At 42.0% G+C, this 144,179-nt stretch overlaps 5 protein-coding genes across 7 annotated transcripts; all 5 read right to left on the minus strand.

Annotated features, from left to right (window-relative positions):
- Window positions 1–1,806: 1,806 nt before the first annotated feature.
- On the minus strand, window positions 1,807–6,121 carry LOC130212839 (CCN family member 3-like). Its single transcript, XM_056444080.1, has 5 exons — window positions 5,964–6,121; window positions 5,492–5,720; window positions 5,061–5,315; window positions 4,375–4,604; window positions 1,807–4,200 (listed from the first exon to the last, which is right to left on the minus strand). The coding sequence occupies exons 1-5, from the start codon at window positions 6,009–6,011 to the stop codon at window positions 3,895–3,897; spliced, it is 1,068 nt and encodes a 355-aa protein (XP_056300055.1). The 5' UTR covers window positions 6,012–6,121; the 3' UTR covers window positions 1,807–3,894.
- A 9,770-nt stretch (window positions 6,122–15,891) lies between these two features.
- On the minus strand, window positions 15,892–26,918 carry scgn (secretagogin, EF-hand calcium binding protein). Of its 2 annotated transcripts, XM_056444914.1 has the most exons (11): window positions 26,794–26,918; window positions 26,474–26,544; window positions 24,430–24,522; window positions 22,292–22,381; window positions 21,288–21,344; window positions 19,800–19,877; window positions 18,326–18,381; window positions 17,879–17,924; window positions 17,677–17,736; window positions 16,997–17,065; window positions 15,892–16,483 (listed from the first exon to the last, which is right to left on the minus strand). In XM_056444914.1, exons 1-11 carry the CDS (start codon window positions 26,861–26,863, stop codon window positions 16,358–16,360), a joined length of 816 nt encoding a protein of 271 aa, XP_056300889.1. In that variant the 5' UTR covers window positions 26,864–26,918; the 3' UTR covers window positions 15,892–16,357. The 2 variants fall into 2 exon arrangements, with proteins under 2 accessions (XP_056300889.1, XP_056300891.1); XM_056444916.1 differs by lacking the exon at window positions 21,288–21,344.
- A 507-nt stretch (window positions 26,919–27,425) lies between these two features.
- Window positions 27,426–86,722, minus strand: LOC130213356 (F-actin-uncapping protein LRRC16A-like). Of its 2 annotated transcripts, XM_056444908.1 has the most exons (39): window positions 86,378–86,722; window positions 82,268–82,365; window positions 66,200–66,250; window positions 60,435–60,494; window positions 58,544–58,665; window positions 57,770–57,867; window positions 57,431–57,501; window positions 56,998–57,071; window positions 56,668–56,743; window positions 53,029–53,117; window positions 52,219–52,313; window positions 51,841–51,927; window positions 50,550–50,653; window positions 49,736–49,813; window positions 49,126–49,202; window positions 48,024–48,128; window positions 47,556–47,625; window positions 44,653–44,734; window positions 44,407–44,506; window positions 42,952–43,006; window positions 40,823–40,995; window positions 40,613–40,681; window positions 38,977–39,070; window positions 38,733–38,831; window positions 38,106–38,234; window positions 37,838–37,969; window positions 37,195–37,370; window positions 36,971–37,058; window positions 36,597–36,737; window positions 35,703–35,720; window positions 34,816–34,882; window positions 34,356–34,582; window positions 34,163–34,272; window positions 33,711–34,010; window positions 33,411–33,621; window positions 32,829–32,865; window positions 32,406–32,675; window positions 32,147–32,284; window positions 27,426–30,612 (listed from the first exon to the last, which is right to left on the minus strand). In XM_056444908.1, the coding sequence occupies exons 1-39, from the start codon at window positions 86,415–86,417 to the stop codon at window positions 30,434–30,436; spliced, it is 4,290 nt and encodes a 1,429-aa protein (XP_056300883.1). In that variant the 5' UTR covers window positions 86,418–86,722; the 3' UTR covers window positions 27,426–30,433. The 2 variants fall into 2 exon arrangements, with proteins under 2 accessions (XP_056300883.1, XP_056300884.1); XM_056444909.1 differs by lacking the exon at window positions 35,703–35,720.
- A 987-nt stretch (window positions 86,723–87,709) lies between these two features.
- On the minus strand, window positions 87,710–90,791 carry LOC130213358 (tumor necrosis factor receptor superfamily member 6B-like). Its single transcript, XM_056444911.1, has 5 exons — window positions 90,760–90,791; window positions 89,267–89,636; window positions 88,875–89,054; window positions 88,675–88,756; window positions 87,710–88,564 (listed from the first exon to the last, which is right to left on the minus strand). The coding sequence occupies exons 1-5, from the start codon at window positions 90,784–90,786 to the stop codon at window positions 88,342–88,344; spliced, it is 882 nt and encodes a 293-aa protein (XP_056300886.1). The 5' UTR covers window positions 90,787–90,791; the 3' UTR covers window positions 87,710–88,341.
- A 1,192-nt stretch (window positions 90,792–91,983) lies between these two features.
- Window positions 91,984–110,036, minus strand: LOC130213357 (tumor necrosis factor receptor superfamily member 11B-like). Its single transcript, XM_056444910.1, has 6 exons — window positions 109,957–110,036; window positions 101,902–102,129; window positions 101,237–101,381; window positions 95,151–95,366; window positions 93,390–93,614; window positions 91,984–93,303 (listed from the first exon to the last, which is right to left on the minus strand). The coding sequence occupies exons 1-6, from the start codon at window positions 110,002–110,004 to the stop codon at window positions 92,909–92,911; spliced, it is 1,257 nt and encodes a 418-aa protein (XP_056300885.1). The 5' UTR covers window positions 110,005–110,036; the 3' UTR covers window positions 91,984–92,908.
- Window positions 110,037–144,179: the final 34,143 nt, after the last annotated feature.

The raw sequence follows: 144,179 nt of genomic DNA on the forward strand, positions 1-144,179 counted from the left end.
CAGAGACGTATTTGTAATTATAATACGTCAAATGCAAACGTAATCTGGAGAGAAATACGTTTCAGTCAAACGTAATTTGGAGAGAAATACGTTTCAGTCAAACGTAACTGCAAATTGCATTTTAGGTCTGGGGGAACGTAATTTTTGTGATACAGGGTTGCATGATTCGCGACAGCTTGAAGTCCTTGTGTTAACTTTTAATATGTATTATTATCCCCAGTGTCTTTTAAAAAACTACCACTTGTAGCTGCTGCAGTAGGGATCCTATTTAGGATGACCATATTTATTAATCTGCCGACTCAACACAACCTTGGTGTATTAAAATTAGACTATTGGCCATGGGGGAAATGAAGGGATTACACTGGAATAATTGCTCATGGAGATAACTTGCTTTACATTTGTTGCATTTTTACATAAAAATAATTTTTCTCAAGTCTAGAAATTTCCCCCCCTTTGACAGAAATGGTGTATCTGTCAAACACTTTTAAACACCTTCTCAGTTCACAGAGCAGCAGCAGACTGTTGGAAAGAGCAGCAGACAAATCCAAACATCGAACAGCCGGCAAACACAGCCAGGCTGTGATGTCATTAATTGACAGTCAGCAGCACTGAATCAAGACTTAGGTAGGCTGAATGATACGTTGTGTTTCTACCTGTCAACCAATGAGAGGAGAATGGATTATAGTCGATACAAGACCAATCTCTCACTGAGATGATATTATACTGACACGGTACAGCAAGGCCAAGGTCAAATCTGAGCAGCCCTGGGATGTGAGCAAGCTAAAAGGGATTGAAAGGTTTTTTTAAGACCAAGATGTTACTGGTCAAATATATTCTGTGTTTGTCTTTTGTAACAAAGTTTTTGCTTAAACACAGAATGTGTTAAAGTCGGAGAGCCATGTTGTTGTTTGCGTAACCTGTTGGCACATGGTTCTGAGTTTTAGGGTGACAGAAAATGTCCCTCTATTCATGTGTTCATTGTTTAGCTTGCTCTTTACTCGTGACATACTGTATATATAGAGAATGCAACACTGGAATGAACTCAAAATCTTTGATCCACAAACATAACCAACATGTCACATGACACACTGCTGGGCAGCCGACACCAGAACAAACTGAAGCTGCAACCAGATGTGTTTCGCCCGCCTGTTTATTCAGCTTCCGGTGAGCTAACGTTTCCAGTGAGGAGCTATGTCAGGAAGCAGCAGCAGTCCCACAGGGGATAACAGGGTTTTCCACTGTGACCCTCCAGGTGCGGTTCAGGGAGAAAGGTCACCACCCACATCCTGCACTGTTAAAAGGGACTCCAGATGAAGAGGTTTACCCCAAATGCAGAAGTGTGAACACTTTCATTACACAAGGGATTATGGTATGTATGTAAGAAGAGAAATCAGTACACGGCACTAGTCCCGCCCCCCTGAAGCTGTAAACCTATAGGGGAGACACTGAGCGATATTGTTACTATTAGATCTCACTTGACATACATTTGACTGACCTAAAAGCTAAATGACACATCCATGGCACCATTTAAAACATAACGGTGATCAGCCTCAATCAAACATGAATAACATGTTTTATTTGCAGTTTAACATTCAGTCATAAAGACTACTTATTCATTTGTTCTTTAGTTTTGGGCCATATCCATCCCATCCATATTCCTGTTTGCCTCCATTACCCTCAGTTTAAATTCTGAGGCAATTCCTTCTTCTAACCAATTCAGCCTAAAGCTACCCGTCATTTAAAGACATAATTTCTTTTATCATCTCAATGATTTTACCTGAGAAAATTCAATAAAAAGATTGAAACTTTGATACAAAAAATACACATTTATTTTGTTCCAGATACAGCAACAAGCATAATTCAAGGAAACAAAAAAATACCATACCAATATATACAATTCATGTTTCCATAAAGCTGTGTATTTGATACACACTTAGTCAAACAAGCTATACTGCAAGTATCTACACAACTTTTGTCATTGTAAAAATAGCTGTTGTTTATGTCCACTACTTTTAACAAAAAGAAAATATTTGAAAACCTAAACAAAAAAATGAAATTTCATTTATTAAAAGGGAAAACCGACATTATACAACAGGGGTCAGATTTCACACATATGTTATAAATGACACTAAGTCACTACGGTGACCTCTTTTTGGACCCGGTCAGAGCACACAGTCCAGTTATTTAAAAAATGCATCCCATCGTTGAAAGATTTCCATAGCAGTGTCACTAAAAGGCAACAGCCCACCCTAAGGTCCCTTATTTCCTTCTTTGTATTGTATCAATGTGAAAGTGATAGGATTAGAGTATCATTATGAGAGTTTTAGGTGTTAAAGTGCAGGCGTTTTAATTTATTCTGAAACAGGAGCTTTACCGAGCTTTCCTCCTCATGATATAGGCTGAACAAAACACATTGTGGTTTCATGCTCTCCATCGAAAAAAACTATAATATTTTCCTGACCAGCCAACCCGACTGTCAATCAAACATCTGGTCCGAAGCAACCACTCCTGTATGTCACCATTACCCTGGACCTTTAAACCTTCATATTTGACCTCTTAAGAATAAGTTGTTTTAAGTTAACCATAACAATGTAAGAGCACCTATACAGACATCCATCGAACTGAAGTCTGAGGTATACTCCACCTGATATGTCACACGGTTGAACCCTCCTGTTATGTTGCGGGTCAAATTGACCCGTTTCAAATAAGAAAAATCTAGGAACAATATTTGTATGAACTTTTTCTGTATAAAACTTCTTCTGCTTGCCTTATTTAGTGTAATCAATGTAAAAAAAATCAAATAAATAAAATCATGTATTTGCAACCCCCCCCCTGCAGGTTTATATTATAGAAATGATGTCCGGGTCAAATTGACCCGTCAGTGAAAGTGGAGGCTAAAAGTGGTCAGAAGTGTCAAGATTAGACCATTTCATTCCTTGTAAATGTGGGACAGTCTTTCTTACTCCCTCCCACCATGTTTCAATACCCCCTCCCCCCCCACAGACACACACTTTCCCCCTAAATACACCTTTATTGTACATGGGACACTAATGTAAGGGTTTATTTCATGTCTCTCCTTATAAATATGGTACCATAGGATTTCTAATAGACTGACTGAAAGTGGAACACACCCTACTTCATCCCAATCTCAGACTGCACCAAGAGGACGCTAACCTTTGGTCATCTTTTATAATATAATTGATGTATCTTAACATTCTATATAAACATAACTAAAGTTTACTTTCAATACAAATAATGTATGACTCATTTGGCTTGATTTTGAGTGAGTGGGTCAATATGACCCTGAACAGCACAGGTGTCTCATTTCTATTTATCTACATCACCGCATAATTTATTTTTTTACAAAATGCAAATTAAATTTTGGAGGAAATACATGTTGTGGTAGACGAATGCAATTTGTATGTAGATTGTCCTGATTGAACTCTGATCTATGGAGGGGTGAATAACTCCATTCCACTAAAAACTGATTGAATTGTTATTAATGACATTGGTAATGAGACAAATTTCCCCTTGGGGATTAATAAAGTATATATCTATCTATCTAGCTATCTATCTATCTAGATAGAAACTATAGTTATTAGGATTTTTTGGTTTATGACAACTTTTGGATGATTCAACATTAACCGGGTCAAATTGACCCGGGAACATCATGTAAGAAACGAACATAACAGGAGAGTTGGTGCTTTGATTCTACTACAACAGTAGAAGATGACACTTATTTGTCCACAGAATCTTATGAATACGAGTATTATTCTGACCAGAATTAGCAGATCTAATCTTATTTTCACTGTTGATATATCACATACGTTTTAATCCAACATTTAGAGTTAATGCAACTCGTGTTTTGAAATGAATAGAAAGCTATTCTCCTTTTTAAGAGTGATTATATGACCTATATCCGCTGTATCCCATTTCCGATGGCTGCCACACAGCGTTGTCACGGGGGCAGTGGCTGTGACAGACACAAGTCAGGATCACCATCACCGGCCTCCTGGTTGTTTTACCTTTGGCACACTGGAACTCCACCAGGGCGGTCCTGGTTCTGTGAGGGGTACAGCAGCGGCCGTTTGTGCACGAGCCACAGTAGCGAGGCTTGTAGACCTGGACGCTGGTGCAGTTCTTATAGGAGAGGTGGACGGCTGCATCGCTCCTCACCATCCTCTGACACCTACTGCCTGTCTGCAGGGAGAAACAGAGCCATTTACTGAATGCATGGGTACATGTATGTTTTTATGTATGTAAATAATGTCATTCTATGTGATTTTTGAACAAGTATATTTGCTTATATGCTTTACTGCAGAGTAGAAACTCCCACATAAAGAATATGGCATCCAATTTGTGCCCAAAAAGTACCTTTAGTGTAAGTTGCGTGAGCTGTGTCTGTTCCTGCTGGTTGTCACAGGGCCTGATCATACACAGTCGGCTCTGCTTCACCATCTCGCACCGACGGTTCTTATTGCTGACCCGGGTGGACACTCCCATGTCGCAGGTTTGAGAGCAGGCGCCCCACTCTGTGGTCTGCTCGATGCAGTTAAGGCTGGGGTCCCAACCGTCGAAGCGAACTGTTTCCTCCTGACGATAGGCTGAGGGAACACACAGGCGGGCGGACAGTGGGTTAGAGAAAGAAATCACCATGTCACCTGGTACAAAAAGTAGACCACTTGAAAACTTAAAACTTGAAACTTGAAAGCAACCTATCCAAGAATGTAGAAAACGTACAGGCAACATGACGCTTGATTGATTGAACTAACTGAAGTGATTTATCACGTTGCTGTTTCACATTGGAGGCTGAAGTGATAACACTGTTTCTTTCCTCGGTCCTCCTCTTTTCTCAGCTCTCATTCTATTTTCCTCATCCCTTCCTTCCTTGGTTGCTGCTCCCTGACCCGGATCAGGTCAGAGACGTGTACATAACCTTTAAACTCTGTCTCACACTGCAGTGACACTGACGTCAAAGAGGAATGGTTGATTGTATGTGTCCGTCTGTATAGTTATGGTCTATCTCACTCCACGTCACTTCCTACTTCCAGTCTACTCACCCGCCATGGCAAAGCCGCCCAGTGCACTGGCCCCCACCTGGGGCTCACACACCCACTTCTTACAGCACTCTCCAGGCACCTGGACCCTGCGTGGCATGGGGCAGTCCGGTCCAGGCAGCATCACGTCCACGTTGCAGCGCGGCACACAGGCGATCTGCCCATCGCGGCACATACACTGGTACTTACAGCTGGGGAAGAAGGTCTGGCCATTCTGATAGACGGAACCGTCCAGAACACACACATCGCCTTCATGAGCTGGAGGGAAGATACACAATATGGGAAATATGGTGTCTTTTATTGTGGCTTTATTTATTCATATACACATATTACAAATTAAATCATCTCTTATTCACGAGAAGTACAACTGACAACAGGATGAACAGAGCATCTTGGATTATCCTGCACAACATTGTGTCTGGATGTCCACTCACCGGCACAGATACCGGTCCTCCTGTGGACCTCGGCGGTGTATTCACACTGCAGCCCCTTCCGTGTGTCGCAGGGGTTCATTTCAGAGCAGACCTGCCCTTTCTGACGGGCACACACCAGGCAGCAGACGCAGTCATCCAGGATCAAAGGCACCCCTGGGAGACACATGGGGGGCTCCTTAGGGCACTGGCATCTCCGAGGGCACACCTGGGAGCAGACTATTGTAAACACCTGGGTGGGAGACAAAATGAATTGGTGTTTTACTGTTGAAAGTCTTAAAGGCGCTATAATCCAAACAAAATGACAAGCCTAATTCTTGTGATTAAATATTACAATATGTTTTAAACAAATGTAAAACTTCCTCTTCCTAATGTTTATAGGATGCACAAGTTATTATCTTAAACCCCTTCCTAACGAGAGTTTCTGGTGTCATAATATGAAACGTGATCTGTCAGTTCCTGTTGTAATGCCTACCTGCGCTGCAAAGAAGACCAAAAGAGCTCTCTGTGACAGATTGGTCATCTTTCTGTTAAATAAAGCAGAATCCAAAATATCTGCAGTCTAAACGGTTTAGTCGTCTTTATTGGAGCTGAGTCCTTTGGTTCCCTCCTCTCTGGTCGTGGCGAAGCAGAAGGTTGTGATCTCTTTGTCGTTCTGGCTCAGGGCTCGGGAGGAGAGGACCTTATATAGCGGAGCTGTCCTGCTGGCACCATGACGACAAACAGGAAGGAATGTCGGCGAGCTCGCCCAGAGTGTTGGAGGAAGATGAGAGTCACATTTTATTGTAAGATCCTGTCCAAGAGGAAACCACAAACATACAGAGGTTCATTTAACATTCTGCTAAAAATACTTGTTTTTTTATGTTCACATGGTATTTAATTTATAGCTTTCTATAAATATATATATATACATATATATTTTATATATATACATATATATTCAAATATATACACACATATATTTATATACACATATATATATATATTTATATGTATACATACACATATTTATATATATATCCACACATATATGTATATAATTCAGTATATATAAATGATATACCTATTTTTGCTGATCAGTTAGTTATTAATGCACACTTTACTTTTTTCCCCTATTGTGGATTCCCTTTGTGATATATCTTATCATAAATGGCATATGGGGTTCCCTTACTCTGGTCCCACTCACAGTGGGTGGTGACCCTATGACCTCTCTCGTCGAACCCAACCTGGGAGGTCACAGTGGAAACCCCTCTTATTCCTTGTAGGATTGTTACTGCTTCCTAGAATAGATACACAGTGGAAACTTTGGTTCATCAGGAGCTCGGATGAGTGGGAGGACTGACACTGTGGTCGACACATCTGGTCAGAGATGTGTTATGGCTTCTTCCAGGCAGAGGTAATCGGATGGATTTGGGGGTGAAGCTGTCTGGATTCCTGAACCGAAGGGGGGCAGAAACTAAATGTGTATGCATGTGAGTTAGGGTGTACGGGAGTGAATCTATGTTTCTTAAACATCAACCTATAATATTTGGTTTCACGACATTATATCTACGGCATTATGTAATTTCTCCTTTTATTTGGTAAGCGATTGGAAACAAAACGTGTAAACTAAAAGCTATATGTTTAGAGTTCGCCCTGCAATGGTAGTGATGAAAAACATGCACAAGATGAAAAACATGCACAACAACACAAACTGCACCAGTGATACGCTGGAATGTGTGAGCCTTGTTTAGGAGGTTGTGTGTAAAATCAAAAGACTTCAAACGAATGCTTACACGTATTTCTACTACACAGCGTTGTCAGCACTGTATGCATATTAATATTTCAAGGTATTCAATGTGTGTGTGTAAATCAAATTATTTAAGTATGGAATTTCTTTTCGAGAGAAGATAGTTATAAACTAATGTGTTGCAGAAGTCCTATTCTTTATATTCGACATGCACTATTTGGTTACACCCAGTGCTACCATTGTATTTAGTGCAGTATTTGTTTTCTGCTGCCATAGCAATATCTTGCTCTCAGCAAAGTCATCTAAAATATGTGACCAATTAACTAACAACTACCACATTTGACCCGCTGTTTGGAGAACATTCATATGCAGGTTCCTCCCAGCTTCCTTCATCAATACAAGATACTCGTTCGGGACTTTCCTGTCCATCTTTTGAATTCATCACCCAGTCAGTAAAAAAAGAAAAGTAAAAGAGATCCGCTTTCTAAATGACTTCCAACGAGCAGTGGTTTGCTCTGCCGAAATCTGGATCCAAATCTTTAAATTGTTTGCCCGAAGAAGTTGAAGATTGTCAAATCTGACAGGGTTGGTCGTGTGTGTCGTTGGATTTATGCTCCTTTCTCGCTTCTGCTTTGGTCTTTTAAAATTCTGCCTCTATTTGGCTGCTGAATAGTGAGATAAATGAGGAGATGTTGCTGTACCACAGACAATCTTTACAGCTGTGGTACCCACAATAAATGAAGGATTATGGATCAGTCCATTCAGTCTTTCCCTCCCATACATTTATCATTTAAAAATCAGTTTAATTCAATTGATTTTTATTCCTCACAACAATTATTTTCATCTGTCTCTTTCGAGCCTTCTTCTCTCAGAAAGGCTCACGGACTGGAATCAAAACGTCTTCTTCCTGTTTCCCCATTGTTTGCACCTTTTTTACTGTGTGACCACTTTGCACGGTGTGGCAAAGTGTGATATCTCCCAAGAATGAGGCGGGAAGGCTGCATACACACATTCATGGTATCTGTGAAATATTTCCACTCGAGCGAGAAACATTATGGAACAAAACAGACAGAGATGAGGGGAAATCCGTCTGCTGGCCTCAGATGTCTCTGTCATACTCATTGAATGTGTTATAACTCTGTAATGATTCCTTCTGTACACATGACATCTATTGCACCTGTCCATCCTGGGGAGGAATCCTCCTCTGTTGCTCTCCTGAAGGGTTCTTCCCTTTTTTCCCCGTGAAGGATTGTTTGAGAGTTTTTTCTGATCCGATGTGAGGCTCTGGGACTGGGATGTCTTTATGTACAGATTGTAAAGCCCGCTGAGGGAAATTTGTAAGAATGGGCTATACAAATAAACTGAATTGAATTGAAAATGGAGGAAGATGGATGGAGGCGGAGAAGGAAGAATGGACGAGCTGACATACGGCAGCTGACTAGCCTTTTGCTCTGTTGCTTTGTCTTTGTGATCATTTTCACACTAATCTATTGTTTACCCCCAAAATACCCCTCATCCTGCAGTGGGAGGACATGTTTAAGTACCTCTTTAAACTGAGGTTTGACACCATCTTTCTAAACAAAGTGGGATCGCTTCGTGAAAGTCTTGCTTACAGACGTCAGCCAGCGAGCTGTTGCTGAAGGGAATCGAACCTTTTGCCAAGTGGTCGGGCCACCGCTGAGAGCTCACCATGATTCCCTCAGAGTTTACACTGACGGTCCAACATCATTCAATGTTCTCGCAACACATCATACGGTGACCTAATGTGGTCAACGGCCTGTGTGGCGCGGTAGGTGGAGGAGCGTCTTTTGTCCCTTTGCTTCAGAGATCTTCTTCACAGCGAAAACATCCCAGGGTGAATGTTTAATTACACTGACATCCGCGAGCAGATCACGATGTTAAATGCGTCTTCGTGTTTTTAGTTATTCAGGGTTGGTATTTTGTTTTCTTTATAGTTCAGGACGCCAAATTAATGATGGGCCCTTTCCTGTTGAATCCAATGCAGTTGTATTAATGTTCATTATTTCTAAGTAATTTTCTCGCCTGGAATATTCATTCATAACTTTGTGTTTGCAGCCAGCCACAGTATCAGTTCAGGAACACATGAATTCAGAGGAAGCTAAATATTCAGACAACCGAGATACATAGTTACAGATTATTAAGTGATCCTTTCATTCATGATTGAAAGAGGAGAGTTTCTCTCCACAGCTCGGCTTCCCCGTCTGAGACATCATGGTTGCACTTTATCCCTGACCAAAAATTGCATGACTCCCCTTTTATTACGAATTACAACAGAAATATTATCAAAAGGGGCAAGAAAAGGAACAACAGGTGTCGTAGGAAATGACCATACAATCAACACCTGAGCATCTAGGATGAGTCATATTAGGAACCAAACAGTTATGAAGTTAGCTCAAATTTAGCAAAATGACTGGATTCTTTCAATGATGTAATTACAGACACAGATTGTTGTTTGTAATGACGTGTCTCACCATTGCATCTACGCCATGGATGAAAAGCTGCTTTTTTTTCTGCACGATATCATATTTTCCTTCAGTGTCTAAAAATGATCAAACTGAACACACAGAGTTCAGTTTGTGGACCGGTGTGTTATGAGTTTGTATGCAGACTATTGCATTATTTTACCTGCAATGTGGGTTTTTAGTGCGCCCTTCATCCTTTACGGATGCTGCAGAATGAATCACATGGAAACTAAATCTAAGAGTTTATGCAACAGGGAGCAAACTGGATTTAAAGATGGCTTACAAAGGAAACACAGACAAATAAATAAATAACTCAACACGGCTTAAACAGTATTTCCTTTTGTCAAAATATAGTTTTTTTTATCAGATCTTTTACCATTGGCGTCCAGCCTTTAGACACGCAACTCCATTACTGGCTTACAGTCCATATGATATCTGCTGAAAGGAATTTTAATGGCCGTGTTGTTAGACATAAAAATGGAAATGACAGTTTAATGGGATATACACCCAGTGAGCTAAAGCATTGCAGATGTTGCTGCAGAGATGTATTGGAGACCGTTTGTGTTCGACTGGGAGTTCACGTGAGGCTCTGGTTGGGTTCAGAGAGAGTTGAGAAGCTCTCCCTCTAACTCATCTCGTTACCTGACTCTCTCTCATGCACATCATCAGTTTACATCACTTTCTCCACACATTAACGGATGACTCCATATTTTCAATTTGCTCGCCAAGTGGCAGTCAGGCAGCTTGGGAGGCCACCGCAAATCTCTCACTCCGGGTTTATTTGCTGCTCGCCACCGTACATGAGCTAAGACTCCAGGGCGGAGGCAGATGTGTCTTACGGTGGGCGGCTGTGGATGGATGCAACATGAGTTTCACGGGTGGAAAAATCTCACGATGCATTTCAAGAGGATGTCAAAGGCTTTGTGTTCGGTCAGAGCAAACATGTCTGATACCTGAAAACCTGGCGTGTAGAAGAACACAGTGAGAACTAGAACGGGCACTCGGTAGAGCGCATACCTTCGCAAATCACAAGATTGGGCATTGAATTATGAACATGTTGGCATTAGTTGCATGCCAATTGGCCTTTGACCCGATCGATCCCAAAATCTATAAAATAAAAATAAATAAATAAATACACGGCGATCAAAACATAACCTTCCGCATTTTCAATGCGAAGGTAATTATTAGAGAGCCACATGACTCCGTATGTATGAGAGAAACACTTTTACATCGTAAGTGATCACTGTGGAGTGGCATTATAATTTCTGGTATTGTTCATCTTGGTACATGGGTATACATCCAGAAATATCTAAAAGGCTATAAATCTTAAATCTTTTAAACATTCCAATATTTGCTCATGAACTAACAAACATGATTAAATCGGCTAGTCGGCAGATATCGGCTCATTGCTTATATACTGTCTGCGTATGGGTATCCATGCAAGTGGAAGGGGGTGTTCTGAGCTCTTTTCAATAATGGCATTCTACTCGTCATCGTGAAAGCTCGACTTTAAATTGTCCAGTTCCCTCATGACCTTGTGCTGTCTGTGGAAACATACAAGTCAGATCGAGGGTTATTGTTAACACACTGCGTGTCTCTCGGCTGCTCTGACTCCCCGTTGAGTGTTCTCAGTGTTTGTCACAGTTTGCAGCCACTGAGGATCAGGGATGTTTGTTTGAACTTCTTCTTGGTTGAAAACACTGAGCACATGACTGCCACTCGGGGGAGATTTCTCACAAAAACAAACACATGGATTGAAATTCACAGCCACAGGTATTATTTTTAGCAGTGCACAGAGAGCTCCGAAAACAGAGCAAACCCCGGGAGGTCCGACTGTAATGAGGAAACGCCAATATTTCATCCTGGAAGGAGGATCAGATCTCAGCTCATGTTTATATTGAGATTAGTAATCATCACTGAGTTTGACTTAATTTCCTGTTAATTGAATCTTAGAAATAATCTGATAAATGTCATATACACAATGTGCTAACTTCTTCATTCAAGTAAACATAATGCTTATTTGAATAACTTTCCAATCTTTCATAACTGAGATTTAAAAAATGTGGCATAAGACCCCAGTATTCAACCTCCAGATGTCACATTTTCACAGGTTTGTTTTGGGGAAATGGCTGTTAATCTGCAGTGTTTAACAAACATATGAGACAGGCCAATTTGTAAAGAAAGTGACGCAAGTAAAGAGACTTCAGAGCGTCACTTGAAACGGCATGACGACACATTTTACGTTATTTACCCAACACCACTCTGAATATCGGTCCTTTGACTCAGTGTACATGCTGTAAAGTGCTGTGTCACACTGGGACAAAGGATTTTTTGCACCCTGAGACCTCACTCTCTTCAGTTGTTGCTCCTTTCTTGGAGCAAAGTGTAACATGTTCCATTGTGCAATATCTCATTTGTCTGTTCAGTTACATTTAGTTCAAAAGTAGCATTGCAATTGTTTTAATTAAATTAATGATTTCCTGCTACATAATATTTGAAACATGCAGTATATGTTTCTCATAATGTCTCCTAATTTATCAGTTACCCACTCACGACAATCAATCAGTTTACAATCCACAGCGATAAAAGTGACTTTGGGGCAATTAAATAAAGACATTATTGAAAGATCTCCCAACATTTCAGTCGTCACAGTTTTTGGAAGATTGGCTGCAGACCAACTCAAAACCTTTCTGTCTATATCCTGTATGTCATTTTCACTTGATTAACAAAGATTATTGAAATTTCTTGCACACATTTCAAAGTTTCTTCGCCAATATATATATATTTGCTCTGACTGACCTTCTGTCGTAAAGTTTATTGAGCTGCTCGGCTAAAAACCATGGCAACCACTGTCCTGGCAGATCCATACGTTGTGAATGTGTTTACAATTTAGCTTACAGGTCCCATGAACTGCATTTAGCACTGGCATTTGGGGAAAGGGAATGTTAGGTTTCACCTAGGAGTTGGACAGAAATGCAACATTAAGGAGGAGACGTAATACAATTTACAACACCTTTCTTATTTGTTGTTTACTTAGTGAGAATGCTCTGGAGCCAGAGAAGAAAAGAAGGTGAAAGAAAAGATATGAAAAAGGGACCTGGGGTCATGGGTTTGTCCCTCTGAGCTGCCTTGGCCTTTATACATTTTAACAACTTATTCTTCTACGCCGAGAACAGACAAAGACAAACCAGCTGCGAGCCAGCTGTTTTCTATTAAGGGCGGTAAGCCGTTTACAAAATGAATGACTGAGCCTTGTCCTTTCAAATGAGATGTGATCACATCCTTTAGACAATAGATGTCAATAGATGTCATGTGTATTCTGTACACATGACATCTATTGCACCTGTGCACCCTGGAGAGGGATCCTCCTCTGTTGCTCTCCTGAAGGTTTCTTCCCTTTTTTTCCCAGTGAAGGGTTGTTTGGGAGTTTTTCCTGATTCGATGTGAGGTTTTGGGACAGGGATGTCTATGTGTACAGATTGTAAAGCACTCCGAGACTAATTTCTAATTTGTGAAAATGGGCTATACAAATAAACTGAATTGAATTGACTGTAATCACATACAGATGTTCTGTTTTAAGATGAGTAGAAAAGTGGTTGACGTCACAAGACTCATATTTCATTTAGTGGCTGGCTGTCAGGGGCGACTCATTATTATGAAGATCAGCACCATCTTCTGGGGAGGCAAGTGAACCTATATCCACTGTATAGGTGAAGGCAGACATATTTTTAATGAGCGGTCTAAACACAAGTTAACTCCTTCACCTTCCTGTTCATTCCAAAGCACCACCGATGATTCTTCTTCATTTAGTTCTGCTGTTTCGACCGGCTAGTGCAAGAAAACAGGCTTTGGATAGTTCTGCAGACATTCTTTTATTTTTCCACACAAAAAAGGGCGACTGTGGGTCAGTGGTTAGCAGGTCTGTCTTTCAACCAGGGGTTGGCGGTTCAATCCCGCCCTAGTCGATGTGTCTTTGAGCAAGACACTTAACCTTGAATCACTCCCTGTAGCTGTGTCTACGTTGTATGTTGTCACTTTGGATTAAAGGGTCAGCTAAATAAAATGTAATGTAATGTTACGAATGGTTTAATGGCTGCGATGCATCAGTCTGACCACTACAGGGCAGCATAGAGCAGTATTAACAATGTTCTGTCAGGGAGTATTTTTTTCTCTCTCGCTCGTTCTCATATCATAATCATCAGAACAGGAAGTATAATTTATCTCCTTATGCTGCATATGTTTTTCAAGCTGATGCAATTTTCATGGTTACCTAGGTTACATAGTACATAGGTTACATACAGGTTAAACTGATGCACATATTATGTTTTTAGTCCTTAACCAACGGTTGTACACAGTCTGACCTTTAGTTTGACTCTAGCTTCCACCTTAATTTTACTCGGTTTTGGCTGTGAAGCACAACTTTTTCATTGTGATGGCAATACAACACCACTTATTACATCATTATTTAAGGATTTAGTCTCACCCACCTGATAAGCTGTAGAGGATCTTGGGGTAATGCAGATTTAGGTCTGTTTGACTTGGCCACAGTTCTATAAGGGCGACATCACTCCTGAATGAATGGAAACAACATTGTAGCTCGGCCATTAAACGGAAACAAAAATAGATGAGTAAAATATGTTTTGTGCAAAAGGCTTGACATCTAACAGAGCAGGGCTTAAGATATCATCTTTGTAGGCTGACAATCAGGAAATAATAACAACGAACACAAGGAAATGATAGTTAGATTCAGCCTGAGGCCAAAATAGAGATTAATTCAACCGGAAATATAAAAGAAAGCAGCTCATCCCATCTCGCTTCCACCTTTTAAAAATATAAATAAGTATTATTTTTCAACAGAGGAAATACACTGTTGATAACGCCTTCATTAAAGTGCTTCACCTTTGCTTCAACCCTACTTTGGTGATGATATTGATCTGATATTAGCCAATGGAAATTCCCTGCCACTGTGCCACAATAACCGCTCCACGTCCAGTGTTAATGAGGACCGGGGAGATAAGCTTTCAGTCTAAATGGGAAACTGTTTGTTTTGCAGCAGCTGTGTAGCAGCTGCTCTGCCCACACAAATACACACACACACACACACACACACACACACACACACACACACACACACACACACACACACACACACACACACACACACACACACACACACACACACACACACACACACACACACACACAAGCCCTTCACTATAAAGTACAATACACACATGCAAACACTTACACGAGTGTATCCATTTCATTTTAATAAACACACTATCTACAGTCTCTACTTGTTTGTAGTTGTGCGTTTGTTTAATGAGAACACACACAGGCAGAGATCGAGATCACACCGTACAATACAACTCTGGGAGGACAAACAGGTAATCATAAGCCTTTAGCTCCGCACCATTAGCTCCCTTTTAGGGGCCGCAATGGTTTGCATTAATTTAACCAAGCCGGTGTTCAAGCTCTGGCTTCGACATAACAAACACAGACTGGCCCGGTCAGCTTGCACCTCACAGGAGACGGGTTGCATGAGTGGACTTACAGTGCACCTGGTGGAGATAGACGGCCTCAGGTAACCTCGACATCTCCACTTTACATGAGAATATCAAGGCGACATGACCAGGAACTTGTCTTTGTTCACCAGATGTTAACGCTCAGTTTTTTTGGATTCATATTTTCTTATTTCTAGTCAGCAAAGTCGTATTGTATAAAGTATTGTATTGTATTGTGTTATTCTGTCCTTTACACAAAGAATACTCTCGCACTGCTGGTGACTCATCAATGTCTTGTGCTATTTTCAGCTTAAACGTGTTAATTAATTAATCATTTCATGGACATTTTAGTTTAGTTTAGATTAATTTACAGAATTATTCTGTTACAGCATTTCTCCCTTATGATAATAAGACCTATACATATTTGTATGTAAAATTATGACTTCAGAAATAAGACCAATACTATCTTCTGTTTTATGTATACTTCTATTATATCTTGGGATTGATCGATATCGGATATTGAGCTGTACTGACGAGCTGGATCGAATATCGATGACAATTATTGTGGTCAATTTATTCAACTCTGATTATATGCTATCTATATTACATTATACATCTAATTAATGTCAGTTTAATCTGTATATGCTGTTAGAATACAATAGAAAAATTAAAACCATCTGATTCAATATGCTCTTTGCTTTATTTCCTCTGCAATGCATTAGAATAAAATTACAACAACATACAGCCGTCTTTGGCAGAGAAACATGCAGATGGCTCAAAGTCAGTAATAGCCAATAAACACAAGCACCAAACAAAAAATACAATGAAAAACACATACTCACAAATTGATTAATATACCACAAATCATACAGCGCAATCATTTTAACCAAAAATACATTCATATCTTATTTTCTTTTTCTTATTTTCTACAACATGCACAAGAAACGTTCTAAATCTATAATTTATAATTTAATTTTCATTCCAGTGTATCAAATTGTGATTTTTATAATCTTTTTAGGTATATTGACCTTAAAAAAGACAGTAATTAGACTGAACTGGAGTAAAACACAATGTTCTATCACTGTTGACTAACGGATACAGAGTCAGTTTTTCATGATGCGATGCCGTAATAATACAGTTCTCTCAACTCAGTTTATTTAGGTTTGAGTCCCAAACACAGAGACAGCTCATTTCTCTGAATCTTTCCGTCCTTGTTGACGTCACAGTGACGCAGCAGAATGCCTCTCAACTTGTCCAGCTCCGGACCCGTGAGGTTGGGCTGGAGATGACCGAAGGGAAGAAGGTGGAGGGAGAGAAAGGCATTATACTTCTCTCTAGTCACCAACTCCATGCCAGCGTTTAGACAACCCTATCAACACCTACACACCTAAAGGACTAAAAGACATCTAAAAGTCTATGGAGTGTATGATTACACTTGTTTTCATGGTCTACACTCTAAAGTGTCTGGTGCATCGTAATAAAGAAAAATCCCAATACTTATGGAATCAACACCCGTATTGTGATAGTATAATCAGAAGATCTGCATAACGCCTTAGTTAAAACATATATAATTCTGTTGTAAATATTTTTATTTTATGTAGTTATAGAGAACATTTTAGGGCTGCATCGAAAACTTATTTCCATTTTTGATTATTTTGCTTGATTCATCTATATATATATATATATATATATATATATATAACAATAACTGTGCTTGATGTAAACACCACTCTAATATCAGCCTTTCAGAAAGCACATTCACAAAAAGCAGCTGCACAGTGTCATGTCTTACCCTGACCAGCCCCATCATGTCCTTCACAAAGCCGTCCACCTCAGGACCCTCCAGCACTCCCGTCTTACTCTGAACAGGAAAGAATGGGACAGAAAAAGGAGGAGAAAAAACAGAACGGAGGAGTGCATATATACTTAATCTCATTCACATCCCACTCCTATATTCAGTCATACATTAGTCGCTCTTTTCTGTTTTTTTTCCTTTGGTTCACTTTCCGGCGTGCACAGTGAGAAGCTCGTCAGTGACTCCTGAGCTGGAGCTGCACTGCGAATGAGTCTGAGAGAGGGAACCCATCATCCCAGAGAGGGACTTGACAACCTGGTGGGCACTTTATTTCATTATGTTTAATTATAGAAGTAATGGAGCTAATTGGATTCACACCCACACACATGCAGACGTCAGAGTGAACGGTTTGGTGGAGGTGATGTCTGCCTCGACTGGAACGCTGCCATTACAAGAATCCCAATTGACTTCCCTTGTGGTCTGGAGGAGGCCTGTCCTTTAATAACAGAGTGATACCTGTCATTAACACGTTCAGCTATCGGGCTACTTTGTTGACGCAGGGGGCTTTGAGGGGGGGGGCTCTTAAAAGAAGTGGAGGGTGATTATTTGTTGCCTTCAGAACATGCTTGTCTGTCAGAGAGGTCATCACCAGCAGCTACTGGTGTTCTTCTACTTACAACATCGTAATGGTCAAAGATCTTCTCAAAGTCTTTCTTTCTCTCCTCTTTACTGCCGGCCTTGGGGGGGGGAAAGAGAGTAGTTCTTATAAACTAAGACAATATAGATGTAGATAAAGTAGATAAAGATAACAATAACTTGAACTGTGTGTTGTGTTTTCATTTGTCAACTATGAAATAATAAGATACAGATTACACTTACATCCATTTGGAACTGGAGCAGGAAGTTCTCCTCCAAAGCCAAGATCCTAAATGAAGAAGGAATATATATTTTACGAGCAGTCGAGTTATCAAAGAGAGTTACGTTTTTAAACGATATAACTGTTGTTTGAGCAATTATTATTTTGCTCAATGAGCTGGCTAGCTATCCAGATGCATAGGGCTATGTTTCTCCACCTCCGCGAACGCCCATATAGCATGCTCAAACATAATCCATCAGGTATTTTAGCATTAAAATGTCTTATCATATTAACTTTTAAAAAAAAAAAAATGCAAATGGTTTAAACAAAGCAATCATTTTAGAGATATTATCATTTGGCAAAATGTGATAAAATCTCTCCTTTATGCCTATAAAACCATCTCACAGTTCAGAATAGTAATAGAATAGGACTTTTAAGAACAGATGATGTTCCTGCTCTCTGAAAGGTACCTGGCCAAGTCGTTCAAATCCAAACAGCCATCCTTGTTTTTGTCAAAGATTTTCATCTGCAAAAAAAGAAAATGGACTGAGGAACTCGAAATGAAGAGCTGGGTATTTCTTCACACCACCTGTGACTCCAGATCATTCCATCTGAACCAATCTCTTCCAAATTGAAACTTATAGCATGTAGGATCAGGCTTTCTGAGACTCCGGGTTTCTACAGGGACACGGGACAGTCTCAAGCGGAACATCAAATCCTCTCAGCAATACTTCAATTGAGCAGAATACCTGAGCAACCACTTACATCTTCTCATACTTATGTGCAGCCTTTATTTGTGAAAATAAAACGCATCAAAAATGATGTTTTGAGGACAGGTGTTGCATGTGTTTTTTTTTCTCATTTCAATTAATGTAGTATTGATTTTACTGTCAGACGCACAGCTGCACCACAGAGTGACCAATTAATCCAACTGCATGCTGGGTGAAGAAAAGCTTGAGCATAAATATATCTGTCAACAGCGACTGATCATGTAAAGAATATATATTATAGCTTAGCATAGCCTAGTATTGTTTGCATAAATGTTATGTGTAAAGTAGAAAATCACTGGATGAGAGTTAGAAACTTTAGCAGGGCAGTCCGGCACCTGAACTGATCAAAGAAGATAACAGTGACACACGAAAGAACTTTATGCACCAACGCTCACCCTAGATTTGAATAGAACAAAGCAACACTCATGCTCACATGAACAGGAGAGCCACAGAGACATTTAATGAGCGCAGATAAGATAAGGAACGGTCTAGCTTTGGCAATTAATATCCGGATTCAACCACAGGCCTCTCTGACTCACACACACACACACACACACGCGAAGAGGCCTTTTGATAAACGACCTTCTAGCAGCGCATCCCACCTCGGAAGAGATACGATTATCTTAGAAAACTCCCGAGCTCAGTCAAAGGAAGCTACAAGTGAATTCCATCTTTCTTCCCACACTTTTCACAACATATGATCTCATTGGCGGGCCGAGAAGAACCAATGAATGAGCGACAGCGATGGAGGCAGAGAGACGAAGAACCAATGAGAAGATACCGCCCTCTCTTCGCTGGACCAATCTGAACTGGTCTTGATGACTATTTAAACCGTCGCGCCCTCTGCTAAGGCGCCTCTCTCTGGTCTGAATACAATAGGTACCAGGCGGAGGGGGGTCCATGCATGATGTCTACTTGTATCCTGATATCTGAATAAAACGCTTATAGATGTAAAGTAGAAGTCTACCGCTGTTTCTTTCAGTCAGTGCCGTCCGGGTGGTGTGTTCCTGATCCTCCAACATCAACAATCACAAGTCAGATGACGGTGACACCTGACTGAAAACCCATGAGTTAAAAGGCTACGTCTAACTATTTTAAAGCCAGGCAACGTAGAGAGAGAGAGACTAGCTGTGGAATGACAGTTTGTGTGCGTGAGAGAGAATTGTATTACTACCATTGTGTCGGTGTACTCATCCAGCTTATCGGATGACACTTCCTTGTGATGCTTCAGGAACAGATCATTCAGGAAACCCTGAGAACAGATAATCACATAATCAGACAAATAAAGAATAACATGTATGGTTATGTGACTATTATACACTACACACATACACACACACACACAAATGCATATTCTCTGCCAATGCCGCCGCTGAAGGGTTTTCCTTGATTGATTGATGATTGATATATTTATTTGTCGTTTGCCAGAGTACAGGTACAAAAGCATCGAAATTACAAGAAAGGGTGGATGAAAGATTACAGCATAACATGAGGGAAGAAGGCGAGAAAAAACACCAACCCCCCGACTATGCCCCGAGAGGGGGTACAGTGTGGGAGCAGGAAAAAAACACCTTAGCACATAAGCACATACATTTTAGACATGACTTGCAACGAGTAGGAAGGGGAGGGGAGGTAATCCAACAACTGGGTGATCTAAGCCCATCCATTGGGGGCAGAAGGTAACCAGCACCGACAAGCAGCCAGCCGGTCCGGCGCCAACATAGCAGCGCCAGCCACAGCCCCGTCCGGTCCCACTGGGGGTGAAAAGCAGGCGAAGGCGTGGGATGGGGGGAGGGGGGTAGTGAATGCAATCAGTATTATTGAAAGTTCGTGTGTGCGTGTTCTGGTATGTCGTCCTCCCCCAGGCCACAACAGACAGAGTTCTCAGTCCGCAAGATGGTCGTTGCCATGGAGATAGCCTTGAAAGGTCCTGGGAGAAAACAACCACAGGTGTCTGTGGATAGGGGGAAGGAATGAGAGGTTCTCACTTCAGCGATCTTCAGGGAGTTGTTGTTCCGTAACGGCCTTGGCCAAGGCACCGTTCTGGTTGAGGGAGCCAAAGCAGATAAGATTGGGATTGTTTGGTCTGCCAGCAGCTACATCCAATTTGCGCACCTGCTATTCCACCACTTTCCTCCCATTTTTCAAATCGATCCAATTTCGTCGGGCAGCCTTAGGGGGCTTTTAACGGCTGTCACCGTTTCCTTAATTTTCCGATAAACCAGGGCAACGCCAAATCCAAACAGCAGAAATCCTGTAATCATAGTTCCGAATAGGTAGATGTCATCTACGTCCTCCACGGAAAGGCTGCTAGGCACACGACACGTCCATCGTGTAACCAGCTGCAACGTCCCGGCAGGACGGGCAGGTTCCCCCAAACCCAAGCTTCTCGTCGAGAAGACGGTGTCAATTGCGTTGAGAGACCAGTTGATCAGATGATCAGTTGATCGGTCCATGGTTTTTAGTTCGAAGAGCGATGAGGAGAGAGTCTCTCAAGTATAAAACAAGACAAGACATGACGAGAGAAGCCAAGCAGGGAAGGGAAGATCATGGGGAGGAGAGGGAGAGAAAATGCGACCGCCTCCGAAGAGAGCCAAGAGAGTGAGCAGAAAGAGAGACGTGTAACTGGTTTTCCGTTGTGTGCTCTTGCTGACAGTCGTACCTTGAGCTCCCGAGCCGAGATGTAGCCGCTGCAGTCAACATCGTACTTCTTCCATATCTGCAGGGGGGAGGAATGGCCACATTGGCAAATGTTTACATGCAAGTGTCGGGTGAATTTAAAAACTGGTTGGAATTAATGCAATGCCATAGAATGTGTCATCGTAGTGGTGATATTCTGTTGTGCTTTTTATAATGCAACATGTTCACCTGGTCCAGTCCCTAGAGATGCTGCTATAGGCTTATAGGCTGCTGCATTTTAGGATACACTGAGCACCTATCCCCTCTTCTCTCTCTCCTTATGGATGAATGTTCATCTCTCCATCACACATTACCAGCTCTTCTTCTTCCAGCCTGGAGTCGTTGTGACGTCACGTCTCATAGGGTCCATTGGACCTGGCTGAGTCTGAAGCTGGGTCCTTGCCCCTGCTTCCTGCATCCAGCCTCTGGTCTCGACCTGGCCTCCTTCCCAATGTATTGCTTCTGTCCTTCCTGGAGAGGGATCCTCCTCTGTTGCTCCCCTGAAGGTTTCTTCCTTTTTTTTCTCCTTGAAAGGTTTTTTTCTGGGTTTTTTGGGAGTTTTTCCTGATCCGATGTGAGGTCAAAGGACAGGGATGTCATATGTGTACAAATTGTAAAGCCCTTTGAGAACATTTTTAATTTGTGATTTTGGGCGATACTAAATAAACTGAATTGAATTGAACATTCTCCTTGACTCTTAACTGGAGGACCTTTTGACATTTTCAACTTCAAAAATGTGGAACTTGTGTATGACATGTTTTAGTCTCAATCATACAGTTCATGGCTTATGTCTATGTACACCATAGAATAAACCGTCCTGTCAAATTATTAAACATTCAACAATGGGCCCCGGTCAAACCATGAACCTCGCAGTCCCTCCATGGATGTGTGAGTCCACTGGACACTTTTCCAGTTTGTGTGACTTGACACATTATTTGGGTATTTGTAAAATCTCTTAATGACGTTTGGTGTGCTTTGGGACCGTACCTTCATGAAGTCAACACTGTTGTCCAGAGGAGCTTCTCTGTGGAAAATTAACAGGAAGTTCTCATCTTCAGGGAGGATCATATTGGCCAACTGGAAAACAGGACAAAGGTCAGAGGTCAGAGCAGAGAGCAGTGATCGGTTAATGTCATTGCATGAGGTTGTGTCCATTTTATTCTTGGAGAGAGTAACTGTTCCCATCAAGTTTATAGCAGTCATACATACACACTTCAAAACAGTTCAGTCTAATCTGGCCTGTGATCAGATCAGGGGTCAGTTTTTATTAGATCTATTTTCTAAAGAAGAAATTAATCTAATAAACTATTGACAGTGACGTTTTTGCATTATTCTGATAAACCGGGACACTGTGTCCAAATGTCCATTCACTGTATTGTAAGAACGTAGCAGCAGATGTCTCAGCCGCAGACATGTGACAATATCTGCTTGGGTTCGTGCAACGAAGGACACGAGAGGATGTCAGCATGTTTTATTGTCTTTAAGGGACCGACCCTACGCAAGCCTCTCCTGGCTCCTCTCCACTTCATGTTGCTCCTCTCTTGGCAGAACTTCTTTTATAGAATCAGCCCTCCATTAGCAGATTAAACTGGCCCCCATCATCAATCTAATTACAGTACGAAGATGAAACTGCGGACATTCGGTTCACAAAGTCGTACTACAGACAGCCGCAGTGCGCCAATGGCGATGCCAACTCCAGAAGAGCTGTTCAGGAAACAATCGCAGATGTATACACTTTGAAAAAAAAGTTGTGAGATTGTTGTATGCTTTCAGACAACACGTCTCAGCGCAAGCCATTATATGAAATAATGCTAATTCATTCTCTAATTATCTGTTGATTGAGACTCCTAAATATGGAATCAAAACAACTAAGTATCTACAGTATGTCAAAATAAATGCACGACATGTTGTACATTAGCTTTCTTTGCAGTAATAGTGGGAAGTGAGTAGATTATTATTTATAGATTGAAATAGATATTGTCATATTGTTATCGTCTGATAGTAAGTTAACACTGTCAAATGATACTGAACTCGACGACTAACTGCATTTCCTGCAGCCATCACACAGGATACTATCACGTGTGATAGTCTCGCTAACTTCCTTCCTAATGCTATAGAATCGTAGAGCAGAGCCAACAGTATAAGGGGAAATAGCATTACAAATGATTCAAATCTGCTGGATCACTGGTCTGATGCTGACCTCATTAACGGGCGTGGGTATTGAACAGATATAACTGATCCACTAAAATACAACACTGTATAATATGCACAGTTTATTTGTGAATGTCATTTATAATGACAGCGCTTTAGCTATCAGCGTCATTCATTGAAAAACATAACAACATAATGTAAATGAGCCAATGAGTTCCAAAATACACAGATTTAGAATTTTTTTTAAAGAGAGCACGGGTATCAAATCGGGAAAGAAAAAGTCTGGCGGTGCATCGCTGGTCTAAGTCTGGCAGATACATCGCTGGTCAGCGGGGCGTGTTGCTACAAAGAGGTTTGACCACACTGTTCCTGCTTCAGCCACCAGCAATTAGTGTCAGTGGAAGTCATGGCATGTATGCATGCACATGTAGGTGTAATGCATTAAGTGATTGGCCTATGTTTCATTTTCAGAATAATAAAAAAAGCACTTCTTTGCTGCATCAATTACTTAGAGTGGAGACTGAGAACGCAATGACATCAGCATGTGGCTTTAAATCTCTCGGAAACAGCCGCAGCCTGTTGAATTGTTAGGGAAGTTCGATTTAATGAAAGAATCATGGAAGAAGCTACCTTAATTAATTACTGCAGTGGAGAAAACGGTGAGTAGAATCAATAAGTCTCTGAGAAAGAGAGGAGATGGTAAAGAGGAAGACGATTAGAATAATAGAGCAAAGAGGAAGTTCGAGTAAGAAGGTTTTCAGCGTTTGCAGATGGTGACAGAGAGAAATAAAGTGAGGGGGAGTTATAAGGGAGTTTACTTGTGTGGTGCGATGCTTGATGTCACCAAAGTGCTTCATTTCATATCACAGTCACTCTGTATGGATCTGTGCTTCACCTTTACATAAAGTACCCAACCTTAAGTATGAGGTAAATCATTGTCAAGTGATTGAGAGAGCAATCATTGTATATATTACCTCCTGAATCTGTAGTTTCCCATCAGCAGTGGCATCGTAGGCGGACATAAACCTTTGCTTCAGCTTCTGGATTTTCTCCTCAGTCACGGTTTCCTGACAGGTTGAAATGCAATTGATTAAAACATCACTAACTGGACACAGACATGATGATGATACAGTATGTGAAGGGTACAACGTGACAGTATCTATCAGGAATTGTACCAGCTGTCTGTCTGAGCTCCAATTGTGAAGAAAAAATTACTTGAATGATGATACTGAAAATCAGGATGTTGAAGGACTGGCTGAGTCACAGTTATTTTAAGCAATGTCACCATGGATACTTCTTTTTCTTTCCTCAAACCCGAGCTAAACGTTTGTAAAGCGTGTATGTAGCTCACTGCACATGCCCTTGATCTACCCAGTCCTTCTGATGCACAGAAACAAAGCTTTGCCTCCATGACTCGCATCCAAGATGAGATGAGACATTTCTAACGCAGTGTCATGATTGTGTGGATTTTTTATGCATTTGCAGTGTGTTAGTCAATGTCTTGACTGCTTTTGGCAGTTTCCTGCAAATACCTCTGTGATACATATGAAAGCTAACTAAACTTCCTCATCAATCGACTATACAGTGCTGTATTGGTAACAAGCAGTCTACTCTTCAGGATGGGGAGCATGAGCATGAACATGAGAAGATTATAAAGGGGTGAATTGGAGGCCTTTTTGTGTTTGCTTATCTAAGTTAAGAATCACATTTCCTTTTCCTGTCGGAACCAGTTTCATTCTCAACCAGAGCTGAAGGAAAGAATATGTTTGGACGTTAAAGTTTGAAACAACATATGTTGGAGCTCATCATCCTGTTTTTTCTTTGCAAAACACCCCCATCACTGTCCTGTAACTATAGAAACTTCATTGTGTCATGCAGTGCAGAGCAGACTCGCAGACGCCGGATCTTTGCTCTTCAGCATCAGCTTCCTATCAGACAATGAACATGTTCATCTTCAACGCCAGGAATCTCTTGTTGCTAGGCAAGTTCTTTAAGCACAAATTCATATTTGACTTAATGTACATTATGAAAACCATGTACACTGCATAACAAACCTATGTATTCAGGCTTTTACCGATACTGATAATAAACGTACACTGCATCACACTGGCCCTCGAGGTAAATACAGACACAACGATGGGAAGGCCACACGTGGTTATTGTCACCGATGGCTGAATATAATAGAATAGAATGACTGTGACATGAGAAATGGAGAGCAGTACTTATCCTGGGGGCATTTACACAGGAAAGCAAACACCAGAGACAAAGTGGCGTGCGGTCGGTGGTCTGTTGGTTTTAGTGCAACCCCATTAGTGCCGAGGGAGTCCACCCACACAAGCAAACACACACACTAAAACATGTGCTAATAGTTTTATGCTCATTTGGTTTTCCATTATATTTGGTGAGGAACCTTTTCCTTGACAGGGACCAGAGCTCTCTTGATTGTGTTGTGTTTAACATCGTTACAGTCACCCCGCCCATCCAGATAACTGCAGAGGCTCAGTTGCCCACGCAGCAGAGATCACAAGCGCTGTGCCCGAAACCAAATGTGTTTCCTAGAAGCTGATTCAAGATTCAATGTCGACATACGGTGTCTTACATTGAATAGTTAACCTAAACATGAGAAAACGTATTACATACAGTATGTATGAATCCCCATTGTTCTTTCATTAAATTGACTTTAACAGAACATTTCAATCTTATCTTGAATAAAGAAGTGTACATTATTTACACCATCATTATGAGTAGAATTGGCTTATACTGTGCTTCCGTCGGTTTGTTTATAGCATCTGTTGGTTATTGATTATTGTTGAATTACTGTTTAATTTATATCAATTTAAACCAGCATGGCCATTTTTCTCTGACATCAATGTGGCATTTTTGCCCATAGAAAGGCTGCTGAATGGATAATTTCTCCCTTTAGGGATAATCCTCTTCAAACCCAGAGAGTCCAAATAGATGCGCCGTTTCATGTCATCACAAGTTATGGAAGGATTAATCCAAACAAAGTGGCCTTACCTGTGGAGCCAGTCTCTTCATCATGTGACGGAAAAAGTCATCCAGCTCTTTGCCCTCAATGTGGCCATTATCTGTCCAATAAATCACGTGTCGTAAAATAACTTTGTTATAGATCCAGTGAAGCAAGTCATTATTTTCCTCAAAATTAAAATACTGAGCGAGACACTAAAGTTAAATTACTTCCTTTAATCAGAACTCAAGAATGTCATCACAAATAAGGTATTTTTCACTCTAATGTCTAGAAACACCAGAAGATACATTTTACAGGCGTGCACTTTTTCTGATTAAGGTAGATGGAGAAAAATAGAATATGTCCTCACCATCTGCATCGAAGTGTTGCCAGATTTCCAGGAAACCGGCTGCATCCAGGTTATTAAAAGCACTGTCCATTTTAATGAAGACAGTTTAAGAAAGCTGACTTTAAAACGTAGAAACAAGGAGGACAAACTGTGTTGCCTCTGGGTGTGTACCTGTCAGAGAGAGAGAGAGAGAGAGAGAGAGAGAGAGAGAGAGAGAGAGTTGCATGGTATTTGCCATCTGGTGGCTGTATTGTTTGTTACACTGCAAATCTGCTCTTAAACAAAAGTTACAAAGAAAGACAATGCAGAGATTTTAAAGCCTCCAAAATTATTTTAATCAATATTAATATTTGCACAAAGAAAAGTCCAACACCAGCAGAATGACTCGGTGGATCGTATTGATCCATGACGAAATGGAAGAAATAACCTATCAAGACCGACAATGAGCAAACTTTTGTTTGAGCATTCGATTTTTCCAGCTCAGGGAAAATGTTCATTGTTCTGCATAATTTCCTTTTCTTTAAAAAAAACAAAAAATGTTGAAAGTAACATTGAATTGATTACATGAAATAACAAATTAATGCATACAAAGAATTAATTTCTACATTTATGAACACAATGTACAAGAGGAAAAACAACGAAGGATCAAGACATCACCGGCCACTGTTTTTTATTCCAAATAAGTTACAAACAAACCCCTAGTATAGTAGTGTACTTAGTACCAAAACAATTTGGGTTTTGCTGTGTTCACATAGGCGTGTGAATGTGTCACAGTGTGTATATTACATGTGCGTATAGTACACACATATCTACACACACATGTATGAAAGCACATATCTACATACAGCACAACTCACAGCCACATCATGCAGTCACACACATGGAGACTAAGGAGTCACGACTCAATGCTACTGGTTATCTTCACTTCCTCCACTCTGTGCACCAACAGAATTGAAGTGGATTCTAATTGTTCATCAGTCTTTCACACAACTTGACAGAAACACAGCCAGCTGCTTCTGAAATCCCAAACAGAAAACAAAAAACAGAGAGAAGGGTGTGTGTCTATGATTTCTTAAAGAAATTAATATTGCAGAGCAAGGAGTGGTTTTTGTGTTCAGAGTCCTGAAACAACTTTCAAACTTGAAGTAATGTTTCTGTTTTGGGACTTTGTAAATCAAAGCAGTTGTTGACATCAGACATTAGATGAAGTACATACAGAAGGAACAGTGTTATTTTAGAGCGGTGATTAGCGACAAAGAAGCAAAATCTCATCATAATCCTGCAAAAAGACATCCATAGACGTCGTAGGAAAAGGTGCACCAGTAAGACTTTTGGCTCTGACTACAATAAGACTCTTGCACAGTAACACAATATCAGTTGTGCCCTTTTCACACTGGGCATACAGAGTGTACTGGTGTACATGTAATACTAATGTTGGAGCACGGTTTGGCCCACAACTAGATATAATGACGCATGTCATTGATATAGTGGCGCTTTAGTTGGATGTCACATTCAGGTATTTATAGGGGTTGGACGTTGCGTTCACATCAGAAGATGAACAGAAATAGGACTGATTAGCATGTTTATGTCATGCAACAAGCTTTTCTGTCATGACTGCAAAGTAGATTGGATAAGGGTTTAAACAATGTGCATCGACAATATCTATGTGCATCCAATTTGGGTTATTTGACTTGAATGACGTGAGGCGTCCATGCTTGTTTGTTCTAAAGAAAAACTTCTGTTGGTATTTAGAAGTTAACTGGTAATTATAGTAACCCCAATATGAGATGAATGCAGCATCATTTAATGCAAAGGCCGAATGTCTGTGCCAACCTCTTCATCCAATATTAGTAAAACTGCATGAGTATAATTCAACGTAAAACCATCCAACGCTCAAGGTAGAATCTGTCGATAGAGGTATTAGTTCACCATAACCAATGAATGATGACATGAATGATTTGAAACATGATTTTAAGAATCTGTATGCTGACTGTTGCAGTGTGACAAGGGCCAATATTTAGCCGTTAAAAGACCAGTGAGAGGAATCGGCCTGAGAGGTCAGGTCCCTCTGGGTACTTTCCCTTCAGCCACTGTTTTCTCAATCATTTTTTAACAAATTCCAACTCTTTATAGTTTGAGGTTCAGAACTTGTCTTTGCACACAATACATTGAAAGTGAATCGAATTTGAAACCCCTTAAAGTCAAGTCTGAAGTGTTTGAAGACTCAATGTCCCGCTTTCACACAAAGATGATAAGGAAAAGTTTTTTTGTCAAAATAGCTTCTGAAATTAAACACATACGTCAGTGTTTTCCATGTTACCTTCAAGCAGATTATCTAAACATTATAACATCGCTCTCTCTGAGTAGTTCTTTGCTTTCAATGGATCATCGGCACACCAGGTAAATATGAATGAGTGTTGGCAGAAGTGAGGAAGAGTCTGTTTTCAGAGCAATTCAGAGTTTGGTAATGATGGCTATTCTCATTTGTTTTGACAAGTTCCAGCGAAACATAAAGCTGTTATTTATTTATGTTTACGGTGGGTCTCTGTATTGCTCTTTAATGACACATACTTCTTTCCCCCATAACCAGCAGAAAAGACTTCTGCAGTTTAAAGGTATCAGATACAGTACATTATTATTTCTTCACAGTGTCTAAACACAGAGAACAGTGTTAGTTAACAGTGTGGAAGCCTCATTGATTGGTTATCAGTGATAGTTACAGCGTACCGCCGTCCTCTCAAAGCACCACTTCATACGGTTACTCCAACTCTCCCACACAGAGACAAACAAGCGTTCAGGATGTCTGATGTAGTCTCCTCGAAGTGAGCTACATCAAAGGTGTATTTCTGATTTATGGTGGGCTGAGATTCTCAGCTGAACCTGTATTTTCCTGGAAAAAAAGAAGATGAATTGCATAATGGATTCAGTCACCTCTGAAGTCCGGAGAAGAGTAACTTGCACATACTGAAAATAGCATATAGAAAAATCTATACAAATATATTGAAGGAAAGGAATGTCATTGGTTCCTGGTCTGGTTGTATGTTTGGGTTCAAGTACAGTGCAGTGGTCCTGATGTTATTGTTACATGCGTTTGGTCCCTGGGAGAAAGAGATTCTTTTGATGTACACATAGTTTCACAGTCTCTCTCTCTGTCTCGCATCTCTTTTTTCTTTGTGTTTTACAAATTGCATTCGAGATTCAGTATTTATTGGCTGAAGATGCTTGATCACCTCACGAACCGTTTCCTCAAATCCTGATGAGGTTATTCTTTGAGAGACAGGACATCAGAGAGTAGGAATGAAAAGAGGAGACAAGGCTGTCTGTGAGAAGGAAGCTCTGAGGAGACTTAGCACAGTTTGGTCTACTAGGTGACAAGTTGCGACTAAAAATATGACTAAGGATATTACTCAGTGTTAATATCATTAGTTTTATATTATCATAGACAACCAAACTTGAATTTGAAAGGGTGTATTGCAGGATACTACAGCAGCTCTTCCTGCAAAGATGATTTGTATTTTGCGGCGAGACAGAACCTACAGGTACAAGCGCTATTATCAATGAAAACACATCAATTCATGATTATAGTCCTCCTTCAGTTGCTTTGCTAAATCAAAACATGTGAGACTTGTCAACAGGTTTTTTTGCTGTGAATTTGTCTTCCTCATATTAAAATAAAGTCTTTGTCTGCTTCCTCCCCAGAGTCTGAGGACTTTTTGCCTGCTGCCTTGTCCTTGTCTGGGTTCTGGGATTGGTCCTTGGACTTGAAGGAGCCGTGATCCTCAGAGTTGGCACGGAGACGGCTGGGTCGCTGAACAGAGTCCGACACAAACCCCGGCCTCACTAAAAACGAGAGAGAGAGAGAGAGAGAGAGAGAGAGAAGATGAAAATGACAGCAATGCTTCGACTAAGGGGAAATAACAGGGAAAGGTGAGGAAGAGGGGGAAATGATACATTTTGTTTTAATGTATCTGTTATTAAGTATACTGCTACAGTTGGCTCATCTTCCAACGCTAGCTTTCAGCCCAGGTCAACAAAGATCTGCAGAGTTTCGTGGGACGTAAAGTTTCTTCATCAGAGGGGGACAGTTTAGGTTCTGTACATTCTGTACGTTCTGTACGTTACGAGTGGTCGCGTAGCATTCCTCTGTGCATGCGTCGAGCGGACAAACAGAACACTACACATCCGCAGCTAGAAGAGTCCGTCTTGGAGTATAAGTAATAATAATAATAATAATAATCATTTATTTTATATAGCGCTTCTCAAGGCACCCGAAGTCGCTTTACAGAGTGAGGCTTTGCAGCCTGTTGAAACACATCAACTAAACCAGGAAGTGATGTAAAGCACGACAATTCACCCATTTCCACTGCCAAAAACATCTCAGTAAATGTGCACGAATGTAGAGAAACAATGGATTGTCAGCTATGCAGCACACGTTGTGAATGTTGAGGATATGCAGATCGTCCTCCACGTGATTGACCTGTGATCTTTGAAGAATATTTCCCTGCTCTCTGCCCGATGCATGCTGGGAGAGAGTACTTCAAAGGGATTCTGCTCCACGCTGCCACTTTACTATTCTTGATGGCCTTCTTCGACATACAAAAGGCAACTGAACATCCCCTTGTGTATGGCGCCACCTAAAGGCTCTCGATTGACTCTGCAATGAGCTAAATGATCCGAAGAAGTTCATCTGCTCGTCACACATACGCTCATACACGGACAATGCTTTCAGACAACGGAGGGCATTGTGCAAGTAGGCACAACGGGTTTCTTCCATTTGATAAAAAGGTGTTGTTCTCCAAGAATCTATCTGATGGCGCAGAGGTTTTGGCATTGCACCTGCTTCACTGAGCAAACATAAACTACATCCTCTAGCTTGTATGTCTCTGGAATCATTCAATATGCATATGGCACAAACACTGATTTTATACAATAAAAGAAACAAACAAACTAAGCAGCCAGTGATTTCAAAAGAAGTTCTCCTCCGCTAAGGAGCAGGAGTTGAGCTCATGAAGGTGTGGGCCTCTGACAGGCCCCAGAGGTTGTCACTGATAACATCCAGTAGAAAAAGGACGGGAGGAAGAACAGAGAGAAGAAAGAGGTAAACCGAAGGAGAGGACATAATGGATAAAAACATCAGAGGGAAAGAAGCATAGATCTTAGCAATCACCAAGTTGCTGGGCTGGCTGTTACATAACACAACAGTGACATCACACATATCAGTCTATATGTCGGCCTGAGACCATTCCACGAGATTGAAGGGGTAACGTGCTCTGGCCAAAGGACAGCTTTCAGGAGGATCAGAAGCAACTGCTAATGGACGTGAGGGCTACGTGGAGATACTCGAAGACTTTGACAGACAGATATTGAGACCTACCATCCTGAGTGGTTTTGTTCATAGAGCCTCCTGACTGGCCCTCTTTGTCTTTATCTGACGCCGTCCTCTTCAGCGTGAGAGGAAGCACTGGGACCTTAGGAGATACGCCAACAATGTTTGGGGAATCTGAGCTCTCATCTGTCAGAAAGAAAATAGTGTCAGCTTATAACAAATATGGTCTCTTCTCACAGGAAGATCAGAAATGGAATCACTGCAGCAACAATCCTCTCAGTGTGGTAATCAGATCCAAGGCGTGTACCTAAGCTCTTGCTGGTGCTGCTGGTCCTTGGCTTCTGGAGGATGGTGGGTCGGGCAGCCAGGGCAGGCTTTGTTCCCTGTGGCACCGGAGGTTTGGGACTCACTGGCCCCCCAGAAGAACTCGAGGAGGAAGTAGCCCTGAGACGAGGGGCCCGGTCGGGCTTTGTCTCACCACGAGGAGGGCTTTTCTCTGGAGAACCAGTCGGAGGGTCCGATTTATTAATTGAGCCACTGGGAGACCGGCCTTCTAAAATGATGGGCTGGGGCTTGGCTGCAGGCACATGCGTAAAAATAAAAAATAAAGAATTTAAATACTGAAATAGAAATCATGCACACAATGATTGTTGTAGGTCTGCATGAGTCATTAACTATTACATTGAATTTCTGTCTTCTTCTTCTTGATCTCAAGAGAAAAAACTCTCACCTGTTGCATTGCTTTCAGGTCTGTCGGGGCTGGAAGACTAGAGGAGACACATGGAGAACATATTGTGTTACTATATACTGTACAATGGTGAAAATAGACATATTCTTCTTTTTTAACAACAAGAGTTTTTATTCTTCTATTTCTAAATGGTCACCAGTTAGTTACTGTATGCCCCGTATGTACAACCCCTCACAGCGCAGAGTGGAACGCTGCTATTTATTTGCTATGGAATTTTAGATGTTAAAATTGATCATGATTCTGAGAGACACTAGCACCTCATCCATGTTGACCTGAAAGCTGACGTAAAGGATCATGTCATATGGTAAAAAGCAACCAAAAAAGCAGGTAATTCGACCTCGAGTTGAATCATTTTTCCTCTTTGTAACTGCCTCGCAAGTTCCGGCACAACACAGATGGTGTAGGAGAGGGTATTCTGTTTCTATGTATGGGGGGCAATTCATCTTGTCCTGTGAAACTAAATTCAGACGACCTTTGCCACATGGCGGCGTCTCTCATCAGTACCTTATTTTCCCTTTTTATTGTATCTACTGTATTGCTTTTTGAAATCTCACACCACCTCACCTTGTGTGCTCTCCTCTCCTGCTTGGCCTTCATCTCTGCGAGGAGGCCGCTGCCCATCATTTGCATCCCTTGGTACCGCCTGCCTCCTTGAGGGCTGCCCCTGCCGTCCGAACACTCCCAGGGCTCGTCCATGGAGTCTGGCGTCCTCAGCTCATCCGAGCGGTCGGAGCTGCTGCTGTAGTCTGTTGGCTGGGAGCGGCTGGAGGCGTCTCTGCAGGACGGACAGGAATTATTAGGGAATCTTGGTCCGACAGGAGTGTGAAATCTGTTGTTCTATATCAGGAAAGTATTCTTCTGTACCTGGACCTTGGCTCATGGGCGGGGCTCTTTACTGCCCCCTTTGGTGAAGAAGGCTCCTCAGGGATGGAAGCCGGCGTTGAGGCTACAGTGGCTGAGGAGGATGTACCCGAAGCTGGATTGGTCGCCTGGTTTTTCTCGGATTTACCCGAACCTGGGGGAGTTGCCTGATTTTTTTCCGACTTATCCGATTTGTCTGATTTATCAGCTTTTTCGGATTTGGAGGAACGTTTGATGAGGTTAAGGAATCCTCCTTTACTCTTCTTCTTCTCTCCATCGTGAGAATCTGAACTCTTGGAACGTCTGAGAGGAGACCGAACGAGGGAAAAAATATATAAAATTAAAAAAAACATAAGAATGAAATATATATATACTATTAGGGGCAAGTACAGTTAATGGAAACAATATTCAGACAGTCACTCATGAGAAACATCTCAATGGAGCATTATCCTCACTTAGAGTCCATCCTGGTGACTTTTGTAGAGAAGAACTCGTCCACACCCTCGTCCACCCTTCCCATGAGGCCGTTCTGCTCCCCATCCTGAGATGGCGCACTGTTGATTTGCTAAAAGGGGAAGTTAAAGGATCTGGTACCATGTCCAGAAAGTAACGTGAAGAATCTATACGAAGCTGCTCAGCTTTACTCACAGGTATTTTGCTGGAATGCTTTTTCTTGTTCCGTCGCGGTCGCAGTTTGGTGAAGTGCTGCAGCTTTTTCTCCTCCTCAGATGGCAGCTCCACTATGCCCGCTGCGGTTCGGTGCTCCAGTTTGGGCAGGACCTGAGATGGAGTCGTTGGAGTTTGAGATGACGTTGAAGCATCTTCCACATGGATAGGGACGTCTTCCAGCGCCTTGTCCAGGTCAAACTCCATCTCTGTGGGTTAGACGGTCATTAGAAGGTGAGTTGTAGATATACAATGAATACTTCCACTCGTCATCAGGTAGGAATTATTTTAAGGACCAAATACAGAGTAATTAAAACCAGCCTAACTAACCCTAATCCATCCGATTTTTGTACTATCATGCAAACAAAGAAGAACTATTTGATTACAATACAGCTAAATGTCATGAAATATATACACAACATATTTTTAAAAGACTACTTACCAAAGGCACGAGACACTGGCCGAAGCATTCTGCTGTGGATACTCTTCCTCTTGGATTTAGGAGTCATCTAAAAGAGGCGAATGTGTGGTAATTGTTAACAAAATCTGAAAACTTCACTTCTATACCTCAAGAATAAATAGAGCTTTCAATTTGATAAGCCATGTTCCTCACAAATAAAATATCCTGGGTAAATTGTGGCTTTTGGATTCTGGTTCTAGTTTGGCTACATCCTATTTTATCTACACTCGATTTCATACTCATACGACCAGACATCATCCAATTGAATAAAAACATCTAAATATAATTATTAACCGAGGTTGTAATCCACTTTGATTGATACACAATATTTTTCTTTTGGTGGTTAAAATGTGTGCCATGAAGACAGTGAAAACTATTGCAAGATAAACGTCTGGATCTACATATGTTTAAACACATGTTGCATGTTTTATTGTGCTGTGAGCCACACTTACAAGGTGGTGATGACACACTGAGTGCATTGAGTGGAGAGAAGCAGTGCAATGTACAGCGGTGCACATAACTGGTACGCAGGTACACATGCGTGAAGATAATCAACAATGCGTAATGCCACTTGTGTTACTTCGCGCCTTTGCGTACTTGACCGATCTGATATTGATCGTCTCTACAGCAGCATGTCATTAAAACATGTCATTCTGTCTCTACGTGTCGCGATAACACTTCTCGGCTCTCTGTCTCGCTCGCAGCAGAGCTCCGATGCCGGCGTGTGCGCGCACATCAGGACGGGGCAAACAAAAAAAAGTCACTTGTGAAGCAGGCAGGCGCAGCGACGAGAGGAAGGAGGAGAAGAGTAGTACGAGATGAAAGTTAATTAAAAGGAGAGTATAGAGGGACAGTCAATAATTACTTACACTGGTGCAGCACAAAATCTCCATGGAGCAAAGGTAGAAGGAGAAGGAAGAACAGAGGAAAAGAAGATTGAAGAGGAAGAGAGGCAACACAGAGTAAAGCCTAGTGAAGACTTAGATGAGAAAGATAGCTGGTGTTCATGTTAAAGTAGAACAGAGGATACAAGATGAAGAGAAGGGTAAGACACCAGAGAAACAGAGCATGCAGCTTCCTGTTGACTGCTGCCTGCATTTACTGTACATCACAACTCACACACACGCATTATAACATCAACACTCTTCTTTTGAGAATCGACATGGAAATGTAGTAAAAAGCAATTATTCCAAAGTTTGAATAAATTTGAAACAGTGGTAGGTGATGAGGGAACAATAAGACTAAAATGTCTTTGGTAAATAAAGAGTTGCCAAGGTCTATTTGTCCAGTAGAGGGTAGTATTAAGCAAGTTGCAGTTGCTTGTATTCGTATTATACAACTAAATGCTACAGGTTGCATTTAAGTTATAAACATACATATATATATATATGGATGGGCTTAGATCACCCAGTCTTTGGATTACCACCCCTCCCCCCTTCCTACTTGTTGCAAGTCATGTCTAAGATGTATGTGCTTATGTGCTAAGGTGTTTTTTTCCTGCTCCCACACTGTACCCCTCTAGGGGCATAGTCGGGGGGTTGTTGTTTTTTTCTCGCCTTCTTCCCTCATGTTATGCTGTAATCTTTCATCCACCCTTTCTTGCAATTTCGATGCTTTTGTACCTGTACTCTAGCAAACGACAAATAAACCATCATCATATATAAACTGTATACAAAAATATATATATATATATATATATAAACTGTGAATTAATTTAAATAGCATGAAAAACACAAGGTGCTTAGATAATAATCCAAATCTACCATGCATGTCTCGAGATCCTCCAGCCTATCAGCCTCTACAAGCTCGGTCGATGCTCGTTTAGGAATCTTTTCCTCCGGGACGTCCAGATCCACAGACCCCTGCTGCACTAAGGGGCGACCTCGCCGCACCAGGTGGTCAGCCTGGGAGGAGAGGAAACCGGGAGCAGAGGACATATGGGGGCAAGAGGGAGAAGAGAAGATGTGGATGTAATTGGGTAGAATGGTAACCAAGAGAAAAGGTGGAATGTGAGGAATTGAAATAAAGAAAGAAAATGAGTTTTAGAGAGATTTACATAAGACACAGAAATTTAGAGGGCATATTAACAGCCATTGTTCATGAATCAATGCGCCACTTGAGCGCTTTGTTGTTTTACCAGAGTGAGTTGTGAGGTGGAGAGAGCTTCCAGAATCTCGTCAACAATGCGATCCGACAGGAAAGATGCGAGACTCAGCTTCACCTCACTGACACAGAGGGAGAAAGACGTGATGGTCAGGTAGCAAAGCAGGACAACAGAAACAAACGAGCTCAGAAAGATGTCAGGGATTCCCCGTGTAATCCAGAGTGACATATACATTATACCACTCAACACACACTCACCTGATCTTGTTGACGATGTCCACCCCCGACTGCTCCAGGAGGGTTTTGGTCACAAAGCTTTTGGGTACGACCATCTTAGCGGAGCTGGCCTTCATTAGCTCTGGACGAAGACTACTCCTCTTCATCACATGGGGACAAAGAGACTCTGCTGCATCCATCATCGACTCCAACAGAGTCTGGAAGGAGTGAGGACGACAGATAAATGTGTGTGTGTTCATACTGAGAGATTTGATTAAAGCGACTCCTGGCTGGCAAGAGACGTATTATAAGTATTTAAAAAAAATCTAAACTTGGTATAACCTTTTTAATTGTAAAACATTGTATATGTAGGTGCTTAGAGTTAAGCACGTTGCTAATTGTGCTCTATAAATAAATATAATTCGAAATAATTCGATTTAATGTTTTCTGCCTGTAGGTGGCGTCTTTTTTCTAGTTTTCACCGTATTCAGATCCTGTAAACCAAAAATATGAAACCATATACTTTGAACCCCTTGCCAGAATTCAATTTAAGGTCTTAGGCCAAAAGTAAAACATCACTTAATAATATTTTTTATTTCAAAGTGTACCTTATTCTGGTGGCTATAATTCATAGTTTAAAACTAACAGTGTTCTATCCTTGCTGGAGTAAAAGTTCTGAGCCCACCTGTAGTTGTTGGTCCATGACGTTAGTCACCTCCCCAGCCATAGACTCCAGTTTCTCCTGGATGGGTCCGACTGCCGAGCTGTTCACCTCCTCTCTGGCAGCTGACCCCAGGTGGTAGAGGTTCGGGAGCAGCTGGGGAGACAGAGAGGAGGACATGGGATGAATAAAGGAATCAGGAAGCTGGTCTCCCAATGAGCTTCTAGATCAAATCTTTTAATTCACACACACACACTACTGAGGTCCATGTGTATAATGTGCGTCAACTCACTGTTTTAGAGTTTCTGGCATCTTTGATGAGGTTCTCTGCAGCCCGGACGTCCTCCATGATGGCGTCTGTCTCAGAGTTCCTGAGAGAGTTCAGGTGGTCCTGCACCTTCACGCAAATCCTGTCAATCATCTGGAACACAAAAACGAAACAAAAATGTTTGTGTTGGATTTGTTACATGAATTGGGTTTTCTGAGTAGAGTTATAAGGATAAACACTTAATCTAGGGTTAAATGTTATATTATTGTCAGTACCTAATATCTACCTCTATCTGTGACGCTGATTACCCTAAACAGTAATAGCTAGTGGCTAGACACACCGGTAGATAAAACACAGTGTGGTCTTCACAGGATATACATGTGATATATTCAGAGGGAGAAGTGCAATCAGGACAAAATACTTAGTCCCGAACAAAATGAAACTTTTGTCAGTCATAAATGTAATACTTGTATTAAAGACGAGAACAATTTTAATCAAAAGTTAAGTTACATTTCTGAATTACATGTCCTATTTATTGTATTGTATACAGTCCTAACTACTCTAACAACAATTATAGATTAACTTTGGTCAAAAGCATACAGATTGAAGTAAATAAAGACTGAGTGTGTGTTGTTCAGTTCTGTTACACACCTGTTGTGTGGTTGTGGTTACGATACCCTGCTGCAGCCGATAGGCCTGTTCCTGAAGGTATTTCCTTGTTTCATGGTTCCTGTACAGATAACTCTCAATCTGGGGGGAAAACACAGGGTCACTGTCACGATAAACCAAAGTGATAATGACAAACAAGTCATTCAGTTTTGATTTTCAGATGATTGTTATCGTGTTTTCTACACGATAACAATCCTGTCACACTATTACGGGATTCCTGCCATACCTTTAGCAAGGCGTCCTCAGTTTTCTCAGGGCTGGCCTTCAGAGCCTGGCAGGCATCGATGATGGGGATGGGCATGAAACGAATGGTGAAGTTCCTGATGGACACAGCCAGAGGACATTATTATTCCACAGCTGGTTCACATTGCAGATCAAGGGAAAGAGGCAGAGGCATGACTTGGGATTTTTACACAGAAGGTTTATGGTATGTTAGTCTAAACATGAAGGAAAGTGATGCATTTGAATTCACACATAGTATAGTGCAATATGTTAAGGTTGTAATTTTACTCACTGTAGTACAACAGTAGACATTCAGAGAAATGCATCCACATGTGGTATTTCTTAATACAAATATTCACAACGTAAGGAGTCAATATGTGAACATTTTCATTTGGGATAACCTACAGTTTAAAAAAAAACATAACTTATACAGTAATTACAATTATGGTGCAATCAGTGTGATGCACACAGCATTACATGTAGCACTGCCTCTTGGCTCCTCTCTCATTGGTCTATTACCAAGCAATGCGGTGGCACCATTCGAGAGGTTACGGATCTTGAAATAGAGGTCACCACACAGTATTAATATTCACATTATGATGGAGATGAATCAATGACAGGAGGAAGAAATGAGGACAGGAGAATGAATAGCAGACGGCACAGAGAGATTAATATGAGGATGTTTGGAGGTCAATGAAAGGCAAGAATCAGAAGTTGATAGTTTTCAAAGGTGAACTGATTCATCTTTACTTAGATTTGAACTGCTTCATGATAAACAGACACAGCGATGCACCAGTCCCAGGCAACGTGGTCCCAAAACTAATAAAGATTTGACTTCTGTGCGAACCCGTCTGCTCTCTTCCCTCGTCCCTTGAACTCGCAGATCTGCTCTGATTATGAACATTGCCTACATACTCCTTCCATCACCACCCTTAATAAGCATTCCTCTAATGTTACAACCACAGACAAAATGCTGTCTTTATGTATGTAATGGTTGAAAAATATTCCTACAGTAACTTGTAATACCTTTCTCTAGTCACTTCAATAATACCCACAAAATACGCACATCTTTATGGAGCAGGAAATTGATTTGAGGTGGAAAAGAAGGCACACATACGCAAACCACTGCACTGCTGAGCAGAATATAGAACAGGAGCAAGAAAAAAAAGGAAATTGCTATTTCAACAATGTCATACAGATACTCAGAGGGGGAATAAATGAGATAGATGCGCTGCCGGGAGAATATGATAAACAGAGTGAGAGAGAAATAGATGGACGGATGCGTCCCCGAAACAAATTCTGTGAGATGCTTCAAGTCATTTCACACACAGAGAATATTGAACATTCAGACGGGAGAAAAACATTGTATTCAATCAGTCATTCCTTCTTTGTTGTTGTATTCCCTTTCTGGTTTCCTTCCTCTCGTCCTCTCTCCTGCTCTTCCTGTCTCAACACATCTCAAGGTGTCTGCCTGCTCAGCACACATGTACTGTAGGGCACCAGTGTGTGTAAACCGTTAGAATTAAGGTATACAAGTGCGATATAACATCCATAGGTTGACAATAGTTCATAATTATGTCATCAGCAGACAGTCATGTACACACACATGGACTCGGCATACACAGATACAGACTCCTTACTTCTCCAGAGCGGCTGCGACATCCTGAAGACCCTGAGGGCTGGTGTTGTTCCGGTCCCACATCACAGTCCTGCATAGAGAGACACACTGTGACACAGAGCGACGTAGCGGCTGGTGTGATCCCATCACAACATCTTCTTTAGTTATACTTATTCTTAATTAGGGCCGACAGTCATGTGACATAGCCGTTGAGCCCTGAATGTGTACTCACCTGAGTTTGGAGTTGATTTGTAGCGCTTTGGCCAACATCTTGGCTCCCATGTCTCCCATGGCGTTCCCACTGATGTCTAATCTGGTGAGCGAGGAGTTGCTGCCCAGGGCGTTCAGAACGATGGTCAGATCACTCTTCAGTCTGGAGTCTGCTAGAGATAGAGAGGTGAGGGGCTGGGGAGGGAAGACATCAGGGAGAAGGAAGTGTGTATGTGGGGTTTGAGGAGGAGGAGAAAAGAAAGGTTTTAAGAGAGGGTTAACGTTATGAGAACAGGGGATACTAATACTATCTGATGTGTTTGTGACTGTTAAAAAACAGGAACGTTCTTATTTAGCTTTCTCATTATGGGAACCTTTAAAAAGAGCTTTCTGGGCCCTTGCTGTATATCACTGTCAACTTTAGCAAATGTTATTGTAATTAATGAGAGCATTATTATTAATTTAAGCAGTGCCGGAGAGAGTTCCTGCCATATTATATTCATTGCCATAGGTGCTTGATTTCCCTGTGTCTTATTTTCATTTGGCTTAATTCTCACACTTCCTTTGAGAGCATGCAGTCGTGCATCGTCATCAGAGCTCACAGCAACTTTGTCATCATTACACAAGTGTCTGAAGCTTTTTGAAACCAACGATAACAGTAAAAAGCATACTTCTCTAATGTTTACAAAGCTTTCTGTTGCTGCCCAGGCTGGTGACTCAGAAGGGCAAACCTTAATTAAACATTTATCAGACGATCAAGTGGACCTGCAAGAGACTTTTACAAAATGTCAGAGGTATTATCATTTAAAGAGGGAACTGCACAGGACAAAATGAAAAATTCAGCACTGGATCAAGAGGATTTATTTGTGACATGAGTGATATGAGGGCTTACAAATGTCCAACAGCGCCCGTCTGTTCACCAGCTCTGAGCTGCTCTGTGACGCGCATCATTTACACAGCTGGAGAGTCCTGAGGCCATCTTCACGACACACTGAGGCAGGCTGCACTCACACCAAATGCAAATCAGGAGGTCTAAACTGGCTGAGTTAGAAGGAACTCCTAAAGATAAGAGCTGTGTCCTGTTCATGAATGTCCGTTTAATAAAGAGCTGCGTTCATGTTGATACTTATTTATTCTGCAGTGAGTGTGCAGCATTAAATCAATACAGTCCGCAATCGCTTAGTGGGGTGGAAGGTGCAGCTCTAACTGGTTCCTCTTTAAAGAAGCTGTTCGTGGGAGCTTTAATTGTGAGAGTGATATCAATGTTCTCTGACTCAGAATACAGTTTGTGTATATTGGGTTCATTTGCAGCCTGGAGCTAAGTCACACACGTGGATATGTTACAATTATTGTGTATACGCTACTGTTTCTGTGGGTGAGTTCTGAGTGTGAGTGAGTATGTATGTACTGTATTTATGTGTGTGTGTGTGTGTGTATATATGTATGTATGTAGAAAGAGGCAGGAAAGAATAGATTTCCTGGCAGGGATAGAAATCATCAGTATTTTCTTTTTATATTTTGTCAGCAGTTACCCTCATTTTGTTTAAGGTCTTATTCCATTGCCTAGTTGCCCAGTCAGCTGTCCTATCTCACCTAATGAACATGACCCTCCACCTTTAACCTCTGCATATCACTTTTTCAATTCCAGCCCATTAAGTTCCCTCCCGTACTCTCCGTCTATCCTTCCTGCACAGCCAGATAACCAGCATATTCCACACACACACACACACACACACACACACACACACACACACACACACACACACACACACACACACACACACACACACACACACACACACACACACACACACACACACACACACACACACACACACACACACACACACACACACACACACACCTAACTCTATGCACTTGATACTTGAACAAGTTTTAATATTTGAGTACAGCTCTCATAAACCACATGGTTTCAATTTAATGTGATATTTAATTTATCACTAGGATGATTATATTCACACCACCCTCCGATGCAGAGATCAGAGGTCATGTGGAGCGCAGCTGGTGGAGATTCAGTGATATGCTGGCTGATACAGGACTAGAAACTGTGGCATCTGTTCGGAGGACGTTCTCCGTCACCATGTATCTACCGTCCCTCACAAACAGCAGATAAGGAAATGAAAAACTCACCGACTCCTCTTCCTGAATCATATGGACCAGGCTGTCCAACACTGGAGCAAGGTTTCTACGTCAGAAAGAAGGCATGGAATAAAATGAGGCAAAAAGAAAGCAAAAGATTGTTATCTCTGCTCATCGCAGAGATTGAGAACTGCACAGCATCCATTTTTCTATTTACTCAAGTATAGAACAATCCACAAAATCCACTGTTTTTAGATTATTCTGTACAATTCCATCTTGAATGCAACATTTTGTAGTCGGGCTGCACCCTCTTCGTGGATTAGTCTTTTTTATGCTTTTTCCATACTGAATGGCTTACTTCTAAGAAACGTACACTACCGTTCAAAAGTTTGGGATCACTTAGAAATGACTTTATTTTTCAAAGAAAAGCACTGTTTTTTCAATAAAGATAACATTAAATTAATCAGAAATACACTCTCTACATTGTTAATGTGGTAAATGACTATTCTAGGTGGAAGTGTCTGGTTTCTAATGAAATATCTCCATAGGTGTATAGAGGCCCTTTTACAGCAACTATTACTCCAGTGTTCTAATGGTACATTGTGTTTGCTCATTGCCTGAGAAGACTAATGTCTGATTAGAAAACCCGTGCAATTATGTTAGCACAGCTGAAAACAGTTATGCTGGTGATATAAGCTATACAACTGGCCTTCCTTTGAGCTTGAAGTTTGTAGAACAAAATTAATATTTCAAATATTAATCATTATTTCTAACCTAGTCAATGTCTTGACTATATTTTATATTCATTTGATAAATAAAAGTGTGATTTTTCATGGAAGACACGAAATTGTCTGGGTGATCCCAAACTTTTGAACGGTAGTGTATGTGCACATCTCTGGTAAACAAGGTGCTTTATGTTTATACGTATATGTTAATTAAATCAACAATGATTACTCAACAACATCTTCCGAGTGTTAGTCCATTAAGAAAGACATACTTTTATTGTCATATTACATATAGTTATATACATATATGAAATGTATTCTCTGCATTAAACCCATCCTTAGTTATTAAGGAGCAGTGGGCTGCAGTGAAGCGCCCGGGGAGCAACTGGGGGTTCAGTGCTTTGCTCAAGGACACTTCGACATGCAACTAATGGGGAGAGCGGGGAGGATGACCACTCTCCCCACTGAGATTAGCCGCCCCATTAAGAATGTATTTGGTCATGGACGGACCTACTTTGTAGATCTCTGGTCTTCTTGACCATCTCACTATGTACAGTGAATCGTCTGAGCATGTCAGAGAGACTTCCTGGCTATGCGGCATTCGGAACATCAAACCTTGCTGACTATTTGAAGTTGGTTTGTAGACGGCTTCTGACAGAGCAGTCTTTGGTCATCCACCACAGACCAAGCTAAGACCCAGTAAGCCACAACCCAACCCAACCCAGGCCTAACCACTGCGGTTTCTCCCACAGCCCGTACTGTACACGTCAGCTGTTCTTACTTGGACTTGATGTTGTTGAAGTTCTTGCCCAGAGACAGGTGTCTGATGGATCGGTTCTTGGCTAACCACACCAACAGAGTGGATAGGTCAGTGTCCAGGCCTGGAGGCAGAGGAACAGGTTAGAGACGATAAGGTTGACTGGTCTTAATTGATTTTGGGAGCTGCATCCTGAGGACTTATTATTAGCATGAGGTTGGAATTGAAAGTAAATATGTGGCACAACATGCGGGGAAGCTGCCACCTCACCGTTGTCAGAGATGTCCAGGCTGGAGATGTTAGGGATCTCTGCAATACAACCTTCAAGGATCTGAGAGCCTCCTGACCGCAACTGGGAAGACAGGAAGGCAAATATTAAACACACACACACACACGCACACAAATACACACAAACAGTATGTGTGGCCTGTTCATCTAATGACAGAACAGCTAGCTTTGAAGCTTTGAATATGCAACCCCCTAATTGCCTGCTGACGACTACAATGAGACCGTTTTTTAGAGACTCCTGCCCCATGAATGCAGAAGTTTGTACACATTCAACAGTGTGAGATTTAAGTGATGTATGAAGTGTGCATTATGAACCTGTGTAACGCTGTGAAAACAACAAAGCAAGTGGTGTCATACAAAAAAAATCTTTGTACGATTGTTGGTGAAACAGACAATTAATAATGGACATGCAGGATAAACTAATGTGGTGGAGCTTGTGGCTTTAACATAAAACACAGATCATCCAGAATAATAATATGGACCCCGAGAAGAATCAGCATGAAATGAAGCAGCGGCCAAAACAGACATGTAACTAGAACGGGCACTCGGTAGAGCGCATACCTTCGCATATCACAAGATTGGGCATTGAATTATGAACATTTTGGCATTAGTTGCATGCCAATTCGACAAAAATGTATCGTGCTATGGTAAAAAAAAGATTTTGACCTTTCCATGACCTTGACCTTTGACCCGATTGATCCCAAAATCTAATCAAATGGTCCCCGGATAATAACCAATCATCCCACCAAATTCCATGTGATTCAAGAAGATTTGACCTGTTCATGACCTTTGACCTTGACCTTTGACCCAATCGATCCCAAAATCTAATCAACTGGTCCCCGGATAATAAACAATCATCCCACCAAATTTCATGCGATTCGGTTCAATACTTTTTGAGTTCTGCGAAAGATTTTGACCTGTTCATGACCTTTGACCTTGACCTTTGACCCAATCGATCCCAAAATCTAATCAACTGGTCCCCGGATAATAAACAATCATCCCACCAAATTTCATGTGATTCGGTTCAATACTTTGAGTTTTGCGAATAACACGCATACAAATAAATAAATAAATAAATACACGGCGATCAAAACATAACCTTCTGGCATTTTCAATGCGAAGGGAATGAAAATGAGGAGGATGGAGATGTTAATTATTTAGAGGGAGCACATGTGTACTTACACAATGGCAAAGCTTAGGGGGAGAGAATTGCATGTCAGAGCCATGCCAATTACCAGCAACAAAACACACAGATGCCTAATGGTCGTACCTCTGCTCCCACAAGTGATGCACACGTTTGACAAACACACTCAACAGGAGTCGCACACACAGGCCTTATCTCGCATGCTGTCAGCCCACTCAAAGCACAGTTTTGGGCTGCCTCCACCAAACGGCTCATTAAGACCTTTTGAAAAAGAAAAAGGCCAAACGCATCACTTCCCCCGCAGCTTCGGTTTGGGAAGATTTCTATGGGAATCTGGAATTGGATTTCCTGTGTAATTTGTATTCATGTGTTATCTTTAGCATTCCCATTGAATCTGCAGCAAGTGGTGTTTTTCTGTTGGAGCAGGGGAGGAGATGAAGGCGACGAGCTGGTGTGTGTGTGTGGGTGAGAGATGTGATGAAACAATTAGGGATGGAAACTAAAAAAACCTTACCCCCCCGCCCCCCCCCAACCCTCCTGCTCATCTTTCCCCCTCCAACCCCTGCCTGCTGTCTGCCAAGTATTCCATTATACAGCCTCTTAACAGTGACACTGGCCCGTCGAATGGGTTTAGAGTGGATCCCAAAAGGCTGATTGCAGTGGATGAGTGTTACCTCCAAACTATTAAAAACCACACTCTCCAAACTTTCACTCACAAAGGCACTTACCCAAATATTGCTAATACAAGTGTTACGTCCCTTGACTGAGAGGGCCCTCTTTCAGGAAGAGGGTGGAGCTATCTAATTCAGGTCTGGTACGCCTGGAGCAGCACCACCTGAGAGGGATCACCTAATCAGTGGGCGGGACATATATACACCCTGACTAAGTGTTTCTCGCTCTCTCCCTTCACCTCTGAGCTTGACTATTCTGTGACCTAGTGCCTAAGTGTTGGCCACCATTTGTGTGTATTTTCAAGTCAAGCTTGTAGGGGTTCTCTGCCATTTTTGTTATGTCTGTTTTCTCCTGTTTTGTGGTCAGACAGGGAGCTCAGTATTGTTTTTCCTTTATTCTATGGTAGGTCAGTGGTATCTTTTGATTTCTAGTTAGCATCGGGGTTTTGTTTGTTGTGTTGACCTTGGAGACCCTGACGCCTTTTTTCTTTTGCTTCTGTGTTATTCTACCCTTGGTTAAACCTTAACTCTGTGAAATAAATATTCCTTATTTGCTCAAGTATTTAACTTTATTGTTTGCCTCCTTTGTTTCCCCCTTCGCTGTATCCCTTATTATTTGTATGTTGCGGCCTATGCATCCCTAGTTAACCGAGAGGCCGTAACACAAGACACAGAAAGAATAAAGGAATACAATCAAGAACACACAAGCAGTGCCCCGTGAAGATCCACTGGTCGCAGTCTTTTGATTACTCAGGCATTCACTGTATCTTGCAGCAGTTCACTTTTTTTTGCTGCAATTGCTCTAGAAAGATCGCTGTCGTCACTCCATTTGGTGATCAAATTAAAACACTTTTGTGTCTACTGAATGTTAGGGGTCAGCGGTCACATTGAGATTTGGTTTTAGCACAGCCACGACGGGAATGATCACTCACGAGCCACGTGAAATTCACAGAAAGATCTAAATGATACCTTGGCTTGAAATGAAATGATTTATTGATTTAAGGCCCCAGTGCCTGTACTCTGTGCAATGACAATGAAGTTGAAGTTGAATCTGATGATGTCGGTCTTACCTCACAGCAGCTGAGATCGAGGGACACGTCCTTTAGATTGACGTTACTGGCCAGGCCCAGCAGGAGAGCTCTAAAAAAATATCAATGTAAGCGGTTCAAATCATTATACATGTAAAGGTATTAAGAGATAGAATTTGAAAATGTTTCGTCTAGTTACTAAATGTTAGTCGACTGCTCATTGTTTGTCAATCCAGGGTTTCATAAGTGTGTTATATTTTTATACACTACGTTCAATTTGTTCCCGTTTGTGAGCATAATTGTATTTTTGCCACCATCATTAGCCAAACTTTAGGGGGAGTTTCCCAGTTAGTTCTAATAAAGCTTCAGACAAGTTTATTCTTACTGTGCCTACAAGTGTAAAAATGCACCTGTTTAAATGAGGATACATGTGATAAAAGGAGGAACAACATGTACAGGCGCAGAGAACGTGTCTCTGACACACGACATGTGAATGAATGCTTCTCTCACTTGACGGCCTCTGGTGGCAGCTTGGTTCCCGACACGTTGATGGAGCTCAGACACATGGCGCTGCTGAAGAAGTGCTTAAAGGATGGAGGCACCTCTTTGCCTTTCCTACAGAAACAAAAAGGAGGAAATAAGATAAAGCAAGAGAGAAACACCAATGACGATAACATATCAACGACCTTTCAGACAACTTTAAGCCTTTTGATCCAACACCAGAAAAGACTCGATGATGACATGAGATTCAGCCAAACAATAGGTTTGTATTACTCTTACGATGTCCAAAAAGCCTGTGACACATTTTTGTTTTTATCTGCTGTTCGATAAACTTTCTAACTCAACAAAATAACAAAATAAAGTCTTCAGAGAGAATTTTCACAAAGAAGAATCACTCAAGCCACATGTACTTTAAAAACTGTCCCCACTGCTGCCACTGTGTCGCATACTCAATTCCCCTTCTTTCCATACTCTGTTCTCTACTCCCCTAACCTCCTCCCTCCTCCCTCCCCCCCCCCCCCCCCATCATCTGCCCCTCTCTCTCTTGATGAAGTCCTCAACTCCCTAGAGGCACACTGGAAAGAGAGATAATAATTGGAAGGAAGAAAACTCCACCCACCACCCATCTGTTACACACAAGATCTGCACACACACACACACGAACCCCCCCTCCCCCCACACACACACACACAATCTGTAATGGCACTGTGTCACCAGCAGGTGTCTCACACACACCAACATACAGACACAAGCTTGGTAAAAGGAACCACTGTAGCAAGTCTGTCATGTAAAGTCAACTTAGCCTTTCAGGGCCAAAAGTCCCTTTGAAGTCGACACACACGATGTGCGTGTACTATCTCTACAGAGAAGCTTGAGTGGTGTTAGGGGTACATGTAGTGAGCACATAGTGGATGACAACTTACAGGAGATACAACTCAACACATTTAAACCCTGCTTTTACAAAAGGTTGCATGGGTAGTTAAGCATAACTAGAAACTGTATCTCAGCTGTGATGGTATTTTGGAAATCTTTCAAATGCACTCTTGATCATCAAACGTGTCTCAAGCTACAGCATCAAGCTAATTTAGTCCAACGCGAGTGTTTTTCTTACCTGTGAGGGAAGACGCTCTTCGACACATTAAGAACAGAGAGGTGTTCGACGGAGCCTCGCAGCAGAGCTGAGCAAACCTGAAGAACACACTCAATGTATTACCATTACATATGAGCTGTATACACATGTATCAGGGTCTGTTTAATGTGTTATGCTTTATTTGTAAAAAGTGAAGAAAGCATTCGTTCGTCTTATGTATATTTATATTTGGCTGTTCGTGTACGGGAGGGAGACAGAATATGATTTAGGAGCTGGTCAATAGGCTGGCAGCTGGCTACATCTTTGACTAATCAATAAGCTGAACATGGCTCTCAGACCCACATCAATACATCACACATGGTATTCAGATCACTTCACAAGCAGTGGATGGCAACACAGTTTGAGTGGGTATATACAATTAGATTCCCCGCAACACCGATATTAATGGCTGGTAATTCATTTTACAATACGGCATAATGAGTGACAGATGTTACTGCGCGTTGTTTGGACACAGAAATACATTTTCTTATTCTTGTTTTGATAAAACAATATACTGCGTTATTGTATACATCTTTTTACCAGATTCTCTTTTCACAGGCATATCATCATTTTAGGGTGCCTCGTAACTCACCTGGTCCAATGAGCAGTCAGTGTTGGAGAGGTCAAGGGTTGCCAGGCGGTTGGGTTGACCCAGGAAGTGGTAGAAATGCTGAATATAAAGCAAAACACGATAGACATTGTTATAAAGAAGAAGACGATGCCTCGTCAACACAGGAATGTGACGACACTTCTGGTTAATACATTATATGAGCAGATCTACGTGTTGTTTTCTCTGTTATTCTGCTACTTTTGACTATTCATATCCCTTTTGTGCTTTCGTAAAAAAAATGTATTCCAATTTCAGATCGTGTTGTGTCATAGTTCTTGGACAGCGCAGGACTTCCTGGTTGATTGGTATACCGTTTCCAGTCTGTGTGCCAAACGAACCAGCTGCTGGTGTCACATTCAAAATGTACAGACATGTGAGTGCAATCAGTCTTCTCATGAAAGGGATTACGTGTTTTTCCCAAAACGTCATCTATTCCTTCAAAACAATCAGTTTTAGTCACTGCAGTATTTCAGGCAGCATATTATACTAACCTGTGTCTGTATTCACCATGAGTTGTTGTATAGCTATAAATGCAGTGTGTCCCTGGGATTAGTGCGATTGTATCAGTGAGACTAGATTCGGATTAGTAATCCCACAATAGCAGGTTCTCTCCCATCCTTGTATATGGGCTCTGGACAGATTTAGCCATTCTCAAGTTGATGCTCTCCTACAGGGTGACATGCTAACTGATTTATAACGTTCTGAAAACACCATCACACATCTGCAGCACTGAACTGTTTCAATGGAGTGTCATTGCTACTAGCGCTAACGTGGATTAGCACCAGCGCGTTTGTACCTGCATGTCGTCTCCTCGGAGGACATTCCCTGAGAGGTCCAGATGGACCAGGCTGCTGGGGATGGACGGGTTGGCACTCAGTGACTGACAAAGGCTGTTCACCCCTGCAACACACACACACACACATGCAATGTCAGCATTATCACAATCCTCAAGCCTCCTGTTTTGAAGGAAACATCAGTGGAACAGGAAAGAACGGGAACAGACTGTAGAGTGAAAGGGGGAAAGAGCATGCCTTCTCACGGTGGGGTACATGCAACGCTGCAGGCCTTTGTCAGTGTGAGTCGCGGTTCTGGAGGAGGCTCTCTTTTTTTATGTCAAAGAAGATATTTTCTAATTAATTAATTTAAGGTTGGTCTCTAACAAGAGCTGCTGTCATTCAAATGTTTACAACGTGAGAGACAGACATTGTTGGACAGATGAAAAAGCTGAAAAATACATAACGATAAGATAACAAGAAAAGCTTTCTAATAATCAAAGTTTCCGAGATTTCTGCAATAGATGCGAATATTTAAACATTTTCATGTTACATTTAACTGGAATCAAATGATGGATCTACTTCAGCTGCAAAAAAAGATGAAAATGTCCTCAAGCCTTTACTTTTGCTCCAAGCAATTTGGGTTTTGGGGGTTGGGACAATAGCAGGGCTCAGTGTAGGCGGAGCAGCCCTTTCACTAACCCCTCACTGTGAAATATGATAGCTCTTTATTGATTGCCTGAGAGCAGAGCATGTTTACAGAGGGTCCCTAAAGACGGTGCCCGATGCGTTTACTTTGGGTGAGAACCAAGAAGAAATGTTATCTGCAAGTGGTCGTTGACGGCGGCTACATTTAATCTTGAACAAGAATGACAACAAATTCACAGCGTTTTGTTGTTGCGGAAAAGCAAAATCATCTCCTTCATAGAATGTCATAAAAGGCCATTAGTGCAGAAGGTTTTTTTCCCATCCTGCCAAGAAATTACAGCTCTTCCGATCGAAGGAAAGTGGTCTACTAAGCAGTATTTATGCAAATGAAAAAAACATGAATACTATTTACAGATTGTCTCTTTTGCAAGCTCACGCATAACAAACACGAGAAACACATTTTCTTTTTTTCACTCATAGTGTCAATACTGCAATAATTAAGTGTCATTAGCATTACAGTTCACAGGAGGTGTGATTAGATTAGTGGAAGATGTGGATTGCACCTGATGAAAGGAGTGTACATGAATAAAAAACATTTTAAAATTGCACATGTTATTATTTGTCACCCTCCTGCATTATAAACTGTGAATAAAGGACAGCACATACCTTTCGGTGATAGTGTGGTTTTAGAGAAGTTTAAATGTTTGAGCCCCTTATGGAGTCGGGCAAACTGAGCACCCAGGGAGGAGATACCTGCAGAGGGGAAACAGAAAGGACAATGATTATCCTCATAGTGACTGACGAACAGGCAACATATTCATTATATATTCAGAAACAGAAACTTTTCAAAGTCTACCAAAGCAAAATTACTACATTGTGGTAAATTTTACATGGGACCAAACAAATAAACTAGAGATGTGTAAACCCCAGAAATCCATCGTACATTTGGTGGAATGTGTCTTTAATTCATTAGGATATAGGAGATGAACTATTGAACTTGTTGTTCTCACTGATCTGTAACCAGTGAACGTAACATCAACGTACCTCTGTCCTCCAGTGGGTTATTGGCAAGATTAATGGTGGCGAGTCCTGAGCTGGGGTTGTGGGCCAGGGCAGCAGCTAGCTTCTGGGCAAAATCCCTATTGTGTGAAAGAGTGTTGCGTTATGTGTGTTGGATCAATGCAGTGTATCAAAAAGTTTTGGCGACATAAATGTCATTTTCTGTCCATACAGCAGATTAGAATAGAAGCAAACAGGCCATTGAACATGTCTCATGTCATGGCTTACTGGGAGACTAAAATAGGTTGTTACTACCTGTAATACCTATGATAAGTCAATCAAATTCACATTCACAAAATCTGCATTTCTATCTTCGACATGTAATGCTATAACATCTAATTTTTTAGCAGGCATACTAAATCAAAATATTTGCCAAAAGAAAGTTTGACATGTTATTTTAGAAACACGTGATTTAGTATTGCATTTCCATGAAGTTAGGAGACTTGTGATTGTTTAAAAAGGGCATATTTACTGACTCACTATTTGTAACCTTCCTCCTCCACTGCTCGTTTAAGTCGCTACAGCAAAACCCCTCCTCGTGAAGTCTGTATCGTTTATACGTTGCCTCTCCTACCATCCTGCAACGTTGATTTGAATGGGAATGCCCCTTCAACTCCTTTTCTATTTCTATGGATCATACATTTCCCATAATGCAAGGCAGTGTCTATGATTGGACTCTTTCTGTCGAGGAAACTTTGTCCCACTTGGCAAAGTTCTTCATTATGAGTTCATTGACCTTTACATGTAACTTAGAATATTGGTGGGCTGCTCTTTCAATTGCTTGCAATATCTCACGTTTTGAGTCCTGCGTTGTCGAGAACCAGCTCTTCCAGTCGACTGGAGCGAGACACTACCCGAAGGATCTGCTCACACACATCTGCAGACTGAAGACACACACACGTACATGTACACAACAGACGTCATAAAATAGTAAAAAAACATTTGTTATTCATCATTTTGCAGCTAGTATAATTAAAGACAAAGAACACCTCTACATTTGCTTAATCTTTTCTGTTCGTGCTCGACCAAAGCGTGGGCAGTCAGGGTGATATGCAAAGATGGAGATACAATGTTACATATTGTGAGTCTCACGCTCAGTTTATCAGAGCTTTTAATCGAAAGCACAACAATAAACTAATTAACTGAACTAGCTTCAAGGCCTGAAATGCGCTTTTATCTAGAACAGCAAAGCTTGGATTGAAACAGCCAAGGTCATCGGAATAACAAAGAAATGTACTTTTGGGGAACACGATTCCCTCAAGGGTTCTTGTGAAAAACTCTTTAAAGTTTATGAATGTTATTTAAAGCTGCACTGCAGAATGTTAGAAAATCCCCAGCATGCAAGTCAATACGGTCTCTTTGGTAAAAGAAACAGCAGACTTCAGACACTTTGGAGGGAGAAAAGTTGTCTGACTTCTGTGCTCTCTGCAGGACAGAGAGTCGGGGGAGCAAAGCCACTTATATTTAGACAAAATGAAAAATTCAACAGTTGGCCGTCCGTGCCCTACCTAGAGGTTCACTGACCCAGTTCACTGTGTGCTGCGTCACACTCAAACATGTAGACAAACACACACACACCCTGCAGTAACTGCAGTAATTCTGATTATTCCATGCTAAATGTATGCACCGATTCATAACACAACATTTGTTTTGTCATGAACACTTTACTGGACCATTGTTTGCTTTTTATTCTTGGTAATTGGCATTCCAGCTATAAGGGCCTGTTTCTTCCAGCCGGCAGCCTCAGTGTGGCCAAAACACTGCCGACATTGTCCAGCACTGTTATCTACAGTGAGGGGGGGGGGGGGGGGGACGAAGAAAAGGAGAGAGGGGTAGAGAGAGAGGGAGAGAGATGGAAGAAAGGGACTCTTGTTCACATGTTTACTCTCTGAAACTGTGAGTATTACAGAAGAGGGATAAGAATGATGGAGGGCAGCGAGAGATGACACATAATACAGATAAAGGAGATAAGAGGGTAGTGAGGGGTGAAATGGCGAAAAGGGAAAGGTGAGAGCAGTCAGTCGTGGAGGAGCAGATAGAGAGGGAACATACGCATGTTGGGGACAGCACACATTTAACAGCCATTAAACAAGAGCCTCATCATGCTGTGCTGCTCTGACCCTCAGTCTGCTGGAATACAACACATACTGTGCGACCAGGAAGTCATCAGGACGCAAGTCCTCTTATCCCTCCTCTCCTCTCCTTTTCTCCTCCTCCTTTCTCATTTTGGGCTCAACATGTTGATTAGACCACGAGACAAACAGCCTGATTGAACTGAGGATGAGCAGCATAATCCCTCGTGAAGATAGCCGGCTGCTTTTGTGTGTGAGAGTGTTTGTGCGGAGATGTGTGTGTGTGTGTGTGTGTGTGTGTTATATTATTCAGTCTATTGCACTGGGAGATTCCATATCTGTTTGACTGAGACGGTTAGGCTGTCATTTAAGCCTGACAATTGTGTATTTATTATTTTACAACTCCCTCACTTCTTCTTTTCTTTTTCTTTCTGTTTTATGGCATTTCTATTTTAGATTTGTTTATCTATGCAACTGTACACAGTTATACAAATACACTTGTTCAGGCGTGGTGTTGCCCTCGAGTTGAACCTTTACTTGCCAACTGATTTTGCGACAAGTTTCCCCAGCTGTAAATGTCGAGTTCCTCTTCATTTTTCTGATCTGATCTCCCTTTCCTGATACCATTCACTCATTTCCTTATTCATCTAGCATCTCACCCATTCATTCTGTCCACTGACCTCTCTGCTGGCCTTATGTCTCTGACTCACTGCACCGTTTACTGTCGGCACTTAGTCTCTTTCACTCTGTTTCCTTCTTTTTCTTCTTTCCAAGTCACTGTTTCCATTGGCACAGGATCAAAACAACTCAAAATCACGAACCAGAGCACATCCATTCAACCCTGGATTTTGTATTATCACCATATAAACATGCACACACATAAAAGAACAGGAAAATAAGACTAGGAGTTTCTGTTGCATTAAACAGCATCCAAATATGCATACAAAATCTATGTCTAACATCACCAAAAGAAACCCCACTCTGAATCATTTGAATAAACATGTGCCGAAACCTTCCCAGCAAAGTAGCCTGAGGGTCCATTATAATACAAACTAATCTGGGAAACAGAAAGGACACACGTTGGTGCACATGTGCCTGTGTGAGTATTTGAGCCTAAATATGCACACGGCACAGCAAGAGGCAGGATTTTAAAATTAAATACAAAAGAAATAGTCTGTGACGAAGGCGTGCAATAATTGTTTGGACTGAGGAAGCTGCGTGTGGTAATTGGTAAGACTGAGCGAAGCCTTGAAACAGGCAGTTAGCGATGGAGTGCTGCAGGGAGGCAGCAGCCTGAGACATTGAGCCCCTTTGTCTGGTTAGGATTACGAGTCTTATCACACGGGAACATTGGGCTGATCCTCAACAGACAGGAGGAGAGGCTGTGGGGAACAAAGGGGATGTCCTGTGCAGGGAGATACATCGAGGTAAACAGTGAGGCAACGGTAGAGAGAGAGAGATGTTTATTTAGAAGTTTTGCCCTTTAACTACAGGATAGTTTTTACCAACCATAACACTAGTCCGCTATTCATCAGAATTGGGAGTATAGTCTTCCAATTCTCGTGATGAACAGTAATCCTCTCATCAAACATTATTTTGCCAATGTGAGCCTTCAGGTTGGTCGGTCGGTCTGTCAGCCGGTCCAGGCTCAAAACTTGTATCTGTTCAGTACTTCGGTTTAATAAATACCAGCAAAAGTACTGATAGGCCCAACAGCCTCAGCTCTACTTTATGTGTAGAGCTAATTAGCGCCAAACTAGGATGGTAGACATAGTTGGCACTGAGCAGTAAACAATACCTGCTAACCATTAGCATTTAGCTACATCATTGTGAGCCTGTAACGTGATGACATCAGCGTTTAGCTCAAACCACCGCTGTGTCTAAGTGCAGCCTCACAGAGCCTCCCGCATGTCTGTGGACTCTTTGTCTTATTTACACAGGGATTCTCCACATTTAGCTGAAACCAGCTGGTCTGTCCATCTGTCAAATACCACATCGCAGTATTTTACAGACGGACGGGCAGAGGGAAGCAGGCTCGTCCTCAGTTCTCACCCCATTTATTTTACTGTATGGGAACAAGAAGTGCGGTAAGGAAGTGAGAAGTCGGACCTTTACACGCGTGAGAAAAAGAGAGAACAAACTGACAAGCAGGTAGACAGAGAGGGACTCATCTATCTGTTTAGTCGTGATACTCACTATTTAACTCTGAGATGGGATTATGTCTGGATTATTTTTGCCGTATTATGGCAGCAGACTAACACTGTGATAATGTTTGTCCAGCAAAATGTACTGTGACGTAAAAACTGAGCAGACATGATCACTGAACAGACGAGGAGGATGTATTCGAATAGTGGTCACTAACCAGTTTGTAGTCCTTAGTGGAGAGCTTGGTGAACCACTGGTTAAACTCCAGCACTGCTATTATTGCCACCAGATCCCTGAGGAGGAAAGAAAAGGTCACAGCTGCAACTATACATAGTTCTTCATCAGTGCAACCTTAATTTAGTGTCGACTTCAGCACATTTTTCACTTGATAATAAATCATGTCACACCAGCGATAGCTCTTTTAATCTTTAGTCTAGTGCTTCTCTTATCCCAACATGGCCTCATCTGCGTGCATTGCTTTTCATATGATTTGTTATTTTCATATTTGATATATACGTTTTGATGTTTTTCTGTGCAAAACAGTTACCTGTTCTCCAGATGGCTGAAATCCTGCAAGTTGAGTTCTCTGGTGTCTTGTGCCAAATAGATGGTGTCCACATCCTGCAAGGGAAACAATTAAGCAAAGCCAGTGTTAACAGACATGGCTGTTAGCATAAAAACATCTGCTAGTAATTCCTTGATGAGACAGATAGAAACACAAGTGCACACAGGAGATGAAACATATACAGTAGAGAAAGAATAACTTCATTTTGGAAAAGGAAGAGCAAGACCATAAAATAGAATTTGAGAATGTTAAAGATACGAAGGAGACTGGTACTGTATTCACACTGTTGTGGCTACCCTATTCATCAAAGGGCTTTATTAAGTTTCATGTCAGCCAGCCAACAGCACTGACGCACAGCTGAAGCTGGATCTGCCGATGCTGTGCCTCTGCACAAAGGAATAAAAACAATACTGACCCATTGCACCTCTTCTTTGTAAGGCAGCCCCAACCAGTCACAGACACACCTGTACATCTGAGAAAACCCACCTGTGCAGAAAGAACACAACAAAAACATACAATACTTTGGCATCTTACCACAGAGCTGTGAGATGTAGATTAGGCAAACATGCAAGCCAGTAAAAACTATTTCATCACAAATGATGATTGATTTCATCCACCATGTGAAACTACTGTAACATTGATGTAAACTCACTGTATACATGACTCTAGCCCCCCAATACACACACACCAAACATCATTTTAGCAATGGGATGAGGTAGCGCACATTATTTACTGCAGAGTCACAGATTCTCACCACAAGGTCCAGGCTCAGCAGGCTTGTTGTTCTCCCACAGAGTCTGCAGAGAGATCAGCCTGTCTGGAGGCTCCATGCAGAGCTTCTTCATCACTTTACTGAGAAGAGAAGAACAAATTGAGTCATCCCATTTCTACATTTCTCAAATATGGAAATGTTCAAAAGCCTAAAATCTTTTGTTTTAAAGCTTTTAAAACAAGCAGCTCCAGGCCACTTTCTTCCTGCCTTACTTGTCAGTGGTCATTTGGAAAGCACTCTAATGTTAAATACATTTAAATATACCACACATTTAATTTTGAATATAAAAAAACAATAAAAATCAACTCGGCATTAAATGGACTGCAGCTCAAGCATAAAGACATCCGCTACTCTGTCAAGTCAGAAACATTGTCCCGTTTGCAAGACGAGGTTATACAAGTTCAGTATTTTACATCAGCGATGATTTCTGCATTTTTATTCATGCTTCCTCAACAAAACATTTTAAATGCTATTTACATCCTCATTATGAGATGAAATATGAGACGCATGTTTTTGCGACATGAAATCCAGTATACTGTTGCTATGACTCAACCAAAGCTCCTTCCACAGATCTGTCTGTTGCACCTGGTTAAACCCTCGGTGTTGGAAACATTTTCAGTTATGATTTAGAGCACCTATGCAGTGATTTATGACTGATACTATTAGATGAATTATATACATCTCAAAATGTATTGACATGAGACACAACCAAATAAATGTTGCACAGAGTCAAAGGCGCATGCCGGTGTAACTCACCTAGGTGGTAGCCCGGGACATATCCTGAGCAGACAGTTTCCTATGTGAGCGACCACCTCGTTGACCTCCTCTGTAGAGAGCAGCTTCAGAGAGAAGGAGCCACGCTCGTACTCGACGAACAGCTAAAAGGGACACATCATTAATAAGTAACGCACAACAGCATGCATGGTTTCACCTACACCTGCTTCAACCGCAGTTCTACTTTTCAGATTAGTTAATCATCCATCTATCTGTCTTTATTCCATCTGCTGAGTCTAAATAACATCTACCAAATTAGAACAGTTTGTAGGCAGAGAAAGGACTCAACGTGATTGCATTATGTGTGTATGCGTATGTTTTTATCAGACTCCCTTGCTTTCATATTTCACTTTTCTGCCTGTCTACTCCACCGAATCTACCGAGCGCGAATATAATTCACGAGAATGAAACAAACACATCCATCGATCCACTCAACCACATCTACAACCCGCATCTTCGTCTCCAGTAAAAGTAAAGATGTAATGACTTATTTAAGACTGGCTGACCACTTCAGTGCTCACTGCAATTATGCAAATGGTGATGTGAGGCAATATGTGCTTCCTCTAGAGGCCACAATTAACATAATCCGTGCTGATACTGATAAAATGTGGGAGAACATCGGTCAAGATATTAAAAGAACTGAGTGGGAGGGAGGTTCAGCTGCAGGAATGGTGTGGCTAGTGACAGATTATTATATTTTCTCGGTAGATCCTGCTGACTGACAGCTGACCAGTTCTGGTCAAAAAGCCAAATGGAATCTCTTCCATGGGGAAACATAATTTTTTCTCTCTCCATCCACTCATTTTGTTTGTGTATATATATGTATATACATATATATATATATATATATATATACACTACTGTTCAAAAGTTTGGGGTCATCCAGACAATTTCGTGTCTTCCATGAAAACTCACTTTTATTTATCAAATGAATTGAAAATTGAATAGAAAATATAGTCAAGACATTGACAAGGTTAGACATAATGATTAATATTTGAAGTATTAATTTTGTTCTTCAAACTTCAAGCTCAAAAGAAGGCCAGTTGTATAGTTTATATCACCAGCATAACTGTTTTCAGCTGTGCTAACATAATTGCACAAGGGTTTTCTAATCAGACATTAGTCTTCTAAGGCGATAAGCAAACACAATGTACCATTATAACACTGGAGTGATCGTTGCTGTAAATGGGCCTCTATACACCTATGGAGATATTTCATTAGAAACCAGACGTTTCCACCTTGAATATTAATTTACCACATTAACAATGTATAGTGTGTATTTTTGATTAATGTTATCTTTATTGAAAAAACAGTGCTTTTCTTTGAAAAATAAAGACATTTCTATGTGACCCCAAACTTTTGAATGGTAGTGTATATACATATACATATATATATATATATATATCTGTTGTGATTACTGACGCTGTCCTTAAACTAAACAAGTTGGGTTCAAGTACCCATATCAGCAAACAGCTATCCTGCTCGTGCGTCTGAGCAAGATATTTACATCTAAGCTGCTCTAGGATCCCTTCACTGTAGATGACTCTGACATTTGACCTCACCAGAGAGGAGGGATGAATACAATTTGCATTATTTTAAAGATATCCATGTGTGGTTGAAAGCAGAGCTGCATGCTGTAGAGAGACTGACTTTAGAGGATGCAAGGCTATTAAGTTTCCTCTGCTTCCAGTCGTCATGCTAAGCTACGTTTCCTCCTGGCTCTAGCTCCATTACACAGAGACATATGAGTAGTATCAATCTTTTCATCAAACTTTCGCCAAGAAAGCAAGTGAGTCTATTTCCCAAAATGTGTAGCTACGACTGTAATGCTGTCAGAGTGTGCTGGACACAGTTTTGGTGATAGGTTGTTTACCTGTGTCGGCTTGTTACAAGCAATCCCCTGGATCTCCAGATAATTTAAGGAATGTTCCACCTAAAACAGAGCACAGAAATCAACATTAAAATAGATAGAGAGATAGAGAGATAGTCTAGGCTTATCTAACTTTTTATTACAGGAAATAGACTATAAAACTCTTTCTGCACTGCTTAAACAATAGGATACTTCTAATGATGCAAAATGCCAAACTTGATATACTTCATAATGGCAGTCCACAAACCAGTGACTGATGTCACGGTGACTATGTCCACTTCTTATAAACAGTTTATGTGTGCTTGTGCGAGAGGATGCTAATGTATACTGTATCTGTGCTTAATAATAACAACAGTCTAGTACAGGGACTGTCTGTCTAAGGAATGTTGTGTAAAAATGTGTCTGCTCCACAATGAATAGGTAGGGATGCAGCCATATATTTTGTATTCTTTCTTTTCCTTCTGTCCACCAACATTAGAAACACTTGGAGGTTTAAATGAGATCCAGTCCTTTAAGTGTGGAACTAAATCAGCTCTTATATTTAGTATACAGCTGAATTCATTTAAAGCACAACCACTATTTCCTTGCTCATTTGCAAGAAATCATTTGTTTTGAATTACTTAGGTTTCCACAGATAAGATACCATATCATTATTTGTTTCTCTTTACTGTGTTAACAGTTTGTTTCCAGAATTGAGAGTAAGAAAAAATAATGTTTCTATTACCGTCCAAAAATACTTTTTAAGACAAGACAGGCTAAAGGCAGCCATTTGAATTTTGTATATCTTTTATCGGAGAGAATTTCGAGACAGAGATAAACAGCAGCCGACCTTTCCATACCTAAAAAGGACAGGGAAAGATCTCCTTTAATGTGAGAGAGTGGAACCAGTGAACACGAATGCCTACGACTGTACACAGAGGTCACAGTTTTGCTGCACTCCCACTCCACCTCGCTTTCTTTTTGTCAAATACAGACCGATCGTACAGGTCCTGAAGGCAGGCCAGAGAGCGAGGCCAGACTATTCCAGGTGGACCCGGTGTTCCTGAGGCTTGGCTCAGAGATGAGAGGATAAGTAGACTGTCTGTCTTCTCACAGAGTGTCTACTGTCTGACTACAGTATGCAGTGTGTGTGTGTATGTGTCCGTGCGTGTTTATTTATTTTGGTAAGTTACTCATTTTCGGTCTACCAGCTGAAAGAATTCCACAAGTACCAGACTTGTTGGTACAATATAAAAATACACACACGCCATCATTTCCATCCCATAATTAACTTGTGTGGGCTGATGGTTCAAAAGGCATTCGCTGTTTTAGTCTTCCTTTAAGTTGTTTGACCAAAGCTTAGTCTGGTGGCTAATGTAAGCAAACTTTAGTTTGATGCAACAATATAACTGACATTCCTTAATAATGCTGCCGACTCTTCTGTAGCTGTATACTGTCACACGGCTGTACCATTCACCTTTAACTCAGAGGCCGCTGTTCAGCTAAAGCTACAAAGGCCGTTTACGACCTACAGCACTGAGCACCGTTACCATATACCTAATCACAATATTGTAGAATTAGTAGAATTACAAATTGGTATTGCATAACAATTTCTCACTTGTTAGGAGGCTACACAATATACGACGGTGTATTACTTATGTCTTATGACACTCGCTCATTTATGTAATGTGCAAATACCTAGTTCTAGCATACTGACTGGTACAGTACGACAGTATACAAGTACAAGTAGTACAGCAGTATTTATTGTTTGGATTTGTACTGTATATTGAAAACTATTTTTTGGATGTAAACAGTTCATTTTATTCAGCCAGTGGCATGAAAGCAAACTAAACTGAGAGCCAGCCAAAAAAAAGTGAGCACAAGGACAAACATGAGTTGTAGCCAAAGGCAAGACCTCATGCTGGGAGGTGGAGGGAGGAACCAAGTGCTGTTCACTCAATGGTTCAGTGTCCGTCTGTCACTTTACCCACTCTCCTCCACTTTTAATGTGTTCATGCTCAGGTTGGTTTGGTGTGCAGAGAGTGGTGTTAAGATTAGAGATGGTGACCATTAGGATGCTGTTACATTGAGCAACACGAGTAAACAGAAGATGTTGGGATTTATAAACAAGTGAGATGCTGTTAATGCTCACTGTGATCTTTTGTTTCTTAAACTTCCACAACTGTGACATTAAGCAGAACGTGACGAGAGATACAGACAGAATGTACACGTTCGTCAAATAAACAGCAACAAGAGGCTACAGAAGAAGGATGGAGGCAAAAGGAATGAAGTCATGAATGAATGTGTGTTTGTGTGTGTGTGTGTGTGAGAGAGAGAGGATATGTGCATATTTGGGATGAGACCCTGACAGACTGTAAGGCCCTGCAGCTCCTCAAAAGGAGCCAATCGGAGGCAGAGACACAAAAACCCCACTGAGATGTGCATGAGAGCTACAGGGGGATTTCAACTATGACCGGGAGACGAGAGATCCACAGTAATTTCTTTAACTGAGGGTTTACTGCTACTGCAATTTATTTACTTGAATACTAAACCGTGGGTTCAGAAGAGGATTTCTGCGTGAAGCTCCTCCTACTGATTGTTCTCTTGTGTGTTTTTGTTGCATATTTGGGATTCCAGACAGAGATGCATCTGATATACTGTATGATAGATCAAACGTCTACAATACGTTCAGATGGCCTGAAGCACAAATCAACAACCAACACTGTCTCAGCTTTGATTTAACAAAAACAGTAAACTAGAAACCTGAATCCACGGATGACTTATACAGTCAATAGCTCATGTGCTGGAACATTGAGCAGAGGCTAATCTTCATTTGCATTTGACACACCTCTTCTGTTATATAGATTTCCCATTTAAAAAAGATCAATAGAAGGAGCGATACTGTTAAAAGCTCTGTATCAGCTTTGTATGGATGTTGGTTTGCTCCATCAAAAGACAATGTGCAGTAAGAACAAAGATCCTCAAGTCCTTCGTTTTCAATATAATAATAATCATTTATTTTATATAGCGCTTCTCAAGACACCCAAAGTCGCTTTACAGTGCAGAATATAGCGGGATGTCAGACATTATTTTGTCAGCAAACATCAACATTATTTTCCATGATTTAAAAAAATAGTGAGAGTTTTACTGGCAAAACAATTAGTTAATTCATTATTCCATTATTGACAACAATTGTAACAATCAATTAATCTCTTAAAACCATAATAAAATCGCAAAAATAAAGAAAAAATAGCAAACTGGTTTCAGCTTCTTTCAGGATTTCGTTTTTTTAATAAACCTTTGAAAACCTATATCTTTAAGTTTGGGGATTTTAAGATGCTGAAAACATGCTATTTAAATAATCACTTTAATAATATTAAAACATGAATTTCTAATTATCCTTAGTTGCAGAGGGTTCCTTGAAAATCAAACATTGAGTACATATTTACAGATTAAATCTATGAGATTCAGTTATATTTAGGACATTGTAGGTTATCCCTGTTGACCTTTGGCACAGTGGTGAGTGGGGGAAGAAAACCAGATGGGAAAGCCACGGAGCGAGACAGGGATGAAGAGAGAAGGAAGTAATCTGGATTGTTGGAAAAGAAAGCGACGAGTGAGAAAGCTGAACGAATGGCTGAAAGGGAGAAATAGATAGGAGAGTAGAGGTGATCTGTGGCTGTAATCTGGCTGAGCAGAGCACACAAACAAGGGGATAGAGGATTGCCTGAAAGCCGGCAGAGGATGCTGCATCACCTCATGTTTCAAATTAAAGGAAAAAAAACTAAAAGAGCCTCTAGCTTCCACAAAATAAAATTCACAAGATGCACCTTCAGAAAGTTCCATCACTCCTCTGGAAAGTTTCATCTGGATGTCTTCATTAAAACAAGTGATGTTGAACAACAGGAGTAAAATCCAAATTCGGGAAACAAAGTACAATAGAGAGCGATGTAAAGAGGTCTACAAAAGCAGAACAAGAAAAGAGTGGAAACCGAGAGGCAGACGGACTGAACCATGGAAGAGATGAAGGGGGTTCGTGCTTCAGAGAGCAGGTGCTTAAGAAATCCTTCCAGATCAGAAGAGAGAACACCAATAGAAAACAGATGGAGAGTCAGCTAAATAAGCAGATCCTGAACCTACAGCTCATGACACAACATATGACATCATGTGGAACCGGGTCAGCTTCAGTGTTCTTTATGGCCTCTTCTGGCCCAACTAAACCAATGAATCGGTTCTCATGCAACCAATCAATCACATGAATTGTCCCCCGAGGCATCTTGTTGACTGGGAAGCAGATAGCTTTTTAAAAAGGCAACTCTTAAGTGTTTCCTGGACCTAGTACAAGAGATGATTTGATTTTATCTTGCGACTGATTGTGGACTGCTGCTCTGTCCTATGGACGGCCAGTCCAGATACTGCGGTGTGTGGTCTGCTTCCATGTACAATCACAGGCCGGTTTGGTTTTGGGAATCTGTGCTTTGGTTTGTGTGAGCAGTCTGACGATGGGTTGTTTTGTGACATTGTAACTACTACTGAAGACACAATTCATTTGGGGTTAACTAATAGACAACTTTAGGTCTGACTTTCCTCTCACAAACAGTTGAGTCAAAATACCAAGATCAGAGGCAGAGCTGCATTGGCTCAGCACTCGACGATGACCCGCAGACACACACCTGATATCTATCAGGCTAAATATCTGGATCTGTCGGGGATTTATTGTTTGTGTTACATTTGCATCACGGCCCACACTTTTCATTGCACCTCGAGGAAATCGGTTCTAAATAGTACGGATATGTGGGAATAGGTTCTGCGCAGGTTTTGAACAAAAAATCATGACATAACAGAGTTTGGAGACCAGGCATACTACGGGGATTCCTTCTGGTTTAAGTAATCCAAGATCAAGAATTAACTTTTAAACTCAACTTTTAAGTGCTTAAACATCTATTTGATTTCACCATAACAACAAGGCATAACAAGCCCATTTCTAAATCCACGTATCAAAGCTCAAGGTTGCAGGGTGCTGGAGCAAATCCCAGCACCATGGGCCTGTTTACAAAGCTAGCAGGTCTGTGCGATGTTTAATATTGCGAGTTGAGAAAGTTAAAGTTGTTGAGCTGGTGAACATCTGCATTGCATTACTGCACTGCTGGTTTTCATGTGGCAAAGGTGACAATGATGCTGGTAAAAATGATGACGGATGTTTTATTGCTGGTAATGGTGCTAACAATTACCATCTGCGGTCCATTACGGCACAGTTGTTCCAAATAAAAAGAAACAAAACACAAACAGGCGTGTCAACCAGCAGTGTAACTGCAATATAACCAATCCACTTAATACACTCTACAGCACATACACAAAAACTAACTGGGATAGCAAAAGTACAATAAGAAGATACAACACATTCTGACATGTTTATAGTGTAACTACACCTTATTAGGTAAAACTCATGTTTAAAAAAAAAAAAAATTAAGGTAAAGAAACTACTTCAGAGGAGAATTTAACCTTTAAACTAAGCATGTAATGTGTCAATTCTAGAAAATGTGGTTTAATTTAACTGTTTGTGATTGAAACCTAAAGAACAAGGAGATGACACATCTTCAAAATAACTGTAGCATCAATCAAAGAGTGTCTGTTAATTTCTGACATTGTAATTTGTGACTTAAAAGAAAAATAAATGTTTCACAATATTGGCTTTAAACAATCTACAATTCCTCTGGTTCGGTACACTGGTTTTCCTTGTCGTTCCTGAAAGAAAAAGAAAAAAAATTCTATGGAGCTGCTGCTCTTACCTTGGTGGGAATGCGTGCCGTCAAGAGGTAAGCCCGGTGAGAGGCCAGGGCCTGAAAGAGAGAAAGAACAGAGAGGGAATAATGAGTATGCACTCTGACCAACACGAACAAGGAAATGACAAAGAGCAGAGATCCTGTTGACTCATTCAGATGAAAAGACTTGTGACTCTTAAACACATTAGTCACTGTGGAAAGAGAGATAAAAAACTGATAACGAGGAGGACGACTCCTCTCTTCTTGAAAACAAACACATAAACAGACAATGACATTTACAGAATACACACGCCAAGCATGACATACACATGTCTGCTGAGTGAGCCCATTGTAGGTCAGTGGTTTCTTTGTACTTGTGCCATTGCTGCCTGCTGAGCAGCCTGGACACCAACTGCTCCTGTTAACTAGAGCACATGGTGCTGCTCTGTGAAGCAAGAGTCAAAGCTTGAAGAGGCAGAACTGGAATGCATGAGCTTGACATTCCTCTCCAAAGGAGCGGTCTCATTATTCTGGTGAATTGAGACTTGATACTGTTATAGGGATGATTTGCACAACTCATGTGACGAAGAATGTGTGAACACTAACAAAGTTATCGTTTTAAAAAGGACTTTTTAAAAGGTCTTTAATCTGTCACCATCTCTGTGAAAGATGTGAAAAAAGTAAAAGGATGACAGTGTGTCCTAGCCCTCTGTGCCTCAGCTCCACAGGCAGGGTCTGTGTGGTGTGATGTGATGGAGGCGGACAGGAAGGACTGTGAGACCAAAGACCACCGCTCTAAAAAAACACCGCCCACCACTGTTACGATTAACTCCCCCTTTTCTGCACAGCAGCTCTCGTTTACGTACCATGTGCGTGCAGATATACTGACTATAGAATCAACCTAGTTTCAAAGATAACTACATAAGTTAAAACAAAGGTCTACTTTTAAAAGGTTTGGCCATCAGTTAATTTGAGACGTAAAGTCCAGATATCTGGACCTCTGATGCTCATATTTTGACCCTATGAATGGTCTTTCTGTAAGTGCAATAATAAATGGCTGGAGTGGCCCTTGAAAGCAGAATTATTATCTGACTCCCTTTAATTAGTCAGACTTCTTTTTGTGCAATGGCGTTACCAGACATCAACAATAACGTTTGGTGAAAACAATGTTTTAGATTGAAACTATTGTCAGAACCTGTAAAAGTAAGTTCAAGGGTATAATAAACAAGAATCATCATCAATAAGTGGCCAGTGAGTATGTAGGATGGAGTTCTGCAGTTGTAACGACCTCAACATTTGTGGGAATAAGAGTTTTGGCTGCAGAACTTTGACTGTGGATGACATATAAAGGTCTTCGACTGTGTGACCTTCGAAACATTTCTCCTTTTGATCTGCCATAAAAAGTCCAATCTCTGACAGCATGTCATGCTTTTAGTTCTTAACAATACAAGTGAAAAACACCACATCCAGTAACTGAATAGCTTCTGCTGCAGTCAAGACCAGTAACGGCCAAGAAGCTGCTGACTCTGAGAGGAGGGGACGTACCAACTAGGCTTCATTGTTTCCGTATGGTCGAGAGAGGGAAGTGAATCATTTTAAACTTAGTTTATCAACCTATGTATTAAAAAACACTTGTACTACTGGTCAAAATTAATTTGTTGCACTTTGTAAGCAGTTTTTCATCCCCCGATCCTCCAGCTGTCAATGCATGACTGCCCCTCTGCACTCTGTGAGTGGACAAAGCCATAACACCCCCCCGAGGTTTATGACCCCCCTCCTTGTTATCACTGCCCTCCTATCGTTTTCTCTTTAAGTGAACTTAAAGCCTTCCCAGTAGCCAATGATCGCACAGCCATCACCAACCCGCTTCAGCCCCACTCAGCCAACCAGATGGCAGCAGCATTGGAGCATGTCCATAAGAGCATAGGGAGCATCTGCTACGACTCTCTGTATCACACACACACACACACACACACACAACATGTTTGACCAGTTTGGGGATATGATCTGGTAGACCTCCTAACACATGAGCATCACAGCTCTTTTAACGTTAACAAAGCTGAAATGCTGCAATCAGATAATTGTTAAATATAATAATAATCTATCCATCTCCCTCACAATTCAATTTAATTCAGTTGGATTAACTTCAGTTCAATGTGCTTTTAAAGTCTTTAAAACAAATGTGGCCACTGCATTAAAAGACAAAACTAGAAAACAAAAATTAAACAAAAGCTAAAATGCTGCATTTGAAGAATTTTGAAAAAGGGTATTAATCTAGCCATCTCTCTCTCTCTCTCTCTCTCTCTCTCTCTCTCTCTCTTAAATCAATGTGTTTACCAGTTCGGGGATATCTTTTGGGGTTGACCTTCCAAAACATATTAAAAAGTTATATTATTTTCCGCCTGCTCCCAGGCCGTATGCTAAAGCTATCGGGCAGAAGGTTCCTCGTTAAAAGGCAGACATGAGAGTATGATTCATTTTCTCGTATAATTCTTGGCAAGAAAGCTGATACGTGGAGTTCCCAAAATGATCGCCTATTCCTTTGGAACTACAAAAGTTGGAGCTCGAATAAATAAAACAAGTATTACACTTGTTATTCATACCATGAGGGGATCTATTGATTAATCACTTGGATGCTGGTTAACATTTCCAAACCAAAAAATGCAAAACACTAAAAAAGCTGAAATGTCTTTGACTAAATCATCTGTTGAATCATGAACACAAATAGCGCAGTGGAAAAAACAACCCGGCCACAAATACATTCATCCCCACACCGCTGCTGACTCATACTCTTTATTGCATAACTAATGCCATAATGTCCTGCGTGCGTGCGTGTGTGTGTCTGTGTTTGTGTCTGTGTGTGCAACATTAATGACTCATGATATGCTGGCTGCAAACTAAAAATATCAACACAGCACTGTAGTGTGAGAGTATTTTTAGGGATATGCAGAAAAAGACAGAGAAATAGAGCAAGATAGAGAGGTCGGCCATTGAGACGAGACACGCGGACACCAGAGAGATGGAGCGCGAGACCGTGAGAGGAGGAGAGGCGGCTGAAGGGCAAAGTAAGAAATGACTTCGATACTTAATAGATTCTAAGTGCTGTTGGGTTGATAAGAAGCCAAGACTTAAATCGAATCAGAGGGGAAGATATTTAATGAAGGGAAGTGTTTAAAAGCTGTTTCATCTCGGTTAAAAACAATGCTGCGATGGATGACCCCATCTCAGCTTTTAATACACTAAAATCAATCAGCTCACCATAGATCCAATGCAGTGCATTTCTCTCCTCCTCTTACCTTGCACATCCTTGCTTTCTCCCCTCACTCTGTCCTTAATCTCTTAATGTCCTCATCCTTCTTGGCCAGGGCTCTAATGCAGCATTTTAAACAATTGCCTAAAAGCATGCTTACACTACATGATTACACAAGGCTCCAAAAGCTATAAAAAAGCGTCATGTTTTTCTATTTAAATGCCTATATGTTGTAGATTGTATGACCAATATCGGATAATATAACCATCAGTGCACAGAAAAAAATCCATTCTGAAAAATGCTCGGTAGTTGTTTTTTCTTTGTCTGCATTCTTGCTCCCTCCATCTTCCTTATCTCAAATTGGATTCCAGGTGGACTTCACCATGAAGTGCAGTTGTCGCACAACATACTAAGAGATTGTGAAGTGTAACCTGAAATATGTTTTGCTAAAATGTCTTTCTTGCACCGTTTCCTCCTGTAGCGTCTTTCTGTTCTCGTGTTGGATATAGAGTACATACTGTATGGTATACTGTATCTATTCAAAATATGAGGCTTGTGTATATCTTGAGACAATGGAGTAAGAAACACACAAACACACACACATGCTTTTATCTTTGAGTAATCATGGATGGTGTAACTCAGTGTAACAGAAGAGAGAGACTGGATATTGCTGCTCCAACATACAGCAGCAAAAATACTATATGGTGTCATTTGCAAATCAGACATGTTTTCAGACTGTATTATTTGATTTTACCACAATATATTATAGTTAAAATACCGTACTGTTTGAGCTGAGCTGCTTGTTAATGGGTTATCGCACCACGCTGCTGCAGGTGTTGCTCTGGTCTCTCTACTAAGCTCTGTTCGGGTTTGCCACATTTTGGATCACGTCTCCTTTTGATAGACTTTCCCTCCTTTTTGGAAATTAATGTATGCTTGCCAGGTCTCAGAGTCTGTGCCCAGGTCCATTTAATAAAGACCTATACTGCAAGGCTAGGATAAAACTAAGGACAGTTCTTGAGATGTCATTTATTTGGATACAGTACCACTATGTAAGCTAGTCAGAACTGCAGACACAGGTAAGGTTGAACATCAGTAGCATTACGTTTTAACTAAGCTCTACCGGTCTCAAAACTGGACCGAACACATGATTATCAAAACTATCAGAACATGAACATCCCGAGAGCGACACTGACCGTGTTTAAATGCATTCGAATAACTGGCTTAGTCGGACTGAAATCGAATTATCCGTTTCATGTAAACACCTTTGTTCGACTATGTGCGGTCCGACTACGATCCGATTAACAGCCCTGGATAACTCGATCCGATCCGGTTGATAATTCGACTATCGTAACGAATCACTATATGTAACGGTGAATTGGATTAGGAACTGGACTTTGCCTCTTTGCGCATGCTTGAGATCCCGCCGCCCTCCCCCCCCCTCCCTCCCATGTCGTGACCCGGAAGTCGAAAGAGTCGAAAGAGACGATAATGTCACGATGAACATCATGCAAGAATAGTAGAGGGATGTAGCTTCGCCTTGCTCTCTGTTCGCCATCTTTCTCGAAATGTTGATGTTGTTGTTGTTGGTAGTGGTGAAGAGGTCAAGCGGAAATGGCTGTATCACCATGAGTTGTAATGAAAACAGCGCCACCTATCGTATCGGATATGACATGCTTTCGGCCAATGATTCGAATTACTCACTGCCATGTATATTGGGATAATAGCAGATCCCCCAAAAGATAGCATAGTCCGACTAAAGCAAGATTCGAATTATACCATCATGTAAACACACTGACTGAGCATTATTTACACTGTTAATCCCCTCAGCTTCAGAGGGAGCCCACACTTCTGTTTTCCTGCCATACGCCTGCAGTGAATTGGTTGCGAAGCCAAAGATAACCACTCGTCTGAGAGGTTAGTTAGAGAAAGCTGAGAAAGGACCTCAATCGGGCTGAAACAGGAAAGATCACTACGGATGGAAGGCTTCCTAACCTCTCCAAACTCAGGCAGAGAATTAATTTGTTTTACAATACATGTATTCCCCCCCGCCGAGACAAGCTGCTGACAGTGCAGCCGAGGTCTAGTCCTGCAAATCCTAAACACAACAACCACGAAACAGCGAGGTGGTCTTTCAGCAGCACACTTACACGGCAAGTGTGAAGTAGAATCATTACCGAACACGGCAGGGACAAGAAAGCACATAACACTCACTGCTTAATAGCATAACAGTGTTCTAGTGCCTCCAGATAGACGAGCTGCTCATCACTTTGTCAGGATAAGTTCCACCCTATTTCTTATTATGAATATCCCATTTTGGAGCAAAGCATTTTTTTTTATCAGTGCAAAACCCCCTCACATTGCAACCGCAGCCATGGAGAGAATTAAGAGAGGCATCAATCTCCTTTTATCACTGCCCTGCTCATCGTTATGTGTTTTACAGCTCAGGGGATGAGCATGGCGGGGAACAAAGGCGGCTGACAGTAGTACTTCCTGAACTGATCCGATTGGCTGCTCTCATCAGACCACAGCTGCAGCGAGCTGAGGCATGAATAAATGTGGCGTCTGATGATGTGAAATTTCATGCTTTACTGCCATTCTTTTTTCATTGCTACACTTGCTTGTTTTGTTTTCAGTCAGAAGACAAAGTGTCAGCGGATGTGCACAATGTTTGAATAATGAATGAGACATATATAATGTAGAATATATCATGATGAAAATATCTGGAAACACTTTGGATGCTTTAAAATTCAACTGCTGATAGTTTGTCTTCCGAGTGAATATGAAATCCTTCTTTAACTTTAACAAAATTGGGTACAACCAATTACAGTAATTCAATACATGTTACCGTCTATGCATAATCTCTGCATGCTGCTTGTGAATCTGTGGCACACTAACAAGCGTCAGTCAACCTCCAAAATGTGTTTCACACAACTGAGGTTGACCAAGTGTTCAAAGGGCCGGGCAGAGGGATTAGGATTTGTGCTTTGAGATTAGGATTATAGTCCAGGTTGGCAGGACGCCCTCCAACACTGGATAGCTGTCAGGGTTTTCACAAACTGGACTAGGGTGGGAGTGATCGGGCGGGGTACCTCTTTGAACAGTGTCCGCCTGCAGGGCGTCCTCTGAGAACCCGGTGTGTGTGTTTAGGTTACAGAGATAAGGAACAATCCCAAGGGTTCATTCATTCATCAGCATGCCAGCCACACACACAATGGGGAGGAGGTTTGTGCGCGCGTGCGTTGTGTGTGTGTAGCTATGTAATGGTGAGCTAAGATTTCTGGGTAAATAGGATCACGCTGTGGACCACAGGGATGAAGAAGTGAGACAGAAAAAAGAAGAAAAAACACAGAACGAACAGAGCAGACATATTATTGTTGTTACATCCAGAAACAAGTGGAACGTGAAGCACAGTGCTTTGTTAAGGAGAGAGGGACGTACACAGGTATGACATACACACACACACACAAAGAGAGAGGGAGAGGGAGAGAGAGACAAAGAAAGGAATGACTGAGACAAAGACAGAGCAGGGAGGGAGGAGGAGGGAGGGGGATTTCGCTCAGGGCTTGTGTTGGCATTACCCATTGCTTCCCTCTGGAGCCAATAGATAACATCAGTCAGCACTAATAATGAACACACACACACACACACAGACCTGAACACTGATTTTAATGATAAAAACACAGTTAGTGTAGTTTAGATCATGAATGATAATCCTCCCCCCCCCCCCCCCATCAGTGAAGCTTCTATCCTCTCATGATTAGTTGTGTATAATCAAAGTAAAAATAACCAAAAGGAGACATTATGTAAAACTAACAGTGGGTTTCCTGTAAGAACTCGAGAAGGACGCGACGCGTTTTAGAGGAATCAGAACACAGAAAGCCTGAGAATGGGTAAAGTACCTTTAGTGGAAGCACTAAAATAATAATAAGGTTAACGATTTTGAAAAGAAATTGAAGAGGAAGGCACTGTTTTTTACCCATTTCAGCAAAACGGTGAAATGTGGTATATTTTATGGCACCAGAGTCATAAAACATCAATAGCCTGTTCAACATTTGCTGATCTGTCAAAATCCACAAAGACCCAGAACACAATGAACAGGGGGGGGCATTTCCTTTACAATTTACTCTGTATATGGATATGAACACGATAAGCTCTGCATACTCTAATTATGACCATTTTCCTCCATAGCAAGCAATTTGCAGAAGGCAACGACAAAAACAGCAGTGCAACATCGACTGCGAGGACACCATAAAAACCAAACAAGCGGTAAAAACATATGAGAGCGCCGGTTGAGAAGTCAAATAGCTGCACGTGTGCGGGCAAATGTCTGACACATTTCCTCAAAAGCAGAGGCAAACTGTCCATTATAAAACACAGAATTCCACAAAGTTCTGATCTGTATTGAAACTCACTGTCTGAATGATCCTCAAGATTGAAAACACGGCTTTAAAGACTCATAAAGGCAACCAAAATGAGTCTGGAGATGAATTATTCTTAATTGTATCACTCTGGCTGGAGTGTTTCGACAGATAACATCACATTGATTCGGCCTGATTGTTCCGTTAGCCGTTTACTATGACACAAATATCATTATCATCCAATCAATGCGGACTGTTGTCTGTTGTCCGTGACCTACAAACCTCATTCAATTACATCCAACGAGAGCAGACAGCCACTGTAGAGCAACCAGGGCACTGCACGACAACACCCTGCAGCCACTTGTCCCACAGTAGGACCAACCGGTACCCACCAGGGACAGTCAGAAGGAGTTCAGCATGTCCACATGTAGAAAACATGTCCAGATTAAGAACAAACCTCGAACTAAGACGTTCAATGATGCCATCAACATAAAAGGAGGTCAAAAGGAGCTCCATGAAGTAACACTACCTTGTTCTACACATTTGATCCAGCAGTTGAAACCAATACAGGATAAAATCAAAACCTATTAAGCCAACGACCTGAAGCGGGGTCAATTATATTTTTAAGACTGTCTGAGTGACAATGACCCTGACCTATGAGGTAATGAAGATGAATGACTGGGGGCGGTGCTAGCATGGAGCCAGGCTATGTGGTGGGTTTATAGCTCTCCGGGGAGGCTTTTATAGTGTGTTGTGGACTAGAAACATGCTAAACCTTGCTATTAAAAAATAAATTATAATTCAGCTGGGTGGAGAGCAATACAACAATACAACACCGAAGGAAACTGATAGATGCTCATCCTCTAAAATGTGACAGTGAGCGAGCAGACTATCGGACGTAATGTGCATGGTCATCCTCGTAATGAGAACAGCCACGCTGGGAGTGTTCCCTGTGCCTCACACGTTATGTAACAAGTTACGTGATGCATGGTGGTCATTCAAAGTAAATACACAATCTTATCAATATCCATTTCCCAACGTTCAGTCAAGTGTTGTTATAATATTGCTGGAAATAATCGTTTCATTCTGGACTTTCACTGGGAGGGTTTGCATCTTCAGTGCTCCGTTTATTTATTTTTAATTTTGTGTTTGGTCAATGATATTGATTTATTTAGATTTATCATAATTTCATGCATAAATCGTATTACAAGAGGATTATTTGAGGCATGTGTGTGACAAGGCTACCGGGTAGCTTGTGACGATGCAGTGCACTGCCACGTTGTCGCATGTGGAGCTTTGTGTGCATTGGGCTCTCTCTCTTCTTGACTTTTTCCAGGAAGGATAAGAGAGCTTTGATGAAAGAGAGACCCTGCAAATGTTTTTGAGTGAGGTCATGCTGCAGCCATGTCTGCTGCTGTGCCATAAAGGGCTGAATAGGGGTGTGCAGTGTGACCATAAGCAGCCTACTTCAGGGACGAGCGAGGATTATAGATCCAACACTCCAAGACATTTCCACCGTTTAGGCTCTCTTCACTGAGGTGAGGAGAGGATGACGATATCGGTTACAAACTCAAGAGGGAATGACATGCTAACGTACTGAAGGATTCAGTGCTGTGTGTTTTTTATCTGCGCTAGAAAGAGAATATATATATGTTAAAGCTGATCAGTGATGCTCCTTTGCCCATCTTGTTCTCTGTGGCGTTTGCTGGAGGTAACGAGCATTTTATGTGGAGTGAGCTTTGTTTAAAATAGACTTTTAGTTATGTTAGTGAGCAACCAATCATAGGATAGTTTAGGAGGCTGTGACTCATTTGCATTGCAGTTAACACACCAGTCAAAATATTCGTTTCAAATAAAAATGTGGAATAAATGGTCTTTTGGATGAAGGACATTTTGGGAGTTGCAGGCGAACATTACGTAATTTATCAAAAAAGTGCTGTGGATCTACAGTAAATTATACCGAAATGCAGAGTGGTTCATGTGGATTTTGAAAAGTCATGATGTCAACATCACTGCCATATGTATCCTTCTTTTCAGTATATTTGGCCTTCTGTTATGTAATTGCAGGAGTATAACATGGTCCATTTAACAAATCACAAAAATCCACACTATAGCGGACTATACGCTCACTGGAGTACAGTGTATACTGAAGTGATGACCTGTTTGACTTGTTTTCTGCCTGGTTAGCTCTGAATGTCCCCCAATTATGTTAATAGTCACCACAGCATATGGTCAGAAACACAGAGTTAACTATTTAATAGAAACAATGATTATGTGCCAAACAACATTATAACTATTTGAACTTGGGCTGAACCTCAATTAAAGTGTTTGTGTGTAATCAACCAAGCAGAGGTTTAAATGCATAAGGTGTATGTGGTCTTTGTCACTCTCCTCTAACCACAAGTACCAAAATCCAAACACCCGCTTAAGAAAAAAAAAGAAGAGAAGGAAAGAAAGATTAAGCATGAAGAGACTTTGAGGGCACAGAATAGATAACATAATGATTGCTTTACGCAAAGTAAACTTTATATACGTTCCTTTTTATACAACATAAAGATTACTAAATGTTTCATCATTAACCATTGTATAAATAAGAGTACTTAAATAGCAAAGTTGCAATACATTCACAGCTAAACCTTTTCTGTAAAGAAACTACAGCCACACTATAGATTGGATTCAATCTATTGTCATTGCACAGAGTACAGGTACACATGCAACGAAATGTGTTCACTGCATTTAACCCATCCTTAGTGATTAAGGAGCAATGGGCTGCAGTGAAGCGCCCGGGAAGCAACTGGGGGTTCAGTGCCTTGCTCAAGGACACTTCGACTTGCAACTAATGGGGAGAGCGGGGATCGAACCGATGACCTTGGGGTTGCAGGACGACCCCCTTACCCCACTGAGCTACAGCCGCCTCCTATGAAGAGGAAGGCACTATTTTTAACCTAACCTCCTCCTATATAACCTAAACAGCCGAGAGCAAAGACTAAACACCGTAGTCGGTTATCAAAGGGAATTTAAAATGTGGAGGATACTTGCTCTGCAGCCTTTAAGGAAATGGTTTTAGCGCCACAACAAAAAGAAGACTGTGAGAGGACATCACAGGTGATCATCAGGGAGAACAGAACCGGGTCACTGCCCCTAATGATAGACCTCGAGGTTAATGACAAGACAGAGAGGGAGGGCAGGAAAGGCAAGTTGGATAAGATGTTAGGCTTCGGTCCTCAGATGGAAGCGAGGCTCTTTAAACGTGTCCCTGGGATCTGAGGACGTGTGCTGAGGCGGTGGGAGCCATTCTGAAACCAAACAAGTGACTGAGACTTCCTGGATTCAGGTATCGGCTCTACCCGCTCTTCATCATCTTCAAAGTAAAGTCCAAAAAAAAAAAAAAGATTAAAATCAGAGCTCCTCGCAATCCAATTGTGCTTGATGTGTTTGTGCTGTGTTACTGCCACTCCCACAGACAAAGCAAACAATAGGTTGCAATAAAGCAGTTAACTACTGGTGACAGTCTCTGGCTAGGACACACACACACACAGGCACACACACGCACACACTTTCCTTGATTCACACCAGGAGATCAAGAGGAAGTTGTGACACCCCACCAACCCTCCAGTGTTGTTGCCTTAAATGGGAGATGTGTGAATGAGTAACACGGCTACGTGAGTTATGGCCGGACAACAGAAAGCATTATGATCTCTAGTTCTCACAACATTATCGAAGTCTAGCCGTTCTCACAATATATGTTCATGAATGACTTTAGATAGCAACGCCATTAGCGACCCTGTTCCCCTGTATGAACATCGACTGTATTGTGACACTACGTTGTGCTCTAAGCTGTTAAAGGACTTGATGTTTGCCGAGTTGCCCCTATTCTTCCAGCTTTACACTCCATCACTATGATGATTTCTGTCTGCAAGTGTTTTTCAATACAGTATAATTACAGCCCCTCATCCCCTCTGCCTTGTACAGAATGTCTCATTGCCCGTCCTCCTCTCCCTCTCCGTTCCTCCCTCCTCTGCCCCCGGGTCTGTTTGATGGACTAATGATATTATCTGTACCTCCTTCAAACCTTCCGTCTTCAAAGGAGGGAGATGACTGTATCATCAAGCTTTAGTGTGCTTAGGAGACTCCTCGGGCTCTGTAGTGCTGCACATCCAGTCGGGGCAAAGCTCCGCGGGAAAAGGGGGAGAGCCTTGTGCGTGTTTGAGGAAAGAACCATATTCCTCCCTTCAATAAAGGTGTCGTAAACACTGTAGATAGATGCACAACATTGTCTGAAGGACATAAAACACTCTCCTGTATGTGGCTGCAGTAAACTGGCAAAGGAAGTTCAATAAATGTCAACGAAAAACATAAAATCCAGACAGTAGATCACGATGGGAGGCAGTTGTGTGTTTGGATGAAATGCCTTACAGTACAACGTATGCATCAGCAGCTAGATGCTCAATGACCGTGTTTACATGCATTCGAATAACTGGCTTAGTCGGACTGAAATCGAATTATCCGTTTCATGTAAACACCTTTGTTCGACTATGTGCGGTCCGACTACGATCCGATTAACACCCCTGGATAACTCGATCCGATCCGGTTGATAATTCGACTGTCGCGGCATGTAACGGTGAATTGGATAAAGAAATGGACTTTGCGTCTTTGCGCATGCTTGAGATCCCGCCGCCCTCCTCCCCCCTCCCTCCAATATCGTGACCCGGAAGTCCAAAGAGACGATAAGTTGTCACTGCCGGGAGCCTGGCCGGCAGAAAACAAACAAACAACGCCAATAGCGCCATTTGCATTCGCTGTACTCCTATTAACATCATGCAAGAATAGTAGAGGGATGGAGCTTCGCCTTGCTCTCTGTTCGCCATCTTTCTCGAAATGTTGATGTTGTTGGTTGTTGTTGGTGGTGGTGAAGAGGTCAAGCGGAAATGGCTGTATCACCACGAGTTGTAATGAAAACAGCGCCACCTATCGTATCGGATATGACATGCTTTCGGCCAATGATTCGAATTATACCATCATGTAAACGCACTGACTGTTCACTGTGTGATCACGTACGAATATATTACATGTGTTTTGTTGCTGCTGCAATCCTGGAAATGTCGCCGCTACGTATGAACTAAGAGGATTATCATATCTTATTCATTTTATTTGTACAATGCAATGTTTAACATAAATTAAAATTGGTTTAAACGGACAATTCTGTTGTTTTAATACAGTAATATGGTCTAAGGCCAACAGATTAAACTGCAGGTGTGTGTTCCACTCTCAGAAACAGGAAGCAGGCAGTGGAATGCGTCACTTTTTTTTCCTTTATGGTCACACAATTACCTGATTATTTTTTAACAGAAAGTGGTGCCATCAGTAACATCCGTTCAGTGATTTTAAATAAAAACAGCCTCTGGCATGTTTACATTTATGTTAATTAATGGGCCACAACTAAATAAACCAAAAAATAATATCTGAGGTAGTGTTACTTAATTATTATTTCTCTGATTGTAGTACATCTGTGATCGCTCTTGAGCTCAAAATAGCTCAGGATCAAATAAACTAAAGCTACAACTGAATTTCCAAAGTTGTCATGTGAGAAAATAAAGTTGTTCACAGGCTGAGGAGCCCCCCCCATGTGACCCGTAGAGATCTTTAAATCAGTCAAACTCGGTTGCAGCATGCTTGTGCTTCTTCTAAACACTTGACTGTGTTTCACTGTACAGCCAACATGACAACATCTGATCCCAAATTAAAAAGCAAATATATTCTTCTTTTATGACCAAGTCTAACATTAGATACGATAACGCTCACGGACGAAAAGTGTTCACTGTGAGCCACTTCCTGTACAATCGGGCCTCTCAAACTGTGTTTCTCTGCAGAGCAACAAACACTAGTTTATTTGTTCAGTCCGGTCAAGCAGTGCGTTGATACTCCCAGAGTCAGAGTCATTCTCATGCTCTGTGCCTGGATGACATACCAGAACCACTCCACTGGCATTCCTCACTTCTCAGTACGGACTCCCACTTCTTTGCATTGTGTGTGTGTGTGTGTGTGTGTGTGCCACTATATCCTCTGTTTCCAGCTCCCACATGATGGCATTGTTGTCATAACCACATCAAGAGTTAGCCTCATGCCAAGGACCTGACTGAACCTTTTGTGTGTCTTGTGTTGGCAGACGGCTGGGGATTGGATTTTGAAACAAGAGTTTGAAAATATTTGTGTTAAATTCAAGTTTATTTCGAAAGCTTTAGGAGGCTCATGCTGCTTCCATCGATATAGGTTGTTTTGCTGCGTTTCCCCGATGTCTTAAACATTACAATAGGTCATGAGAAAGTGGAATTTTCTTTTCCTCTTTTGTGACATTGGAAAATGGTGAAGTTGATATTTCATGATTAAAATACCCTCACATGGGTCTCTCATGTGCTCATCTCGCTCTGATGGCTCCAGATTCCAGCATTAATAATGTGTCTCCAGTTAATGATCAGCTGACATGAACTGACAAGTGCAATGTTCTTATGGGAGCTCTCTCTCTCCTGCTGCTTCGCACCTCGGTTGCTCACAGATCATTTAGCGAGTACAAGAGATGTGAAGGTGAAGCTCATCATTTCGGTGTCTCTGCTAATGTCCCTTAATGACATATTAAATTCATTGCTGTAACTACAAATGTGTGGATATTTAAGTTAAAGTATGGGTTCTGGCTAATAGATCTGTCAGTGTCACACGGTTTCAAATCCCAAAGCAGACCACCTGGCTTTGAAAAGTGTGTTTTTTCCCCAACCTCTTTTCTTTGTCGGTTCCACACAGAGCTTCTCATTCCACTGAGAGTTGTACAACTAAAAGACTCTAAATGCCATTTCCACCCAGAGCCCCACATGTTGTGCAGATTCATTCACGGCAAAGGAGCGCGTTCTGATTGAACCACAAAACTTTATGGATGCTGCTCAGATATGGATTTACTGAGGAAACAACCGTCTTTAGCTTTTAATCCACTTCAGCCAATGAGCGTTTTTTTAATGATCTACCAAGTATTCATTATTCAACATTCAGTGTATACACTGCTCCCTGGCGAGCGGTTAACGGCCTGAGCTGCTATTTCCACCTGGCCAATAGGCACACGGAGGGCCATCGTGGATACATAGTTAGAGGTTTAACTGGATGAATTACTTATTAGAGCATTGGGCCAATGCGTTGAACTTTAACTGATGCTTTCATTGTATTAGCATGACTTTTCATGGAGGATAGAGAGACTTTAAGGGGAGGCCTGCAGGGAGAGACGTCAGGCAGATACTGTGTGAGGTGAAAGAGACAGGTGTGTGTTGGTGGAAGGTTATTGTAGTCTGGCCCACTGTTTAACACAGTCAGCAGCAGCAGTGGCACACAGCTCACACAGGTGATCGCGGTACTTTAAAACCCTTCGCTCCCGATTGCCACAATTTGCCTCAAAATCAGACTCTTTGGTGTCATAGCTCCGTCAGTTTGAAGACACAATCATAGTACACACACACACACACAAACTCTCAGACACTTTCAAAGGATATCTTTATCTCTGATGTCGGTCAGGGTAAAAAAAAAACATAACCCTTCAGCAATTAAAGCACCTTGTAACTCCAGAACTTGCCTGAGAAACAGCACTTTTTAAAGTGTTATTGAGCATCAAACTAATCCAGTCATTGTTTGCCTATTAATGCGTACACTGCAAACAAGAACAGTTTGCTTATTGTTCGAGAAGAGACCAGAATATATGCACAAAAAATGAAAAATGTGTGGCTGAGAGTGTTTAACTTACTAACTCCCATGTTTGAGTCTGCTTCATCAAACTGTGATGGATCATTAGTTATTCGGATCTCATGCAACACTGTCTTATTCAATTTGCAAAGGATTCTTAAACTTTGGCACGCATATAATCCACAGCGGAAAACCCACAACCCAGATACTTGGAAGCTTTCCGGCAATCAGTTACAAAACCTTCCGTGTTGGAAGAAACCTCTCTGCATCTCATGATGCTAGCCAACTTGAATTGAATGTGAGCAGTGGGACTGAAAGATATTCAATGCTTTTGGCAAAGGGTCTTTGAATTCTCCCGTGACAAGATTACTACGATGACCGGTCCTCAGACTAAACAAGACGTTCAGGGTGGACGTCAGCATCGTTTCCCCGCAATCTCTCCACCTTTGATGTGCAGGAAATTACCACAAAATCAAAGTGGAACTGAACCTGAAAAGACAGAGTGGCAATGCAGTGATGCTCACTGCTACGGGTAAAATAATGAATGTCTGTCAAGTTCAGAGGGGAGAGGGAGAGAGAGAGAGAGAGACGGGGGGGGGGGGGAGAGAGAGCGAGAGAGATGGAAACCAGAGAGGTATTGATGTTCCTTAATGAAATCTGTACATTTTAAGAGCAGAGATACGTGGGAGAAGAAGACAGGGCAAAGATGTAACTGCAGTTACTGCACTTCATGAAGACGTAGCTTGAAAGCAGATGGAGTTGACTCACCAGGACTCGGTTCTCTGTCTTGTCTCCTTTGATCTCCAGTTTGACTCTCCTCCTCAGTGACAGCTTCACCTTCCTCCCCACGGCATCCCTCACGCTCTCTACACAGAGAACATGAGAGGAGGTAAAAAAATAAGGTGAGATTCAGTCTCAGCACGTTTTACAGTGAATTAGAAAAAGAGAAAAGCTGCCAAGTGGTTCATCACGCATTACAATCCCGTTACTTTGTCGGCTCCTTCTTCAGAGTCTCAACACAGACCCAATCTCAATCATGAGCTCAAGTTGTGTCCGAATTTCAACATGTTGATCTCTGCAGCAGAGCACAGAGCAGTGTATACACAGGGGATACTTATCCATATCCACTGATTAGAAAAATATGTCGATGTAAAATGTATCAAGTCCGATTTTAACACACCACCAGAGGAATGATATTTCTTCTAGTTTTCATTTGATTTGCGCGTCACAAAAACGGATTTCGTTGTGTCAGATGTCATCACATCTGTGTTGCAATGTGAAACAGCCACCAGCAATGCTGACATCTAATACACACATATACAATCTAGTGAACTGTACAACTGTGTGCATGTCCTCATATACTATTATATGATAGATAGTACTGAAAAAGATGAGCAAGATGAACATGAATCTACTTTAAAAAGAGTCGTGATGATCATTCTGGACATGTATCAAGCAACAAGACTAATGGGGCATCGGGACCACATCGGCTTTCCATTCATCTTCAAATGTTCCCGCCTTCTTGCATTTCATCAGATTGATAGAATTCAAATATTAGGGCTCTCCGAAGTTTGAGAGACGACGTAGGACAGAGCTCTCATTCACGTCTTATTATCTTTGTTTGTAGAATAGCAAAGCCAAATAATACAAATACAACAAAATGTTGCTCCACTACAAGTCAATTTCACATGCGGAAATCTGACGGCATTCTTTAGTCTCTATAGAGGTGGTGGTGCTTTCAGCTAAATGCTAGCATGCTAACATTTGCCAATTAGCACAAAACACAAAGAAAGTGCAACAGAGGCTGATGAGAATGACATTATTCGGTATTTTCAAATAAACGAAGTAATTGAACCAAAATAATATTTTGATCATCTGAATATATCAATCCTGACAGAGCCATATTCTGAGTGTATATGCAGGGAGCTGGTTTAGAGAGCAGATCTGGGTCACCCACCCGCCACACACCAGCCGATATAGTCAGTGCACATGTGTCTGAGGACGGAGTGTGTGTGTGTGTGTGTGTGTGTGTAAATCTGTGCTGGCATGCGTGCATCCTCTTCACCTACAGGCTTCCACAAACCATCTTCAGATCAAAGTGAAACTAATAATTAGGTTCATCTGCCAGCTTTTCGAAATGTCCTCCATGGAAAATGAGCACCATTACTGCAAAACTAAAACCAGCATCCACCAAAAATGAGAAATTGTGTGTTAATGAGAATGGGCAGGTTTTGGCGCCTGACAAAAAAATGGAAAAGCCCCCGACGGACTCTCACATATCCTTTTTCTTTGAATTCAGTTTTTCTGCTCTTTCATTAAACTGTGACAGAAGTAGACGTTTTACTAGCTCGCTGGCCCCGTGGTTCGAATGAGGGAGTAAACCCATGTGCACTTGGTCACATGCGTGTGGAAGGCGGAGAAAAGGGTGACCTAAGGCCTCGTAAAAAGCTCCAGCAAACAATTCACAAGCCCGTTAAGTCGGTCGCCCCATTCATTGATGTTGTGTTTATTATGTCACAGAAGAGATCTTCGCTCCAGAGAGTTGCTCATGGAAAACGCTTGGGAGGTGATCACTGGCTGTTATCATAGAAACAGGTAAAGCACGAGTTGAGTCAAACTAACAAATAGAGGTGACACTAAGCCAGAAAGTATCAACAAGCATCAACATTTCTCTCAAAGAAAAACAAGAAATTACAAAACCTTGACAGAAAAAAAGAAGAAGTTGAGTTTAATGCATTCAACGTCAGCTACTATCTGCTTGTTGTTCTGACCAAGTTCGACAGCGAGCACCGTCAGGACGGCAGAGATGAGGACCAAACTGTTCACTAGTTTCAGTTACCGAGCAGTAACAAACACCTGCACAGTCTCAGGTGAAGCGCAGGTAAGCATACCGAGACGGCTCTTCAGTGTTCAGACAACACACGGCTTCTGTTAGGACTCAGCACGTCGCCGCCGGCTGCTCTGAGATAACAGCTTCGACTGCCTGTGGAGCTCTGATGGGTAACACGAGTCATGTCTTTTCCTTATGTCTGAAGAAAAAAAATCTTATTTCATTTAAAATATATTTGCGAGACCGTTTATTTTTCTCTCCTTCCATGAAACGTTTGAGTGTCAGCAACATGTCTTCTTCTAAAGCTAACACACATCCCACTGCTCCACTGTTCTTTAACTTTAACTCTGTTTCCATCTGCAGCATCGGGCTGTAAGTCCTTGTACATGCTGGATGCCAAGAGTGATATTGTCTGGTGATAAATCAACAGCAAACGACGGCTGGTTATGTACTCCTCCAGTCAGCGCCCCATGACAGTAGCGTCACCACAAACCTAATTCCTCATTTGTTAAGTGTGCCGCGTTGGGAAAAGTCATCAGAATCAGGACAACTCTTTAAGAGAGCGGTGAAGACAGAGAACTTGATGACTGTCAATGTAAGACTCTGGAGGCTTTGGGAATGGAATACGATCAATTCAAGCGCTCAGATCCCAAAGTGTCCAATGATAACACGTGTGTTACTCCTCAGAGAATATCTATAAATTGATGAACACGACATTGAGTAGTTCCAGTTGATGAAAAGATGTGGCCATAAAAAAAACATATTGAGTCTTGAGTTTGAATATTTCCCTCATTGTACAAATGGTTTAGCTTCAATGAACCGCTGGAACCAGCTGATTCAGAACATACAGCAGAAGTGATTTTAATAACCTTATGGTTACTTCACGGGGAACTAAAGGTTTTGACTTTGTGAACAGGTTAAGAGAATACGAGATACTTTGCTCTGTACACTAACAGTAAGGGGTTACATTCTTACATCCATCTTTAAAAAAAGAAACACTTGTCTTCTAGTGTCTGCTCCTTCTTATATTGCAAGCGCTCAAACAAGAGGCCAGATAACACGAAAACAATTGGATGATAGTTGTGTGAGGGCACAAGGATATAAACGACACCACACAAGAGGAGAGAGAAGTGGAATCGACTGAGTGGCTGAAACATTGTGTGACTCAGTGGATGAACGCACGTCTGACCAGTGACGACGTGACCAAGCATGTTCCTTTAAGCCTCATCTACATTCTGGGATGGAATAAATGCAGTTAAAACGTAGGCCTGTGAGAGAGAGAGAGAGAGAGAGAGAGAGAGAGCTTGTGCATGTTCAATATTGCACTGAGGTGTTAAAATCTGAGCTACTTTGCCAAACAAAGAAACTCAGAGCTTGGGCCCAACAGGCTGCAGGACTCTTGGGTATGTCCACACTCAGTACTAATAAAGTGCAAGAAACATGGCAGGCTCTAAGCCAGGAAGACGAGTGAGGCTCCGTGAAAACTCCAGGCCAGATGTGTGAGAGTGGACCCAGGGTTACTGCGGGGTAAATAAACCTGCACGTTATGTGGGGTGACATCTAAACTATCTGGCTTTTCTTCCAAATATAGGCTGTAGTCCACATCACATCAACACACCGTGATCAACAACAGCAGTGCTCCATGTTTACACAGCTCCAAGCGTTACTGCATCACTGGAGGTCTGTTATGAACCGCCTGGTAATACTGTGTAAAGTCATGTCTGAAAGGGACAAGTATTTACACTATATTTTTTTTGTAAGAGATATATAATAATCATAATAATAACAAGAATTTAACAACCAAACTGGCCCAGTGGTGAAAGAGGTTGGACCATCACCACTGTGGGAGATACTAGCATTACCATTCTCTCTCTCAGCCACCAATAGTATGGCTGAATTGTATGAATGGCATATTTATGTTATTGTATCTGTTCAATAAGGACATTTCAAACGTCACCAAAGAGCACGTGCACACTGTGAGTCAGGAGCACGGTGGAGGCAGTAATTGTTCCAGCCTGGACACATGGCTACAAATGATCCGTTCTTACCCAGAAGCTCTTTGGGGACCTCTGACACTTCTTCGCTCATTTTGCTGATGATAATATCCAAAACGATGAAATTTGTTTAGCCAGCACACCGAAAAAGCCTCAAAATATGAGGAAAAACAGGGAGCGCGTGCGAGAGAGAGAGAGAAGTGTCAGGTGGTACCGCCGCCGGTGCGTTTCTCCCGGTTTACGTGCTCCTCTGCTCCTCTCCCGGTGTCCGGTCCAATGTATCCGCGTGTATTTGTGTGCAGGTTGTACGCCGAAGAAAGAGTCAGGAAAACGTCCGCTAAAGTCTCCTCAAAATCATGGTGAAAGGCAGACGATTGTGCGCTTCGGAGGAGATGAAAAGACCACCGCTCACGCGCTCAGCCTCGCCGCCGTGGTCCTACCGTAAAGCTGTCGGGGATACAGTGGCCCGCCAGCCAATCGTGGAGACCGGAGCCCCTCCCCGTTCGGTGATGCGACATTCAGGGAGCCGATGCGATGCCGGGGCGGCGTGGCGTGGCACGGGGGGCGGTGGTGTCAGCCCGATATTAATGAGCAGGCTACAATAGATAGTGGTTCCCAAGCTGGGCACCAGGGACCTCTAGCGGCCCTTGATGGGGGCTGATGGTGGTCCTTGTCCCCCATGCCTGTGTTACAGCAAAGGATGACGCTGTGCATACATGAGCCACATTACACACACAAGGCTCCTCCCAATGGATAAGTCTTAATATAGACATATGTAATTAAAGATAAATACAGACCTCCTATAACTTGCCTATAATAACGTCACGATGACATAACCAATACGAGTTTAAATATTTTTGGGAATATGAGCCTATGGAATTTTCCGCAAAAGACTCTTTTTGTATTAGAAATGAAGAAGAATAAGAAGAAGAAGAAGAAGAAGAAGAAGAAGAAGAAGAAGAAGAAGAAGAACTGAAAATGACATCAACTGTTCAGCTGTGAATGTATTTTTGTTTTAAATGCCCTCTGACACAATATTTCAAGAATTGTTCTTGTCAACGCAGATTTCGCAAGTGTTATCATGACGTTAGCCTTTATATTATAACCACAGAAATATCAACATAAATCAAAATATACACATATTTTTAGAGCATTTTTATATCTTGTCCACTATTTCAAAATATTCTTCATGAAAAAATAGCCCAATAGACCACACAAGCCAATGAGACATTTGCATTGTGAGTTATGGAACAGTGAATGGGTTTATAGATTAATATGAATATCTAACTTCTTACGGTTTGTAAACATTTTAGTATTCATGATCAAAGATGAAGATTTTGAAGATGGCGACACCTTGTGGTGATTCAGTTAAATTACAGACACAGCTTACAACATACCGCTATACTTTATTTAGCTGCTGAGAGTGAAATGCAAACGTTTACAGTTTGATAATGTGCAATTTGACAGAACTTCATGCATTTCTATGATGATATTTATTTCAGTTAAAGCTTGGTTTCATTCAATACAAGTTCCTATGATGTACTATCTATAATTCAACATTTGAGTATATATTGAGCATATTTTACTTGTGGAACTTCTCTCGTTTACTCTTGACAGGTAAATTACGTTTTACTCGATATAACCTAGTCTGACCTAAGTGTAAAATACACAAACAACATGTTTCAACATCTTGTTCATGGCATCCTTCATTTAGTTTCCAGATCTTCTGTTTTCTATTTCTGGTCATTTAAGAAACACAACTCAGGGACAATTGGTCATCATCACTGTCTGTAAAGCTGTCCATTGTTTCTCTCATGTGTCACCACATGTCACCGAGGAGTAGCAACAATGACGTCCGTATACGAGGGATATATAGGCCGACCTTTGAGGCAACCACAGCATGGTTGCATGCACTCCCAATTAACATGCACATATGTTGAAATACTTGTTATCAAATGAACACAAATGTCAAGCAAGAGGTACATCGGTGACGACATGCTGTGTGCTATGGACTCTGTCTAAACATCTAAGAGTGGTAAGGTACAGTTTGAGCTCTGCTGCTTAATCTCATTGAACATGGTCTCTAGTTTGTCCGTCAAGGAGCTGAGCTGTGAAGCCTTCAGCATCTTTGGCAGTGTTTTCAGCTGCTCCTCGGGAGCCCGGGTCAACCACGCTCTGATCTGATCCATGAGAGGACCCCTCTGTTTGGGGAGAGTCCCATCCTCTAATTTATGAATGTGCCTGTTGGAGGGAGAGGAGGGGTAATCAGCATATTCAGTGAATTCAGAGGTGACAGGATTAGTTGTACAGAGATATAACGATGGGTTCACAGAGGGAAGCTATAGACCAACCTGGCAACAAATCTCTTTAATTTGATGACACGTATCCTGTGCATACTGAGGAATCCTGAGAAAAATGTTCTGAGCGTCTCACCTGCAAAAGAAAGTTATACCGCATAAGTTGGAACGACAACAATGCTGTCATTTACGTAATTATAACTATAAGTGCCGGACGGTTAAAATCAACTGTAGGCCTACATAAAAGTACGCACTGCCATTTGAAAGATCCTCACAGGAGCCACACATCGTATCTTGGTTGAGCGAGCCGGGGAGAAGCGCAATCTGTCCGCCTGCGCATTCCTGGTGTTTTACGCACGACTCAAGCGCAGAGGATGAGGTGGAGAAGTGGCCATTGGAACAAGTTTCACAAACAGTGTTTGTTTGTGACGTACCTAAAGAAAAGAGCAATGCATGTCGGGTCATTACAATGATTTACAAATACCGCAGCTGCTCCGAAGAGCCCATGTGGTCGCGCGCATTTCAGCAGTTTATTCTTGAACATTGAATGATAAATGCATAGTTTACTGAATTAATGTTTTTTCTTCTTCTTTTTTGTAAACATTCACAAATCGATGACAAAGTAAAACAAGAAAATGTGAAAAACCTTTAGTTTGAACACCGTGTCTGGGCCCGCAAGCTAAGTGTCTCATGCACGAATCCCCGCTTATGTAGAAGCCGTCTTTGCACCGACAGACTCGGTTGCTGGTTGCTGTGCACTCCGTCTCCACCTCCTGCTTCTCAATGCATAGGTTGTTGCAGTAGAGGCACTTGGGCAGGTAGTTCCACAACTCGGTGAAGTGGTGGTCTCTGCACCGCGCGCACACGGTGGGCGTGGTGCCGCTGCAGTACGTCGCCATGTGCGTTCCGGGTGGACACTTGTCACAGGTGAGGGCTTCCCCGGTGAGAGAGTCTCGGTGTGCAAAGGTGGGAGTGGATTCCACACCAGAGAGCAGGAGCAGCAACGGTACGAGGAGCTGAGGAGAGGGGCATGATCAGTCAGCCTACTGTTACTGCAGCCTCCGTGTTGCGTTTTATTGGACTTTCACTCCTTCAACTAGTGCATTAACTATGAATTATTGCATATGCAAGCAATAGCTTTACAACTAGCGCAAAAATGTTTTCCCTAAAGGACACAGTAAATACACAATGATAAAAACCAGGATAATCGCAGTGATATTAGAATGTCATTGGAGAATAGAGTATTATCTATCACGTTAGATCACATTAGATGAGTTCCTTATTGACACATCAGTTGAATTTTGATACATAGGCCGATTTGGGTCATACTTTATTTAATTGTTTACCTCTTTTGGGTGCATTATAGCAATGTAAAATGTAATATAAACGTATTATGTCATTTATACTGCCTAGATTTGTGTACAAAACAACATTTGACAGCAGCAGTATTTGCCATACAACTCTTTATAACATAAAGAAAGTCTGCCAGATGGTTTTCAATAATATTATTATTACATGCCATTTAGATGACGTTTTTATCCAAAGCGACTTACAATCCTTGTTACATTCATACACCGTAGACGAAGCTACAGGGAGCAACTCAGGGTCAAGTGTCTTGCTCAAGGACACATAGACTAGGGCAGGGATTGGACCTCCAACCCCGTGATTGAAAGACGGACCTGCTACCCACTGACCCAAAGTCGCCCTTAATATAAGAAGTAACTTTCTTGTTTCTCCATAGAGACAACCACTATTTCCTCAGAGTATTAATGACTCTCTACATGTCAAAACACACAAAAAGGGCTAGCATTCATAAGACACATATACACTATGTATGGCATCTGCTACAAGTACCTAACTAGAGTGATAACATTTTGCTCCAGTATCCATTATATCAAGAAAGCAATTTTCCATCAAATACAAAATAAAAAGCCACACATATTTCTCTAGTCACTCATTTAGATTAGGAAAGATACATAGCTATAATGACAACTTGAAGTTTCAGAATTTACATAAAAACTGAACACATATTGTTATTTTCATGAGACATAATCTAAAGCATAACTAGTCACCATGTATGTCCCTGTCTTTGTAGTTTTTAATCATCATAAAACTTGTTGCGTTGTACAGAATACTCACCATGCTGATGATGTGCTTGTCACCCATTGGTTGAAGAGGGTTTCAAAGAAGAATAAGTGTCATTTATATAGTGTTCATATATACGGAACCTGTGTGGGCGTTTGTGGGCGTCTGTGGTTTTTTGTGGATAATCAGTCGTATAATCGTGATTTAAAAAAGGTCAAATTACTTCCACGTATAGAGTGAGTTAGAATTTTGAACACGATAGCTTAAAGAAAGAGGGAAGGTTGTCAGTCTGTGATCGACCTGAGATCAAAAGCAGGCTGTTTCTGGTTCTCTCTTGTCTGTGAGAAGAAACTCATCTCAACAACCATAACAAGCTTCTCATATACTGGCATTTATTCAGAGGTCATTAAAATTGCAGCCAAATGTCCTGCTGGCCCAGGCTTCTTCTTCTAATAATGGTGGGAGCAGAACAAAGACCAACAGGACAAGGGTCGCAGGGGGCTGGAGACGATTCCAGCTGACATTGGGTTAAGGGTACACCCTATAGCTCGCCAGATTATTGCAGGTCTGACTAATATATAGACAGACCTTTAACGTTCACACCTATACAGAGGTTAATAGTCCTCAGTTAACCTAACCTGCATGTCTTTTGGCCGGGAGGAAGCCAGAGAACACCCACTCTGACACGGAGAGAGCGTACTGATGAGTGTAGCATGTGTGGCGAGTCAAACTCAGGTCAAATTCCCATGAAACACTCCAGACTGACACTCTTGTGGGAAAATATGTGCTGTGGAAGAAGATTTTTCAGAGCCAGAAGACAATGCTGATGATCCAAGGAAGATTCAGAGTAAATCCGGACTGCAATGTTTGCCAGCATTTTTATCCATATCCATGACATACAATTGAGCTCTTTCATTGCTCACCGATAATACTGGACATGGTCATTTGGGCGGAACATTTTTTAAAACATTTTACTTAAAGCTACTATGAGAAGCTTTCATGTTGTGTTGATTCTGGTGGCCTCTGTGGACAATGGAGGTAGGGTTTCCTCTGCTGGCCTTCGTTTGTTCCCAACGGAAACTCACAACAAGAAGCAGTTCTGCTCCTGGCCAGAGGAGGAGCCACTGCTGCCGGCACCGAGTTCTCCAAGATGACGAGCATAAAGAATAACTTTATAGAAATAGCCAATCTTCCCGCTGATGGTCTCGTTAACCTATATAGGTCGTACAGAGGTATCAATATGACATTGGGAAACCAGTTAAAAGTTAAAATCTATGATACATTTTTACAAACTGATTTTAATCAGATCAATTGACATTAGTGTCCACAAGTTACACAAGCTTAGAGAGGAACAGTCAGGCATATATACAACACAGATCATACATTTAATAATATAAAATTGATAAAAACAAAATATAAAACAAATATCACTTCATGAACTTGCAGCATTTGGAATCCAGTATTTCTGATAAAGTAATAAAAAACAAGCCTTTACATATTAAATAGAAAACAAGTGCACTCCTTTGTACATTCAAAAAGCTGACAATCAAGAAAAATAATTCAGATGAGCTTTACTTGCCAGCAGTCGAGAACAAACCAACAAACAAAGGAAAACTGTAAAAAATACATCTATTTCATTCTGAAAACAAATCCTTCCTCTCAATCAGCGAGAAAGCAACAATAATACAAACACAACATCTGCCAGCCTATCTTCCATAAAATAGTGTGCTATTTACATCTTAAATAATTTTTCATTTTTTCACAGACTCCGGTCAAAAAGTTCCTAGGCAACCTTGTTTTTTAAGTTTTAGTGTTGGCCTACCTGGAGGACACAGATGAGATGTGTGATAGTTTTCCTTTCTTTCTTTCAAGGCTTATTAGTTTAATCACTACATAAAGATACTGTTGACTGAGGGTGAAGTTATTAGCATCCCATGCTACCTCTATAATAAGGACAAAACTTTCTTATTTTGGCAGAAAATCAGAGGCAAAGAAGAATCTACACTCCTGTCTCGCCTTTGTGTTACAGTTAGGCACTATATGCATAGCTTGATATCATTTGATGATACCTTGACATTATTGTGTAACCCATGTCTGTTACTCTTTCACATACATGTATTCCCCTGCTCGCTAAGTGTGTGTTTGTGTGTTCTTTATCTGACAATGCATTAGTTTCTGTTCATTCAGCAGATGCCATGTGTTTCTATTCATTTAATGGCTTATGAGCCTTAAAACACGACTCATCGGGAAGCATACTAACAAACATCTTCTCGTACTTCTTGTGCGCCGAGGTGGTTCCTATGATGCGGCTGATCCTCTTCAGGCCTTTCAGCAGATAGCGCGGCGCCCCCTGGTTGCGCAGCACCCTCAGACTGTGAGACAGACCTTTGGCTAGATCCAGCTCGTGGTTTGTCGTCTTCCAGAGGTGAAGAAGCTGCAGGATGTACTGCCTGGGCAGGCAAGTAGAGACCACGGCCCGCACATCCTCCTGCTGAACTTTGACCCCCGGAAGACTGTTGCTGACCTTCAGGAGGTCGACCAGGGTCAGATTTTTTAAACTGTTGCAGCGGGAGACTTTCCTCTCACAGTGGTTCATACCTGAAGGGACAAGGTGTGGCCGTTAATACCCAATTGCAGGACTGCACTTATAGTGGCAAAAAAAAAGGCAATTTTTTTTCCTGTACCTTGTATGATGGCGTACATCTTGCCTTGGTCTTTGTTCCGCTCCATCCAGAGTCGCAGCAGCTGTAGGACCTGCTGCTGGGGAGAGCAGGTCTTCTTCAGCCTCTCCAGGCTCTTATGGTCCACCCTCTGCCCGGGAAGACTCTCTAACAGGCGCTCCAGGGGCACCGAGGACAGTCGCAGGGAGGAGAGAGACTGGAAGACCGCCTCCTCACACAGGGTCACATCTGGCATACAGAGAAAAACAGACAGGGAGACGGGACTTCAAACATTTGTATTGATAGATAAACAAACGCAATGAAAACATTCATAGCAGTGGGCACGAAATACAATTAGACCGGTAACCAAGTCAATAAAAATGCATCCTTCACAAAGGTTTCAATTGTGGTTTAGAATAGAATAGAATTAAATAGTTTGGTCCCATCGGCCTATTATACATCTGGATTTATTTATACTTGTGTGTGTGTGTGGGGTGAGATGGCTTGCTTTTAATTTGACCTCTTTCTGTTGACAGCATTGAACCCCCCTCAGTAAGCTGTGCCGACACTTTATGTGCTTTGATGCTGAGTCACAAACACTTTTTGTCATTTCATGCCCACCTGTACATTTCTTGGCCTTGCTTATGAGACACATTTATTTTTGCAAAGATCAGTGTTTTCATATGACGCAGAACTGGCAAAGCTGACGATGTGAAACTGTCGCCAATGTTCATACAGTTATGAAGCATTTTTGTAATTGTAGTGTGGATATGTTTTCTGACTGCAGAACATGATGGACACCAGGAAAACGGTTTAATACAACCAAAATAGGTTTAGTATGGTTAAATGTAATATGAAGAGGACACTAGACTTGTTTCTCTGTCTGGATAATTTAAGTGTGGCTTGCTCTATAATTGACATTGACGTCCTGGTGGTTTCTCCAAATCACGCAGCAACCCAAATACATTCAATTTCCTATTTGTTTGTTAAAGAAGAAGAAAAAAACCTGCTAAACTGTTTCATGATCTGCTACAGACAATCTGTGGTTGTGTACTCCGTAGGAAGACAATTTGTGAATGAATATTTGAGGAGAGCATCACCCTCCCTGAGGGGCAACATCCTGGTGTGTGTTCTTCTCAGTGTGGTATACAGTGCACGAGCGTGTCAGGATGTGTGCATCTCCATGTGTGTGTTCTTCAGTGACTGTGGTTTCTTCAAATTAATTGTCCACGTCTGTCATAGTTTAAGTCTGAGTAACAAAGACTTCCCAGCTCGTCTTCAGTCTCTCTGTGCTCGACTAAGTTCCCTCTGTAATTGTAGTTTTAGGATGTGTCAGTGAACAGAGTAATTGATTCATCATGGCTCATATTACAGCAATGGCATAAACATCCCATTTCAACAATTCACTTTGTTTTTTCTCTCTTGCGTTGGTTCTCAGACATGCAAGAATTTAGAGAAGAATGGAATCTGGACAAAGAACCTGACCGAGGAAATCCCCCAATTTCTGGAATGAAAATGACCACATGTCTGAAACAATTCAGCTCTGGCTGATTTTAAGTTGTGGACAATTGAGGTTTGCTAAAAAACACAATTGTGTGAGTGTGTGTCTGTCTGTGTGTGTGGGTGTATGTGTGTGTGAGAGTGTGTGTGTGTGTGTGTATGTGCATGCACGGTGTATACACTGTACACACAGTCTCTACCCTGACTCCCCCTGTCTTAGTCCTCAAACCTTCCTGCAGGGTTTCCTAAGGAGGATTGCTACAGACAGCTGAGTTCATGTCTTACCGGTGTGGCACAGAGTGTGATGCTGAGAGCACCCCAGAGTTGCCTTCTTGTCCGGAGTGCCACAGAGGCTGTTTGAAGTGGACGTGCCCCATCTCAATGTCTTTAAGCCCATATCGGAGCAATTTCTTTGGCGCTGACATGCCTCGGTGGGAGAGTCGTTGCTGGAGAAATGACCAGCGGAACAACGTTCACATGCGGTGTCGCTCACCGCTGTACCTGCAGGAGATACACACAGAATCAAATGTTAATTGTATGAACAAAGACATGATTGTGATTGAAATAGTACAGTTCAAGTGTCCTGTTTACGGAGGAATCAAACGGTCTTGCAGATTTTTCTCATCTTTATTTTCGGAAGTTTCATTTTACACATTTCAGTGTGTGAACAGGACCTGCTGCACATACTGTAGCTGATCAAAGACATCAAGAGGATGTGATTCCAAGAACTATGACCATGTGACAAAGCATCAGGAGGACAGATGACTGTGTGACCGTGGGAATGACTCACACCGAGCGTACTAACAGCATAACAGCACCTTCTTACTTTCTATTTCTCGTTTTTGAATGGGAAAATAAGAATTTACTCGGCATATATATTATTTTATCACTTCAAATTGACCTTATGATGTACTGATGTAACTATCCCCCCCTCTGCCCCCCCTGGTGAGCTGCATGGATAGAGCCCTCAGCTTCAAAGGTCTCTCTTTCTCTCTCGGTTTGGAGACAGCTGGAGAGACTCCGCCATTGCAAGGCTGCAAGACCTGAAGGCATCAGCCCCAGGGTCCTGAAGAGCTGCGCTATCCAATCTCTGATGTCCTGCAGCACCTCTTCAACTTGAGCCTGAAGCAGGAGGAAGTCCCGGTGCTGTGGAAGGCGTCGTGCCTGGTTCCTGTCCCCAGGAAGACTTCTCCACCTGTCCTCAACGTCTACCGACCAGTTGCCCTCGCGTCCCATGTGATGAAGGTGCTGGAGAGGCTGGTCTTGGCCCACCTCAGACCGCAGATGAAATCCTCACTGGACCCTCTGCTATTTGCATCGCCGTCCCGCGTGGGAGTGGACGACGACATCATCTACCTGCTGCACCGAGCTCAGTTGTTACCGGTGCCTTTGACTTATCCAGTGCATTCAACACCGTCCAACCACTGCTGCTGAGTGAGGGTGGTGGGGGTCAACGCGTCCACCGTCTCCTGGATCACTGACTACCTCACAGGCAGATCACAGTATGTCCAACTACTGCGACACAGTGCTGTCTGAAATGGTGGTCAGTGGTACTGGAGCCCCACAGGGAACTGTTCTGCCACCCTTCCTGTTCACCCTGTACACCACTGACTTCCAGTACAACTCAGGGTCATGCCATCTGCAGAAGTTCTCTGATGACTGTGGTTGGGTGGTCGGGTGTATTAAAGACGGACAGGAGGACTACAGGGCAGTGTGAAGGCTTTGTGGAGTGGGCCGGCAGAAATCACCTTCTTCTGAATGTGACCAAGACCAGAGAGATGGTGGTGGACTTCAGGAGGAAGACGACGGCTGTACAATCCCTGAGAGTTCTGGGAGAGGATGTGGACATGGTGGAGGAGTACAGGTTCCTGGGGGTCTCTATCAACAACAGACTGAACTGGAAGGCCAATATCAACGCTGTGTACAAGAAGGGGAGGAGTCAACTCTTTTTCTTCAGGAAACGTCAATCCTTTGACGTGTGCAGCAAGATGTTGGCGATGTTCTACAGGTCTGTTGGACCAGACTTTACAAACTAGAAGGCCGGCTCCATCATTTTCTGCACACTGGACAGTCTGGAAAATGTGGTGGAGAGGAGGACACTAAAGAAAAGATTATCCATATTGGATAACCCTCTCCACCACTTAAAGCACTTTTTCCAACAGACTCCTCCAGCTCCGTTATCACGGACAGATACAGGAGATCATACCTTCAGACTGCAATCAGACCTTACAATAAATCACCTCTAAATCAATCACTCAACCATAACACCGTTACACTGTTGTTTGGTTACATCTTTGCACTATTGTTTTGTTAGTGTATTTAAAATCATTCTATTCTATTTGTTGCATATATTGTGCCTTTTAAAATGTAACATGGTTTTACTTGTATGTATACATGCTGCTGTAGCAAATACACTTCTCCTTGCGGGAATTAAAAAGTAAACTATCTATCTTTTTCACTCAGCTAATGATCACATTTTAAAGTTTTACCCATTTCCAATGAGACGTTACTATATTTCAACAACTTGTAACCATACCATGAAGACATTACAGTTAACCACTAGAACTTCTGCTATATGACCTGTAGCACGCGTGACAATGATGAAGCCTATGAAGAGAAGCTAGTGTTGTAATCACATCCTCATTTGGTTTCTATATCTCTAATGCGTAGAAGTGAAAACCTGTGGGAGGAGGACGAGCTGTGCTTCTATCAGATGTGACCTTTGATTAGTTTCCCTCTTCCGTGGCACTGTTCCAACACATGAAACCGCTCGCTGATAAGCATACAGCAAAGTGCTCATGTTTCCTGCAGCACTGATGACAAAGCATGTACACAATGAGAATATGCACGTCAAGCTGTAATATGGTTTCATATGCTTACATAGTATTTCTTAGAATTTCCTCCATCGATGCAGAAACAAACAGCATGTTAGCACTTTGCCATAATAAGATGTATCGTAATGTGAAGTCTACATAGATTAATTAACTAAATGATCTAGAATCCATAGGTTAAGAACAATCTCATTATGATAATGTGAACTGCTTTTCTTTGTATTGAAATAGTAAACTTAATAATAACCTCTCGAGAAATACAATATTATTCTAAACCCGATTGGTAAACACGCAGCCCTAGTTCTGATGCTACTTTTAGCATTATTATATTATTGCTTTCTCTTTTTACTATATCTTTTCATGAGTGTTTTTCATCTTGACCATGTCTCTCTAAAAAAACAGATTTCAAACCTCACCTGGTTAAATAAAGGTTACACTATGTTGTTAGATGTCCATGTCCAAACAAGCTATTTATTAACGTCCTCTCAACTGTTTTTTACAAATTTTATTTGAAAGAAACAATCAATCAAAAATAGAATTGCGTTATAATATTAAGTTATAATATTAAGTTGGAATATTAAGTTATAATAATGAAAGTAATCCTTAGCTTAAACCCTAATATTAAGGAAATTATTACTTGTATTATTACCATCCATTTGTTGGTTATTTCTTATATCATACTTATTTTTCTAGTCGACGCCATTAAAATAAATTCCCCAAAACACAAATAAACCAGCTAGAAAGACTCAAAATGATGCGTTGAGTTAGAGAGAGAATACCAACTGGAAACAGCCAAATCAGGAGATCAAGGGGAAAGGAAAGGAGTCATACAAAGAGGACTAAGCCATCGGGTTTCCAACATCCTCTGGTTTATAGGTCTAAACCACAACTACGAAATACATGTCTGTCCTTCAGCTTCAGAGGTCTGATTGTACTTCCATGCTGGACAAAATCACACAAAAAGTCGCCTTACCTATAACCAGAATCCATTGGAAAATGTTGTTTCATCTATTTAGCCGTTGACTTCTGATTTCAGGTTTAAGATGAGGTCATGAGAAGCATTGTGCCAGTTTCTACTGCGGCTCCAGCAGGAACATCAAATTATGTTCTCTGGAATGTTAATATTCAGCATCGACCTCTCTTTAACTTGCCCACAATCACTGCTGACGCACTAAGGAGAGAATCTGCAAGGATTATCAGGTCAGACGTCCACCATGATAATGACATCCTTGACTGCATCTGGCTTGATAAATAGCCAAGACTGTGTTTGGTGCTGTACAAAATTAGACTCAAAGGGATGTTGATGCTGAAAGCAAAGAACTAGTGATTCCAGACTAATGTGTAACATATGACCAAACATTAGACATGTATTTCCTGTCAGTTTTAGAGACATTCTTTGTCTCTGAATAAAACGGGGTAGCACTTTTATAGTACAACTTCTCTCAGTCTTAAGAGAGGTATGGATGTCATACAGTAGGCTATATGTGCATAGATTTGAGCACTTGAGTGACTCAAACAGCAGCAGTCTGAGCTTACAACAACATAAATATTCCTGCAAAATGCTTTTTCATTCTTGAAAGAGTTTTTAATTCACGAGAGAAAGATAGATCGCCCAAACAGAGAAATCCCCATGGTAGAGATTATATCTGGGCTGATATTACGCGCTGCTGTAAATTCAAAGAGGAAGCAGAGTTTTAGGATTATAGGGGAAAGGTTATGCCATTTCATTTCAAAACTGTTACATTTCCTCTTTAATTATGCTGTAAAATATGCACAATCATGCACAAAGAGGAACAAGTGATGATGCATTTGCAGGACATATTTCCATTGCTAGTTTTATGTTGCATAACACTCAGAAATGATTGCATTGCCATTCCTTAACTGACCAAACACCCATTATATGAACCACTGTGTATCTAAAACAACTGTCTGATACTCTGCAGACAGGAACTGGACTTTTAAAGATGAGCAATGCTTTCCCAAAAGATGTACCGATTAAGATTGCTTTGTTGAACAATTTAGTATTGTCTCTCAGGGAACCTACAATGTATGATTAAGACCCTGAACCCTGATGAAGAGAATGAAAGTGTCAATGGCACATGACTAATATGTAATTAAAGATCCCATAAAACCAACTATGATAAGACCCTGTACATAAAACAACATTCAATTCAAACTAAACTCACAGATACACATCTGTACATACAGAGTTATGAGGAAGCTGCTTGAAATCATTTTGGTTCTTTTGAAACAAATTACACACAGATTAAAAAGGAAACATATTAATCTACTGAATGTCACTAGATATGCCCTCGTGATGTGAGGACAGCAGCTTTGAATATTATTGATATTTGTCACATGTTGATACAATGACTGAAGTTTGACCCCAATGGAATGAAATGATAATGATTAAAAATGCCGTATTTGCCAACAATAGAGTTCATGTTCAAGAGGAAGTGGTTCTTTTTCCCACCATAACGACTTGAGGATGACTGTTTCCTTCAATGTCTGGATTGTTTGGTTAAGAGTGATTAGAAAAAGAGTGGAATTGCTTGTTAAAATGTCATTTTAAAGGTCAGACATAAACCAGTGCTGCAAGACTTAAAACTGTAAAATACTGAAGTTTCAGTCAACACTGCCCCAACTCCGACCAGGCCACATGTCAAAGTGCAAGAAAGACATGCATTAATGTGATTTTTATGATCACACACAACCACTATTCACACTGCATTCGAACAACCATTGGCACGTGTACGCATACACCACTAAGACACCGGAATATGGAGGAACTCACAGACAGATCCAATTAAAAAACAAGACTACTGTCTGTAACAGAGTTCTGTTTAAATCTGTGCAGGTTCAAACTGGACTGTGTGTCTGTGTGCGAAAGTCTGTAGAACAAGAAGAAAAATGTCTCCGTTAAAAGAGACGTCTGCATCTGGAACAGATTCTGATTCACAGAATCAGAAGCAGACGAAGAGAGAGAAGAGCGTCCACTGATAGAAGGGAGAGGACATCTTGTTGTGGACATGTTGATCTGTAACCGATGTGTGCTTCTGCTTCGGCAGCACGAGGGTCCCTTCCTGACATGCTCGAAAAATATATATGGAATTGAACTGATTTGACATAAAGTGTAACAGTGGAAGATTCAAGGAAACACAGAATACACAGTGATACTGGAGAAACAGAGCTTCTGCAGTGTAAAACAGTGTGCACACATTGTAACACACACCCATTCACACATATGCACATACATCACATAAACGCACACACACTCGTCAGTTAAGTCATCACATTCAGGCAATAGCAGTTGTATTCATTGAACTCAGCCAGTGGTACCTCTGAGGCTGTGTGTTGACTGAATTAATTAGTTTTCTCTGGTTTTATTTCAGATACTTTTAAGGGATCTCCGATTTAAATCTAATTTGCATGCTGACCGGATAGACAGCACATCCACAGATTTAGTGATTTTCCGTAAAACAAAAGCAATCTGCCAGCAGGACAAAATAATAATATGGTTAATCGTAATCGTAGTCTTACCTAGGGCTGTCACTCCGTAGCCAGGTGCACAGGTACTGTGTGTGATGCAAAACTCCACCACTAGGTGGAAACCTGGAGCGCACTCACACAGCTGGTCGTTGGTGCTGTTGCACTGCTGCTTCACGAGCTGTCTCTCTTTGCACACCTGCACACAACACACCAGGGCCACACGGACATTGAAACAGTGCTGCTGCGTGTACAGAGCAACATTACAGTAATGCTCATTTACATGCACATACTGTATATGAACAGTGTTCTGCTTCTGCTTCACATGCAGTCTCTTAATTATAACACATGATAGAGATGAAATACTAGAACAGGGATATCGAAACATCTCAAGTGAGATATGTTTACAATAAATATTAAGTAATTTATTGAGAATGGCGAAGAGGAAGACATCTAACCTGGTCAAGAATCACCAGAGGAGTAGATAAAAACATGGAAGCAATATTGAACTTTAGTGCATTTCCCAACTGTGATATGGGTTCAAATTTGGTTAATTTACTTTATTTAAGTATGATCAGTCTCACAAAGGAGATACTACAATATGTTGTGTTTTTCATTTCGATGCACAGTTAAGAGAAAAATGCCTGCAGCAAGGCAACTTGGGTATTAAAAGGTTAACTAAGAAGAACCTTTGGTAACCCTTTTGGCGCCGTACATACCGAGGTGCAGTATTGGCACGTGTCCCCCCAGTGCCAGTTCTCAGCGAAATGCCTCTCAGGACAGGCCTGGCACTCTGTGGGCGAGTTAGCGGTGCAGTGTCTTTTCACGGCTGTGCCGGGAGGACACTGGTCACACAGCAGGAGGTCAGATGTGACAGGGTCGCGGTACTGGTACTTTGGCGGTACGGCCTGCTGCTGGAAGGCCCAGGAGAGAGAGGCTGTGAAGAGCTGCAAGAGAAAGAACAAATGGTGTGGTGGAAGTTTAGAGTGACAACGTCTCGAATGAAAGTCATCTCGCGCACAGCTCCTCTTTGGCTAAAGTTTCAAATATTTGTACATTTTGGAACACTTGCCAACCCAGAGCTTACAGTAAGAAGGAGTTGAACGAGAAGTCAGAGCTGTAAAGTTGAAGCCCCTGGTGGACACGCAGTCCTAAAGCGATTTCCTCTGCTTTATGGAGAGCCGGTCAGGGACAGCTTCAGTTCCATACGTGGGTCACTGCACGCGGGAGCACATTTCAAACAACACTAGCTTTGTGTTTTTGCAGAAGTCAATATAGTCCCTTTTGTGCTGCCCTCAAATCACAGTGCTACATCCCGTGAGCATAATTTTATCCTGACTATTAGATTTATTCAGGAATCATATCACTTTTTTGCACATTGGCCATTGTTTCTCAAAATCTTTTAACAATTTTCCAAAGCTTTTAAATTAATTCAGATGTTTAAGATCCGTCCACATTGAGATCCTTGTACAGCCCTGTCTACTCTGAACTCAGCAGCAGTCTCCTACCTCTGTCAGCAGCTCTTTAAGATGGGCTGCTTGCTCACTGAAAATCATCTGACATGGCTGAACGCTGATCTACAGCAGGTTAGTACCGCCCTGGAGCAGGACTCCACCACACCCATACGTCTTCCCCCCTAATCCATCCATATGGACACACTGTAAAGTGGGTGGCTGTTAGCGAGGCCTCTGAGACGGAGATATGAAGTAGCTATTGCCTCAAAAACAAGCCCATGTATCATCGCTTGAGCAGGAACTGAAAAGCTTTGGCCTAAAATCGAAGCTATCAGTCGGTGAGCATGCTTGACATGCAGCCATGTAGCTGGTGGAGGCCACATGCAGACCAGATGTCACACATCTGGTTCCTTCTGCACTAAAGTCCCTCAGCTATTGGCTCTGTGGACTTTCCCGTTGGCCGGGATACATCCTCACTGCTTGGACAAACTAACAATAGGCCATACTAACATTGTGTGTTTGTGTGAGTGTGTGTGTGTGTTTGCTTTGGGGTTTTCTGCTTCCCACCACTTGTGTGTGTGCCTCTTCAAAAATGAATGAATTCATACAACAAACAACTACAAAACCTTCATGCATGTGCGTGCAAGACTGGAGAGGAATAAGTGTGTGTGTGTGTGTGTGCATGTTTGTTGGGTGTTCAATTATTGTCTTCCTCATTGTTGGTCTGTGTGCTCTGCGGTGTCCTCTCCTGGCTGCTTTTCATAAAAAGAACTGTTGGAGGTTACCGGGCTTTCCCAATTCACCACCAGAGTACAAAACACTAAGCCACTCTTTATACAGTTCACCCGCCACACACCATTGATCTGCTTGCTGCGTGTGTGTATTCACCCCATTTACCTTCAAACTTGCAACCACAAAATGTGTTTATTTGTTTGTTTGTGTGTATGTGAAACCAAACCAAGAGTGGTACTTTCAGTGTTTGTTTGTTTGTTTGTTTGTTTGTTTGTTTGTGTGTCTGTGTGCGTCTCTCATTCACGATTATATTCCAACATATTTGGCTAGAGAAATCTTTTCATCAGAAATCTACATGTTCTCATGGTTGTATGTGTGTTTGTTTGTTTGTGTGTCTTTGTGTGTGTGTGTGCGTCTCTCATTTACTATTATATTACAACATATTTGGCTAGAGAAATCTTTTCATCAGAAATCTACTTGTTCTCATGGGTGTGGGTGTGTGTGTGTGTGTGTGTGTGTGTGTGTGTGTGTGTGTGTTTGTGTGTGTAGAAGAGGCCGGTGTGTATGACATTTTTGAACTCATTTATATAAATAACTGTATTTGCGATTTCAGCTAATACTCTATTACACTGTGAAAATATATCTGTTTTTACCATTTCTCATTTTTAAGCAGATATCAACCTGAAATGATGCATGACACACACAAAAAAGAAATTGCAGGTCCTTCTATTTTTGTTTCCTTTTGCAATTGAGGTCCTTGAAGAAGATAGTAAAAATAGATGAGTGGGTTTTACACACCGTAATAGAAACCTAAACTTCAAACAGCCTGGCGAGCGCAGTGGCTTTCCCTGCAAAACCTATGGACCTCAGAGCACAACATTTGGTGGAAGGCTTTCATCCGCAGCGACTCGCTGAGCAGCACCACGGCTGCATCTGTTTGTTTGTAGCATGGGTGGCCTCAGCGGGAATATAACCCATAATCATAGTCTTGCTGTTCAAATTAAGAAGTGTAAATACAAACTATTAAGCCGGGAGACCACATCCAATCAATTCAGAAAACATCAGGAGGGTGGAGGACACCGAGGGACCGGCTGAGGGTCACCTGGGTTTTGGCAAATCTAGGTACGGTTACACACTTGCCGCTTTAATCTTCGGGTCGAGTCAGGATGCGTTTACTGGCAGGACTTGACTTCAGTCATGAGAGCCGATGAGCCTGAACACATGTGGAAGAGCTCAGGTTTGAATATTTTTTTTCATTTCCCTCACACAGCACAGAAGTTGAGCTTGACCCCGACTGCAATATAATGTAGCGTAAGAGTAATGTTCAGCAGTGGAAATAAAATGACAGATGTTGCTTTATGATATCACGTCTTTATGATCGGATCCAAAAATTCAAAAACACATAGTAGGTCAATGCACCTACGTTGTCCAGCGTGATACCTTTGCTGCCTGTGACTCGTTGATCCTCTCCCATTCAGAACCATTCGAGAAAGCAAAGCCAAACGATTTAGATTTTTTAAATCAATTTCTATTATTCTGTTTTCTAGTAATAACACACTCCAGGCAGAGAACTTAGCTTTAGAAGTAGCTTTCTGCTACTGTGGAAAAGAAATCTATCAATTTTTTAAGAATGAACTTATTGGGAAGATGTCCTGTTTTGTTTGAATCAGTCTATCAGCATCTAAAAGAGACATTGAACTTTTCACCTCCTTGTCGCCTTAGAAGCGGCCATCCGATGACATCACCGAGGACCGCTGGAAACCCAAATTATACGGCAGTTAGGGGTTACTGACAGCCATAATTACACTGTTCACATCATCAAAGCGAAGCTCAGCGAGAGTCACAACCTACATGGAGCTCAGCCAGCTGAGGGGAAAGGGTAGATGAAGGTATAAAGGTAATGATAATGTTCTGCCTATGACAAATGCCCTTGAGCAAGGCAGGGCAGCTGCTATTCAAATGGTTGTAATGTGTTTGATGCTGCTTGCTGGAGGAAGAAAAGGCTCAGCATGTCGCCTTCCTCTGGATCTTAATGGTTGAGAAACACTATATATGTACTGGTCAGATCAGGCCTCATCTGATACCGTTTGCTTATGTTATCTATGCCAATAAATCCCATTTGAAGTGAGTTTAGAGAAAACCTTGTGTTTATACAGCTAAAAGACAATCTCTACAAGTGCTTTTTAAGATAACTTAAACCTCTGTGTATTCCTGCCAGTTAAGTGTGGGGATATACAGGCCGTACAACGCAAGAGGGACACAGTGAAACATCCAGTGGGACGTTATTGGTGGGACATGATGTGAAGTGAGTGAAGTTACAGTCAGTCACAGTGTGTGTATCTATCAATATGGGAACACATGTAATGCCAACATTCAATACCATAGTTACTAAAATAATGCAATTTAGTTTTGGCTGGACGGGTAAGACTTGTGAGGGGTTTTGTTTTTCTGTGACCGTCTGTTGTCTAAATGATAGCTTCAGGCGTAAGTGAATGATGACAGAGTGCTCTGGTGAAACAAGATGAACTGCATGATGGGCTGTAGCAACATACTGTAACTAGAGTTCAGACACCTGACTGAAATAGCCTTTAAAAGAGGACACATGCGTGAGGGCTTATTCATTTAAAGCAAGTTAATAAATGATTAAGTGGAGCTGAAATACTCTTCACCAGAGGCATTACACTGACGATGCACTAAATACAGTAAGACTAAAGGCAAACAGCTTGATTATGTGGAGATTAATTTGTATTTCTTTTGAGAGGTAGAAAAAAATAATAGAAGACAAAAGTAATTCAGTGAATCCCGATTACATTTTAAAACAGAAAACATGCCATCTCTTTTGTTGTTTCCAGAACACATTTGCTGCATTTAACCATCGGATAGGGTTCAGGCTTTGAGTTACAATGAATGCAGCACACTGAGAGTCAGAGTTTGATTAGCCAGAGGTCAGTTTAAGAGCCATGGCACAAAGGGACCGAACCACACTACACCAGCTTATCCACCAGGCACATGGCTTCAGTTAACTGTAGAACGCAGGTGGTCTGAGGGGGGATTCCAGCTCTGGGATGAGTGATTGTGTGTGTTTGTGTGTGTGTGTGTGTGTGTGTAGGTGTGTGTGTGTGTGGGTGTGTGTGTATGGGTGTGTGTGTGTGTGTTGGGTCCTGTGAATATGGGCTCTGTCTTCATTCACTTACTCATGCCAGCATCTTAAGATAAAAGTACTTCTAATTTTGGATCTGCTGCTTTAAATATTATGCTAAAAATTACTTTAAAATGTGAGAGTACATGTTTAACGATTGTGCCAAGAATTGAATGAATTGACTGTTTGGCTAATTAATTCAGTCAGTCTGCTGTTCTCAGATATAATATAAGCTGGTTGTGAAGGGCATTACAATATATATATATATATATATATATATATACAGCCTACACCTTTTATAAACGAAATTATTGATTGATTAATTAATTGAGAAAATAATCAGCGAATAATGAAAATTACCATTATTCACTGGCATTATGTCAAACTCTTTGAACTAAATGTTGTTACTTTACATATTAAGTTTTTAGTGTAAAAAAAATTATAAAATATTTAAATTTCATAAAATAAAGATTAAATCAGTAATTTGCAACGTTTTACACATTTTTAAAATCTTTGTCTGGTTGGAGCTCTTGGTCACACTTCAGATGTCTATGAGTTGTTATTCGATTTAAGAGTGAGATATTTAGATAACTTCTAATTCATTTAAAGGACGGTTTTAGGCCCAATGAGGTCAAATTCTGCAATATTTAAGAACAAAAACAAGGAAGAAGGTTGAAAGTCCAACAAATGAATTGGAATTTGCGTAGAAGAATATACATGTATAATTTCTTGAACTCAATAACTCATGAATGTCTTTTCTGACCCCAAGGAGGGGGAGTCCCTGGACTAAACCTCCTACAACTACTTTGTAAAAAGCTCCAACTCAACCAGCTACAAAGATAACAATTATACTTAAACATTAATGTATCAGTATTACAAATATTATAATTTCATATCTACTAATGCATTGTCATTTAGCAGCCAAACAAATACTTTTTTTCTCATCATATTTTCTATCCAAGTACTTTTCTGTCCTAGAGTATATTATGTAAATAAATCAAACTCTCCGCATGTTCAAACATATCTGCTCAATTTTAACTTTGCATCAGATCAGTCTCACTGTTTTAAATATTACTCATCCAGATTCAAGACAAAAGAAAGATGGAACACACACACATGCACACACACATTTACTTCTGCTATCAGTACTACTGTTGATGAAAAAGGGGAAGTTCGGTGTGTGGATGCAGCTTCCACGGATTATCGTTGCTTTCTGAATAAACCTTTGTGCTGGTTCGTTTAGAACATGTTGATCCTGTATGTTTACACACCCTCTGTATGTCTCCCTCCCCCCTGCCATGTTTGGCCAAGTGACCTCTCCTTCTCCTGTCTGCGTGTGAACCTGCAGCTCGGTTTAGGGAAGTTAGTGCAGCGAGTGCCAACGGCCACAACAAAGAGTTGATGAGGGGTGGCGTAGCGATAAAGAGAGATGATAGATAATCATCCAGGGAGATAGTGGGGATTAGTGGCTGGATTACAAGGACGGATGAACAGGTGTCCTCAGTTGGTACTGTGCTCCCCTCAACCTCACTTTGTCACTAACGTTTGAAACGTGTCTAAAAAACTAAACTAAATCAAAAAGACGGACAACATAACATACAGTGTTGTATCCAATTTCCAGGTCTGTTCCACTGACATCATCCCGGGGAAGGACCCAAACCCAAAGTGTGTGTTTTCAGCACACAGAATGCAGCCACATGAGTCAGAGACGTGCAGGGGAAGAGGAAGCGGGAACAGGTGAAGGAGGAGCATTTACTGCCGGGCTTCCCAGCTAAAACTATATTTTTAACACACAATTGCAGAGTTTCCCTTTAAAATAGAATTACTTACAAGCTGAGTAAGTGGCTAGCTCAAGGGAGGACGGGGGATCCAGAGGGGTGCGGATGGATTTATTGGCTGGATGCTGCCAGTTGAGACTGTGGCAGTTGGACGTCTGACTCATTAGTTGAAGAAATGCTTACATGGCTCTCCAAATGACTGACTGCATGACTAACTAAATAATGGATACACACAACACCATCACGTCAGGAATTGTGAGAACTAAATATGTGCCTATTTCGGGTAAATTGAGGAGTGCAGAATGTGCTGTGTTAGAGAGGATTCCCGGATGATATCACATGAAATAGTGGCAGAAAACAGCCGACACATGCACACAGACACACCCACATGCACACACACACACACACACCTACACCTCCACCCAAACCCACACACACATTCATTTATACTTCACTGCCTTGTAAACCTACTTCACAAACAAAGAAGCGGCACCTCTTACAAACAAAATGATCAACTGAGGTTACGCTTCACAACATCTCTCCCTCTTTCTCACGCACACAAAGACCAACACAAACAGACACACGCAGTTACGAGGAGAGATAGTGGGTCCAGTGTTTTGTAATCACAGTGCACCACCTGTTTCTGCCCAGATACACATCTGCACATATGCAAAACCTGAAAGCCCCAACAAAGCACCACATGCAAAACACAGGAGAAAAAATAACTAAAGCTCACAGTAAACACCATCTGCCAGCGAGGCTCGTCTTCTAGTGTCAGAGGGTTACATTTCATTCATTTCAAATGTGCCATAGAAAAAGCAATGAAATATGAGCTGAAGTAAAGTATTATATTTGTCTTGTCATTTGTGGATCGGGAGTATTCAATAAATGAATAAAAAGATGGCTGAAACATGATCTCCTTTAATCATCAAAAGCAAACAACCTCTAGTTTGAACATATTCCATATTTAATTTCAAAACTGGAATAATTAACGTTTATTCATCTTTAAAATATCTCATAACATACAGAACTTTGGATATTTCCTGCAATGTATACTGCTGCTGGAGCTGGATACATTACACAAACAGCGGATATTTAGCCATTAAAAAAACAACTACTAACCACTTCAGAAGTAACCAAAAAGTAATATTGACACCTCGACATAATCTCAACAAAACTGAATATTACCTGTAGGCCTACAACCTGTGCATTTAAACGCATCACATATATTAGCCACTAAACAGGTATTTCATAAGTAAGAGTAAATACTATAATACATCTCACATGGCTATTCTCAAAAAGCAATGAGACTGTAAACAAGACCGATCATGCTCAATTGACACCCACATGTCACATGTAAAAACTGACACCTGGGGAGTGGGGACACCATCCGTGACAAGTTGATCATCATCACTTTACTCCACGAAGGCATGCTGTGAGGAGGGAACCCGACACGTGATCAGCGGCTATATTGGGGTAATAAATCTGGAGTAAGGCGAGTACTCATATACCCAACTGATTATGTATCTGTTAGCGCGTGGAGCGCAATAATAATCCATGTCTCGCAAAAGCAGTAAGTCATTCCCCTCCGTAAGGAGCGCGCCTGTGCTCCGGCGGGTTGAGATCGGTTCGGCGGAACTCGGGAGAAGAGCTGCAGACTGGTTTACTCACCACTATGAGTTTCATGGCCGGGTTGGATTTCGCTATCCGAGCGCTCATCTTCACTGCGTGAAAGTGAAATGCGGTGTGATGGGGTCTCCATCACAGATCTGTACTTATACAGCAGGCTACAGAGAGAGAGAGAGAGAGAGAGAGAGAGAGAGAGAGAGAGAGAGAGAGAGAGAGAGAGAGAGAGAGAGAGAGAGAGAGAGAGAGAGAGCAGCCCTCTCCCTGTTCGCCTTTGTCTCTCTCTCTCTCTCTCTCTCTCTCTCTCTCTCTCTCTCTCTCTCTCTCTCTCTCTCTCTCTCTCTCTCTCTCTCTCTCTCTCTCTCTCTCTCTCTCTCTCTCTCTCTCTCTCTCTCTCTCTCTCTCTCTCTCTCTCCAGTCGCTTCGAAAAAATAAAATGTTGCATCCCGACGAGCTGCGTAAAGATTACGCGAATAAATCAACGACGACCCGAAGGAGACAAAGCGGCGCGTCTCCAATGCCCCATGGACTTCGTGAATTCAGACTTTTGGCCCAATACACATATTCCCTAAAAACAATCCCTCACACATTTGGCGAATTGTAGAGGAGCCTTCATTTTGCAGAAGCACGATATGAAACATAGTGCCTAGGGGTGGCAATAAAACACAAGTATAAAAGTTTAAAGTTTAGTATAAAAAACAAAAGTGCTTTCCACAGGTGGGGATGTGAGTAATCCATTTTTTCTAAGGAAAGAAAGCCAATATATATACAAGCGTACTCTCAAAACTCTTGATAAAAAAAAGTTCTGTCACATCACTGTCCTATACTAAAAAAATACAACTTGCTTAGTTGGGATAACTTGATTAAATATGTGCACGTCTGTCTGATGTACAAAATCATACATGGATTGACCTCTCCTCCTCTCAAACAATTTGTCACCACACGAACTGGATATCGGCTCACAAGAGGTGCAGCAAGAGGGGATTGTATCATCCCTCTCAGGAAAAGTGATTTCAGTCATGCTGCATTCTCAGTACAAGCAGCAGTTGACTGGAACTACATTCCAGTATCTATCAGAGAGCTACAATCATTCAACTCTTTTCAAGCGGAAACAAAGAAATACATTACTACCCAGCTCTGTCAGCACTAGACTGTAACGGCTCCTCCCTCCTCCATCTGTCCAGGTTGGACTTTCATTTTGTCTGTCTGTCAGTTGTTGTCTATCTGTCTGTTGTCCGGTCTCTGTATGTCTTGACTTGCTGGTCGGCCGTTTACTCCACCTGCGTGTCTTCTCTTGTCGTTCACCTGTTTGCAGTTATATATCACATTTAGTCTGTATGCTTTTACGTCGTATCTCTGACATTATGTTTTTATTCTGTCTATTTTAACATTGTTCTCCCCTATTTTATTTGCTTTATCTGTAGATTGTATTTGCAATCTTATGTTTTTCGGTTTGTTCTTAACATCAGCAACATTGGGACTATAGATGAAAAATAGCCTCTTGGCTAACTCTGACACATTTACTGCAATGTTTTTATCAATGTGCACTGTCCCTTATTAAATAAACCATTTAAAAAAATTAAAAAAATAACTCACCTGCTTGACTTTTTCACGACTACTGAAACATTATGTCTAAAATAATACAGCGAAGAGACATGCGGTAAAACTCTCAAATAAACTATGTCCTTATGCTTTTGGAAGCAAATTTGACAGTGACAATTCACCTACCCATCAGTAACACATCCAATGTGTCAACGTAGTTTTAATCTGTGGGAATTTTCCAGGATGAATGTTTTGAGTTTTGGCTTGACAGCATGTACATACTATGATTGACAGCTGTTTATTTGGACCAGCCAACATCATTTAAGGAGACGGGTTATGCTTGTTTGAACATCCACAGGTGGAACTTGGAAATGTTATCTTAGTGAGGCTGAACAACACTGTACATGCAGAGAAGGGCTGCTCAAGAAACTTGAGCCGCAAGAATCAAAGGTCAAAATACTCTTTCTTAAAAGTGTGCACTGTCACAGATTCTGTTACTCTGAGCTTATTTAGTATTTAGTAATTTAATAGAACTGTGCTGCAAAATGTCGGATAACTTTCTCCAATTATTTTTGTGTGTGTGCAAGACTTCACAAAGAAATCTACTGTATGTCGTGTCCCACAACTCATGCCACTGTTCTTCAGCCTTTATTTATACAGGGACGTTTCACTCAGAGCCACACTGTTTTTTTGTTGTTTGTTTTTTGCAGGAACACCCTGATCACACACACACACACACACACACACACACACACACACACACACACACACACACACACACACACACACACACACACACACACACACACACACACACACACACACACACACACACACACACACACACACACACACACACACACACATTCCCTCCTGAAAGCTGCTTTTATCCTGTCTGCTCGAGGGTCAAACCAACAACCTCTCAGTCTCTCACCTTTAGGCCATCGCTGCTGTACAGTGGACATGATGAGTTTGAACTTCTTTCAGTGAAGAGAGAGAAGAAATGTTATTGTAATACAATTTTTTTTTAAACTTACACTTACCTTAAGATCCACTATAGCGTTACTGTTTCACCTGAATATGTACTTTGTATATTCATACAACCACCTGTTATCATGATTTATTGAAGGATTACCATTAGAAGAACATGGGGATGTATTACTAGACATACACATTGAAATACAATAAGAAAGTCAATCACATGGTTGAAGGTCAATACTGAGGTCACCTGATGACAACTGAAGAAAAAGCTGAAAAGTTATTAACTGGACCCAAGCCTTTTTCTCTCTTCCAGTAGAGTCAGTTTATCAGATATTGGTCTTCTAAAGTGACACACACACACATACACACACACAAACACACACAAAACCACACAAACACTTACTTATACATGCTGAAGTCCAATGGATTGGTTGGATGGATGTATATGCATGTGCGTATGTGTGTGTGTGTGTGTGTCAGTACTCTTACAGCTGCAGATGATAAATTGTTTTTTCCAGTGACATTTCAGATTTGTAACTTGTTTAAATATCTTTTTCGTTTTCCAAGTCTGTTTACGGTAATATCTTAAATACATTATTTTCAAAATAATTCAAGACGTAATCTACGAGACAACTTTTCGACCGAAGAGCAAACCCCCACACTGAGGTTAAAACGTGTGCTGGACAACTCACATAGGAACAAAAGGGCACTCCCACACTGTGACGTCAACATCTGATGCTGATACGAGTCCTCTGATGCCAAAGGTTCCAAAAGCATTCGGCTTTTCCATTCTTGGAGCAGCCCTCCGCCAGCCTCTCATGCCCAAGCATTACAAAATGCCACAGCCGCCTGACGTAGAAGCACAAGGTCTCCACGTAATCAGAGAAAATACACGCTCACCCACCTACGAGTCGCCGAGGCATTTGAGGGAAGTCTAAGCGGTCACACCTCACCACAGGATGACTTAACACACAAACACAGGCACAAATGCAAAAACACGTAAAAATACACACGTCTTTCAGGCCACGAGGTTGGGATACACCGCACCAATGGTGAAGCGGAAGCTGGGAGTCCACCCTCTCCAACACACACACACACACACACGTGTAACAGTTACACTTTAGCTCACTCTCATGGGGAGCCCTCGTGACGTGTCCGTTGGCGGTGAGGTCTGCAGCGTACGAGCAGGGAACACGTGGGAGTTACGAGGTGAACCAGATTCTACACACATAAACACACATTTAAATAAAAAGAAAGCTATATGTACTTGCTGACTCATGTGTCTATAAATTGATGGCGGGTTTGGCCTCTCAAAATGATACTCCATGTTGATTTACTTTGAATAGCTAGTCAACATGTAGTGAAACATTAGTGTTGTCTGCTCAGTTAGTCGTGCATACACACATAATGATGTCCTTGAGGCATGAATAATGGGTCTATATGTCCATCAAGCATAAAACTGGTCAACTGCAAATATGTTGAGATTAGTTCTTTGTACATATTTTGCAATCTTGTTTGAATACTGCAGGCAGATCTCCTCGTCTATTATGGTTCAGATCCATGTGCATATAGCCTGTGTGTGTGTGTGTGTATACTAGCTCACCTGTACATCCTGTGTGTGTGTGTGTGTGCATTTGTGTCTAGGTGTGTGTGTGCGCACGTGTGTGTAGGTGTGTGCGCTTGTGTGTGTATGCATGTTTGTGTGTCTAGGTGTGCTTAGGTGTGTTTGTGTGCTTGCGTGTGTGCGTGTGAGTGTACGCGTGTGTGCGCGTGTGTATGTAGGTGTGTGTGTCCAGGTGTTTCTAGGTGTGTGGGTGCTCACGCGTGTGTGTGCGAACCGCATACATTGGAGTCCCACTCATTTCCATAAACAAATGAATGGAAAAGGGAACTGATAACTGTTGTTGTGCCGAGTTGAAGGTTACCTGAGAGAGGAAAAGATTGAAAAAGATCAAAACATCCTCCTGACCCAAAGAGAACCCGGAATAATACCGCAGTGACAATATCAGTTCTTAAAATAGTAAAAACCGCTTCAGGTTGATTGTATTAAGGTAGATAGCAACACAAAAGTACAAGCTGCAGGGAACGCATCATGTCTCTCCAAGAGCTTCATTTAAATAAGAGATCAATCTTGCTCCCATTAGGCTCCTGCTAACAGCTAAGAAAACAAAGACTACACTCAACATGGATAAAAAGAGAAACAACCTCAAAAGAAATTAATTGTTGAGTTATTATTTTTATTAAGTTTCTTCTATGCTAGATTAGAAATCTTCTGAAAGGGGCACAATTTTACTGAAGCCCTCGTTGGAAAGCTACAATGGTGACAAGGTGGAGGCCATTCAAAGTGGCTTGGCCATCCTGGAGATATTCTAACAATAGAAGTGAAAATATGTTGGTATTGACGGATCGATCACTAATCATTTGCATTGTTTGATGAATGTACACTACAGTAACATATAGTGTGTGTCTGTCCACCCGGGGGTGGAATCCTCTTGTTGTTGTTGTGGGATCATTTCCCCTGTCATCTCTCTACTGGTGCTATTGAATGCATAAAATATCACAAGAAATTATAGACTATTATCATTTTTCTGTAATTATATACACACACGCTAACTCACACATACCTTCCTACAAAAACAAAACTCTAATAAAATAATATTACAATTATACTAAGCTAACATAGGAGCGATGCCTTTTTTGGAGGTGGAAGTTAGTCTCTGTGGCAGTTATGAAACATTGATGTTTAGAAATGCAGCAGACGTCATCCGACTAAAAATAATGCATTTTTCTTTCCTTAAATTGTTTTGTACTGAAGGTCAGTTTAGTTATTGTTGTAAGTCAGTGGGCTAAGGTGACCTTTGTGCAAAAGGTTTTCAAGAAACTCCAGCCACACCACTTTATTCTATGTTGTTGTACAGACAGAGAAAAAGCATGTTGCCGTGTAAAGGTTCTTGACCTTCTCTCATTCTGCTCTCCGCCTTCCTGCGGTCCACCTCAGAGTTCTTGTTTCAGGATATTTTATATATCTCACTGCCTGGGCCTCTCAGATGGAAATCACAGAGGACAAGTCTTTATTTTGCTAACTAATGAGAGATACCCAGAGAAAATGTGGACGCATGGAGGCGAGAGGCAGAATAGAATGAAGTGGAGAAGAAAGGAGAGTGAAAATGATGTGATGGTGTTTCTGAGGAAGGCCCGTGAGATCCAAAGAGAGACAGTGTGAATGGAAGGCAGAGAGGCAGAGAGACAGGCTGGAAAAAAGGAAGAGGGTTCCAGCAGACCTTGTGCTCAGTGTTGGAAGTGTTGCCAGTCAAAGCCGTGAGTCACATGTGACCTTGAGGGAAGAAATAACAGCACAGGGATCCCTGGACTTCCACGACAGCTGATGTGGTCGCCTTGTTTTCGCTGGTGAGTTTTCTAAAAAGGATTGAGGGGAAACTCGACTGGGCTTATGAACTGTGGTGTCGAGAGTGACGCATGCAACCAGACTTATTCTCGGGAGATGTTTGCATGCCTGTTTGATGGAGAGGTGTCATTCTCAGAGCTCTCTGAGGATCAGTTGGTTTCAGCGTGAACCAAGCAGGCAAGCACCACACCAGGTGAGGCCTCAGCACAATCAGTTCTGTTCTTTGGGCAGAAAGATGTAAGATGTAGCCTTCGAATGTAGATTTGGCTGATGAGTTCTTAGAGAGGAGAATCCCTTCAAACTTTTCTAGGATATAATATATCTTATATCTATATATAGTCTTTGGGGTTTGAAACATTCCTTTTTACCCTTCTTAGCCATATTAGCAGCTATAGGAATATCAATCAGTCTAGCCTGACATATCTCAACATCTATTGAATGAATTGCACATTTGCGTTTGGTAATGCTTTAACGTTCTTACCGTTCACCATCAATACAGCACACATTAAATTTGGTCAGAACTTTGGTTCATGACTAATTACCTGCAAAAATAATGACATGGATGCTTTGTGTTTAGTGCTAATTGGCTAATGTTAGCCTTGTGGTAAACATTATACTGTACCTGCTTTGCATGTATTTGCATTATCATTGAAAGAGCAACGATCCCCAGAAGTGTCATTGAGCCTCGTTTCCCCTTAATATAATCACAAGCCATATGCATTCATCGTCACCTTGAAAGTTTAACAAACACAAAATAAACTGGATAGCTGAGCAGGACATACATATGTACTAAATCCAAATCCTTTACAACTCTATAGTATGAAAGGTATAATTAGCCCATAAAACCATTTGAAAGGCCATATACTGTATTTATATGCAACTTTACCTTAAATGTAATGATAAAGTAACCAATACTAATGTTTAACGTTAAATAATTAGCATCACTTGATATGAATATGTACAACATGAGAACAATACATCTGTCTTTGTGAACAAAGACGTTGTGACTATTTATATCATTCAGTGAAACACAATCATATCACTGCTACCGGGAAAACTCCCACACAATAGAGAAAAAAGGAGGAGGCAACTAAAACTGTTTGCTAGTGTTTACTGTTTTGCTCATGTTAAAAAAACACCTACTCATTAGCAGTGGCTTCCCACTAAATGCTGCATTCAATTGAGCATTCAGTGTCCCTCCTGTTTCCAGTGACCTTGGCATTCCCTGGCGTGCCCTGTAATGTACAGAATAAGATATATTTCACATTCCTGACACCGGTTGACAAGCTAATAAGAGATTTCTGGCAATATATGAAACAATTTGTGTGTTTCAGAATCACGGCTTATCAGGCTTAGACACAAGCACAGAGAGAATGAGATTGCGTAATTTAAGGAGATTGAAGTTGATGTTGCTGAAACAACACACGTATTGTTTTCAATGGGAAATGTGATATTGAATCTCCTGGCCATTCTAAACGTTGATGTGAACTAGATTGTGAACTATGCACCAATAGGAATCGAGATTCAAGCTAAAAGCAGTGATATTAACTTAATGAGGTCCATAAAGTCAGGTGCAATGCGGCATTGTATTAAAGTGTATACATGTTTTAAGGATGAGTGTTTTACAGATACTTTTATATTGGGATACTGCCAGATGCATGTTAAACTAGAACGGGCACTCGGTAGAGCGCATACCTTCGCATATCACAAGATTGGGCATTGAATTATGAACATTTTGGCATTAGTTGCATGCCAATTGGATACAAATTGTAAAAAGAAGATTTTGACCTTTTCATGACCTTGACCTTTGATCCGATCGATCCCAAAATCTAATCAAATGGTCCCCGGATAATAACCAATCATCCCACCAAATTTCATGCGATTCGGTTTAAAACTTTTTTAGTTATGCGAGTAACACGCATACAAATAAATAAATAAATAAATACACGGCGATCAAAACATAACCTTGCGCATTTTCAATGCGAAGGTAATAAACAAACAGTTGAATTACAAGGACGTATTTTTAGCTTTAATTATTTTACCGCCATCAAGGGAAAAGCAACGGTCAGGGAAAGTCAACAGACAAGAGGCAGCAGCCGGCTACCCTGTTTGTCTAATTTGTTTCATGAGAGGAGAACTGAAAGTGTGTTTGTGCCTCATGTTTACTGTCCAAAACTAGCGCGTGGCAAAGAAGTTCTTACTCGCCGGCCACGATCTACAGTGGCATGGACCCAAAGTAAAGCTGGCCTTTCTGTGCAACGACTGTACTTACAATGTACGTTACAAGGCCTCACCCCCGGCGACCTCAGTTACACCTCCATAAAATAACCAGAGTAAAAATAAAACACAAACCATAAAGAAAGAGGAAGTAGATTTTGGCTGCAGGCCTCTAATCTAACACATATTTTTAGAACATTTCTTTCATTAAGGAATATTGGAAACTCCCGAAAGCCAAACCAGATCATCAGAAACATTTTAGAGCCCTTTGTGCTATGGTAAGCTATAAGTGGTTTACTATTTAAAGTAGAGTAGTAAGTGAAAAGAACATATAGGACCCATTTTAACGAGGTTACATCTTGCTGAATAAGTGAAAGCAGTAACCAGGCTAAAAAAAAGCCAATGCATAACTGTCTTAAAACATGCATTAAAGTAACATTATGCAACAATTGTACCTTAAAATAACAGCTTGAAAAAAATTGTGCCGCTACAATGACTTTTAATATGGCGATTTGCGCCTCCGCCATTGCCATCGGGGGTCTGTGGGGAAATAAACCCGCTATGTAGGATTCTGGAGCCGCCCGATCCGGGGCGGATGTACTTGACCTGCTTTCTGGCAGTGATTACGCAATGTCATATAGTGCCACTCCACGCTCGCAGCTCCAGTATAAGGGCGAAGCAAGCGAAGTCTCTTGTAATGAATTACACGTTCCAATGTAAATTATGAATATGTAGCTTTTTGGTGTTGTCAACAATATTGTATTCGATCACACGTACGCCACATTCAAACATTTAAAAAACAACGTATATAGGCTGAAAACGCGATCGGTATTTCATCTAAACTAAATGTTGTCATTCTTTTGGTTATGTTAGCATTCATCTCCGATATCACAATGAATACAACTATGCAGTCATATTTATGTAAAATCTTTGAATATTCTTACCTTATCGGTTGACATCATTTCTTGGTTTCTGACTTCGTCTGGTCATCAATACAAGTGTATGCGAGGCTGCATCTATCGTAACTGGGTATTTACGACACTGAAGTAAACGTTAAATACTGAAGGGGGTATTTACGACACTGAAGTAAACGTTAAATACGCTCCAAGGGAAAAACTCCATTATGGGGCTTAAACACAATGATTACTTTTACTTATATACATTTTACGGCAGTAACATCTTACCCAAATTAGCATTAATAAGCAGAATAGACACATTTCATGAATGGTTTAAAACGCCCTATATTGTAGTTGTTACACAAAGTGGTTTTATTAATACATTTGTCATCATCACTTTGTCTAGACTCGCTAAAACATAAATGACCCCTGTAAAGTCCTTCAGTAGAGGCTACCTACTGTCCTAACTATGGTGGATTTCAGAGTTTGTAAGAATCCTTCATTTATCTTTATTCTTCTCATTTATTTGCCGGCATACCGTAAACGTTACGCAACTTTTTCTTTCTCCTCTCCTGTGATTGGCTGGTTTAAGACACTCTTAGCATGTCAACAAAGCAAGATGAAGCTTGGATAACAACAAACAGAGGAAGCATTACTTCATCCTCTGCTCAGGTAGACATCACTCTTGACAATGGGGTTTCCGCTTGAGTCGTACATGTTTGCTTTGTTGTCTTTTTTCCATCATTACCTGTGAGTATTTTCCACTGGGTTAATCTCCTGCAGGATATGGTTACCTTGGAAAAGATGACAAACAGGCCAGCAGCCTCTGAAACAGCGCCATGCTTTCCGGCTCTCTCACCAGGATGCCACTGGCGTCCAGGCCACGAGGCATTCCCATCACCGGGCACTTACTGTAGCTCTGCTGCAAGGAATGCCCTGCCTGCCTGTCTGCAGGGAAGTGTGTGGGTGGGCGTGTGTGCTTAGCATGCAGTCAGGAGGTAAGAGGTGATACAGACAGTCACCAGAGAAGGTAAATGTGTGGAGGTAATCGTGTGTGTGTGTGTGGAGTGGGAACAGGCATCATTTTGTCTATAATTATTCATACTGATGTTTGAACTTTTGGCCCACTTAATTTACCCTGTTTTGTGTTGTGTTGCCTACTTTACTTCTTGCCAAATAGAAAATTGACATGCAGGGCTGGGTCACTGAGTGAAGGAAGCTCATATTACTTCATTACTTAATGACAGGTTGCATCACCGTCTGGTACGGGAACTGCACCGCCCTGGAGCGTAGGGCACTACAGAGGGTGGTGCGGTCGGCACAGTACATCGTTGGAGGTGAGCTTCCCTCCATCCTGGACATATACACCAAGCGGTGCGTGGCCAGGGCCAAACGGATGATGAAAGACAATAACCACCCCGGCCACAAACTGTTCACCCTTCTACCGTCAGGCAGGCGATACCGCAGTATCAAGTGCCGCACAAACAGACTGAGGGACAGCTTCTTCAGTCAGGCCATCAGGCTGCTGAACAAGGACTGAGACCCTCATTAAAACTATACACCAGAACATATTCTGTGAATATCTATGGCCATGGTGTATATTTTCTTACATTGTTTTATATATATATATATTGTATATATATATTGTATGTATATACATATATATATATATATTGTCTCAAAAAAGTGTATATTTTATTACATTGTTTTATATATATATATTGTCATGATGTATATTCTATTACATTGTTTTATATATATATTGTTAATACTTTCTTCTTTTTTTTTGTGTGGATATTGTATAGTTTATTCTCATTCTTATTCTTTTTTTAGTCTGCTACTGCTGTCGGGTGTTTTGCACATAAGAATTTCACAAACCGATTATACTTGTATAAAAGGGGATGTGACAATAAAAACTTGAAACTTGAAACTTGAATTACATTACAGCATCTTAACATCCCTTTCAAACCCTAAATAAACATTACATTACAGCATACTAACATTGTGCCATGCGCAGAGCAATCTGAGGCTCAATATAACTATAATCACTGTGATTAACCCTTGTGTTGCCTTAGGGTCATTTTGACCCGAATCAATATTACACCCTCCCCCCGCCTTTGGGTCATTTTGACCCGATTCAATGTTTCACCCTCCTGTTACCTTTATATTTACTAACATATTTTACCCTTTGGGTTCAATTTGACACCAGCAATTAAAACCTCCAGAAAATTATTAGAATTAATATTGTTTTCCAAGTTTAAGTGTGAGGCACTTTATGTTTGTTTGTTGACTACCGAAAGAACACCGACATTAAACATTGAATGGGGTCAAATTAATCCTAAGGCGGGGGGAGGGTGTAATATTGATTCGGGTCAAAATGACCCTAAGGCAACACAAGGGTTAAGAATATAACAGGAATATCACATTTGCCTCACAGAGCAAGTACAGCACACGACACCCTCTGTCCCTCGCAGCATATAAGGAAATCGTTTTTGGGGTTTTCATCCGCCAGAAGCCAAAACCCTATCTTTGAAGAGTGTTTATTTTGCTGAATAAAAACTAACAACATTAAACGTTTAATGAAACAATGAGCTGTGAGATGTTGCATCAGGGTTTCCAACAGAAGCCCAACAGTACATTAATAAGTGAGTCACGCACCTCATAAAAAAACCTGTGGAAAATGTTATGACTTTCAAGTTATCCAGTTGACCTCATAGGAATCAGCTGATTCAAAATGCATGACAGCACTTGTGTGCTCTAAACTAAATGGCATATGTTAAACAAAAACATTACAAAGATCTGCTTAAAGATGTGCTCATTATTTATGAAACCCCGCTATGTCAAACCTGGCATGAAATAAATATGTGAAGTCTACTCTAGAGCTTTCTTTTTCTGACCTCTTGTGCTGCCTTCTTCTTCTTCTCTGGCAATGTCGTCACCTGACCTAAATTCAGCAATTAAGATGATAAGTAAAACATTTAGCAGCCGTTAGAAAAATGAGACCCAGGTTGTTAAACTAATACCTTAAATAGGGGTTCCCGTCTTGATTTCATTATACTTCCCAATATATATAAATGTAGGAGGCCCAGGTGCCAGTCCCCGATGTTCCGGTCCCCGGTGTTCTGTCACCGGTTCCAGTCCCCGGTGTTCCAGTCCCCGGTGTTCTGCCGCCGGTTCCAGTCTCCGATGTTCCGGTCCCCGGTGTTCCGTCATCGCTTCTAGTCCCTGATGTTCTGTTACGGTTTTGAACCCGCCACGGGGTTCGAACCCGCCACCTCTGCGTTCTGCTGCTGGAGTTCCTGTGCGCTATCCACTGCGCCGTCCACACACTCAGGCTCATCTGAGCCTTCCTCCCTGGTGACGAGCCGACTGGGCGTTGGCACTGCACACCTGCTCTCAATTACAATCAACTCCAGAGACTACAATAACCCGGTCTTCACTCCTGCTCCTCGCCAGATCATCCCATAGAATCACCTGGCAAGTACCAGTAGAAGCTTAGAGCTACATTGTTGCTGTCCGTACTTTGTAGAGCTGTTTTCAGTGCTTTGCTGCATTCCTTCTGACACCTTTTTTTCACTCCAGACCTGCCGTGCCACGACCCCCTGCCTGGACTCTGACTACTCTTCCGAATGCCCCTAAGTATATTTTATAGATCTACCTAGATACGTATGCTTAACAACAGCCTGTGAGTTTTATGTATTCGGGTAGATTTATATATATATATATACATCTAATTGCCTTGTTGGACATTAAAACGCCTCGTTGGGCATTAACTCATTCCCTGCCTTCGGAGTACTGCATTTTGGGTTCAAACACCACTCAGTCCTAACAGATGATCTGGCCCACATGAACTCAGCTAACTCAGGAGGTCAGGCCTCTCCACCTGGGCCTCTCTCTTCTGCCCATGCTGCTATTCAACGCCAAGACAAGGTGCTTGCTGACCACGCCCGGCTACTTCGTGAGGCTTCTGGTATGATGCAGAGCGTTGCTGGGGAGCAGCAGACCCACTCTCAACAACTACTGCAATTAGCCAGCGAACAACAGGCCCTGCTAACTCAGTTGAACACCATTTCCACCCAGTTGACTGCTCTGGGTGCCGCAGCCTCACCAGCCCCGCAGGTTCCTGTCACTACAGCTCCGGGTCCACTTCCCCCTCCTGGTCCTATAGCCCGGGAGCCTAGCTTAGCTAGCCCTAAGCCTTATGATGGGGCTTTCACAGAGTTTAGGGGATTCATGTTGCAGTGCAATTTTGTTTTCGAGATGCAGCCCAGCATGTTTTCCGCCGATGCAGCCAGGGTAGCCTACGTTGCCACTCATACTACCGGTGACGCTCTTCGTTGGGTCCAGTCTTTCTTGAGCTTCAACCCGGGGACAAGACACAACTAGGCCAACTTCGAGGAGTTCAGGAGGGTTTTTGATCACCCCGTCGCGGGTCAGGATGCAGGCTCACGGCTACTCCACATCAAGCAGGGCTCTCGCACTGTTGCTGCCTATGCAATCGAGTTCCGCACACTCGCAGCCAGCGCGGGATGGCAGGACTCCACTCTGCGCTGTATCTTTAGAGATGGCCTCACGGAGGTTCTGAAGGATGAGCTGGTTAAAGATAAGCCTGCTGATCTCAATAGTCTCATCAGCCTTGCCAGTGATGTTGACGAACGCCTCCGTGAGCGCAGGAGGACCAGGGCACATTCACATCAAGGCTCCTCGCGTTTGACTCCCACTCTCTCTTGTTCATCTGAGACTTTCGGTTCAGACTCAGGTGCTGAGCCAATGGAGGTCGGCCGACTACGTCTGTCTGCTGCAGAGAGGGAGCACCGGAGGACCAGGGGTCTCTGCATGTATTGTGGCCAGAGGGGTCACATCAGAGACGACTGTCCCAATCGGCCAAAAGATTAGGCTCACCGGAGACCAGGGGATTCCAGGTGAGCCGAATCTCTCGTTCTCCCACATCCACCGGCCCTGATGGATTCAAGGTCCATCTTGACTGGCAGGGAGGGGCTCTCACAGTCGGCACCCTCATTGACTCCGGTGCCGATGGGAGTTTCATTGACCATGAAGTGGCCAGTCAGGCTAACATTCCTCTCATTGCCTTGACTGAGCCCATTCCTGCTTTTGCTCTTGATGGACACAAGATCGGTCTTATTACTCACCAGACTGCACTCCTCAAGATGACTTTGTCCGGTAATCATGTCGAGGACATTCGTTTTTATGTGTTGCCGTCCCCTGGCACACCTCTCATCTTAGGCCGACCCTGGTTGGAGTTGCATGTCCCCCATGTTGACTACAGTACTGGGCGCATACTTAGTTGGAGTACCGCCTGCTACGCCCGATGTCTCCGTGCTGCTACCTACTCCACCTCACAGTCTCCGTCTGACACTCCCTCCCCTCCGGACCTGTCTACGGTTCCGCCTGTTTACCATGACCTGGGGGAGGCTTTTAGTATGGACCGAGCGCGTTCTCTGCCTCCCCATCGTCCGTACGACTGCGCCATTGATCTCTTCCCGGACGCAGCCTATCCCGCTAGTCGATTGTACAACTTGTCACTCCCGGAGAAGGCAGCCATGGACAAGTACATCTCTGAGTGCTTGGCCGAGGGTCTCACCCGTCCTTCTCGGTCCCCGATGGCAGCGGGTTTCTTCTTTGTCAAGAAGAAGGGAGGAGACCTCAGGCCGTGTATTGACTACAGGGGACTTAATACGATCACGGTCAAGAACAAGTACCCTCTCCCCCTCATCAGTTCCAACTTTGAGCCTCTGCAGAGCGCTACCATCTTCACAAAGTTGGATCTTCGGAACGCCTTCCATCTCGTCCGGATTCGTGAGGGGGATGAGTTTAAGACTGCGTTCAAGACTCCACGGGGGCATTATGAATATCTCGTCATGCCTTTCGGCCTCACCAATGCCCCTGCAGTCTTTCAGGCATTGATGAATGACGTGTTGAGGGACATGCTGGACATTTTTGTAGTTCTCTACCTGGACGACATCCTGGTGTTCTCCAGGAGTGAGAGGGAACACATCCAACATGTCCGCCAAGTAATCCAGCGCCTCCTGGAGAACCGTCTCTTCATCAAGGTCGAGAAGTGCACCTTCCACGCTCCCTCAGTAGAGTTTCTGGGATTCATAATTGAGGGGGGACAGACTCGGCCAGACTCACGGAAGATCCAGAGGGTTGTGGAGTGGCCTCAACCGACCAACAGGAAGCAGTTACAGAGCTTTCTGGGCTTTGCAAACTTTTATCGCTGCTTCATACGAAACTACAGTAGGGTGGCAGCCCCCCTCACAGCCCTTACTTCATCTCTGCGTCCATTTTCCTGGACACCTGCAGCCAGCACCGCTTTCGACACCCTCAAGAGGCGATTCACCTTTGCACCGATCCTGCTCCACCCTGACCCCTCATGGCCCTTCGTAGTAGAGGCGGATGCCTCTGACACTGGCATCGGTGCAGTTCTCTCACAACAATCTGACTCTGATGAGAAGCTGCATCCCTGTGCTTTCTTCTCCCGCCGGTTCTCTCCAGCGGAGGAGAATTACGACATTGGCAACAGGGAGCTCCTGGCTGTTGTAGAGGCTTTCGAGGAGTGGCGGCACTGGTTGGAGGGTGCAGAGTATCCCACCACTGTCCTGTCCGACCACAAGAACCTCACCTACATCAGGTCGGCCAGACGGTTGAACTCCCGTCAGGCACGTTGGGCCCTGTTTCTGGGAAGGTTCAACTTCACCCTGACGTACCGTCCGGGTTCCAAGAACTCTAAGGCTGACGCACTGTCTCGGATGCACTCAGCGGAGAGAGACCCTGGGATTCCGGACACCATTCTCCCCGCTTCCCAGGTGATTGGAGTGATCACCACGGATCTCGAGGCAGCGGTCAGGAGGGCTCAGTGCACTCAACCTGATCCGGGGACTGGACCCCCCAACCGACTGTTCGTTCCTGATGCGGTCCGGTCCCAGGTTCTCCAATGGTGCCATGCCAGCCGGGTGGCTTGTCATCCAGGGATCACCCGCACCCTGTCATTTGTGCGCCGGAGATTCTGGTGGCCTACAGTGGTGGAGGATGTTCGGAGGTTCGTTTCTGCCTGCACGGTATGTGCTCGAAGCAAGGCGTCCCATCAGTCTCCTGCTGGTCTCCTGCGCCCGCTTCCTGTCCCGGGTCGTCCTTGGTCACATATTTCTTTGGATTTCGTCACCGGTCTTTCCCCGTCCATGGGCAACACCGTTATCCTCACGGTGGTAGACCGTTTTTCCAAGGCTGTGCACCTCGTGGCCCTCCCTAAGCTACCTTCTTCAAGGGAGACCGCTGAGTTGCTCATGGAACATGTATATCGCCTACACGGACTCCCAGCCGACATCGTTAGTGACCGTGGTCCCCAGTTTACCTCCCAAGTTTGGAAGGCTTTCTGTAGGGGCATTGGCGCCACCATCAGTCTCTCCTCCGGGTATCACCCGCAGACAAATGGACAGGCGGAGCGGGCCAATCAGAACATGGAGACAGCCCTCCGATGCGTTTCTGCTCTTCATCCGTCATCCTGGAGTAGGGACCTGCCGTGGGTGGAGTACTCGATGAATACCCTTGTCTGTGAGGCCACTGGTATGTCACCCTTTGAGTGCTCACTGGGATACCAGCCTCCCCTGTTTCCGGCCCAGGAGACGGAGGTTGCCGTCCCCTCGGTGCAAGCCCACCTACAACGATGCCGGAGAATATGGAGGACTGTCCGTGCAGCTCTACTAAGGTCAAACACCCGTGCTTGCCGAGGGGCCAACCGTCGGCGCACCAAGGCCCCGCAGTACAGGGTGGGTCAGCAGGTGTATCTCTCGTCGTCTGACCTGCCACTACAAGTGGAGTCCCGGAAGCTGGCGCCCCGGTTCCTGGGACCTTTCAGGATTGAGCGTATCATCAATCCTGTTGCTGTGCGTCTCCAGCTCCCTTCCTCCATGAAGCGGGTCCACCCAGTATTCCATGTCTCCAAGATAAAACCCATCTCCTCATGTCCCTTGACACCTCCACCCCTTGCTCCCCCTCCACCACAGATGGTCGATGGGCATCCTCAGTGGACGGTGCGGCGGCTACTGCGAGTGCGCCGTTGTGGTTGTGGGTACCAATACCTGGTCGACTGGGAGGGGTATGGACCTGAGGAGCGCAGTTGGGTCTCCCGGGGCCTCATCATGAGTCCTGAGCTCCTGCGAGAGTTATACAGGGATCATCCTGATGCACCTGGAGGGTCGCCAGGGGTCTCCCGTCGAGGGGGGGGTCCTGTTACGGTTTCGAACCCGCCACCTCTGCGTTCTGCTGCTGGAGTTCCTGTGCGCTATCCACTGCGCCGTCCACACTCTACCATCTAAACACTCAGGCTCATCTGAGCCTTCCTCCCTGGTGACGAGCCGACTGGGCGTTGGCACTGCACACCTGCTCTCAATTACAATCAACTCCAGAGACTACAATAACCCGGTCTTCACTCCTGCTCCTCGCCAGATCATCCCATAGAATCACCTGGCAAGTACCAGTAGAAGCTTAGAGCTACATTGTTGCTGTCCGTACTTTGTAGAGCTGTTTTCAATGCTTTGCTGCATTCCTTCCGACACCTTTTTTTCACTCCAGACCTGCCGTGCCACGACCCCCTGCCTGGACTCTGACTATTCTTCCGAATGCCCCTAAGTATATTTTATAGATCTACCTAGATACGTATGCTTAACAACAGCCTGTGAGTTTTATGTATTCGGGTAGATTTATATATATATATATACATCTAATTGCCTTGTTGGACATTAAAACGCCTCGTTAGGCATTAACTTATTCCCTGCCTTCGGAGTACTGCATTTTGGGTTCAAACACCACTCAGTCCTAACATGTTCCCGTCCCCGGTGTTCCGCCGCCGGTTCCAGTCCCCGATGTCCCGGTCCCCAGTGTTCTGTCGTCGGTTCTAGTCCCCGATGTTCCGGTTCCAGTCTCCGGTGTTCCGCCGCCGGTTCCAGTCCCTGATGTTCCAGTCCCCGGTGTTCTGCTGCCGGTTCCAGTCTCCGATGTTCCGGTCCCCGGTGTTCCATCATCGGTTCTAGTCCCTGGTGTTCCAGTCCCCGATGTTCCTGTCCCCGGTGTTCCGCCTCCTTCCCGCCCGGCCCCGGTTTTCTCCGTCCCGGTCGGTCCCAGGTTCCCGTGCTCCCTCGCCTTCCCGTCCAGTCCCGGCTCCCTGTAACCGGTCCCATCCAGCCCCGGTTCCTTGTGTTCCGTCCCGTCCGGCTTCAGGTCCCCTTGGCTCATCGCCTGGTCCCGGTCCCACAGAGCCCCCATCCCCAGACCACGGTACCCCTGAGACTTCCTCTCCTGAGCCCGGTCCTCTAGCTCCCTGTTCCTGTCCTCCGGCCCGCCCTCCGGAGCGCATCCTTACGCCTGATGGCCGTCCTCCGGCCCACCCCCCGGACTGCCTCGGCCATGGTCTGGAACCCTCCTCCGGCTCCCCTCCACCCACCCTTGTTGATCTCGAGGGACGTCTGGAATCCGTCCCTTGAGGGGGGGGGGGGGGGGGTCCTGTAAGGGTCTGTTCTGTGTCTACTGTGTCTTCTCTGTTTCCTTGATCATTTCATCCCCTTCACCTGCCCTCGGCCTCTCCTGTCTCCTTGATCGTTTCATTCCCTGCACCTGTCCTCAGCCACTCTCGTCTCGTTACCGTCTCATGTCGTACATAGGGATGGGTATCGTTTGGGTTTTTTCCGATACTGGTGCTAAACCGGTACTTTTAAAACGATAACGGTGCCTGAACCGATACTTTTTTTTTTTAAACGCACAATGAGGACATTAAAAACCTTTTTGGCCATATTCCCTGTAGAAGCCGTTATCATGGAGCACTAACAAACAACGGATATCAGACTGTTAACATACACAATATATGTTCTCCATTATATGATGTGATATGTATTGTCATGTGCAGACTTTATAGGGTTAATCCTGTCACTGTTTTGATGGGCAAAGAGAACAACAATCAGAGGTACTGAAGATGACACGTGACAAATGAAGTTTTGCTTCTGACAGCGAGTTACACTGAAACAAAGTGATGCCCCACGGTCTTTATTCCTCCGTCATTATATTCCCGGTAACACCGGGTAAACAGCCGGGATCGCTGTACATCAACACATCTGCTGACAGACTGTCACGCTCGTAGCTAGCGCTAGCTACGAACTAGCTTAAGCATGGTTATAATGGCTAATTTATTATTTCTTGGGCTACTTTTATGAATGCAAGACTTGCAATCAACGTTACGGTACTAATCTGAGTTCAGGCTGCTCGTCATAATCGGTCTCCACGTGTTCAGGGGGACCGGTGACTGTCTCCCCATCGCGCCCAGCCTGAAGCTGGTGTGCTCCACACGGGTTCACGTAGTCACACACGGCGCAGCCTCCGCTGTCAAAGTTAAATGATAGGCTATCGTGACCTGCTGACAGTGCGGAGTCACCTGAGAAGTTCACAACAATAGTTTTTTTCAATTTCAATCGGCTCAGGCACCGGAAAGAAGCACCGAAATGTGCGTTGCGTTTCGATCCGGGTAATACCGGTTGTATTGGAACCGGTACCATATTGGCACCGGGTTTCGGTACCCAACCCTAGTCGTACACCTGTTTTCCCTCCTATATATGGTGCCACTCTTTCCCTTGTCTGTTGCTGGATTGTTGTCTTTTTCCCGTCGTTTGTCTTTGATCCTGCCTTCTTCGAGCCTGCCTGCCCTGACCCTGGACTCCTCTGCCTGGACCTTTTGTTTTGTTGTAACCCGTTTGTTGCCTCATTAAAGAGCGCCTTTTGTTATTTAAGTTTTGATCCTGCTTGTTTCTCTGCGTTTGAGCTCCTGTACCTCCCTACCTGTGGCGTTAGCCGTGACATATTGTTTGACATGTTAAATTGCCAGCCTACAGTGAGTGTGAGCTAAATCCACTGATGGGTTCATTACCAGTAAAAGGGCGTTGAAAACTATATTTGTCTGAGCTGGGGTCTGCCTGACTGGAAAAGGCACGGAAGAAACCGTTAAATCCTTCAGAAGAGAGAAATTGATAGGTGCACTCATGGAAAAATGCCACAAAAATGAGAGCGGGAAAGGGGGAAAGAAAGAGACGGTGAAGAAATATGAAATATAAGAAGTTAATCTGATGTATGGATTTCAACTCCACATTGACAAATATGGAAAAAGAGATTAGGAAATAAATGTCAATGAATGTGTTCCTTTGGACCTTCACCAGTGTGCTATGTTTGTTTAACAGAGGTTGTCAGGAGAATTTAGTTAGGCTGCACCCCATCCATCCATGGGAGGCGTTCTTTTCGGCAAGGTCTCCCTCCATGACCACAGCGGCGGTCTGCTGACGGTCACGATGCGGCCAAACTCTCGGGACGCTCAACTTTCTTGGAAACGTCATCACGACCACATGAAGAGAGAGGGAATACCATAGTGTCCTGTTTGAAGAAGAGAAGGACCTGAAAGCATGTGTGCAGGGAAGAAACATTTACACCCTCATACAAAAATGACGAATGCTCTTAGGCTTGAAGAAAGAGGTGGGTTGGGAATCATCACCAAAACAGCTGCCTGCCAGGAATAGCATCACCACTGTGTGTGCATGGGTGAAAGGGAGAGAGAAAGAAAGGGGATGCAACGTGTTCATCTACATTGTTTGTGTGCCAGATGTTTGTCAGTTGTTTGTCTGATCGCTGTTCTTTACTTTAATTACTTTAATTGGGGTTGCTAATTTGTTTTAACTGACAGCAGATGTGAACTCTGTTTTCAAGTGGATCTCTTGGAGGGAACTTCTTCCACCAGCCTTCATGAATATAACAGGGGACCAAACAAAAAGATGTTGACCGTTTCTTTCCTGAGACTTTGTGTATGATTCAACTTCCAGGTCAAGTGAGACCAACACGAGATACACTTCACCCCCTGCTCTCTTTATATTGTGCATGTTGTTAAATCCATAATAAGATTCCCATTGTTTGTATAAAAGAAGCGTGCAGCTCGTGGCAGTGTAGGTCGATACATCCCTGTACTCACCCCCGTCAGTCTGACTCGAAATAAAGCTTGAAGCAGAGGACTGCATCAGATTTAATGGCTGTATTGTTTTTATTTAGGGTGGAAACATGTCCCATATCTCTCAGCTCTCATTGGATGAAGTTAGATTCCTAACATTCCTTTTCATTCAAAATCTTGGAGCAGGTTGTGGGTGGTGTCTATAATATGGTGTCACACTAAGAGTCAATGTCTTAGACCTCTGACGCCAATAATGTCGTCAGTCGTCAGTTAAAAATGCAGCTGCTCGTCTTCTCACTGGGAAAAGAAAACAGGATCACATAACACCACTACGGTCTCCCTCCACGGACTTCCGATCCATTTCAGGATTGATTTTAATAATGTATCGCTTGTTTTTAAAGGCGCAAATTATGAGATTGGGAGTAGCCTATATTTTGATTGGCTCTCAACGTCTCTCAACATGTCGATGGCGAGCCGGTGGCTCAAAGCTAAGAGGACTGACAGAGCTAATAGTGCAAACTACAGCAAAGGTGCTGACAGAGCTAGCGGTGTTTACCTGGGGGACAACCGGAGGGTTTCCGCTACGCTATCTAACGACGCTGTGTCCGTAAGGCGTTATCAGCTGTAACCGCCACAGGAGAGCAGTGCAACGTAGGCCATGAGCTAACCAGGGGGGCCGCGCTAAAGTGCACTAAAATGCACTAAAAGCATGCTTGGCTGTGTCAACAAAGCAGAGAGAAGCTCGAATTGCGACACACAACGAGGGAGTGTGACTTCAAACTCTGTTCAACTGGACATTTCTCCACTATATCTTCACAGAGCAAACAGTCGTTTGCTGTTATAATAATGTTCAGAATGTTAAATACAGCTTCCTTCATGCTTTCAATGAGCTAGCGCCAGCTTATATATATATATATGATAATTATTTAACCTTTTTTTGTGTACAATTTGTACATTGACATGTAACAGGATAAACATACAGTAGGTGTGAAAAATACATTTAATAATGGCTGAATTCCATTGGGCTGCCTCAGTGTTACGGTCCTTGTGCGTGCTGCCTCAGTTGGCTGGGACAATCGATAAGAACAAAGCCATCTTCAAAGTTATTCGTAACATATGTGCTTTTCTGCTATGACGCGTCAAAATATCTGTTGTGAAAAAGGCTTTATCATTTCACGCAAAATAAAGAAGAAAAAAACGTAATTTTTGTTAAAAAAAAAAATTGAATTCATGCACAAGAAATAACTAATTCAGAAAAGGTCAAATGTCTTCAGCTTTCGTCGACTGAAGTTAGAATAAGCTGACATAATTTAATGTCGAAAATGTGTCTTCAACTAATAAATACAACCATACAACCACAGAAACATGTTCCGAAATGTTCACAGTCACAAACATTTAGGTCGCAGACACTTGAGTTTATCCAGATTGTATATGGATGTATTCAAAGGGTGTGTATGTTTGGATTATCTATAATTCTTAACAAATGTCCTGCTAGTTTCTCCACATATTGTGAGTGTCACAACAGTCTTTTGAAAACACCTAACAACTAACTCTCAGGTATACATTGCTGAGTGCATATCAACTGTAACTTTGAAGACTTTGAAAGATATTCTTGCATTATTTCTCCCTCTAGCTGTGGGTTAATATGAAGGCCTTGAATTACAGACAGCTATTTGGGGTATTTACCTTGAATAGCCTCTTTGGTCGCAATATCCTTTCTAAACGTACAGTTGGTTGGACACGTCATTTTTTGGAGTCCAGACACAATTTGAGGTTATTCAAGGCATTCCTATTGCGGTAAATCTCTGTAATATTATTATTTTACCATCAAACCTGTCATCTCCCTGAACCGCACTCACAATACGAATGGTGCTGGGAAAATAGCATTATGTGGAAGTGTAATATGAGCTAGAGATTTATGCTAGTATTTTAATCAATTTACTTTCGAGCCTAGAGTTTTTAATGCGAGATTTATACTAAAACTATTTTTTTTCTCTTTGTTTACAGAAGTCATGTCAAAACAGGACTGATGAAGAAAGTGAGCTTTCCATCAGGATTTATCATATTCAGACATCCTGTCACATAACATCTCTGAACAGTTAAATATCTGATGTTTTGTGTGTAAATGCAGCCTTAGAGGCCATAATCAGCAACGCTCTGGTGATGCCTCTAAAAACAGTTTAGCAATCCCTGCTTGATCGGAAACTATTTATTTCCACATTGAAAGGCAAAGGGAAACATAAATCAATGTTTCCCAGCGGAATCACACAGTTGCTCGGTGCTGGGAAGGCAGACTGGGCCGGCCAGGAGAAGAGACTGGTCATGAATTGGTGTGTGGGCCAGCCAGTGCCTCTAATGGCAATGCTAAGCAATGGGTGGTAGAGTGGTGGAGAGCACTTATGTGTCAGAGGTAAATAAACAGTGAGGTGAGGTCTGCTGCTGTAATGGTTGGCAAAGTTTCTTGCAGTAAGAATCACCTTATTAGCTGCAATGCATCGCATGTAAACCACAATTACAAGGGAATAAACACAGTAGGTAGCTATTCATTCTTTTCTGGAAGCGATGTAGTGAGTTTGTTTGGCCAGCATGGAAAATGTACAACTTTAAAAACTTTTCAAGATATGAATATGCATGAGGCAAAATCTTTGATGAAGATACATTGTTATTGTATTGTGTTGACATATATGTGTTAGTCAGATCCAGTTGATAAATTAAATTCTATTAACACCATGGAAGAATAGCAGACAGATCCCCTCATGCTAGCTGTGGCTCTCTTGTGATCTCATGTCAGTCTGTCTTTGGTCCAGACTAAAATCTCTCAACTAAACCAGAGGACAATACTTCACTTTGGCTCACCACTTCTCTCTTTCTCTTTTCAGCCACAGATGTTTATTTCTCAAGAAAGACATCCCTGGCAGAAAATAGTGTCACAAGACAAGAATGTTTGAAAAGAAAAACATAGCACACATTTATTCAAAGGAAAATAGTTACTTGCTGGAGCCCTCAAAACAGTTCAGTGTGGGTCCATAAAGCGCAAAGTTGGCACTGGTTGGTATGTTAGCTCATAACTTACAATAATGTTGGTAGAGTTAGCTTGTGTAGGCTAATGGGTGATGATACAAAGGCTTTCAACTGTAAAAGCTGTGGCCTGGATCACACAATGGCTGCTGTGTGTGTTATACGACACAAACACATACAACTACATCACAGAGCATCAGTTTGTACTCCAACAAGAGAATTACTGGAGTGTTGTTTCCTAATGCAGGATTTCTCAAGTTCACAGCCAATGCACGGCTACTGAGGAGTTCTAAAGTCTTATGCTTTGTTTTTCTCAGTATGTTATCCAGACCTCTGTGAGATTGATTAAACTGAGGTTGGGCTTTGTTGGCGTGGCTCACAGATTGGTGACTGTAGCGCAAAAAGTTCTCATCTCAATTCAAGGTAAGACAATCTGGGTGGGAAAGCTAAACAAGTGTCTCACTTCCCTGAAGAATACGTGTCAAACTCCTCTTAACCGATACGCCTGAGCCTCCAGCAGTAACCCGCAGTAGTATGTGAATTGTGAAGCATTTCAATGGTGAGAAAGTGTGTATATTTAGCAAAGGTTAAATAGACGGATGAAGGAAATATTGTCCTTAATTCACATTGACAGCGTTTTTGAGAGGCAATGAATATCTTGATTTTATCAAAAGGGACAAGCTTACACATTATTCAATGTTTTGACTCTCATCCAATCTGTGCTTGACAGACTTGAGAACTGGATTGATACAAACTCAGACATTGTTGTCATATCGTGTGCATGCAATTTGAGTTACATTAGATGCATTGAGCTCTGTGAGATCGTGCAACATAAATACATATTCTTCAAACAATTCTGAAGGTTATTGTAAGTACTTTTCTTTGTCACAATTTTGTAAGAAATACAATCCTTTAAAATGATCTTCATCAAAAATCACAATCATATTTTTAACCATCCTCAAAACCACAGTGGCGGTTTAGTCAGGCTCTACTACTTATAATAGGTGAATTCTGCTGCCGTTTGTAGTTTAGTTAAAACAATATAGAGCTTCCCCAAAGAACACCCAGTCTGCCATCTTACTTAAGTTTGAGTAATATCTGGCTTCTGTGCGTGATCACACCATAGTCTCATGCAATAACCTGCTTGGGCAGAGCTACAGTACATGTGGGCACACCTTCAACTGATCCTCTGATATACCAGGTCAACCAGCAACCACCTACCCAGCCCCCTTCTCCTCACACGATCCTGCTCTTTGTAGCCCTGACTCACCGTAGTTCTTTTCACACTATTGCACTGTTTATGTCATGTTTGTCATCATTATATTCTTTAGGGTTTGGCTTTGAAAAACACTCACTATTCCCCCTGGTATCTGCCGTAAACATGGACGAGTGTATTTTCCTCATTTTGGTAACAGGCACGTTGCTGTTTTCCCTCAGAGACGACGATGGGGGATGCTGTCACACATCATTCCTCTACAGCTCCCCTCTGGCCCAGTGAAGCCGGGCTCACAGCCTGAATCTCATGGCAGAAATCGTGCAGCCTTTCATCTGAGGAATTATTTCTCAACAAACACTGACCCTTGGTCGACTACTCAAGCGAACACTGTCTAGGTTTGTTGGTATGGGATGTGTCAGTTTCAGACTTCAAAATAACTTACTTAGTTTTCTGGTTTACTTACCCAACAGAAGAGTTTCAGAAGTTTGTGATTTAAGTTAAAATACTTCTGTTTGTCACGTAACTTCTGTAACATAAGTACGTAAGTTAAGTCACAAAACTATGGTAAAATAAGGTACCTCTGACTTGGTTTCCCACGGGACACAACCAGCGGACTCCAGGATGAAAGTCCTGTGTTTGTGTGACCGATCCAACCTCCACTCCTCTCTGCCCTACGCAGACTTTCTCGTACTTTATACCACATCAGTTGCTCTGACCATCTATTGAAGATGTGGGCGGGTTTATCGTAGATTTAGTTGAAAGCCTGGTGCGTCTCACACAAATGCCAAAGGGTGCTCAGACACCGAGGAGCACTGACCAAGCACATTTCTGAAAATAACATATGCTTTGGTGAAATATTTGGCTCCTTTGAACACAACTTGCTCTTATATTTACGAAGGTAACATGTAATAAGGAATAATATGACAGGGTTTAGACAACATACAGTTTGTTCTCTGATTTTAAAAGCTGAAAATCCAATGTTTTCAAAACAGGCATACAATATTCAGAAATTAGTTATCTTCCTTTGGGACCTTTTGGTATTATGCCACAGAGTTGGACTCAGTACAGGGTCTGTCGGACTCAAGGAGATGCATAAGATAAATAAAGAGATACATCAATCAGCTCTGGTTTAAGCTCCAAACACCATACGTATTGAATTATTCTCCATACTTATGTGGTAGTCTAATTTGTAAAAAAACGCCCATCGTAAGTCTGGTCGACTGTTGGCCTTCCAAATGTGACATACCCAAGCAATAAAAAAAAAACTATGAACAACTCTCACTTCCATGTAGCCAATATGGAGGCAACAGCATGTGAACCCTCCAATAAGTGTGTTTATGTCTCGCCAAGCTTTAACAAGACCATGGCTGCTGTGACAAACACACGAGTCACTCGTGAAATATTTACTGAAGGTTATGAAGTGAGAGGGAGGGGTAAGTCTTCCTGAAACCAAAATCATCATCGTAACACAGCTTAGACCAGCCTATAATGAGTGTGAGTGTGTGTGTGTGTGTGTGTGTGTGTGTAGAAGGCCATGGTTCGTTCAGGGTGTGAAAGCACATGCAAACCATATGGCATGATTCCCGAAAATAAACTTACCGTTCTATCTATTCTGTCAATGAACCTTACAGCAGGACATCCTTGGTGCATGACTGGACGTAGACGCCACGTATTTATTGTGTGAATCATTCGTTTCTCTGTGGCTGAGCATTTTCACATTGTGATGTTAACCAATTCCTGTTGCTGCAGTATTTCCCAGATGTCGTTGTGTGCTAACTGATCAGATTGGCAGCCAGAGCCACTGAGCCGGGCTCAACTTGATTCAGTTCATTTTAGTTTTCTTCTACCACAATTTTACCAAACAAATCTTCAGCGCATTTCAGGTGTACCGATAACATTTGAAGAAAGTGTTTGGCATTTTGGGAAATATGATGGTTTTCTCTCTTTCCAAGTCATTTGGGATTCATAACCGTGTCCAGTGTATGCATCAAATATGGAGCTAAAGTCAAATGAAGCTATAATGTAAGGAAGGAAAACTTTTATTTCTCATACATCTGCCAAATACTCCTCATGCATGCTTCCTTGCTGTCATTAACCGGGGCTGTCAATCATGATATCAGCTGTTCTGATCAGCAGGTATCTTCTATCCAATGATATAATGACACACTTACATTGTTATTATGTGTGGTGCTCTTTATCAACTTCACCATTACTGTCGCGGCAGAATAAAACTGAACCCATTTCCAATGACAGTAAAACCATGGATGTTTTGATTAATCTTTAAGCCATCACCCACTCCAACAGAACAAATCTTTAACTGCAGTTGACTTGCAGAACACTCTTGTTCTGATACACAGTGCAAATCAATGAGTAACAATACATTTGTCTAAGGTTTCAACTGTTTTCATTTCTCGATAATATATTAACTTCAGGGGGTCAGGAATCCAGGAAAGGGACATTCCCTGCTTTGCAACCTGCCACACTACAAAGAGCTTTGCTCAGCCAAGCCTCAACCATCGGCCAGCTGCATTGGGCCTCTGAAGGCAACATCAGAGAGCAGAGTGTGGTTGCTGGTGGCTAACCAATAACCATATTATGAGCTGAGCTCCTAAGTCTCTCTCTAAACCTCTAGAGGTTCAAAGCAGCGGTGAGGTTTGGGGAGAAGGCCACTCTGTCATGTTCCCATTCAGATGGCTGAGTATTGTGGTCCAGCATGAATGGATTGGCCAAATCGGGTCCATAGTTTATCAATGAACATCTGGAAACCTGTTCTGCGTGTGGACGTTGGTTCAAATGGTCAATGCCGATCTTAAATCATCTATCAGACCGTGTGTTCTGCAGCAGGATTCAGGGAAACTTAACCAAGGATAAAACTGCCTTTGATGATTAGAATTTCGGAAATTACTATGAGATGTTGGAATGAGGTGAAGAAGTGTAAGAGTTGAGCAATAGTGTGTGAAATTGTACCCTGATAAAAAATATGTCAAGTCTGTCCTTTCATACTTATGATGCAAAAAACAGCTCTGGCAGACACCTCTCCAGGAAACATGCAAGAAAGATAAAGGCGTTTATTGTGTGTGCTGGAAGTTGATTGAACTAAGGCCTCCACGAATATACAGTATTAAAGTATTCCCCTGGTTTTATTTTAGTTTTATTATGGGGACATTACCAGCAAATGCGACAAGATACATGGTCTCCGTGACTCGTTTAGGATCACGCCCGTCTTTCCTGTTTTTAAAGATCAGAAAATCCTAGAAATTTAAAGAAGAATGTAAAAGCTCTTTACGGATGTCCAGAACTCCTCCCTGAGTCTTTCCTGTCATTTTCCTTCTCACCGCAGCTGCCCTCTCATCGATTTGAACTCTCACTCGGGCCAAGACAGTAATAATCATACAATCATCTTGTTAGAGTTTTTATTGTTAATACAGTTTCTGGTAAATGTAGGACCAGTGGCTGTATGCACACACATGTTTATATAAGTTCCCGTGTTCATATCATCTGAGTGCCATGTCTGTTACCTTTAGGTTGTATGCAAATATGATGAACACCATGTGTGTTTCTATAAATGCATGTAGTTCTGTGAGTGTGTATAGTATATGTGTCTATGTATGCAATGTGCTTTGCAGTAGAGTCCCATCCCTCCTAAAAGAGTGGTTCAGACGTCCCTGATTCCTGCCATTGGGTAATTTCTTTCCAAGCTTCTGTTTTAGTAATTAGCTCTATCCCTCCGGGCAGGGTAATAAGACTGAAATAGCTAAAGAAAGACAGAAATATTTTCTTAATTTACCTCAGTCTCTGTGTGTATTCTTGGAAGTTATGATGGATGATGTGGCTTTATGATGTGTCGTGGGACTTGTTAAACTCCTGTCTGTTCTTCTACAAATGCCATCGTAGTATTTTAACCAGAGTCGCTGGGCACATTACGCAGTCCGCACATTATTGCCGCCACCTTACAGCTAACGTTTTCCAGAAAAATGTCCCTCAACTTGGTACTTGTAAGCCTCTTTTGACTGCTGAGGATGTAGGCAAGGTGGGCCCCTGCTCATTTGTGTGTGATTCTGTGGAAAGAAAATGTCCACAGATGGAATTTTAAAAATCCATAAATAGTCATTCTTTTAATTCCATAAAAAAAACGTGCTATAGAATAACAGGAGAAATATATCCAGATAATTTGAGAGAGAAAGTGGGATGGGGAGGAGGAAAGGACATTCATGCAGCCTCCATGTGTGTGACACACCCCGCTCACCCTGCACCCGGCCTGAGCGGCTTGCCAGCACGCTTGCGAAAGAGGCGCTGCCGAAACCCCCTTTTGTTTCTCTGGCTTTCCCCTTCTTTTTAGAGGGGCATATTAAAACCATCTCTGGCCTTTCTGTGGTCACACAGTGTCCCAAGTGTTTCCTTATTACTTCAAGTTCTCCTCTACTTTTCTCTCCTCTCCTCATCTGACTCTCCTCTTCTGTCATCATATCAAGGAGCCGCCAAATTAGACGTCAAAAGTCAAAGCTCTAATCATACTACCGGTCATGATGCATTGGGTCAATTGGAAGAGCAACATAGATTTTTTTCCGGAAACTTTGGAGGAAATGTAAGTTCATACTGCTTTAGGGCTGGCCTCAATATAATGAACTGTAATACAGCCATATAAAGATGTGTGCATGGCCCAGAAAACCTTCATGAATGGATAGCGCCTCCTGTCTCTATCAAGGGCTGAACATTGCTTTGAGGCTGTAATGAAAGAAAGAAAACTCGGGGAAAAGACAAATATCTGAGAGCTTGATTTCCCATGTTGGTAATGATATTATGATGATACGGTATGGTGATGATAATGATAATGAGTCTTTTTTCTTACTGCTTTGTACAGCACAACAGAGAGATGGTAAGTCAAAAAGTATTTCTTAATAGTGGTTGAATGGAAATTTGCACAGAGGCTGGAGGTCCTCACTACAACTACTGTCCTCCTTCCAACCTCCCAACATTGAAAGTGGAGCAGGACATTTTAAGGCCAACATCTAACATCTAACTTTTTAGCAATATGGGAGAGTCTTCCACTCATACAAATGAACATTTCCGGAGGCGTAGTCAAGCAAACACCTCTGACCACTGACTGTTAGAATATTATATGAAGCTTTCAATTCAATTCAGTTTATTTTGTATAGCCCAATATCACAAATTACAAATTTGCCTCAGAGGGCTTTACAGTCTGTACACATATGACATCCCTGACCTTTGACCTCACATCGGATCAGGAAAAATTCCCAAAAAATAGAATAAACCCTTTTACGGGGGGAAAAAAGGGAAGAAACATTCATGAGAGCAACAGAGGAGGATCCCTCTCCCCAGATGGACAGAAGCAATAGATGTCATGTTTTGCTTGTTAGACAAGAAAAATCCAATCGATTTATTAAAGTTGCAAATGTCTTTAAGTATATGAAATGTGACGGATGGATCCAGCAGACCATGGATGTGTTTCTCACAGTCTTTCGGAATACACTGTATGTGTGTCTGTCTGTGTGTTTGGCTGTGACAGGGGAGTTTCCAGACTCCGCAGACCCTCATGAATGGGTCACTGTGTGTCCGTGTGAGTGGGGTAACATTTGCACACTTGCTTTCTCATCAACGTGAAATATTCTGTCGCTCAAATTTCTGACCCTTTCTCTCACGACCGCACGCTGCAACAAACCCACTCACAACATGGCATCGGATGGATGTCGCACCATTACAATATCCACACTCACTTCATATGAATGTGTGATTCACCAGAGCTTGTTATTTCACCTGCTAGACTTCCCTACTACGGTCTTGCCATGGATCATTTCTGACCCAGAACATCATCAACCACTGGTCCATTTTTGTGACTCACACCCACCGACTAGTGGCAGTCTGCTCAGCATCCAGACACGCGACCATAATAAATATCAGTCGGGCTCCAAGCTACTGTGGCGAGCCAGATTAACAAGCTACGCTGGAACCCTCAAACCCCAGTCAAAAATGATGTATTTGAGCTGGATTTTTCCAGTGATTTCTGCCACGAAGCGATGATCCTCGTTCTAAATGAAGACCATGAATGTGTGCTAGGATGGGCTTTGATCATGCCACCAGTGACCACAACCAGGTTCAGTTGTTGCACTGTAGGACTTTATTGGTTCCAGTGGCCAGAGTTCATACATTTACTGTAAGTCAACACTTAAAAGAGGTCAGTGAACCACGTCCTTTACATTTGAAGGGGTTCACACATGTCAGATATTTATTTTTGTTGCAACTTTGCCTACTCTAAATATCTGTTTCATTTGAACAACTTGTATCTTCATGCAGATGGCAGAGAGCGACAGAGAAGATGGATCAAGAAGATTTGGTAAAGCAGAACTGAAGTAAAATACACAACAGTAAAAGGATCATCAGAGATGGCTGCAAGAGCAGGACAACATTTAAAATAATTCATCAAACTGAAGTAAAAATATTTATAAATATCAAAATGTGTATTTCATATATCTGTTTTGATATGTCCAAATGTTGAAGTTGTATTTATCTTTCTGCAATGATTCCCTCATATTTAACCAGTCAATCTGTGATATGAGTACTCCCTGTAGTGACCCATACACTAGCCTACTGTACATTATTCTGAGGGGATTCTAATCAGTATGTACAGTCTGGTCATTTGCCATCAACACATTGACCCATGAATGAGAGACAGCTAAAGGCAGTTAGATCCTCCACTTTCTAAAATGCAGTACGAACAAGGCTGAATGTGTGAGAGCTGCAAACAACTCAGCAGATGTTGAGATTAAAAAAAACACTAAACGAGATGTAACGTCTGGTCTGTGCAGTGACGCCAAATCTATAAAGTTTTTGTAAGTGAAAAAGTGATATTGTCATATTCTGAAGTTCATTTTACTTTTTACTTTTATTTATCCAGTAATGTGGTTCCTGGTGATATTTTACCCATCCGAATTGGGCCTTAAGATAGAGCAGGTTGAGAACCATTGGCTTAAACTCTGCTTGTTGGGAGAAAAAGGAAAAATGTCAAATGAATTGCCTAGATAGTTTTAAGGGGCTGCAGTCAATGAAGCATGGAGACTGACAGTTTAAGCTTGGACAACACATGAACAAAAGCTGTTGTAGCATTACATTTATATTTCTCGACTCAAAAAGTGAGGACAATTTATATTTTGAGTTAAAAGTTTGACTGGAAGATTTTCTCAGATGCATAACTTCTATCACTGGTTTCCTGGCTCATCCTTCAAGCCCTTCATTTATTTTATTTTCACTGGAGCAAGGTTGTATTTGTCCCGGTGCATCTCAAGTGGCCTCTCTAAGTCTGCTTTGACGACGTAATGTTTTGGTCCTCACGGTCCCTTTCTCCCAGAAAACCTCACTGTAGTGTTGCCAGCCCACCGTCTGCTCCTCTCATCAGAACCGGTGAGACGAGGACACAGTCGCTCTCTGTCCTCCCGTTTTTACTTTGGCGCTCTGTTTATTTCTCCAACAGGACAGTGACAGATTTACCCATCAGGGAGAGAAGAGAGACCAACTGGAAGGAGGAATGAATATAAAAGCTACAGGAAGAAAGCAGGGAGATGGTAAAACAAGAGAGAAAGAAAGAATGAATAGAAGAAAGTTATTGTAGCTCCTGTGGATCAAATTGGTCCACATCCAGAGAAATGGATGACAGAAAAAATACGGTAGAGTATAAGATGAAATATGTAAAACGTGTTTTTTCAAACAGCTTCTCACTGTGAGAGATTTTCTGCCAATGCTAGAGCAGTTTGGACTATTTCACATGAGAGAATGGCGCATGGTCTCACTGGTTGGATGTGGACTTCAAGTCTCATATTATAGAGATACTCTAGATGCAACTAAGTTTTGAAAATTTTTAAAAATGTAAGTTTGGGTGAAGTTTTGGGTGAGTAAATACAGTATGTTTGCATAGAAAGCAGTAGAAAGGACTGTTGAGAGGTTTAAAAATGAGTGAGAACAAGTTGGAGATTTATTTTCATCAAAATCCAAGACATTTAGTGAACAAAGAGAAATCCAGTGTGCAATCCAGTGTGCAATAATAGAAAATATATCATGTCAATTTAAGCTCAATGATCATTAATAAGACTATTTTTTTTGCATATGCAAAAATCACATTTCCACATGTCGTGAAAAGTAGCTAAAGGAGTTCCTGCGTCAAACAGCACACGCCTTTGTGTAAAATATGAGACATCCATTTGAGGATATGAAAATCTAGTGAAAACTAAAGCTGTTGGACTTGTTATCCTTTGCAGACTTATTTATAGTTTTCATTTAGTCATTAAGAAACACTCGTTCATCATAATAAAACACATAACAAAAGCAGCCCCTGATTCTATACCAGCCTCCTTTATTTCCACTTTGTTGCTCAAATAAGCCAAAGCTGGTGACCTGGGAGCTGCCGTCTGAAACGATTATTTCAGAGGCATTATTGTCCAGGATCCTAACAGACAGCGTTATAATCACTAAAGCAGAGCCGAGAGCAAGAATGAACATTTATACGGCAGCTCCACTGTTCCATAAATTCAATCATCCCAATCCGCTTTTCATTTTCCTGCCTTACCCCTCCCTTCCTGCTATGTGGCGTATCATATGTTCCACCGGATGCCCTGGGGAAACCGAATATAAGGAAGCTTTCATCTGAAAGTGACTTTCTGTCATCACTGTTTGGGTGGAGTGAGAAGAAGGCCAGAAAGACGGAGAGAGAAAGAGTGAGAATTAAGTGTAACGTAGTCAGAGAGGTCACCTCCGGTTAGGTGCGGTGGGAAACGCGCAAAGGCTGAAATATGCACAGACAGACGGAAAGACGTGTTAGAGGGGAGGTTGGCTTAGGGGTAAGCTTCTCTCAAATCCACAATTGAATCATTACTTTTTCCCAGCCTTTATATGTAGTCTTGCACTGAAGAAGAGGCAGTGGGCACGAGAGACCTTCTATAAGTTATTTCGAGTGGCTTTAGATAGATAGATAGATAGATAGATAGAATATAT

This window comes from Pseudoliparis swirei, chromosome 22, assembly GCF_029220125.1.
Source record: "Pseudoliparis swirei isolate HS2019 ecotype Mariana Trench chromosome 22, NWPU_hadal_v1, whole genome shotgun sequence".
NCBI classification, from domain to species: Eukaryota; Metazoa; Chordata; class Actinopteri; order Perciformes; family Liparidae; genus Pseudoliparis; species Pseudoliparis swirei.

Bases quoted from the DNA above. Each gene is read 5' to 3' on its own strand.
- LOC130212839 (XM_056444080.1), bottom strand. From the start codon at position 6,011: ATGACCAATCTGTCACAGAGAGCTCTTTTGGTCTTCTTTGCAGCGCAG. The intron at 5,721-5,963 runs GTAGGCATTACA...TCTCCCACCCAG, and splicing joins TGGTCTTCTTTGCAGCGCAG to GTGTTTACAATAGTCTGCTC. The intron at 4,201-4,374 runs GTACTTTTTGGG...TTCTCCCTGCAG, and splicing joins TCACGCAACTTACACTAAAG to ACAGGCAGTAGGTGTCAGAG.
- scgn (XM_056444914.1), bottom strand. From the start codon at position 26,863: ATGGACAGTGCTTTTAATAACCTGGATGCAGCCGGTTTCCTGGAAATC. The intron at 24,523-26,473 runs GTAAGGCCACTT...TCAACCTGTCAG, and splicing joins TGAAGAGACTGGCTCCACAG to GAAACCGTGACTGAGGAGAA. The intron at 17,925-18,325 runs GTACCTTTCAGA...TTCTTCATTTAG, and splicing joins GATTTGAACGACTTGGCCAG to GATCTTGGCTTTGGAGGAGA.
- LOC130213356 (XM_056444908.1), bottom strand. From the start codon at position 86,417: ATGAGCGAAGAAGTGTCAGAGGTCCCCAAAGAGCTTCTGG. The intron at 47,626-48,023 runs GTGAGAGAAGCA...ATATTTTTTTAG, and splicing joins CTGCCACCAGAGGCCGTCAA to AGCTCTCCTGCTGGGCCTGG. The intron at 39,071-40,612 runs GTAAGGAGTCTG...TGTGTCCATCAG, and splicing joins GTCGCAGCCGCTCTGGAGAA to GAACTTCACCATTCGTTTCA.
- LOC130213358 (XM_056444911.1), bottom strand. From the start codon at position 90,786: ATGGGTGACAAGCACATCATCAGCATG. The intron at 89,055-89,266 runs GTTTTTCACATT...TCTTTTCTTTAG, and splicing joins ACACGGTGTTCAAACTAAAG to GTACGTCACAAACAAACACT. The intron at 88,757-88,874 runs GTGCGTACTTTT...TTTCTTTTGCAG, and splicing joins TGAGGATCTTTCAAATGGCA to GTGAGACGCTCAGAACATTT.
- LOC130213357 (XM_056444910.1), bottom strand. From the start codon at position 110,004: ATGAGCGCTCGGATAGCGAAATCCAACCCGGCCATGAAACTCATAGTG. The intron at 102,130-109,956 runs GTGAGTAAACCA...TTTCTCTTGCAG, and splicing joins CGGCCATGAAACTCATAGTG to CTCTTCACAGCCTCTCTCTC. The intron at 95,367-101,236 runs GTAAGACTACGA...TATCTCCTGCAG, and splicing joins CTACGGAGTGACAGCCCTAG to GTACAGCGGTGAGCGACACC.